Source organism: Chlorocebus sabaeus, chromosome 6 (assembly GCF_047675955.1).
Source record: "Chlorocebus sabaeus isolate Y175 chromosome 6, mChlSab1.0.hap1, whole genome shotgun sequence".
NCBI classification, from domain to species: Eukaryota; Metazoa; Chordata; class Mammalia; order Primates; family Cercopithecidae; genus Chlorocebus; species Chlorocebus sabaeus.
In genome coordinates this window covers 12,058,045-12,180,280 of record NC_132909.1, presented here as the reverse complement: position 1 = coordinate 12,180,280, position 122,236 = coordinate 12,058,045, and the positions used below count along the sequence as shown (strand labels likewise).

Here is a 122,236-nt window from a genome sequence, read left to right as displayed (position 1 = left end):
TGCCCGCCTCAGCCTCCCAAACTACTGGGATTACAGGTGTGAGCCACCATGCCCGGCCCGAAAAGATAGTTTGGTCAAGCGAGGCCAATTCATTTTAAGAGGCAGAGAAGAGAGCAACAGAGTGACAAGGAGAAGCTCAGAAAGATTAAAGCAGGAGAACTAAAATGTTCTCCAGTGCCACAACTGGGTGCTCATTTCCATCCAACCTGTCTGCTTTGCGGAGGGGGAACGTGAGGCCTCGATGGGGCAGAGCCAGGGCCTCTCCACTTGCTCACGGGTCCTGGTCCCAGCATTCAATTTGATATTAGCTACCTCCCCCAATCCCTCCTGAATCCACCCCACTCACAAGGCTCTGGGAACACACACCACTAGAAAAAAACCACAGAGCTTTATTCTTCTCAATACCAATGGCAACGGTCTTCATAGGACAAGAGACTGAGTTCTGTCGATGGATAGGCAGCCCCTACTTGCCGGCGATGAGCGGGTTCCGCAGGACCACGATGACCGAGTCCCCGCGCAGGAACATCTTGGAGATGTAGCGGTCTTTGTTGACTGGCTTGGATTTCTTCTTGCCCTTGCCGCTCTTAGGGACCTCAGTCCACATCTCCTTCACGTTCTCCAGCACCATGTTGCAGTGCCTGGTGGGGAACAGGGAGGGGAGGCACTGGGTGTGAGGGGGGTGCCTCTGACAGCGCTGCCTGCTGCTCGCCCCCTCCAGCAGCATGGCTTGGGGAAGGGTGCAGGTGCTAGGCTGGATGACCAAGCTGCCAAAGCCAATTCTGCCAGTCCTTAGGTTGAGGCTGAGGCAAAGGACTGCACCTCTCTGTGCCAGTTTGTCCATCTTTAAGAGGGAAGACAATCACAGTACCTTCCTCACAAGGTCGTTGAATATTATCTTTTTTTTTTTGGGACAGAGTGTCGCTCTGTTGCCCAGGCTGGAGTGCAGTGGTGCGATTTCAGCTCGCCGCAACCTCTGCCTCCTGGGTTCAGGCAATTCTCGTGCCTCGGCCTCCTGAGTAGCTGTGAATACAGGTGTGCACCACCATGCCCAGTTTTTGTATTTTTAATAGAGATGCCATTTCACCATGTCAGCCAGGCTGGTCTCGAACTCCTGACCTCATGTGATCCACCCGCCTTGGCCTCCCAAAGTGCTGGAATTACAGGCATGAGCCACCACCCTGGGCCATACACTCCAGGCATCTGAGAAACCTGTCTTTGAGCTCTTCAGACTGGAGCTAGGGCAGCCTCTCTAGGCCTGCACAGAACACCTCCCAGGACCCAGCACTCACCTATCGAAGGCCTTCACGCGGCCCAGGAGTTTCTTATTGTTGCGACAGTTGATGAGCACTTGGGTGTTGTTCTTGACTGACTGAGTGAGCACAGAGAGTGGACCCGTGTTAAATTCCTCCTCCTCTCGCTTCTGCAGCTCCTCTGGGGTCATCTCACTCTTGGGCTTGTTGAGGAGGCTCCTGCATGGACAAACATGGAACCCATAAGTGAGAGAGGCTGGAGCTGTGAGGATGGGTGGTCAGGGCCTCAGCCTCAATGTCTCCCCAGCCTTGTCCCATCACATCCGTCCTGTTCAGCCTTCTGAGTATCACCAGCTGGATGCCTAACAGACATTTTCTTTTTCTTTTCTTTTTTTTTTTTTTTGAGACAGAGTCTTGCTCTGTTGCCAGGCTGGAGTGCAGAGGCACGATCTCGGCTCACTGCAACCTCTGCTTCCTGGGTTCAAGCGATTCTCCTGCCTCAACCTCCTGAGTAGCTGGGACTACAGGCACGCGACTATAGGCATGCGCCACCTCCACGCCCAGCTAATTTTTGTATTTTTAGTAGACAGTGGGTTTCACCACATTGGCCAGGATGGTCTTGATTTCCTGACCTCGTGATCCACCCGCCTCGACCTCCCAAAGGGCTGAGATTACAGGCGTGAGCCACCGCGCTCGGCCAGACATTTTCAACTCTGCATGTCTCAGGTCGGGATCCAGATCACCCAACCACCGAAGCCTACCCTATCCACAGTGTTCTCCATCTGCTTTGATGGTAACTCCACCCTTCTAGTTCTCTGGGCAAAAACTTTGTCAACTTGATTCCTCTTTTTCCCTCACATCCTACAATAAATCTGTAGGAAGTGGCCATTTCTTACCATGGCCTAGGCCTCTGTCATCACTGACCTGGAATCTTTCTGGTTTCTCTGCCTCCACCCATGTTCCCTGACAGTCTGTTCTCCACAGAGTGGTCTGAGGGGGCTGTGCTAAAACCTCAATCATAACATGTCACTATTCAAAGCCCTCCCAGGGGCTGGGTACGGTAGCTCATGCCTGTAATCCTAGCACTTTTGTGGTGCAGAGGTTGCAGCGAGCCGAGATCGCGCCACTGCACTCCAGCCTGGCAACAGAGCAAGACTCTGTCTCAAAAAAAAAAAAAAAGGCCGGGCGCAGTGGCTCAAGCCTGTAATCCCAGCACTTTGGGAGGCCGAGGCGGGCGGATCACAAGGTCAGGAGATCGAGACCATCCTAGCTAACACCGTGAAACCCCGTCTCTACTAAAAAATACAAAAAACCAGCCGGGCGAGGTGGCGGCGCCTGTAGTCCCAGCTACTCGGGAGGCTGAGGCAGGAGAATAGCGTGAACCCGGGGGGCGGAGCTTGCAGTGAGCCGAGATGGCGCCACTGCACTCCAGCCTGGGGCACAGAGCAAGACTCCGTCTCAAAAAAAAAAAAAGAAAAGAAAAGAAAATGTCTGTTAGGCATCCAGCTGGTGATTCACAAGGCGGGTGGATCACTTGACATCAGGAGTTCGAGACCAGCCTGGCCAACACGGTAAAAACCCATCTCTACTAAAAATACAAACAAAACAAAAACAACAACAACAAAAAATTAGCCAGGCGTGGTGGTGCACGCCTGTAATCTCAGCTACTTGGTAGGTTCTGGCAGAAGAATCGCTTGAGCTCAGGAGACGGAGATTGCAGTGAAGCGAGATCATGCCACTGCACTCCAGCCTGGGCGACAGAGTGAGGCTCTGTCTCAAAAATTAATAAATACAAATTAGAAAATACAAAAATTAGGCTGCGTGCGATGGCTCACGCCTGTAATCCCAGCACTTTAGGAGGCCAAGAGGGGTGGATCGCCTGAGCTCAGGAGTTCCAGACCACCCAGGGCAACATGGTGAAACCCTGTCTCTACTAAAAATACAAAAAAATTAACCAGGTGTGGTGGCGCATGCCTCTAGTCCCAGCTACTTAGGAGGCTGATGCAGGTGAATCGCTGGAGCCCCAGCAGCGAAGGTTGCAGTGAGCCAAGATTACACCACTGCACTCCAGCTCGGGTTACAGAGTGAGACTCCATCCAAAAAAAAAAAAAAAAAAAAAAAAAAGTAGCTGGGCATGGTGGCGCATGCTTGTAATCCTAGCTACTTGGGAGGCTGAGGCAGGAAAATCACCTGAACCCAGGAGACAGAGATCGTGCTACTACACTCCAATCTGGGTGACAGAGCGAGATTTCATCTCAAACAAACAAAAGAAAATCCTCTCATGCCCCCCGCCATCTCAGTGTAGAAAGTAAAACCCTGGCCAGGCACGGTGGCTCACGCCTGTAATGCCAGCACTTTGGAAGGTCGAGGCGGGTGGATCATTCGAGGTCAGGAGTTTGAGACCAGGTTGGCCAACATGGCGAAACCTGGTCTCTACTAAAAATACAAAAGTCAGCTGGGCGTGGTGGTGGGTGCCTGTAATCCTAGCAACTCAGGAGGCTGAAGCAGGAGAATTGCTTCAACTCGGGAGGCGGAGGTTGAAGTGAGCTGAGATCGTACCATTGCACTCCAGCCTGAGCAACAGAGCAAGGCTATGTCTCAAAAAAAAAAAAAAAAAAAAAGATTTTTTTTTTTTCCTTGGGAACAAAAGGTTTCATTCACTGATGTATCCTATGTGGCTTAAGCAGTGTCTGATACATAAACATTCAATGTAATATTTGGTGCACTAATAAATGAGCAAAATCATGCCAATGACTCGTTATCCCTTTAAGTTGTGAATTAGGTCGAAAACACATCTGTCTCCAGCTCAAATGATCAGAAGTCCCTTATTTCAAACCATTATTTCTAAAAGTCCTAACTTCCCTTCCCCAGTATTCGTTTTGATTTCTTTTGTTTCGTTTTGAGATGGAGTCTTACTCTTCCCTCAGGCTGGAAGAGTGCAGTGGCGCAATCTCGGCTCACTGTAACCTCCGTCTCCCGGGTTCAAGCGATTCTCCGGCCTCAGCCTCCCAAGTAGCTGGAATTACAGGGGCCCGACACTACGTCTGGCTAATTTTTGTATTTTTGGTAGACACGGGGTTTCACCACAATGGCCAGGCTGGTCTCAAACTCCTGACCTCAGGTGATCTGCCCGCCTCGGCCTCCCAAAGTGCAGCGATTTACAAACCTGAGCCACCGCGCCCGGCCTCCCCCAGTATTCGTAAAATCGCTGCCCCTTAACATTCACTTCAATAGGACTAATTATCTAGGACACCTCTCCGTTATCGTTTAAAATATGTTTTTCATAATTAAATTTTTTTTTTTTTTTTTGTAGAGACAGGGGTCTCGCTATGTTGCCTACAGTAGTCTCGAAACTCCTGTGTTCTAGCGATGCTCCCGCCTTGGCCTACTAAAATGCTGGGATCACAGGCATGAGTCCCCGCGCCTAGCCCAGCGCGTTATCTGATAAAGCTGTCCCCTCTCCCGAAGTCACGATGCGTCAAAGGCCCCACGCCCGTTCGCAAACTCATCAGGAGAAAAGCAGGACGCTCCATCCCTAAAACATCTGCCCCTGTCCCCCACCCCCCTCTCTGCTTAACCCTTCCCACCCTCAATCGGTCAAAATTTCCACCCTCAACCTCATTCCCGCCGCCTAAGCCTAGCCCGGCCTCACATGATGGTCACTAAGCTCTCCGTTCACTCCCGTTTCCTCCGCGTTGCTGCAGCCTGAGGCGAGAGAGGCGGGACTTCCTCTTCCTGCGACCCACTTCCGTTGGCGCCTGCGCAAAGCCAAGCAGTAAGTGGAGGCGTGGCCTGTTGCCATAGCATTGCCCACCAACGGTGCGCAATGAAAGAATAAAAGCCTCGGGTAGGGGTTCGAGGCCAGTCAGAACCACACGGAGCAGATGTTTATGACAATGAAGACAAAAAGAAAGGCCGTCTGATTCAAACCGTTTCGTTGAAGAATGGTACAGGCTGAAGGAGGGAAATGACAAACTATTTCCAAATGCCCGCCGGCCGTGACTTCGGGGGCGCGGCCTCCGTTGAAGCCAATCCGTTCCTCGCTTCGGAGACAGGCACCGCCCCTCTTCCCTCTGGGACGGGTTATTGACGTATCTACTGATCTTTCCGACTCTGCGCCACCAATCCCCTGCCTACATCCGGGAGGGGCATGGACCTGCGCCAGAGAGATTGAATATTTTCCACGATCAAACGCTGCTCATTGGCTTTCCCCCTCCGCTAAGGCGGAGCCTATCTCTTTTGCGCTCCCTTTTGGGTCGTGCCATTCTCAGAAGAACCAACCCCAATACCCAAGGGAGGCCGGGAGGCGTGTCCTCAGGACCGTAGCTCTTATTGGTTTCGCTGCTCGCTGTGGGGTGGGCAGGTGCAGCCGCTGCTGTTGCTTATTGGCCCACCGATTCCATGGGGTGGAACTTGGCTGGGCCTGAACTCAATCGTGGTCTGGTACAGGTTTCAGGGCAAAGCTGCCATGCGTTCCGGGGGCCGCGGGCGGCCCCGCCTGCGGCTAGGGGAACGTGGCGTTATGGAGCCACTCTTGCCCCCGAAGCGCCGCCTGCTACCGCGGGTTCGGCTTTTGCCCCTGTTGCTGGCGCTGGCCGTGGGCTCGGCGTTCTACACCATTTGGAGCGGCTGGCACCGCAGGACTGAGGAGCTGCCGCTGGGCCGGGAGCTGCGGGTGAGGCTGGGCGGGGACCCGGGCACCGCGGGGACCCTCATTCCCTCCCCGCTGTTACCCAGGGTTGACTTGGCTTTAGCGCACGGCCCTAACCGCAGATGCCACCGTCTTCGTCATCTGAGCGCATGACCCTTACCAAAGGAATAAGGCTTCGGGCTGGTTTTGCAACAGTAGCTTCCTTTTATGAGGAAAGGTCTGAAATAGTAAGACGAGGGGGTTCAGGGTTCTACGCCTTTAGTCAACTATTTGGAAGAGTCCCTTCCTCCATCTCCCCTCTCTCTCACTGGGCCTCGATTTCCCCATCAAGTTTGAGGTAGGCTGGACCGGATGGCCTTGGAAGGACTTTTCCTGAGCCTTGGATTTATCCTACAAGTCTCCGATGCTGGAGGCCGCAAATTAGCAAGAGGACCCGGGGCTCCTTGTGGGTGACGGCTCCCGGGGTAGGGATGAAATGGGGGGTTGCTCTCATTCTTCCCTTCCCTATCCCACCTCCTTCCCAAGGTCCCGTTGATCGGAAGCCTTCCCGAAGCCCGGCTGCGGAGGGTGGTGGGACAACTGGACCCACAGCGTCTCTGGGGCACTTATCTGCGCCCCCTGCTGGTTGTGCGAACCCCAGGCAGCCCGGGAAATCTCCAAGTCAGAAAGGTAAAGGGACCCACCTCCAGTCCCTGACCCCCTAGCCCTCCAGGGAATGGGAAATAAGCATCCTGTTCAAGATCCCAAAGGAGCTAAGAGGAGGAACTGGGGCGCTGACTGGAGTTAATCGGACTCTAGACTCCCATGCTGAAAACAAACCACCAGGCTGTACTGCCCCGCTTAATGCCCCCACCAAAAGCTTACTGTGTGCTAGGCATAGGCAACAGACAGCCCTTTAAGGTGGGTACCAATATGATCTTCATTATGCAGATGGGGAAACTGAGGCTTAGAGAGGTTATACACATTGCACAAATCCTACAGATAATAAATAGTAGACCTTAGCCTGGTGCACTGGCTCATGCCTGTAATCCCAGCACTTTGGGAAGCCAAGGTGGGGGAATCATCTGAGAACTTCGAGACTAGCCTAGTCAACATAGTGAGACCCAACGTTTAGAAAATCATAGACCTGGAGTTGAACCCAACCAGGTTGGCTCTAAGTTGGTGCTGTAATGTATCTATTGTCTCCCAGAAAGCATCAAGAGTCATTTAAAGGCCAGGCACAGCGGCTCACACCTGTAATCCTAGCACTTTGGGAGGTCAAGACAGGCAGATCACTTGAGGTCAGGAATTTGAGACCAGCCTGGCCAACATGGTGAAACCCCATCTCTACTAAAAATACAAAATTAGCCAGGCGTGGTGGTAGGTAACTGTAGTTGCAGCTACTTGGGAGGCTGAGGCACGAGAATCACTTGAACCCGGGAGGCGGAGGCTTCAGTGAGCTGAGATTGCTCCACTGCACCCCAGCATGGGTGACAGAGCAAGACTCCATCTCAAAAAAAAAAAAAAAGAGTCATTTAAATACTGCCTGAGTCCCATTGCGACCTCATCCACTTAGATTGTGACCTTGGACTTGTTTCTTTTTTCTTTTCTTTTTTTTTTTTTGAGACAGAGTCTCACACTGTCGCTTGGGTTGGAGTGCAGTGGTGCAATCTTGGCTCACGGCAACCTCCGCTTACCAGGTTGAAGTGATTCTCCTGCCACAACCTCCTGAGTAGCTGGGATTACAGGTGCCCACCACCACGTCTGGCTAATTTTTTTGTATTTTTAGTAGAGACGGGGTTTCACTATGTTGGCCAGGCTGGTGTTGAACGCCTGACCTCGTGATCCACCTGCCTCAGACCCCCAAAGTCCTGGGATTACAGGCGTCAGCCACCGCGCCCAGCCCGAACTAGTTTCTTAACCTCTCTGAGCCCATTTCCTCATCTGCAAAATGGGATCATGTATCAGCAGTCCCTCCTCTTTATGGTTCTGAGAAGAGAGCTTAGAACACAATGAGAGCTATTTAAGGGTAAGCTGTGATGAGTCTTGTTGGCTTCAAGAGGTGGGGTCACCCCAACATCTGGCACCCAGTAGGTACTCACCAGGACTGTCAAGGGAATGATTTTAATCAGAGTAGGGGACTGGGCACAGTGGCTCACACCTATAGTCCCAGCACTTTGGGAGGCCGAGGCAGGCAGATCACTTGAGGTCAGGAATTTGATACCAGGCCGGCCAACATTGTGAAACCTCATCTCTTCTAAAAATACAAAAAATAGCCAGGTGTTGTGGGGGGCGCCTGTAACCCCAGCTACTCGGGAGGCTGAGTCAGGAGAATCACTTGAAGCCAGGAGGCGGAGGTTGCAGTGAGCTGAGATCGAGCCACTGCACTCCAGCCTGGGTGACAGAGCAAGACTCCATCTCAAAAAGAAAAAGAAAAAAAGAGGCCAGGCACGGTGGCTCACGCCTGTAATCCCAGCACTTTGGGAGGCCGAAGCAGGCAGATCACGAGGTCAAGAGATCAAGACCATCCTGGCTAACACGGTGAAACCCCGTCTCTACTAAAAATACAAAAAATTAGCCGGGCGTGGTGGCGGGCACCTGTAGTTCCAGCTACTCAGGAGGCTGAGGCAGGAGAATGGCGTGAACCCGGGAGGCGGAGCTTGCAGTGAGCCAAGATCGCGCCACTACACTCACGTCTGGGTGACAGAGCGAGACTCTGTCTCAAAAAAAAGAAAAAGAAAAAGATAAAAAAGAAAGAAATCCATTAAATCAGAGTGGGACCTTAGAGTCAACCCATCTGCTCTACATGGCTCAGGTCACGTGGCCCTTCTCCCCACCTCCTCCCCAGTCCCCGTCCACCCTCCCACCTCTCTCTTGCCGCTAGTTCCTGGAGGCCACGCTGCGGTCCCTGACAGCAGGTTGGCACGTGGAGCTGGATCCCTTCACAGCCTCGACGCCCCTGGGGCCAGTGGACTTTGGCAATGTGGTGGCCACGCTGGACCCGGGGGCTGCCCGTCACCTCACCCTTGCCTGCCATTATGACTCGAAGCTCTTCCCACCCGGAACGACCCCATTTGTAGGGGCCACGGACTCGGCTGTGCCCTGTGCCCTGCTGCTGGAGCTGGCCCAGGCACTTGACCTGGAGCTGAGCAGGGCCAAAGAACAGGTAAGGAGCAGGAGTTGGGGAGGGTAGTGGGCTACCTCCACCTTTTCCCAAGCCCCCACCTTACCTTTCCTGGACATTTGTCATCCCTCTCATCTTCCCACTCTACTCCGCGCACGGTGTCACAGGGATCTTTTTTTCCTTTTTTGAGACAGAGTTTCACTCTTGCTCCCCAGGCTGGAGTGCACATGGCGGGATCTTGGCTTACCGCAACCTCTGCCTCTCGGGTTCAAGCGATTCTCCTGCCTCAGCCTCCCTAGTGGCTGGGATTACAGGCATGTGCCACCACGCACAGCTAATTTTGTAATTTTAGTGGAGACGTGCTATCTCCATGTTGGTAAGGCTGGTCTCGAACTCCCAACCTCAGGTGATCTGCCCTCCTCGGCCTCCCAGAGTGCGGGGATTACAGGCGTGAGCCACCACACCTGGCCATCACAGGGATCTTTTTACCTCCTAGATGTCAGATTCTCTTTCCTCTCCCCCAAACCCTCGCAGGGCTCCCACCTCATTGCAAGCATAATCCAGAGTCCTTATATTGGCCCATGGGCTGTGCCCTGTTACCTCTCCAGACTCATCTCCCACCCCTCACCTTTTGCTCACTCTGCTGTAGCCACCCCTACCTCCTCTGGATTCCTCAAACCTGCAGGGCTCACTCCCGCCTCAGAGCATTTGCACTTGCTGTTTGCTTTGGATAGAATGTGCTTTTCTGGCCAGGCTCGGTGGCTCACGCTTGGAATCCCAGCATTTTGGGAGGCTGAGGTGGGTGGATCACGAGGTCAGGAGTTCAAGACCAGCCTGGCCAACATGGTGAAACCCCGTCTCTACCAAAAATACAAAAATTAGCCACACTTGGTGGTACACACCTGTAACCCCAGCTACTCAGGAGACTGAAGCAGAGAACTGCTTGAGCTCGGGAAGCGGAGGTTGCAGTGAGCCGAAGTTGCACCACTGCACTCCAGCCTAGGTGACACAGCGAGACTCCATCTAAAAAAAAAAATAATTTTCTGGGTGTAGTGGCATGCTACTTGGGAGGCTGAGAGGGGAGGATGGCTTGAGTCTAGGAGTTTGAGACTGCAGTGAGCCATGATCATGCCACTATATTCTAGCCTGGGTGACAGAGACCTTGTCTCTTAAAAAAAAAAAAAAAAAAAAATATGCTTTTCATAGATATCTTCCTGGCTGACTCCCACTCTTCACTCAGGTGTCCACTCCAATGTCACCCCTTTAAAGAGGACTTCCCGGCCGGGCATGGTAGCTCATGCCTGTAATCCCAGCATTTTGGGAGGCCAAGGCAGGCAGATCATTTGAGGTCAGAAGTTCGAGCCCAGCTTGACCAACAGGGAAACCCCCATCTCTACTAAAAATACAAAAATTAGCTGGGCATGGTGGTGCACACCTGTAATCCTAGCTACTTGGGAGGTTGAGACAGGAGGATCACTTGAACCCGGGAGGCGGAGATTGCAGTGAGCCGAGATCGCACCACTGCACTCCAGCCTGGACGACAGAATGAGATTCTGTCTCAAAACAAACAGAAAAGAAAAACACAGATCTCATCATGGTCTTGCCCTGCTCAACCCTCCTCCGTGCCTCCCCAGTGTCCCTATAACAAAGCCCACACTCCCTGGTCCTTGCTAAACCCTCCGGACTCCTCTCAAACCTCTGGGACCCCTTCCCTGGCCACAGCCTTGCCCTGTGTTGCTCCCTTGGCTGGGAATGCTCTTCCTCCTGCTCCATTTTGCCAGGCCAGTTCCTACCCACTCTCATGGCAAACATCCCTTCCCAAAAGACCCAACGCCCTCTCCAGGCCAGGTCATCCCCCAGCCTCCTTCCTATGCCCTCTCAGGACTCTATCGTTCTTAGAAGCATTTGTTTCAACTGCATTTCGCTGTTTGTATAATTACTCATTGGTGGCTCGCTCTCTTCCTCCAAACTGAGCTTGAGGAATAATAATCAGAGATAACCCTTATTTAGTTACATGCCAGGCACTGTTCTAAGACCTGGATTCAAACCTTACCCTTTGAAAAGAACTGTTATTGCTGGGCGTGGTGGCTGACATCTGTAATCCCAGCACTTTGGGAGGCTGAGGCAGGTGGATCATTTGAGGTCAGGAGTTTGAGACCAGCCCGGCCAACATGGTGAAACCTTGTCTCTACTGAAAATACAAAAATTAGCCGGGCGTGACAGCGGGCGCCTGTGGTCACAGCTATATGGGAGGTTGAAGCAGGAGAATCTCTTGAACCTGGGAGGTGGAGGTTGCAGTGAGTCAAGGTTGTGTCATTCCATTCCAGCCTGGGTGACAGAGCAAGACTTAGTCTCAAAAAAAAAAAAAAAAAAAACCTCAGCCGGGCGCGGTGGCTCACGCCTGTAATCCCAGCACTTTGGGAGGCCGAGGTGGGTGGATCACGAGGTCAGATCGAGACCATCCTGGCTAACACAGTGAAACCCCATCTCTACTAAAAAATACAAAAAATCAGCTGGGCGTGGTGGTGGGCGCCTGTAGTCCCAGTCACTTAGGAAGCTGAGGCAGGAGAATGGTGTAAATCCAGGAGGTGGAGCTTGCAGTGAGCTGAGATCTGGCCACTGCACTCCAGCCCGGGTGACAGAGTGAGACTCCATCTCAAAAAAAGAAAAAAGAAAACCTCTTATTAACCCCATTTATAGATGAAGAAACTGATGCTTCTAGAAGTTAGTAACTTCCCCTTGCCTGCTTTGTTATGAAGCAGCCAAGTACAGATTTGATCCCAGACAACTGGACTCAGAATCTGTGCTCTTGGCTACCACGTTCAATGAGTGAGGACATCTCATTTGTTCTGTTAAGCCATGCAAGCGGGCAAGAAGTGTGGGTGTGCTGAGGCTGAGGGCTAGTCCTGAGCTGTCTCTGACCACCCCCCGCTGCTCCCACAGGCAGCCCCGGTGACCCTGCAACTGCTCTTCCTGGATGGTGAAGAGGCGCTGAAGGAGTGGGGACCCAAGGACTCCCTTTACGGTTCCCGGCACCTGGCCCAGCTCATGGAGTCTATACCTCATAGCCCCGGCCCCACCAGGATCCAGGCTATTGTAAGACCAGGGTACCCTGGCTTCTGGCGAGGGAGGGAGAAGGTGAAGCGGGGCTGGCGTCATCCTGCGCGGGCCCCTCCAGTCCTGGCCTTTCTCCTTAGGAGCTCTTTATGCTTCTTGATCTCCTGGGAGCCCCCAACCCCACCTTCTACAGCCACTTCCCTCGCACGGTCCGCTGGTTCCATCGGCTGAGAAGCATTGGTAAGGGTGAATGTGGAGGTGGGCCCCAGCCCACCTGGGTATGGGGTACAGGGCAGCGGGCTGGGGTAGGACAGGCACCTACCCTCTAAAGGCTCATCCACCAGTCTGGGCCACATAGGAAGACCCCATTTTTTTTTTTTTTTTTTTTTTTTTTTGAGATGGAGTCTCATTGTGTCACCCAGGCTGGAGTGCAATGGCGTGATCTTGGCTCACTGCAACCTCCACCTCCCTGGTTCAAGCCATTCTCCTGCCTCATCCTCCCGAGTAGCTGGGACTACAGGCGCATGCCACCATGGCCAGCTAATTTTTTATTTTAGCAGAGACAGGGTTTCACTATGTTGGCCAAGCTGGTCTCGAACTCCTGATCTCGAGATTCGCCCACCTCAGTCTCTCAAAGTGCTGGGATTACAGGCGTGAGCCACCGCGCCCTGTGACCCCATCTCTTAAAAAAAGAAATTAGCACCGGGCATGGTGGCTCACGCCTGTAATCCCAGCACTTTGGGAGGCCGAGGCAGGCAGATCACGAGGTCAGGAGATTGAGACCATCCTAGCTAACACGGTGAAACCCTGACTGTACTAAAAGTACAAAAAATTAGCTGGGCGTGGTGGCGGGTGCCTGTAGTCCCAGCTACTCGGGAGGCTGAGGCAGGAGAATGGTGTGAACCCAGGAGGCAGAGCTTGCAGTGAGCCGAGATTGCGCCACTACACTCCAGCCTGGGCAACAGCTGGGTGCAGTGGCATGCACCTGTCATCCCAGCTACTAGGGAGTATCCTTTGAGCCTGGGAGGTCAAGGCTCCTGGGAGGTCAAGGCTGTAGTGAGCCAAGATTGCACCACTGCACTCCAGCCTGAGATCCTGTCTCAAAAAAAAAAAAAAGAAAAAGCTGGCTTGGTGGCTCACACCTGTAACCCCAGCACTTTCAGAGGCTGAGGCAGGTGGATCACTTGAACTCAGGAGTTCCAGACCAGCCTGGGCAACATGGCGAAACCCCGTCTCTACAAAATACAAACAAAAATTAGGTCAGTCATGGTGGCTCACGCCTGTAATCCCAGCACTTTGGGAGGCCAAAGCGGGTGGATCACCTGAGGTTAAGAGTTTGAGACCAGCCTGGCCAATGGGGCGAAACCCCTTCTCTACTAAAAATATGAAAAGTTAGCCGGGCGTGGTGGTGTGTGCTTGTAATCCTAGCTATTCAGGAGGCTGAGGCAGGAGAATCACTTGAACCTGGGAGGCGGAGGTTGCAGTGAGCCAAGATTGCGCCACTGCACTCTAGCCTGGGCAACAGAGTGAGACTCCATTAAAAAAAAAAAAAAAAATTAGCCAGGCATGGTGGCACCTGCCTGTAGTCCCAGTGACTTGGGAGGCTGAAGTGGCAGGATCACTTGAGTCTGGGAGGTCGAGGCTGCAGTAAGCTGTGATTGCACCACTGCACTCCAGCCTGGGTGACAGAGTTAGACTCTGTCTCAAAAAAGAAATAAATAAAAATAAAAATTTTAAAAAGTTAAAAATTGTTTTTCTTCCTTTTTGTGGAGAACAGGGTCTCGCTATATTGCCCAGGCAGGTCTCGAACTCCTGGGCTCAAGTGATCCTCCCGCCTCTGCCTCCTTGAGAGCTGGGATTACAGGCATGAGCCACTGCACCCAGCCTAAAAATTGTTTTTAAAAATAAAGGCTCGGCCAGGTGCAATGGCTCACGCCTGTAATCCCAACACTTTGGGAGTCTGAGGTGGGTGGATCACAAGGTCAGGAGTTCGAGACCAGCCTGGCCAATATGGTAAAACCCTTTCTCTACTATAAATACAAAAAGTAGCCAGGTGAGGTAGTGTGTGCCTGTAGTCCCAGCTACTCCGGAGGCTGAGGCAGAAGAATCGCTTGTACCCGGGAGGCACAGGTTGCAGTGAGCTGAAATTGTGCCACTGCACTCTAGCCTGGGTGACAGAGCAAGACTCTGTCTCAAAAAATAAAATAAAAGAAAGGCTCATCCAGCCTTTTCTCTACCTCCCTATCTTTCTAAGGAACTAGAGATTAGTGATAGTGATTAACAGACGGGCTGTAAGGTGAGACAGCTGTGGTTTCCAGTCTTACCAGCTGGGTGAACTTGGACAAGTGGCTTCATTTCTCTGAGCCTCAGTTTCCTATCTGTAAAATGGCCAGTGGGGGCTGGGCCTGGTGGCTCACGCATGTAATTCCAGCGCTTTGGAAAGCTGAGGCAGGTGAATCACAAGGTTGGGAGTTTGAGACCAACCTGGCCAATATGGTGACACCCCATCTCTACTAAACATTCAAAAATTAGCTGGGCATGGTGGCGGGTGCCTATACTCCCAGCTACTCAGGAGTCTGAGGCAGGAAAATTGCTTGAACCTGGGAGGTGGAGGTTGCAGTGAGCCGAGATTGTGCCACTGCGCTCCAACCTGGCGACACAGCGAGACTGTCTCAAAAAAAAAAGGCCAGGGGGCCCAGAAGTAGTAGCTCATGCCTGTAGTCCCAGCACTTTGAGAGACCAAGGCAGGAAGATCACATGAACCCAGAAGTTTGAGGCCAGCCTGGGCAACACAGGAAGATCCCATTTCTACACACACACACACAATTACCCAGGCATGGGGGCATGCGCGTGAAGTCCCAGCTATTTGAGAGGCTGAGACTGGAGGATCGCTTAGGTCAGCAAGATTAAGGCTGCACTGAGCTGTCATCGCCCCACTGCATTCCAGTGTGGATGACAGAACAAGATCTTTTTTTTTTTTTTTTTTTTTGAGACAGAGTCTCGCTTTATCTCCCAGGCTGGAGTGTAGTGGCCCAATCTTGGCTCACTACAACCTCTGCCTCCTAGGTTCAAGCGATTCTCCTGCCTCAGCCTCCCCAGTAGCTGAGACTATAGGCATCTGCCACCACGCCTGGCTAATTTTGTATTTTTAGTAGAGACAGGGTTTCACCATATTGCCCAGGCTGGTCTCGAACTCCTGACCTTGTGATCCGTCCGCCTCAACCTTCCAAAGTGCTGGGATTACAGGCGTGAGCCACCTTACCTGGCCTTTTTTCTTTTCTGGTTTTTTTTTTTTTTTTTTGAGACAGAATCTTACTCTGTTACCCAGGCTGGAGTGCAGTGGTGCAATCTCAGCTCACTGCAACCTCCACCTCCCAGGTTCAAGCAATTCTTGTGCCTCCGCTTCCCAAGTAGCTGGGACTACAAGCGCCCACCACCACACCTAGCTAATTTTTGTATTTTTAGTGGAGACAGGGTTTCACTATGTTGGCCAAGCTGGTTTTGAACTCCTAACCTCAGGTGATCCACCTGCCTCGGCCTCCCTAAGTGCTGGGATTACAGGTGTGAGCCACCGCACTGGGCCACAAGATCTTGTCTCCAAAAAAAGCATGTCTATGTCTTAGACTTGGAGGGATTGAATGAGACCAGGAACATAGTGAGCCCACAGGAAGGAGTCACTGGCATTCATCCTTGTTGGGATGACCAGGGCTTTTTCTCTGGGTGCTCTGCCCTCCTCTGATTTGCGGACTGGGGACCTTTGACTACTAAGGACTAACCCTTCCTCTCTAATCACGCCCACCTCCAGAGAAGCGTCTGCACCGTTTGAACCTGCTGCAGTCTCATCCCCAGGAAGTGATGTACTTCCAACCCGGGGAGCCCTTTGGCTCCGTGGAAGACGACCACATCCCCTTCCTCCGCAGAGGTACCTGCTGCACGGAGGGATGGTGGGTGGGTGTCTAAGGAAGCCACAAGTTGGAAGTGGCCATGGCCCCTTCCCAGGGCTGGGGAATGGTGCTAAGTGGCCTAACCTCTTTGTGCTTTGATGTATTCATCTGTAAAATGGGGATAATACTCCCTATCTTAGAGTATTGTTGAGGAGATTGAACGTGCTAACACCGGTAAAGACCTTACTTGGACCAGCACCCAGCACATAGCAAGCATTCCAGAAATGTTTGCAGCTGGGCACGGTGGTTCACACCTGTAATCCCAGCACTTTGGGAGGCTGAGTTAGGAGGGGTGTTGGGGGGCAGGAATCCTCGAGCCCAGGAGTTTGAAACCGGCCTGGGAAACATGGCATAAATCTTGTCTTCACTAAAAATACAAAATTTAGCAGGGCATGGTGGTTCACACCTATAGTCTCAGCTACTCAAGAGGCTGAAGTGGGAGGATCACCTGAGCCTGGGAAGTCAAGGCTGCAGTCAGCCTTGATTGAGTCGCTGCACTCTAGCCTGGACAACAGAGGGAGACAATATTTCAAAAAAAGAAAAAAAGTGCCAGGGCTGGGCGTGGTTGCTTACGCCTGTAATCCTAGCACTTTGGGAGGCTGAGGCGGGCGGATCACCTGAGGTCAGGAGTTTGAGACCAGCCTGGCCAACATGATGAAACCCCATCTCTACTAAAAATACAAAAACTAGACAGGTGTCGTGGTATCTGCCTGTAATCCCAGCTACCCGGGAGGCTGAGACAGTAGAATCGCTAGAATCCGGGAGGCAGAGGCTGCAGTGATCTGAGATCGCGCCACTGCACTCCAGCCTGGGCGACAGAGAGAGACTCCGCCTCAAAAAAAAAAAAAGTGCCCGAACATAGTATCTTTCACCAGTGTGTGGGGGCAAGGCAAGGTTACTTAGAGGTTGGGCTTGGGCTCCTGGGTTGTGGTGGGCTGCAGCGGACCTGACAAAGTCTCCTCTGTCACTTCAGGGGTCCCCGTGCTCCATCTCATCTCCACGCCCTTCCCTGCTGTCTGGCACACCCCTGCGGACACAGAGGCCAATCTCCACCCGCCCACGGTACACAACTTAAGCCGCATTCTGGCCGTGTTCCTGGCTGAATACCTGGGGCTCTAGTGCCCTCGGCCAATGCCTGTGCAGAGGACTGTGAGAGAGAAGGTCCCACGGGGGGCCAGTGAAGCTCAGGCGGGATCTGCCTAGAGTGTGCTGGCTTGTGGTTTTCACACCTTTGTCTCCTCATTGTGCTACAATTGGAAGACCTTCTTTCTTTTGATTGTCTCAAGCTGCCACCCTTCAAGGACAGGGAAGAGACCATTGTGGGGTGACAGCCAGAGGAATAAGAACGTGGTCCCTCCCCAGAGGTAAACACTTGGTCCAAAGGTTTGCAGGGGCCAAATGGTGTTTTTTTTTTTTCTTTGAGACGGAGTCTTGCTTCATCGCCCAGGCTGCAGTGCAGTGGCCTGATCTCAGTTCAGTACAAGCTCCGCCTCCTGGGTTCATGCCATTCTCCTGCCTCAGCCTCCCGAGTAGCTGGGACTACAGGCGCCCACCACCATGCCCGGCTAATTTTTTGTATTTTTAGTAGAGATGGGGTTTCATCGGTTATCCAGGATGGTCTCAATCTCCTGACCTCATGATCTGTCCGCCTCGGCCTCCCAAAGTGCGGGGATTACAGGCGTGAGCCACTGGCCTGGCAAAATGCTGTTCTTTAGGTCAGCGAACTGAAAGAGCAAAAGACTGCTAGGTGTGGTGGCTCATGCCTGTAATACCAACACTTCAAGAGGCTGAGGGGGGAGGATCACCCGAGCTCAAGAGTTTGAGACCAGCCTGGCCAACACGGTGAAACCCTGTCTCTACTAAAAATACAGTAATTAGCTGGGCATGGTGGCAGGTGCCTGTAATCTCAGCTGCTTGGGAGGCTGAGACAGGAGAATCACTTGTACCCAGGAGGCGGAGGTTGCAGTGAGCCAAGATCACACCACTGCTCTCCAGCCTGGGCGACAGAGCAAGACTCTGTCTCAATAAAATAAATAAATAAATAAATAAATAAATAAATAAATAAATAAATAATTTTTAAAAAAGAGTAAAAGACTAAACGACTGTTACTGGTCTGGTCCAGTGATGCCACCCAACCAGATGAATTCTGCGTGGCTTGTTTTGTGTCAGGTAATTCTCCAGAATGGCAGGCTTGCTACTGTACCAGTCCTAACCTAACTCCCACATGGGGCACATAGGATGTGTTCAGAACCAGGCACAGAGGAGACAAGCTGATATTTTAGAAGTCCAGATTCTTCCAAACCCAATGGGTAATAAGCCATTGTTTCTGGCTGGGCATGGTGGTTCACATCTGTAATCCCAGCTCTTTGGGAGGCAGAGGCAGAGGGATAGCTTGAGCTCAGGAGTTTGAGATCAGTCTGGGCACTATAGTGTGACCCCATTCTCCAGAAAAAGGAAAAAGAAAAAAAGTGTAACCAGTGTTTCTGCAAAACACCACCTGCAGAAGCCAGGTGTGGTGGTGCACACTTGTAGTCAGGAGGCTGAGGTGAGAGAATCCCATGAACCCAAGAGTTTAAGACCAGCCCGGGCAACACAGTGACACCCTGTCTCAAAACAAACAACAACAACAACAAAAACGCCAAACATTCTGTAGAACTCATGTAAATAGACATTGCATGACAAAGGGGACCTGAAATCTAAGAAGCAGGGTGAGACAACATAAAATGTGTTTCCTCACTGCATCATGTGAATTTTTAAGACAGAGGCTCCCAAAGTATTTCACTATGGAATGCTTTTTATTAGGAAGCACTTCATAGAACTAAGATACCTCGGCCGGGCATGGTAGCTCACACCTGTAATCCCAGCACTTTGGGAGGCCAAGGCCAGTAGTTCACCTGAACTCAGGAGTTTGAGACCAGCTTGGACAACATGATGAAACCCCATATCTACTAAAAATACAAAAATTAACCAGGTATGGTGGCATGAGCCTGTAATCCCAGCTACTTGAGAGGCTGAAACAGAAGAATCGCTGGAACCCGGTGGCAGAAGCTGCAGTGAGCCAAGATCACACCACTGCACTCCAGCCTGGGCGACAGAGCGACACTCTGTCTCAACAAACAAAATACAACAACAACAAAAGAACTAGGATGCCTCAGAAGGTACTTTGGAAAACAAGGGGTTTTGAAAGTCTGGGAGCATCTACAAAAGCAATGGGTAAGACAGATCTAGATCTATTGCAGAGTAGCTATGGCACACTGGCTCTCCCTTTCCGCTGTTGGTGCAGCAGTGTAAGATGGTGGGTGTAACTGCAAACTCCAGTGAGCAAGTATTTCCCAACCCTACCTAATTTTCAGACTCAGCTGGGGTGCTTATTAAAAAATGCAGACTGGGTGTGGTGGCTCATGCCTGCAATCTCAGCCCTTTGAGAGGTTGAGGTGGTAGGATCACTTGAGCCCAGGAGGTTTTTCTTGTTGAGGCAGAGTCTCGCTCTGTCACCCAGGCTGGAGTGCAGTGGTGAGATCTTGGCTCACTGCAACCTCCGCCTCCTGGGTACAAGCGATTCTCCTGCCTCAGCCTCCGGAGTAGCTGGGACTACAGGGTGTGCCACCACGCCCAGCTAATTTTTGTATTTTTAGTAGAGACGGGGTTTCATCGTGTTAGCCAGGATGGTCTCGATCTCCTGACCTTTTGATCCGCCTGCCTCGGCCTCCCAAAATGCTGAGATTACAAGTGTGAACCACCATGCCCGGCCCATGCTGTCCTTAAGGACACACTTTGGTGCATACACAGCTGCTCAGCAAACCAACTCAAAAGAAAAACCTGAGACGGATGGCATCTGGAAGCAGAGTCCTACACCGAGCTCTGTGCCTGTGGGTTTATGACTTTAATGGAGACTTAGCAGTGAGCACGGATGCCAGGCCAAGGTGGAGGATTAGTACAGGGTGTAGCGAGCATCTGCCCTCCAAATCAACTCCAGGGCTGAAACTCGGGGTATCAAATGAGAGGATAAACATAGGTCCTCAATTTAGGTTCTTCCATATTTGCTGACATTTATTGAGCATCTACTACGTGCCAGGCATCATGAGAACTCTTTTTTTTTTTTTTTTTTAAGATGGAGTTTCGCTCTTGTCACCCAGGCTGGATTGCAGTGGCACAATCTTGGCTCACTGCAACCTCTGCCTCCTGGGTTCAAGCGATTCTCCATCATCAGCCTCTAAGTAGCTGGGATTACAGGCGCCTGCTACCACGCCCAGCTAATTTTTCTATTTTTTTGGTGGGGGGACAGAGCCTTACTCTGTCGCCCAGGCTGGAGTGCAATGGCGAGATCTCGGCTCACTGCAAACTCCACCTCCTGGGTTCAAGCGATTCTCCTGCCTCAACCTCCCGAGTAGCTGGCAATACAGGCACCTGCCACCATGCCCCGCTAATTTTTTCTATTTTTTAGTACAGATGGGACAATGTTGATCAGGCTGGTCTCGAACTCCTGACCTCAGGTGTCCACCCGCCTTGACCTCCCAAAGTGCTGAGATTACAGGCATGAGCCACCAAGCCCAGCCTATGAGAACTTTTTTCTACAAATATCAAACTGTGTAGTCTCCCTGACTACAAATCCTGAAATAGGTACAATTTCAGTTCTCATTTTGCAGGTGAGGCGGCTGAGACTGAGAATTGCAAACCAGTTGCATGCGGTGTGAGGATTTTCACTCACAGCTGTGCTTGCAACTTCCATGTCCTACCTCCCTTCCAAAAAGTACCTGTGGCTGGGTGTGGTCACTCACCCCTGTAATCCCAGTCCTTTGGAAGGTAGAGGCAGGAGGACTGCTTGAGCCCAGGAGTTCCCGACCAGCCTGGGCAACAAAGCCCCTGTCTCTACAAAAAAAAATTTAAGGGCCAGGCTCAGTGGTTCACGCCTGTAATCCCAGTACTTTGCGAGGCCAAGACGGGCGGATCACGAGGTCAGGAGATCGCGACCATCCTGGCCAACGCAGTGAAACCCCATCTCTACTAAAAATACAACAAATTAGCTGGGCATGCTGGCAGGCACCTGTAGTCCCAGCTACTCGGGAGGCTGAGGCAGGAGAATGGCGTGAACCTGGGAGGTGGAGCTTGCAGTGAGCCGAGATTGTGCCACTGTACTCCAGCGTGGGGGACACAGCGAGACTCTGTCTCAAAAAAAAAAAAAAAAAAAAAAAAAAAAATTAAAATTAGCCAGTATGGTGGCAAGTGCCTGCGGTCCCAGCTACTTGGGAGGCTGAGCAGGAGGATCTCCTGAGCCCAGAAGTTTGAGGGTATAGTCAGCTATGATTGTGCCACTACCCTCCATCCAGCCTGGGTGACAGAATGAGACCCTGTCTCAAAAAAATAAAAATAAAAACACCCCAAATCCACCCCCACCATTACCAAAAAAAAATACACTTGTGCCAGGTGAGATTTGTTAAGAAAAAGTATCCAGATAATTTTAACTTTAATCTGCTTTATGCAGATTTTTGGCTTGAATCTGGGGTAATAACTGTTAGCCTTGTTGTACAGATGAGGCTGCTGGTGCTTGGCAAGGTCCCACAGCCAGCAAACCCTTTTTTTTTTTTTTTGTAGACAAAGTCTCGCTCTGTCACCTAGGCTGGAGTGCAGTGGCAGGATCTCAATCTCTGCTCACTGCTACCTCCACCTCCCAGGTTCAAGCAATTCTCGTGCTTCAGCCTCCCAAGTAGCTGAGATTACAGATGCACGCCAACCATGTCCAGCTAATTTTTTGTATTTTTAGTAGAGAGGGTTTCACCATGTTGGCCAGGCTGGTCTCAAACTCCTGACCTCAAGTGATCCGCCCTCCTTGGCCTCCCAAAGTGCTAGAATTATAGGCGTGAGCCACCGTGCCTGGTCTAAATTAGATTTTTGTAGAGATGAGCTCTTGCCATGTTGCCCAGGCTGGTGTTGAACTCCTGGACTCAAGTGATACTCTTGCCTTGACCTCCCGAAGTACAGAGAGCACAGGTGTAAGGCACCATGCTTGGCCTTTTTTAAATTTTTTTTTTTAAATGCTGTTGGTGTCTTTTATCAGTTTTTAATTTTCCAACTATCATGTCTTTAAATAGCATCTTTGGGAAGGGCGTGGTGGCTCATGCCTGTAATCCCAGCACTTTGGGAGGCTGAGGCGGGCAGATCACGAGGTCAGGAGATTGAGGCCATCTTGGCTAACATGGTGAAACCCCATCTCTACTAAAAATGCAAAAAATTAGCCAGGCGTGGTGGCAGGCGCCTGTAGTCCCAGCTACTTGGGAGGCTGAGGCAGGAGAATGACATGAACCTCGGAGCTGGAGCTTCCAGTGAGCAGATGCATGCCAGCCTGGGCGACAGAGTGAGACTCCATTTCAATAAATAAATAAATAAATAAATAAATAAATAAATAAATATTGTCTTTGTACTTATCCTTTCTTTTGTTTCTGGAACCCCAATTAAATGTGTTATCATTTTTTTTCCTTTAAAAAGCCACTTGTATAAATGTGTTAGATCAATTTTTGCTATTTAACCTAGCCATTGGGTTACTATTGATTATTGCATTTTTTTCCCCCTACACAACACTGAGGTATGCGTTTTCTTTTTTTTTTTTTTTTTGAGACGGAGTCTCGCTGTGTCACTCAGGCTGGAGTGCAGTGGCATGACCTCGGTTCACTGCAACCTCCAGCTCCTGGGTTCAAGCGATTCTTCTGCCTCAGCCTCCCGAGTAGCTGGGACTACAGCTGCATGCCACCACACCCAGCTAATTTTTGTATTTTTAGTAGAGACAGGGTTTCAACATATTGGCCAGGCTGGTCTCAAACTCCTGACATTGTGATCCCCCCGCCTCGGCCTCCCAAAGTGCTGGGATTACAGGTGTGAGCCACTGTGCCCGGCCTTGCATTTTTCATTTGTAAAAGTTATGTCAGTGGGTTCCTTTCCTACTTACTAGGACATTTTGATGTTTTTTTTTAATTAATTGATTTTTTTTTACAGTTTTGGCTTCCTTGCTGATAATTCCAAGCTTTTTAATTTTTTTTTTTTTTTTTTTTTTTTTTTTTTTTTTTTGAGAGGGAGTCTGAGTCTGGCTCTGTGGCCCAGGCTGGAGTGCAGTGGCCGGATCTCAGCTCACTGCAAGCTCCGCCTCCCGGGTTTACGCCATTCTCCTGCCTCAGCCTCCCGAGTAGCTGGGACTACAGGCGCCCGCCACCTCGCCCGGCTAGTTTTTTTGTATTTTTTAGTAGAGACGGGGTTTCACCATGTTAGCCAGGCTGGTCTCGATCTCCTGACCTCGTGATCCGCCCGTCTCGACCTCCCAAAGTGCTGGGATTACAGGCTTGAGCCACCGCGCCCGGCCTACTTTTTAAATTTTTAAACATAGTTTAAAATAAATTTTGTATTATAATCAGTGATTGACAGTTTCATTATGTGAAGCCAACTTTGTGGGTGTTTTTGTTGTTTCTGCTGGTTCTTGTTCATATTATTTCCATTTGTGTTTGGTTATTTGTGTACTACTCATTACCTGAAGAATTATTTGTGGTGGGCTGGGTGCGGTGGCTCACGCCTGTAATCGCAAAACTTTGGGAGGCCGAGGCGGGAAGACTGCTTGAGGTCAAGAGTTCAAGACCAGCTTGGCCGACATAGTAAAAGCCCATCTCTACCAAAAAAAAAAAAAAAAAAAAAAATTTGCTGGGCATGGTGGCAGGTACCTGTAATTCCAGCTACTTGGGAAGCTTAGGCAGGAGAATTGCTTGAACCAGGGAGGCGGAGGTTGCAGTGAGCTGAGATTGTGCCACTGCACTATAGCCTAGGTGACAGCGAGACTCCGTATCAAAAAAAAAAAAAAAAAGCCAGACGCGGTGGCTCACACCTGTAATCCCAGCACTTTGGGAGGCCAAGGCGGGTCAGGAGTTCAAGACCAGCCTGGTCAACATGGTGAAACCCTGTCTCTACTAAAAATCCAAAAATTAGCCGGGTGTCACGGCATGCACCTGTAGTTCCAGCTACCTGGCAGGTGAGGCAGGAGAATCACTTGAACCCAGGAAGCGGAGGTTGCAGTGTGCCGAGATCGCGCCATTGTGCTCCAGCCTGGGCAAGAAGAGCGAAACTGCATCTCAAAACAAACAAACAAAAATTATTTGTGGGGCTTCTAGATGACAGTTCCTTCCACAGGTGGACTTGTGTTTGTTTGTGCCGGACATGTCAGCTAGAAGTACCCTGTATCATACGGCGGACATGAACCTGGCTGCGAACCTGTGCCAAGGGCCAGTCTGTGACCACAAATTCTCAGGATCTTTCTCGTTTTTTCATTTGATTGCTGCATCTTGAATACCTCTGCAGTCTTCCGGGTCATCCTTACCTGAGCTTGTAGTTCTCTGGGATCCCAGTTCCTGCAGTTGCTCACGGTGGGCCGGCTTTGGTCTTGACTTTTGCTTGATCCTTCCAGTAAGGCTGCCAAGTAGGAAACCCCAGTGTGTCCACATCAGCAAACACCCCGAGAGCAAATGTGGCTTCAGAGCCCCACATACCATTCTCTTAACTATTTGGCGTGGTGGGTCCTTACTGCATTTTATTGGCCATTTGATCCTTTTAAGGAGGTTTTTTTTTTATTTTCAGTTGTTCTCAACAGGAAGGTCTGAATAATCTAACTCACCCTCCCCACAAGATTCAAACCCGGGTCTTTTTGATTCTAAAATCTAAGCATTGAATCACTACCATAACGTATCCTAGTCCTCTGGAAATTCTGATTTCCTGAGAAGAACGTCAGAGACTTAGCTGCCTCTCAATGTCCATTTTTCCCTTTCTTTAAACTGAAAATTTAAGATACCCAGCTGGACACGGTGGCTCACCCCTGTAATCCCAGCACTTTGGGAAACTGAGGCGAGTGGATTACTGGAGGCCAGGAGTTTGAGAGCAGCCTAGACAACATGGTGAAATCCTGTCTCTACTAAAATACAAAAATTAGCCGGGTGTGGTGGTGAGTACCTGTAATCCCAGCTACTCAGGAGGTTGAGGCAGGAGAATCATTTGAGCCTGGGAGGCGGAGTTTGCAGTGAGCCAAGATCGCGCCACTGCACCCCAGCCTGGGCGACAGATCAAGACTGTCTTAAATAAATTAATTAATAAATAAATAAGTGGCTATTTTAAAACTGTAATTACAGGGATTTTTTTTTTTTTTGAGACGGAGTCTTGCTCTGTCGCCCAGGCTGGAGTGCAGTGGCCGGATCTCAGCTCACTGCAAGCTCCACCTCCCAGGTTTACACCATTCTCCTGCCTCAGCCTCCCAAGTAGCTGGGACTATAGGCGCCTGCCACCTCGCCCGGCTAGTTTTTTGTATTTTTTAGTAGATACGGGGTTTCATCGTGTTAGCCAGGATGGTCTCAATCTCTTGACCTTATGATCCGCCCGTCTCGGCCTCCCAAAGTGCTGGGATTACAGGCTTGAGCCACCGCGCCCGGCCAATTACAGGGATTTTTAAAGAGTGTTTTGTTGGGCTATTGCACCCAGCTAAAAGACCGCATTTCCTAGAGTCTCGTGCAGCCCTTCTGTGGCTAAGTCTGACGGGTGAGATGTATATAGAAGCCTAGTGTAGTGCTTCTGGGAGGAAGGGGGCCTCCCTTCCGGCAAAATGGTGATAGTAAAAGCAAAATAATCTTGGCTGGGCACCGTGGCTCACTCCTGTAATCCCAGCACTTTGGAAGGCTGAGGAAGGAGGATTGCTTGAGCCCAGGAGTTTGAGACCAACCTGGGCAACTTAGTGACCCCATCTGTACCAAAAAAAATTTTTTAATTATCTCGGTATGTGGCGCACACCTGTAGAAAACCAGCTGCTTGGCAGGATGAGGTGGGAGGTTTCCTTGAGCCCAGGAGGTTGCTGCAGTGAGCTGTGATCACACCACTGCACTCCAGCCTGGGTGACAGAATGAGACCCTGTCTCTAAGGGGAAAAAAAAAAAATCTTGTTCAAGCTTCTACTATTTTGAGATTTTTCAAATCCAAACCGACACAGATGAGAAGAGTAAAAAATAATCTCAGACTAAGGGACTTGGCTAGGGATCCCTTTTCTCTCCACTTTTTCCATCCCCCATGCACAGGCCTACAACTCCCCTCTCTTCCCAAACCCTCCCTTCACAACACACAAACCAGTCTGCGCACAGCCTTATAAATATTGATTTTATAGAAAGGACCAATTCAAAATTGGTCAGATGCCACACGCTAGAAGCTTCCAGAACCACAATGATGGAAAGAAAAAAACAAAAAACAGAGAGAACAAACAAAAATACCCCAGACCAAAATGCCTGAAAAATCAAGGTCTTGGTTGACCAAAGGATTCTTAAAGAAACATGTGGCCGGGGTGAGGAGACCCCAATGCCTGAATGAGAGCCCAGAGTGGAAGGAAAAACAACCCAGAAATGCAAATCCGAAGTCCCTGCCCACGGGGCCCCCCCACGCTGTCAAAAGCGAGGCAAAGGGCTTCACAGCTTCATGGGGGTGGGGTTGATGGCAGTAGCTTAAATAATAACGGGAGGAGGAGGATTTTTATACTTCAGCTTTTTTTTTTTTTTTTTTTTTTTTTGCCCCCCTCTTCCTCTATGGGGAAGAGGAGAGACTGGTAGCTTGAGGTTAAGGAGAAAACAGTTATTTTCCCCTCACTTCTTTAATAGGCAAACCATCCAGAAATGGTGAACTGTCATAAAAAAATGCCAGCTCCCACCTGTGACCTGATAGCCCCCAATTCCTAGAGAGGTGAGAGTCGTGGTGTGGCAGGTTAGGAGAGGTGCCAACCTTGGGCGATGCGGCCTCTTGGGAAATAGCTCCAGCGAGAAAGAATTGGGGCGAGGGAGAGGATGGGGGCCAGAATGGGGGAACCCTTACGCGGTACCAAAATTAGCTGCCGTCTGCTCCCTGCTGGTGGGTCCCTGGGGTGGAGAGCGTGGCAGGGAAGGGGGCTGGGGCTGAATGGAGAATAAAGTGAGATGCTGATAAAAAAAACACCCTTCTCAGAGGGTCCACGGCCCTGGTTCTGAAGAGTAGAAAATCAACAGGATCAAGCAGAGTGCCTTCCTGGGTCACCCCTGCTGAACCCCAGCTCAGTTCCAGTGGGGGATCAATGCTGTCTGGAGTGGGGAAATGGGCAGGCGGCCCAGTCCGGACCCTCGGCTCCCGGGGGAGAGGGGAGGGGTGGGCGTGGTGGGCTCTCCCCCCCCCTCCCCCGGCTTCACCTCCCCTCCTCCCGGCCTGCCCGGCCTCCGCCCGGCCCATTGCAGGGCAGCACCCAGTTGTTATCGTGGAGGCCCAGGCGGCAGCCGGGCGTCTCGCGGTCGGCTCGGCGGCAGCACATCCAGTAGGAACGTCCGTAAGGCAGGTCATGGTGGTAGGGCTTGGGGTGCCAGCGGCAGAGCGACACGTCGCCCTTCTCGTATCTCTTGCGGCACTGCTTGCACGGGTCATCGCGGTAGAGCGGGTCTCGGCTCCAGCGCGAGTCTGTGGCCCGCACGCCGAATGCCTCGATGATGCCCTTGAAGTGGTGGCAGGTGCATTTGAGGGCGGCCAGCGCGCGCGTGGGCAGGAAGCTGAAGATCTTGACCAGCACGTGCTCTGGCAGCAGCAGCATGTACTGTCGCGGCTCCAGCAGCCGCTGAATCTTGAAGCGGATCTCTAGGAAGTCGTGCGACACGTGCCGGTACAGGCGACACAGGGAGGTGTCCGCCGTGCCCTCGGCATCGTCTGGGCCGGGCGCGGTGGCCGGGGAGTCTGCCGGGGGTGGCTCCGGGGGCCCATCCGGCCCACGGTTCTGGAGAAAGAAGAGCTGGCCCGGAGGCGGCGGCTCCTCTGGGCTGACCGTCAGGCACACAGTCTCCTCCTTCACGTTCTTGGTGCCATCCTTGCCAAAGAAGATGCACTCATCTACCACGCCCGTCACCACCACGTCCACGTGGAAGCCTGACGCTCCACAGTCCCGGGCAGGGGGCGGAGGGGGCGCCGGGGGAGTGTCCTCAGGCCTGGCGGGCGCCGGGCTCTCACCCTCGCTGGCCTCATCCGCCCTGGCCAGCAGGAACTCCACGTTGCTGGGGAGGGCATCCCGCGAGGGGCTGATGAGCTGGTATAAGTCACACGTGATCTTGTCCTTGGCTCGGGCCCCAGGACCTGGGCTGCCAGGGTAGGCACAACCAGGCCTGCCCCCGCCCCCACTGGGCAGGCCGCTGTCTGGTGCACGGGGCTCCCGGCCATTGGAGATACGGAAGGCGATGCGCACCTCCCCAGGGCCTGGCCCAGGTCGCTCTTCCTTGCGGAGGCCCTTGGTGGGAGGGCTGTCCCTCTGCGCCTCAAAGTGGGCCACGGCCTCGGCTACACGGCTGCAGTCCCCTCCACCGGACCGCCGTTCAGACCCCACCCCCTTGGTCGGTCCACCCTGCTCCGCGGACACAAAAACTACAGGCGCTGGGGTGGCCGGTCGTGGATAGCTCTGCAGGGCCAGGGCCGCCCGCTGTTCCACCAGGGCCACCATCTCGGCCACAGAGAGCAGGTCCACGTCCTCACCGGCTGAGGCAGGGCCCTCCTCAGAGGCAGCTGGGCCCTCCCGGCCCCCTGGGTCAGGAGGAGCCTTGGTGGGATCAAGACAGCGCCTCCTCCGCTTGGCCTTGGAGCTATCACTGCCCCAGTGCCCCTTGACCTTCATGGAGCTGGCCCGGCTGCCCCCACCACACTGATGGGCCACAAAGAAGGCCACCTTCTCCTTTGTATTCCCGGGCTTGATGACATACCAGGTGTCCAGGAGGACTCGACCCTCATCACCAGCAGCTGCTGCTGAGAGGAGCGGAGCTGGCTGGGAGGCAGGGACCTCGGTGGCCAAGGCAGGTGGTGTGTTCTCTGAGTGGGCAGGCCCATGGTCTGGCTCGGCCCCGCTGCCAGGCTCAGGGCAGGCTGATGGCTTGAGGGCCGCAGAAGGCGGGCGCGGCTGGTTCTGTGAGTAGGTGCCAAAGGGCCGGGGGCACCACAGCTGGAAGGGCAGGAGGCTTCCGCGGTCCATGCTGGGGGATGACGGCAGACGGGCTGGGCTTTACCACATCTCAGGACCTAGGTGGTGGTGGGAGGCTCCACATGCCACCTGGAGACAGGAAGAGGAGGTTGGGGAGCTAGGGGGACAGCCTTTCTTGCCAGGACCACCCCAACCTCCACCTCTCCTTAGACCAAACCAGACCATCAAAACTCTATTCCTGGCTAGGAGCGGTGGCTCACACCTGTAATCCTAGCACTCTGGGAGGCTGAGGCAAGCAGATCACCTGAGGTCAGGAGTTTGAGACCAGCCTCGCCAACATGGTGAAACCCCATCTCTACTAAAAATACAAAACTGTGCTGCGCGTGATGGTTCACGCCTGTAATCCCAGCTACTCGGGAGGCCGAGGCACGAGAATCGCTTGAATCTGGGAGGTGGAGGTTGCAGTGGGCCGAGATGGCGCCATTACACTCCAGCCTGGGCGACAAGTGCGAAACTCCGTCTCAAAAAAAAAAAAAAAAAAAAAAGAACTCTATTCCCACTGCCTTGCTCAGGTGAGCAAAGGGTTGCAGAGGGTATGAGAGATGCCCTTTTAACTTGCAGAGTGGGACCCTAACTGGCAGTGTGCTCCAACCCCATAGATCCTACCCCACTGCCCAACTGCCTTCGCCCACAATCCAGAGGCCTTTACACTGCCATAACTTTTATACTTAAGCAAAAGAACCATTGACAGACAAGGTCCTTTTTCTATTTGCACACTCAGTAGCTCGTCCCTGAAAAGACAGAAATTCCCAGCCTCACCCACAGCTATGGCTGCTTAAACCCAGAGAAAGAGCAACGAGATGGGCTGGGAAGCGGAAGAAAATCTGAGGTCAGATTCAGACAAGCACTTAAGAAATCGGCTTTTCTTTTTTTTCAAGTCGGGGCTTAATGAGAATTTATTAAAGCTGTGTGTCCTCAGTCAGAAAAATGCACACCCTTGAAAAGACGGTACAGGTAATTCCCTGAAGCACAACCATAGACCTGTGGAGTAAGAGGGCCTGTTCTAGAGCCTGGAAGTTCCAGGCTGCAGGGAGCAATGATGGCACCACTGCACTCCAACCTGGGTGACAGAGTGAGACCCTCTAAAAAAGAGAGAGCAAAGCCAGGTGTGGTGGCTTGTGCCTGTAATCTCAGCACTTTGGGAGGCCGAGGTGGGCAGATTGCTTGAGCCCAGGAGTTTGAGACCAGCCTGGGTAAAACCCATCTCTACCAAAAAAGAGACAGAAATTAGCCGGGGGCGCGGTGGGGCGCACCTGTAGTCCCAGCTACTTGGAAGGCTGAGGTGGGAGGATCTCTTGAGCCCAGGAGGCCCAGGCTGCAGTGAGCTGTGATGCTGTGATCATACCACTGCACTCCAGCCTGGTTGACTGAGAGAGAACCCATCTCAGAAAAAAAAAAAAAGAAAAAACGGGGCAGGGGGTGCTGTTCTAGCCTAGCTTTCTCCTCAAGCTGCACACAGATAAACAGAGGCTCGGAGTGGGGAAGGGTGACATAGCTAAGATTCCAGTGTGTCCGGAGCAAAAAGAGGCTCTCAACTTGGTTTCTGGACTCTTCAATTTAGGGCTCTGTTAATAATGACTATTTTATTTTGGAATGACTTGATGTGAGTGATCTAGTCTGGAGGCAATCTTGCACATGAGTCCGATATGATCACTTTCATTGCAGTTTGAACCTACTAAGTAACATATGCCTCAATCTTTCTCTGGCTCATCTCCCTCTAGACAGCTTAAAACCAAAATGACCCTTTAAATCTTGAAACTTCCACATGCCTACAGGCCAGAGAGGTCAGCAAACTATGGCCCAGAAGCCAAATCCAGCTGTCTTTGTAAATAAAGTTTTATTGAAACATGCTCATTTGTTTATGGATGCTTTCATCTTCAACAGCAGAGCTGAATAGCAGAACAAAGACCACATGGCCTGCAAAGCTTAAAATACCCATTATCTGGCTCTTTATGGACAAAGGTTGCCAACTCCTGCAGTACAGACTGTCCCTCTAAATTCAAGCAATTCCAGGCCAGGCGCGGTGGTTCACGCTTGTAATCCCAGTAAGGCCTGTAAGGCCCAGGCAGGCAGATCACCTGAGGTCAGAATTCGAGATCAGCCTGACTAACATGGCAAAACCCCATCTCTACTAAAAATACAAAAATTAGCCAGGCGTGGTGGTGCGAGCCTGTAGTCCCAGCTACTCAGGAGGCTGAGGCAGGAGAATAGCTTGAACCGGGAGGCGGAGGTTGTGGTGAGCTGAGATCTTGCCATTGCACTCCAGCCTGAGTGACAAGAGCGAAATTCCGTCTCAAAAAAAAAAAAAGGTAAATAAAACAAAGCAAAATCCAGACAGCCTCCGAGCACTCACAGGTACCAGTAAACACAGAGAAACCCCGTGTCAAGAATCTTTATCTCCCCTCCATAATCCCCAATCCCACCTACCCCTCAAATACTTACAGTCCCTGCTGTAATCTCAGTTCAGTGTTAAAAACATCACTCCATAGCCTCCAAAACATATAGATGGCTGTTTACCAACCACCAATTCACATACATGTTGAGTATCTCAAATCTGAAAATCCAAAATGCTCCCAAATTCAGAACTTTTTGAGTGCCAAGATGACACTGATAGGATATGCTCATTGGAGCATTTCAGATTTTCAGACTTGGCATATCAACTGGTCAGTATAATGCAAATACTCGAAATCCGAAGAAATCCAAAATCCGAAACACTTTTGGTCCCAAGCTTTTCAGGTAAGCGGTACTTGACCTGTATATCCAACTGCCCAGAGAGGCAGGCTAACACAGCAAAACCCAGTCTCTACAGATGCCATCCTGCTACAACTTGGCCACCCACTCAAGTCCCCTAATCAGTTCCAACCTTACCTCCAGCACCTCAATGTCCTCCCCCAAATATCGAAAACCTTCCAAATACTACTTTAAACCACCAAACCTAAAAATATCCTCGCCAGTACTGAAGGGCCGAATCTCAGTCAATCTCTCACAGATCCCAACACAGCAATTCCCCAACCTATGTCATAAACCACCACTCTCCCGGAATCCTATACTCCCCCCAACCCTCCTCCATTATCTTCTAATTCCACTAGAAGCCCTCCAACAGCAGACGAACTCTTTGAAAACACAAAAGCTCCCTAACACTTTAAGATGAATCTTAAACCTTAAAAATGTTTCACAAAGCAAAAAAAAAAAAAAACCCAAAGAAACCTCACAAATGTTACAATAGCAGACATGTGCTTACTGCACACTCGCTGCGAGCTTGTTAGGTACTGCGCTAACAATTCCTGCTAATCCTCCTCGGTCCCTAGGAAGCAGGTAGTGTTATTAATGCCTACTTCCCGATGAGACACAGATGAAATCTCCTGTCCGGGTTCAGACAGGTAGGAAGTCAAGATGCAAGCCCAGACATTCCAGCTCTAGAACTGGTACTCTCGGGCTCTTTGCTTCCGTCTCTCCCGGAGCTCCCCAAATCTTATGCCCAACAAACACACCAAAACACAAAGGGAACCCGATCCCGAAAACACAACCGAACCTTCCGCATTACAAACGAACCCAAACTCCAAGGTGCCCCTTAAGCGCAAGGGAACCCCAAAAGTATCCCTTAAACCCACGGTAAAACTTCCCCAAGCCCCAAAACATTTTGCAAATGCAAAGGGAACCCCCAAATCTTGTAACCGCCCCGCCAAAGAAACCTTTCAAACCCCTCAGGTGACCCTCGAAACCTATACACGCCCCCAAAGAGCCCTCACCCGCAGCCCCCCCAGGCGGCGGGAGAAGGCTGCAGCCCACACGCATGCGCGCGAAAGGTAAGAGGGCCCGCCCCCTCGCTCCTTCCCTCCGGCCACCGCGCGGGCAGGGGAGCAACTAGCTTCCCTCCGCCCCTTTGTTGACAGACGCGCGCGTGACGCCCTCAGCCAATGAGCGGCCGCCATTCGGGGCCGTGCCCATATAAGGCAGGCCTTGGCGAAGGGGCCCAACTTCGAAATAGGGAGGAGTAGGCGAGAGGTGACGGGAGTGGGTGGTGGGGTAGACACAGCCGGATGCAAGGGAGCGTGGAACAACTCCCAACGTCCAGCTAAACGGAACAAGGTCAGGGCAAAGGCCACGGCACTCCAGGGGAGGCTTATTACACCACGTTCCCTCGAACAGAAGCCCTGATTGACGCTTGAGATTTAAAGGGCCAGGCAGCCCGGGGATTAAGAACACCAAGGCGGAAGGAAGCAGGCGGAGAGATCAGAGTATCCAGCTTTAGTTGGGAACTATGAGGGGCGGGGGGTTGGGTGCTGAGGATTTCCGCGGGGGGAATTTGGCATTGGGATAGCCCCACGCTGAAAAACAAATGGACAGAACCCTACGAAGGTTCCCACGGCAACTGAAATCAAGCCTCTGAGCCTGGCATTCAAGGCTCAAGCCGTGTAGCCATTCGGAGCTGCCAGTTCATCCTTCCAAACGGGCGCCCCAAACCTGTCTCTCTTAATACAAAAGAGTAGCCAGAAAAGTCCTGTTAAAGCACAATGCTATAAACCTGAACCCGTCCCTATCCTGGTGAGAACCTGCCATGGCTCCCCAGTGCCCTCTGAAAAACACCCAGGTACCCCACCTGTCCAGTGGCATCCCTCCCCACTCCTCTGCCCCGCAGGCAATACCCCAGTGCACCCTGGTGGGCACCTGATCTGGCATACATAGAATACTCAGGCCCCATCTGATCCCCGGTAGGAGTGATCGTCTCCACGGTATGGATGAAGAAACATGCAGGGCAGGTCTCCTGACCACAAGGTCACACACAGAGCTGGGGTGTGAGCTGGAGCAGGGATATGAAGCCAGGGAATCTGATTTCCCAGTCACTGTGCCCTACTGTTTCACTATGTATTCCCTGGGGTTTCAGCTTGACCACCCCTCCTCCAGGAAGCTGACACCCCCAATCTCCCTAGGCCAGGTCAGGCTTCACCCAGGGCGTCTATGAGGTGGGCGCATTGCTATCTATTCCTCAAAGTCACCCGGCTCTTGCCTTCCCTGGTCTCTGCATTTGCTGTTCCCACCAACTGCAATACATTCACGCTCTGCAAGGCTCAATTCCTTACTTCATGCAGGTCTGTGTTCAAATGCAGTTTTAATGGAGAGGCCTTCCCCAACTCCCTTCCTGGAAATCACCCACCTGCCCAGAGAAGACCTCTGGGTTCCCTCTTCCCTGCCCACTCTGGGTCATCGTCTTGGGTGGGTCTCTCTCCCCAACTATGATCCTCCTGTGGAGGTTGGGGCAGGAAGGGGAGAAGGGCCTGAGGCAGGATCTTCTAACTCCCCCGACACTGAGCCCAGCATAAGGCCCTATACTGGGTCAACCTTCAGTAACTACTCCATGAAAATCTATTCATTGTAAAACACTGTGAACCAAAAATATGGAAAATCAAAAGATGGCAAAAAACTGGCTGGGAAAACATGAACCAAGAGACAAGTAGAGGAGTAACATTACCCCTTTAAAAAAAAAAAAAAAAAACTTGGCCAGGTGCGGTGGCTCATACCTGTAATCCCAGCACTTTTGGGAGGCTGAGGTGGGAAGATCCCTTGAGCTCAGGAGCCTGTGACCAGCCTGGGCAACATGGTGAAACCCCATCGCTACAAAATATACACAAATTAGCAGGGTGTAGTGGCACGTGCCTGTAGTCCCAGGTACTCAGGAGGCTGACGTGGGAGGATTCCTTGAGCCCAGGAGGTAGAGGATGCAGTGAGCTGAGATGGGGCCATTGCACTCCACTCTGGGTGACAGCATGAGACTGTCTTAAATTAAATTAAAAATAAATAAATAAAATAAAAAACTGACAAAAGCAATGGATGATGACAAAACAAAATGACCCATTATTTACTTCTCTACATGAGTACCTAGGACTGGGGGAGGGAGGTAGAAGTGGCCCATTATACACAAAAGTTCTCAACATACATGATCCAAGTACTATGGCCTCCAAATAGATAAAGCAAAAAACGACCATCTCTACACAGGACAGCCATAAACTTACAAAATGACACGGGAAAGTGTGTTAAATCCACAACAGATACGAGAAACCTTAACATATTTCTAAGAAAAGACTGCTTGGGAAAATTAGTAAGGACCTGAACCACGCAATTTACACCCTTGGTCGAATGCCCTCAACAATTAAATAATCCACATATTTACATCCCTAGCATACGTGGAGCATTTGCAAAAACTTGTCCCTGACATTCACTGTGGTCCTGCATGCTGGCCATTGTTGGGTGCTGGAACACACAGGTGACACTGAGCTCCCCAGGAATGGCTCATGGGAAAGGGGTCAGACATCCAAATAAACAGTCAGAACCAACATTAATATATTAGAAAATGATCATCACAACAGCAATACTTGAGCACTCTACAAATACTCGAGCACTCTACAAATATGAACTTGTTTGATTCTTCCATCTCCTTTTTTTTTTTTTGAGACAGAGTCTGGCTCTGTCGCACAGGCTGGCGTGCAGGGGCGCGATCTCAGCTCACTGCAACCTCTGCCTCCCATGTTCAAGCTATTCTCCTGCCTCAGCCTCCAGAGTAGCTGGGACTACAGGCGCGTGCCACCATGCTAGGCTAAAGTTTTCCATTTTTAGTAGAGACAGGGTTTCACCATGTTAGCCAGGATGGTCTCAATCTCCTGACCTTGTGATCCGCCCGCCTCGGCCTCCCAAAGTGCTGAGATTATAGGCATGAGCCACTGCACCCAGCCTCTATCTCCTATTTTTAATTTCGTGTTAAAGATTAGGAAACTGAGGCAGAGAATGGCTAAGTAATTGCCCTCATTTAGAGCTTTGTGGCAGAACTCTTTTTGTGAGTGTGTTTTGTTTTTTGTTGTTTTCTGAGACGGTCTTACTGTCACCCAGGCTGGAGTACAATCTCGCCTCATCGCGGCCTCAATCTCCTGGACTCAAGTGATCCTCCCATCTCAGCTGCCCTCTTTTTTTTTTTTTTTAAGACGGACTCTTGCTCTGTTGCCCAGGCTGGAGTGCAACAATGGTGCGATCTCAGCTCACTGCAATCACTACAACCTCTGCCTCCCGGTTCAAGTGATTTGTTTGCCTCAGCCTCCCAAGTAGCTGGGACTACAGGCATGTGCCATCATGTCCAGCTAACTGTTTTATTTTTTAATTATTTACTTATTTATTTATTTAGAGACGGAGTCTCGCTTTGTCGCCCAGGCTGGAGTACAGTAGCCCTATCTTGGCTCACTGCAAGCTCCGCCTCCCAAGTTCACGCCATTCTCCTGCCTCAGCCTCCCAAGTAGTTGGGACTACAGGCGCCCGCCACCAGACCGGGCTAATTTTTGTATTTTTAGTAGAGACAGGGTTTCACCGTGTTAGCCAGGATGGTCTTGATCTCCTGACCTCGTGATCCGCCTGCCTTGGCCTCCCAAAGTGCTGAGATTACAGGCATGAGCCACCGGGCCTCGCCTAATTTTTTTATTTTTAGTAGAGATGGGGTTTCACCATGTTGGCCAGGCTGGTCTCAAACTCCTGACCTCAGATGATCCACTCACCTTGGCCTCCCAAAGTGTTGAGATTACAGGTGTGAGCCACTGTGCCCGGCCTAATATTTGTATTTTTAGTAGAGACAGGGTTTCACCATGTTGGTCAGGCTGGTCTTGAACTCCTGACCTGTCTCAGCCTCCCAAAGTGCTAGGATGACAGATGTGAGCCACCGTGCCCAGCCTATCCCAGCCTTTTGAGGAGCTGAAACCACAGGTGTGTACCACCACACCCAGCTAATTTTTACATTTTTTTGTACAGATGAGGTCTCACTATGTTGCCTAGGCCAGTCTTGAACTGTTGAGCTCAAGCAGTCCTCTAACCTGATCTCCCCAAGTGCTAGGACTATAGGCAGGAGCAACCAAACCAAGTCAGAACTTAGAATCAAAGATCAGCTGACTCTAGAGCTCAAGGTCTAAACTACAATCATCCTGGCTGGGCGCTGTGGCTCACGCCTGTAATGTGATGGCGGGCTCCTGTAATCCCAGCTACTCACGAGCTTGAGGCAGGAGAATTGCTTGAACCCAGGAGGCAGAGGCTGCAATGAGCTGAGATTGCACCACTGCACTCTAGCCTGGGTGACAGAGTGAGACTACGTCTACAAAAAAAAAATAATAATTAGTTGGGCTTGGCGGCCAAGGAGGTTGAAGCTGTATTGAGCTGTGACAGCACCACTGCACTCCAGCCTGGGTGACAGAGTGAGATCATCTCAAACAAAAAACAAAACAAAACGAAAAATGTATTGAACACAGCTCTGGAGCCAGAGTGCCCAGCTTTGAATCCTGGCTTTATCTCTCATCAGCTGTGTGACCTAGGGTAAGTCACTTGATCCCGTTGGACATCAGTTTCCTCCTGTGGAAAATGAGGGTTCATTCCTTAAGTAATCCACAAGTGTTTTGATTCATTTATTTACTTAGAGACAAGGCCCGCCTCTGTTGCCCAGGCTGGAGTGCAGTGTATGATCATACCTCATTGCAACCTCACACTCCTGGGCCCAACGGATCTTCCTGTCTCAGCCTCCCGAGTAGCTGGAACTACAGGCTCATGTCACCATGCTCAGCCAACTTAAAAAAATTATTTCAGTGATGTGGTCTCACTTTGTTTCCCAGGCTGGTCTTGATCTCCCAGGCTCAAGCGATCCTTCTGCCCTGGCCCCCCAGAGTGCTGGGATTAAGGCATGAGTCACCACCCACAGCCTTCACTTTCAATTTTCATTTTTAATTATTTATTTTTTTGAGATGGAGTCTCCCTCTGTAGCCCAGTCTAGAGTGCAGTGGCACAATCCCGGCTCACTGCAACCTCCACCTCCCAGATTCAAGCGATTCTCCTGCCTCAGCCTCCTGAGTAGCAGGGATTATAGGCACCTGTCACTATGCCCAACTAATTTTTTGTATTTTTAGTAGAGATGAAGTTTCACCATGTTGGCCAGGCTGGTCTCATCCTGACCTCAAGAGATTTGCTGACCTTAGCCTCCCAAGGTGCTGGGATTACAAGCGTGAGTCACCACACCCAGCCCACTTTTTTTTTTTTTTTTTTTTTTTTTTGAGATAGAGTCTGGCTCTGTCGTCCAGGCTGGAGTGCAGTGGTGCAATCTCAGCTCACTGCAAGCTCCACCTCCCGGGTTCACGCCGTTCTCCTGCGTCAGCCTCCCAAGTAGCTGGGACTACAGGCGCCTGTCACGGTGCCCGGCTAATTTTTTGTATTTTAAGTAGAGACTGGGTTTCACTGTGTTAGTCAAAATGGTCTTCATCTCCTGACCTCGTGATCCGCCTGCCTCGGCCTCCCAAAGTGCTGGGATTACAAGCAGAGCCACCGCGCTCAGCCCCAACTAATTCTTCTTAAAAATTTATTTGAAAACAAAAAAAGAGATAAAATTAAAGCAAAAAAGTGGCTCACAACTGTAATCCTAGCACTTTGGGAGGCTGAGGCAGGCGGATCACTTGAGCCTAGGAGCTTGGGACCAGTCCCTGCAACATGGTGAAACCCTATCTACAAAAAATAAACAAAATTAGCCGAGCACAGTGGTGCACGCCTGTAGGCCCAGCTACCTGGGAGGCTGAAATGGGAAGGTCAGTTTAGCCCAGGAGGGCGAGGCAGCAGTGAGCTATGACTGCACCACTGCACTCCAGCCTGGGCCACAGAGTGAGACTCTGTCTCTCTCTCTCTCTCTTTTTTTTTTTAATAAGATGGAGTTTCACTCTTGTTGCCCAGGCTGGAGTGCAATGGCACAATCTCGGCTCACTGCAACTTCTGCCTCCTGGGTTCAAGCGATTCTCCTGCCTCAGCCTCCTGAGTAGCTGGGATTACAGGCTCTTGCCACCACGCCCGGCAAATTTTTTTTTTTTTTTTGTAGTTTCAGTAGAGACGGGGTTTCACCATGTTGGCCAGGCTGGTCTCAAACTCCTGACCTCAGGTGATCTGCCCACCTCAGCCTCCCAAAGTACTGGGAATTACAGGCGTGAGTCACTGTGCCAGCTGACCCTGTCTCTTAAAGACAAAACAAAGATAAAAAGGGAAGCTAATAAAGACTTTGAGGCCAGGCACGGTGGCTAACGCCTGTAATCCCAGCACTTTGGGAGGCCGAGGCGGTCGGATCACAGGTCGGGAGTTCGAGACCAGCCTGACCAACATGGAGAAACCCCGTCTCTACTAAAAATACAAAATTAGCCGGGCATGGTGGCACATGCCTGTAATCCCAGCTACTTAGGAAGGCTGAGGCAGGAGAATCGCTTGAACCTGGGAGGCAGAGGTTGCGGTGAGCCGAGATCGCGCCACTGTACTCCAGCTTGGCCAACAAGAGCGAAACTCCGTCTCAAAAAAAAAAAAGACTTTGAAAATCACTAACTGAGCCAAAGACTACGTCCCCTCTTTATTTTCCATTCTGAAGTTAAAGTGATCCTAAAGAATCACACACAAAAACAAAAATTAGCTAGGCGTGGTGGCTCATGCTGTAGTCCCTGCTACTCAGGGGGCTGAGGTGGAAGGATTGCTTGAGCCTGGAAGGCAGAGGTTGCAATGAGTGCAGAGACTGTGACGCTGTACTCTGGCCTGGGCGAAAGAATGAGACCCAGTCTCAAAAATAAACAAACAAAAAACTTAATTGGAAAAGGAGACAACAAATACATAGTAAGCATCATGGTAGCCAGCGTTATGAGGAAACAAATATAGCAAAAGAGGAGGGTCAGGGCTGGGCACGGTGGTTCACTCCTGTAATCCCAGCACTTTAGGATGCTCAGGCAGGTGGACCACCTGAGGTCAGGAGTTTGAGACTAGCCCAACCAACATGGCAAAACCCCATCTCTACTAAAGATACAAAATTAGCTGGGCGTGGCGGCACATGCCTGTAATCCCAGGTACTTGGGAGGCTGAGACAGGAGAATCATCTCTTGAACCTGGGAGATGGAGGTTGCAGTAAGCCGAGATCACACCACTGCACTCCAGCCTGGGCAACAAGAGCAAAACTCCGTCTCAAAAACAAAACAACAAACAAACAAAAAAATTAGCCGGGCGTGGTGGCGCATGCCTGTAATCCCAGCTACTTGGGAGGCTGAGGCAGAAGAATTGCTTGAACCCAGGAGGCGGAAGTTGCAGTGAGCTAAGGTCACGCCATTGCACTCCACCCAGGGCAACAGAGGAGGAGACTCTGTCTCAAAAAAAAAAAAAGGGTCAGGAGAATTTGGAAGGGTGAGGTTACGATTCTAAATCAAGGGGACTAGGCGTGGTGGCACATGCCTATAATCACAGCACTTTGGTAGGCTGAGGAGGATGGATCACTTGAGCCCAGGAGTTCGAGACCAGCCTAGGCAACGTGGCAAGAACTCATCTCTATCTTAAAAAAAAAAAAAAAAAAAAAAAGCTGGGCACAGTGGCTCAGGCCTACAATCCTAGCACTTTGGGGGGCGAAGGCAGGAGGACTGCTTGAGCTTAGGAGTTGGAGACCAGCCTGGGCAACATAGTGAGAGTCTAACTGTACTAAAATGTCAAAAACAAACAAACAAAAAGTACTAGCTGGTTGAGGTGGCACATGCCTGTAATCCCAGCTACTTAGGGGGCTGAGGCAGGAGGATTGCTTGAGCCCGGGAGGTTGAGGCTGCAGTGAGCCCTGATGGTACCACTGTACTCCAGCCTGGGAGAAAGAGTGAGACTCTGTCTTAATAAATAAATAAATAAATAATAAATCAAGGGGTCAGGGATGGCATCACCAAGCAGGTGCCATGAACCAAACCGTTTAGAAAACTTGTGCTTTTAGGGCCAGGCGTGGTGGCTCACACCTGTAATCCCAGCACTTTGGGAGGCCGAGGCGGGCAGATCACAAGGTCAGGAGATCGAGACCATCTTGGCTAACACGGTGAAACCCCGTCTCTACTAAAAATACAAAAAATTAGCCGGGCGTGGTGGCAGGCGCCTATAGTCTCAGCTACTGGGAAGGCTGAGGCAGGAGAATTGCATGAACCCAGGAGGCGGAGCATGCGGTGAGCCGAGATTGCACCACTGCACTCCAGCCCGGGCGACAGCGCGAGACTCCGTCTCAAAAAAAAAAAAAAAAAAAAAAAAAAAAAAAAAAAAAAGAAGAAGAAGAAAAAAGAAAACTTGTGCTTTTAGGAGTAAGACAGTTTTACCATAGCAGTTAGAAATACACCATTAAACGTGGTAAAAAATACAATTTTCTTCTTCGTTTCCTAGTACATGTCACAGGTTTTGAAATAAAGATGGTAAAAATACCATTTTGTATGAGTAAGCTTCAGACAAGCACAGGCTGAAAACAAATTTAAGATTTTAAGAAAAGGCAAAACAACTTGGAAAGCAGACAAATGCTGTAAGACAAACAAATGAAGACAATGGAAAACAAAAAAGTGTCAGATCACCCCAGGGTGGACAGAGGTGACACACAGGATTGGGGACAAGTGAGGGACTGGAAACTTTTTCCCAAACCAATAGGTCTGCGGATAATTCAATGAGGGCCGGAGACAGAATGTTAAAAAATCCCGGAAAGCAGTGACAAGCAGGCAAAGCTGGCATAAGGGACTGAAAATGAACCAGGAATAGAGAAACTCAAACTTGAAAATGAGCCCAAATGCCCGCATACCTGCAGAACTTCCCTACCATTATGACAACGGTGAGTTCCCCAATGGCAGGGTCGAGTCTGCACCCAATACAGACGGTGGCACATGGTAAGTGCTCTATTAACACTTGTGGGCTGGGCTCTGTGTCTCATGCCTGTAATCCCAGCACTTTGGGAGGCCAAGGTGGAAGGATCACTTGAGTCCAGGAGTTTGAGACCAGCCTGGGCAATATAGCAAGACCCTGTCTCTACAAAAAAATTTTTTTTTTTTTAGTTTTCTTTGAGACGGAAATCTGTTCGTCACCCAGGCTGGACTGCAGTGGTGCAATCTCAGCTCACCGTGACCTCCACCTCCTGGGTTCAAGCTATTCTTGTGCCTCAGCCTCCCGAGTAGCTGGGACTACAAGGGCACACCACCAGGCCTGGCTAATTTTTGTATTTTTAGTAGAGATGGGGTTTCACCATGTTGGCCAGGATGGTCTCAAGCTCCTGACCCCAAGAGATCTGCCCACGTCGGGCTCCCAAAGTGCTGGGATTACAGGAATGAGGCCACTGTGCACCACCAACAAAATCTTGTTTTTGTTTTTGAGACGGAGTCTCGCTCTGTCGCCCAGGATGGAGTGCAGTGGTGCGATCTCGGCTCACTGCAAGCTCCGCCTCCTGGGTTCACACCATTCTCCTGGGATCACACCATTCTCCTGGGTTCACGCCATTCTCCTGTCTCAGCCTCCCGAGTAGCTGGGACTACAGGCGCCTGCCACCATGCCCAGCTAATTTTTGTATCTTTAGTAGAGATGGGGTTTCACCGTGTTAGCCAAGATGGTCTTGATCTCCTGACCTTGTGATCCGCCCACCTCGGCCTCCCAAAGTGCTGGTATTATAGGTGTGAGCTACCGCGCCCGGCCAAAAAAAATTTTTTTTAATTAGCCGGGCATGGTGGCAAGCACCTGCAGTCCCAGCTACTCTGGAGGCTGAGGCAGGAGGATCACTTGAGGCCAGGAGGTTGAGGCTGCGGTAAGCTGTCATTGCACCACTGTACTCCAGCCTAGGCGACAGAGACAGGTTCTGTCTCTAAATAAATAGGTTGGGCTCGGTGGCTCAACCCTATAATTCTAGCACTTTGGAAGGCTGCAGCGGGTGGATCACTTGAGCTCAGGAGATTGAGACCAGCCTTGGCAGGATGTATTTTTTATCTCTACAAAAATTACAAAAATTAGCCAGGTGTGGTGGCATGCCCCTGCAGTGCCAGCTATTTTGGAGGCTGAGGTGAGAGGATGGCTTAAGCCCAGAAGGTGGAAGTCACAGTGAGCCAAGATAGTGCCAATGCATTCCAGCCCAGTCAACAGAGCCAGACCCTGTCTCAAAAAATAAATGAACAAATAAATACATAACGAAAACACTTGTAGGCCAGGTGCGGTGGCTCACACCTGTAATCCCAGCAGTTTGGGCAGGTCGACAGCTTGAGTCTCGTTGTTCAGGACCAGCCTAGGCAACATGGCAAAACCCTGTCTCTACAAAAAATTTTAAAAAAATTAACTGGGCATGGTGGCGCACGCCTGCAGTCCCAGCTACCTGGAAGGCTGAGGTGGGAGGAAGGCTTGAGCCCAGGAGGTAGAGGTTGCAGTGAGTCGAGATTGTACCACTGTACTCCAGACTGGGCAACAGAGCCAGACTTTGTCTCAAAAAATTAAATAAAAATAAATAAACACACGGACTACCCAAGGAATGAACCCCCATTTTCCAGATTCAAAGCTGGGCACTCTGACTCCAAAGTCCATTTTTCTCTTTGTTTTCTTTTTATTTTGTTGCTTTGATTTTTTTTTTTTTTTTTTTTGAAATGGTCTCGCTCTGTCACCCAGGCTATAGTTCAATGGGACAATCAGAGCTCACTGCAGCTTCCACCTCCTGGGCCCAAGTGATCCTCCCACCTCAGCCTCCAGAGGTGCTGGGACTATAGGCTCATGCCATCAAGCCTAATTTAAAAAAAAAAATTATTTGAGGCTGGGTGCAGTGGCTTATGCCTGTAATTTCAACACTTTGGAGGGCCAAGATGGGCGGATCATTTGAGCCTAGGAGTTCAAGACGAGCCTGGGCAACGTAGCGAGACTCGTCTCTACAAAAAAGATACAAAAATTAGCTGTGTATGGTGGCATGCAGTTGTAGTCCCAGCTACTCAGGAGGCTGACGTGAGAGGATCACTTGAGCCCAGGAAGTTGAGGCTGTGGTGAGCTGAGATCGCACCACCGCACTCCAGCCTGGGCGACAGAGCGAGACTCTGTCTAAAAAAAAAAATGGCCAGGCAAGGTGGCTCATGCCTGTCATTCTAGCACTTTGGAAGGTTGAGATGGGTAAATCACTTGAGGCTAGGAGTTTGGCACCAGCCTGGCCAACACGATGAAATCTCGTCTCAACTAAAAAGACAAAAATTAGCAGGGCATGGAGGTGCACACCTGTAATCCCAGCTACTTGGGAGGCTGAAGCAGGAGAACTGCTTGAACCCGAGAGACGGAGGTTGCAGTGAGCTGAGATCGCGCCACTGCACTCCAACCTGGGCAACAAAGCGAGACTGTCTTTAAAAAAAATTTTTTTTTTTGTTTGTAGAGATGCATTTTCCCTGTGTTGCCGAGGCTGGTCTCAAACTCCTGAGTTCTACTAATCCTGCCACCCTGTTAATCCCAGCCTCCCACCTTGGCTTCTCAAAGTGCTGAGATTATAGGCATGAGCCACCTTGCCCAGCCTCAATACCTTTTCTTGAAAGAATAAAAATCATAAAGACCTCACACTTAGGCCGGGCGCAGTGGCTCACGCCTGTAATCCCAGCACTTTGGGAGGCCAAGGCGGGCGGATGACAAGGTCAGGAGATCGAGACCATCCTGGCTAACACAGTGAAACCCGGTCTCTACTAAAAAATACAAAAAACTTAGCCAGGCGTGGTGGCGGGCACCTGTGGTCCCAGCTACTCGGGCGGCTGAGACAGGAGAATGGCATGAACCCGGGTGGCAAAGCTTGCAGTGAGCCGAGATCGCACCACTGCACTCCAGTCTGGGCGACAAAGCAAGATGGAGTCTCAAAAAAAAAAAAACCCTCACACTTAATGAGAGCATAATATACCCCAGGCCACCTCATCAGTTACCACGTCAACTCCTTACAAGAAGCTCAGAGTTTAAATGTGGTCCCATTTTTACATGAGAATACTGAAGCCAGCTGGGCACTGGGGCTCATGCCTGTAACCCCAGCACATTGGGAGGCCAAGGTGGGTGGATCACTTGAGGTCAGGAGTTCAAGATCAGCCTGGGCAACGTGGTGAAATGCTGACTCTACAAAAATTAGGCAGGCGTGGTGGCACACACTTGTAGTACCAGGTACTCAGGAGGCTGAGGTGAGAGGATCCCTTGATCCTGGGAGGTGGAAGTTGCAGTGAGCCAAGATCACGCGCCTGCATGCCAGTCAGGGCAACAAAGTGAGACACTGGCTCAAAACAAAACAAAAAAAGAGGTCGGAGCAGTGGCTCACGCCTATAATCCCAGCACTTAGGGAAGTCGAGGCGGGTGGATCACCTGAGGTCAGGAGTTCGAGACCAGCCTGGCCAAGATGGTGAAACCCCATCTCTACTAAAAATACCAAAATTAGCCAGACGTGGTGACACACGCCTGTAATGTCAGCTACGCGGGAGGGTGAGGCAGAAGAATCATTTGAACCCAGGAGCTGGAGATTGCAGTGAGCCAAGATCATGCCACTGCACTCCAGCCTGGACAAGAGTGAGACTCTGTTTCAAAAAAAAAAAAAAAAAAGTAAACTGAGGCCCAGAGTGGGAATGCAGCTTGGCTAAGGACACACAGCAACAGAAGCAGGAATTTGGGCCTGGGCCTCTCTGAAGTCAATGTTTTCAACCATAAGCTTACTATCACAGTCACTGAATTAAGCCCAGAAAGCTCACAATAAATAAACCAAACTGTTTCAAGGTGAATTTACAAAGTTGTCAAACTGCCCAGTGAGGCGTTAATGACCCAAAAGTTAAACGAACAAAAGCAAACTAACAACAACAACAACAGGAAAAACCTAGTTAGAAATATTTCCTCTTCACTGAAACACCTGGAGTAAGGCCAGACTGGGTAATTGGCGGGGACAGGAATGGGAATGGGGACACACTGAGTTTCTTTTTTCTTTTTTTTTTGAGACAGAGTCACTCTTTCGCCCAGGCTGGAGTGCAGTGGCACAATCTTGGCACAATGCAACCTCCACCTCCTGGGTTCAAGAGATTCTCCTGACTCAGCCTCCTGAGTAGCTGGGACTACAGGCGTCCGTCACCACGCCCGGCTAATAGAGATGGGGTTTTGCTATGTTGGCCAGCCTGGTCTGGATTGAACTCTTGGCCTCTGGCAATCTGCCTGTGTTGGCCTCCCAATGTGTTGGGATTACAGGCATGAGCCACCATGCCTGGTCCACAGATTGAGTTTGTAAGCACCATCTCCAGAAGTCATAATTGGATTTAGGAGCCCAGGGGTGGAGGGCAGGGATATGGTGACAACATGAGAGAGAAAGGAGACAGCCTGACATCTTCTCTCTCGGTTCCTCTCTACCGCCTTCTCTTTCCCGCGAACATTCAAAAACAAGAACTCACGTGTACTGAGCCCTTCAATAAGTATCGGAGTAAGGGCTCACAAAGTAAGTTTCACTATACTGCATTATCTTCCCGAACCTCTCACCTTCCTAGGGTTACTGATCCCATTTTATAGGTGAGAAGAACCCAAAAGACTTGCCCAGGGCCAGGCGTGGTGGCTCATGCCTGCAATCCCAACACTTTTGGAGGTTGAAACAGGAAGACCCCTTAAGCCTAGGAATTTGAGACCAGCCTGGGCAACATAGTAAGACCTGCATCTCTACAAAAATAAAAATAAAAAATTAGCCGTGCATAATAAAAAAATTAGTCCCAGCTACTTGAGAGGCTGAGGTGGGAGGACTGCCTGAGCCCAGGAGGTTGAGGCTGCAGTGAGTCATGATTGCACCATTGCATTCCGGCCTGTCTAGGCAACAGAGCGAGACCTTGTCTTTAAAAAAATAAAAAGGCAGGTCGCGCGTGGTGGCTCACAGGAAACATCTGTAATCCCAGCACTTTGGGAGGCCGAGGCAGGCGGATCACAAGGTCAGGAGATCGAGACCATCCTGGCTAACCCAGTGAAACCCCGTCTCTACTAAAAATACAAAAAAAAATTAGCCGGGTGTGGTGGTGGGCGCCTGTGGTCCCAGCTACTCAGGAGGCTGAGGCAGGAGAATGGCGTGAACCCAGGAGGCAGAGCTTGCAGTGAGCCAAGATTGCGCCACTGCACTCCAGCCTGGGTGAGAGTGTGAGACTCCATCTCAAAATAAATAAATAAATAAAATAAAAAATAAAAAGGCTGGGTGCGGTGGCTCACGCCTGTCATCCCAGCACTTTGGGAGGCTGGGGCAGGCAGATCACCTGAGGTTGGGAGTTCGAGACCAGCCTGACCAACATGGAGAAACCCTGTCTCTACTAAATATACAAAATTAACCAAATGTGGTGGCGCATGCCTGCAATCTCAGCTACTCGGGAAGATGAGGCGAGAAAACCAAAGCACCCAGGAGGCGCAGGTAGGGGTGAGCCGAGATCTCACCATTGCACTCCGCCTGGGCAACAAGAACTAAACTCCGCCTCAAAACAAACGAACAGAAAACCCATAAAAATAAAAATAGGGCCAGGTGCGGTGACTCACGCCTGTTAATCCCAGCACTTTGGGAGGCAGGTGGATCACCTGAGGCCGGGAGTTTGAGACCAGCCTGACCAACATGCTGAAACCGTGTCTCTACTAAAACTACAAAAATTAGCCGGGCATGGTGGCACATGCCTGTAATCCCAGCTACTCAGGAGGCTGAGGCAGGAGAATCGCTTGAACCCGGGAAGCGGAGGTTGCAGTGAGCCGAGATCGCGCCATTGCACTCCAGCCTGGGCAACAAGAGCAAAAATCTGTCTCAAAAAAATAATAATTAAAATTTAATAAAAATAGGCCAGGCACGGTGGCTCATGCCTATAATCCTAGCACTCTGGGGGGCCGGAGCGGGTGGATGGCTTGAGGTCAGGAGTTCAAGACCAGCCTGGCCAACTGGCGAAGCCCCGTTTCTACTAAAAATGCAAAAATTAGCCAGGCATAGTGGCATGAGCCTGTAATCCCAGCTACTCAAGGAGGCTGAGGCAGGAGAATCGCTTGAACCCAGGAGGCAGAGGCTCCTGGTGAGCCAAGATACCACTGGTGAGAGAGGTAGACTCTGTCTCTAAATAAATAAATGAATATAAAAGAGTTCCTAAGGTCATATAGCAAGTAAATGGCAGAACTAATATTCTAGACTGCTTTGTTCTCTGTCTCTACTCATCACATTGTATATTTCAGTATGGAGAGGGAACTAAATTATAGTGCTGAAAGCACAGATTCTGAGCCAGGCTGCCAAGATCGGAATCCTGAGTCTAGCAATTAATGCTGGATAGCCTTGGGAAAGTTGCTTAATTTCTCTGTACTTCTGTTTCCTTTCTGTAAAATGGAGAAAATAACAGCACCTACCCCTCAGGGGTGTTATCAGAATTAAATGAGTTAATGCATACAAACAGCTAAGGACAGGGCCAGGCATTTTGTAAAACAATAAGCGTTAACTGTAATCCACAGTAGGGAGCCCCTACATGCTTCTGAGCTGGGGTGTGTGCCCAGATCAGTGCCAGCTTTTGAGAAAACGCCCTCTGGGACTGGACTGGAAAGGAGGAAATCCATTAGCACCTGTAACCCAGTCACATTCCGGGGGCGGAGAACTTCCCACCAACAGCTCTGAGACTGAAACTTCACAGCCCAGATCTCCCATTAATAGTAACGATTTTAATGACTCCCTTTAACCCTGTTCTCAGAGGCATGCTTGCCGTTCCCATACTACAGATAAGGGCACTAAGGCTCACAGATTTGTCCATGGCACAAAGGGGTGGGAGAATAGGGGATGTGAATGCTGTACTTCTCATAGGGATAAACCACTACACTCTTCTAAATTCCACTGGGGAAGTGAGGGTGCAAAGCCTGTCTGGATGGCCCTTTCTGGCCATATTATCCTACAGTTCTGTGCCTGTCCAGCTCACCGGGAGTCTCTGGCGGGACTAGGGAAATTATCACTACATCCACGCCCCTAATTTCACGCTCCTCACCCCACCCTCAGTCCTGGAGCCTGAACCCACACTCTCCTACCACTGATTTCTCCCTCCCACCTCCTCAACTTGCCTTCCTGCCCCCAATCCGATCCAGAGGCCCCATCCCATCGCGTCCACCGTTCGCCTGTCCCTTGGAGCTTCCAGACCCCCTCACTCATCCTAACCGTGATCCTCATACCCTCGCCACAGGTTAACCCCCTATCGAAATCGACACCCTCAGGGCCTCTACCTGGACGTCCAGCCCCGTCTCCAACTCGGGGCCCACTTCCCCAGCTCTGAGCCCCTTTACAATCAATTCCAAAGCTCCACTCCCACCCCACCTCCAAGACCCCTCCCCAAGCCACCATTCTTCTACTACTACCTCCAGCTCCCATTCCTCCCAATCCCCTCCCCCAGGCAATCTCCCCTCGCCCAGCCCCTTCTTTCGCCCCTGCCTCTTCCCCCTCGTCACCCGGTCCCGAACCCCCGTCCCGACTCTCCAGCGCCCCCGGCCCTCGCCTGGGCTCTCACCATCGCCGCGCGCTGCATCTCCCTCAGCTACGCGGGTTTCCCCTACTCGCTCCTCTCCAGCCTCCCCTTCCGGGTTCTCGTCCCGAAGCCCGCTGGGAATTGAAGTCCGGGCAGCCACGGACTACATACCCCAGAAGGCAGCACGGTCAAGCGTGGAGGTGGGGTGGGAAGCAAATTAGGCGGGCGAAGGAAAAGAACGACTCGAACTCCCGGGAGACAAAGCCGGAGCGGACTTGGCAGCGCAAGCGCAGGGCGCTTCCCCGCGGGGCGCGCTGGGAGATGGAGTCTAGCCAGGAGGGCTCCATTTTTGCCCGGGGCCCTTGGGAAGGGAATTGAGAGTATTGCAATAGGGTGTTGCTGAGGGGTGGAGAGTTGGGGAAGAGCACATTTATTGATTCATTTGTGCGGATCAACACAATAGCTAACAGTTCCTTGTGCTTTTCCAAAGTCATTCCCATCCATCCCCTTCCTTCTTTTTCTTTTCTTTTCTTTCTTTCTTTTTTTTTTGAGACGTAATCTTGTTCTGTCACCCAGGCTGGAGTGCAGTGGCGTAATATCAGCTCACTGTAACCTCCGCCTCCTGGGTTCAAGCGATTCTCCTGCCTCAGCCTCCTGAGTAGCTGGGATTACAGGCGCCCGCCACCACGTCCGGCTAGTTTTTGTATTTTTTGTAAAAACGGAGTTTCACCATGTTGGTCAGGCTGGTCTTGAACTTCTGACCTCGTGATCCACCCTCCTCGGCCTCCCAAAGTGCTGGGATTACAGGCATGAGCCACCGCGCCAGGCCCATCCCCTCCCTTCTTACCTCCTGATTTACAAATGACAAAATTAAGCCTTAGGAGGAAGGAAAGTCCCATGCATTAGGAGTTAGTCCACATCACAGAATAGCAGCTCCACATCGCTCGAGCCCAGGAGTTCGAGGCAGTTAGCTAGGGTTACACCACCGCCCGGCCCGCCATGGAGTTCAGCCTGGGCGACAGAATGAGACCCTGCCGTCTCTTTTTGGGTGACAGAATGAGACCCTGCCGTTTCTTTAAAAAAAAAAAAAAAGAAGAAAGCCGGGCGCGGTGGCTCACGCCTGTAGTCCCAGCGCTTTGGGAGGCGGAGGCGGGCGGATCGCGAAGTAAGGAGATCAAGACCATATTGTCTAACACGGTGAAACCCCGTCTCTACTAAAAATACAAAAAAATTAGCCGGGCGGGGTGGCGGGCGCCTGTAGTCCCAGCTACTAGAGAGGCTGAGGCAAGAGAATGGCGTGAATCCAGGAGGCGGAGCTTGCAGTGAGCCGAGTCCGCGTCAGCCAGGGTGGGACAGAGCGAGAGTCCGTCTCAAAAAAAAAAAAAAAAAAAAAAAGCAGCAGCTCTACGAGGGCAGAGATAATTGTGTACCTTGTTCAAGCACCTAGAACAGCGTAAATATGTGTTCAGTAAGTATTTATTGCATCAGAACTATATGCCAGACACCCTGCAGACAACCCTAGTAAGAATTACCATCCTAAATTTTTAAGGCAGAAAGAGATTAAGCCTCTTGTCGCTGGCAACACAGCCAAGAAAACGATTTGAACTGAAATATATTGGATTTCAGGGCTTCTACTCTTGACTAGATCGTTAGATCACCTCCCCTTAAGATGTATTTTCCAGGCTGGCTGCGGTGGCTCACGCTTATAATCTCAGCCGGGAGACTGGATTTAGTCCAGGAGTTCAAGACCAGCCTGGGCAAAAAAGTGAGACCCTCAGCCAGGCGCGGTGGCTCACGCCTGTAATCCCAGCACTTTGGGAGGCCGAGGCGGGCGGATCACGAGGTCAGGAGATCGAGATCACAGTGAAACCCCGTCTCTACTAAAAATACAAAAAATTAGCCGGGCGCGGTGGTGGGTGCCTGTAGTCCCAGCTACTCGGGAGGCTGAGCCAGGAGAATGGCGTGAACCCGGGAGGTAGAGCTTGCAGTGAGCCGAGATGGCGCCACTGCACTCCAGCCTGGGCGACAGAACTAGACTCCGTCTCAAAAAAAAAAAAAAAAAAAAAGTGAGACCCTCGTCTCTACAAAAAAAAAGGGGGGGGGCAATTATTTTATTCTTTTTCATTTATTTATTTATTTATTTATTGAGACCGTCTTGCTCTGTCGCCCAGGCTGGAGTGCAGTGATACCAGCTTATTCAACCTCCACCTCCTGGGTTCAAGTGATTCTCTTGCCTCAGTCTCCCGAGTAGTTGGGACTACAGGCGCGCCCCACCACGATTACGGTCGTGCACCCCCATGCCTGGCTAATTTTTGTATTTTTAGCAGAGACGGGGTTTCACCATTGTTGGCCAGGCTGGTCTGGAACTCCTGACCTCAAGTGATTCGTCCGCCTCAGCCTCCCAAGAAGGCCCAATTCAAATGGCCCTCCTCTTTGAGTCCTTTCCCAACGTATTGTTCTCTGCATTAACCGAGTTCCCCTCTGACCGGATTCTCATGTGTCGGAGGTTCTCATGGCCTTGATTGTACTGGGAAGACAGTGGCTAAATTCCCACCATCCAGCCTGGTGCTTGGCACATAGGAGGCCCTCATGAAACAAGAACTGAAGGGAAAACGTGGAAATGGGGCACCACAGGGCCAGAAGGGACACAAGCGAGCTCTCTCGCTCTCTTCCTGAGAGTTGGCAGTTGGGGAAACCCAGTCTCCTTGGGATGCAAAGGCCCTGGACCACGGGGGTCGTGCAGGGGCGTGACCGCTTAAAAAGGCGGGTGGCTGAGCGGGCGTTGATTGGCCGCCTAGCGGCTCACGCCGGCAAAGGCCTTGTCGGAAGGCTTGAGGCCCAGCTCACGCTGTGCAAGACGACAGGGCCCTTCCCGAGGCGCGCGTGCGCACGGCCACTTGCACCCTGCCCTTTCAACCCCGTCGTCTCGTGCCCAGCACACCTTGGCTGGAACTGGTGGGGGCGTGGCCTGGCCTCAGGAACGCACTCTTGCTCTGCTCTTCACGCCTCGCGCGGGATCCTCGCGCCGGGAGGATTCGCAACCAACCCCAAGCGGGGTTGGGAACGTGGTGTCCGAGACCGTCTGGGACCCCCGCGCGCGCGGCCGTCTTTCAGGGACCCGCGCGAGACGCTGTCTGATCGGGCTCCCTAGAGTGGGGCCCGGAGAAACCAGAACGGCGGGGGCAGCCTCACGCCATTTTGCACGCCCTGAGGCGGGTGCTGGAGGCCAGGGGGAATGGGGCGCAGGGCAGGGTGACTCCTCCAGCACTAGCTGGGCTTAGGGGAACCCGGGATCCCCACAGGAACCTCTCTCGGGGGGTCTCAGGGGAATAGAACATGCTGTGGGTGCAGGGCCGCGGGCGAAGGAGTATGGGTTTGAAGGCAGGGGTCCAAGTTCGAGTTTGAGGAACGGAAGACTCTGTTTATGTTGGGGATCCGGGCTCTCGAGTTCCGATCTGGGATCTCGGGGTTTGTGTCTAGGGGTGACTAGTTCTGGAATCTGAAGGGCTTGGGTTTTGTGACTGGAAGCTTTCTCCTTGGAATCCAGAGATGCTAATTTGGGGATCTGGAAGTCTTAGTTCTGAGTTATGATGTAATATTTTGAGAGTCTGGAGCCTGATTTGGGGCAATTGAAGCCTCAGTATAGATGTAGGGCCTAAATCCCAATGTAGCCTATGAGGCTTTAGGATCTGGAGTTGCAGTTCGGGTCTTTAAAAGCACGTTTTAGGGCCCAGAGTGCCCACATTGAGTATGGGAGCACCCAGTTTTAGGGTCTGGGGTTTCAGAGTAGGACCCACATTCGAGATCTCAGTTTTAGGGTTGGGACCACAATTTGAGGGACAGTATGGGGGCCTAAGAGGTCAATTTGGAGGAGTGAGGTTTGCTTCATAGGGTCCTGGATTTCTTATTTTAGGATATAGGTTCATAGTGTTACAGCTTGTGGTCTGTAATCTTAGTATTAGGATCATATTTGGAGATCAGAAGTTGACAGTTTGAGGGTCTGGGGTATCTCAGTATTACAATTTAGGGTTTGTAGGTTTGGGAGGGCTCCTTTTTTTTGTTTTTGAGATAAGATCTCACTTTGTCACCCAGATTGGAGTGCAGTGGTGTGATTTTAGCTCACTGTAGCCTTGACCTGGGCTCAAACAATCCTCCCACCTCAGCCTCCCAAGTAGCTGGGACTACAAGCATGTGCTACTATGCCCAGGTAATTTTTTTTTTTTTTTTTTTTGTAGAGGTGGAGTTTTGTCATATTACCAGGCTGGTCTCAAACTCCTGAGATCAAATAATCCTCCCACCTTGGCCTCCCAAAGTGCTAGGATTACAGGCAGAAGCCACCATGCCTGGCTTTGGGAGGGCTCCAAAGTGAGGATTTAGGTCCTCATTTTGGGACTCTAAAGTATTAGTTTTAGTGTCTTGTTTTTTGGGGGTTTTTTTTTTGGTTTTTTTTTTTGGGACGGAGTCTCCCTGTCTCACCCAGGCTGGAGTGCAGTGGTGCGATCTTGGCTAACTGCAGCCTCTGCCTCCCGAGTTCAAGCAATTCTCCTGTCTCAGCCTCCCGAGTAGCTGAGACTACAAGCGTGTGCCACCACACACAGCTAATTTTTGTATTTGCAGTAGAGATGAGTTTCACCATGTTGACCAGGCTGGTCTCGAACTCCTGACCTCAGGTGATCCACCTGCCTTGGCCTCCCAAAGTGCTGGGATTACAGGCATAAGCCACCACCCCCGGCCAGTTTTAGTGTCTTAAAATCACAGTCTGTAGGTCTCAAGCCACACTTTTAAGGCCTGGTAGTCTCTGTTTCAGAGTCTGGCATCTCACTATTAATGTCTAAGTTCTGAAGTCAAGCTTAGGGGTTTGCTGGTTTTAGTTTTAAGTCTGGATCATGATTTAAGGCCCAGATTTATAATTTGGGATTCACAGATTTGAGTTTAGAGGTTTAGGGGTTTGTTTTTGTTTTTTGAGACACAGTCTTACTCTGTTGTCCAGGTTGGAGTGCAGTGGCTTGATCCTGGCTCACTGCAACCTCCGCCTGCTGGGTTTGAGTGATTCTCCTGCCTCAGCCTCCCGAGTAGCTGGGATTACGGTTGTGCACCCCCATGCCTGGCTAATTTTTGTATTTTTAGTAGAGACGGGGTTTCACCATGTTGGCCAGGCTGGTCTCAAGCTCCTGACCTCGAGTGATTTGCCTGCCTCGGCCTCCCAGAATGCTGGGATTACAGGTGTGAGCTACCACTCCCGGCCAAGGTTTAGCTGTTTAATTTGGGTCTCTGGGCCCATAATTTGTTGGGGGCTGGGGACTCTTATTGTGGGATCTCTGGGTGCTCAAAGGAGCATCACAGGGAAAATGAAGGGTGCCCATCAGGCTTCCTGCCCATCATTCCCGCAGTCTCAGAGGTCACTAATCATTCTTTTTCCCTCTTTGCAGATGTTCAGTTCCAGCAGATGCTTGTGTTCCTCTGAACAGCCCAGAGCTAGTTCAGTGGGTCCCAGTGACAGGTAAGGGCTTGCCCCATCTCCCTTATAGCCCCAGCCACTCTCATTGAATAATAACAAAAACATTTGCTGAGCATTTACCATTTGCTAGACTCTTTGCCAAACCTTTTGTTTGTATAACTGTTAATCCATACAACAACCCCCATGAGGAAGTGTGTGCAAAGATGCCTTCCATTTTCCAGATGAGAATACTCTGAGGTGATTGGCAAAGATCATTTATTTCTTACTTATTTATTTATGAGACAGGGTTTCACTCCCATTGCCCAGGCTGGAGTGCAGTGGTGCGATCCCAGCTCACTGCAACCTCCGTCTCCCGAACTCAAATGATTCTCCTGCCTCAGCCTCCCGAGTAGCTGGGACTACAGGCACATGCCTCCACGCCTGGCTGTTTGTATTTTTTGTAAAGATAGGGTTTTGCTATTTTCCCCAGGCTAGTCTTCAACTCCAGGCTTCAAGTGATCTGCCTGTCTCAGCCTCCCAAAGTGCTGGGATTACAGGTGTAAGCCACCATGCCCGGCCCAGGTCTTTTTTTCTTTTTCTTTTTTGATTTTTATGGCAAAGATAACTTCTAAGGTCCTTGCAGCCTGTGACATTCTGAGTTTGTTTGTTTTCAGAGATACAGTCTCACTCTATTGCCCATGCTAGAGTGCAGTGGTGGCATCATATAGCTCACTATAGCCTCGGATTCCTGGTTTTGAGCCTGGGCTTGATCCTCCTGCTTCAGCCTTCTGAACAGCTAAGATTACAGGCACATGCCACCACACCCAGCCAATTTTTCTATTTGTTGTAGAGACAGGGTGTTGCTATGTTGCTCAGACCTGTCTGGAACTTCTGGCCTCAAGTGATCCTCCTGTCTTAGCCTCCCAAAGTGCTGGGATTACTAAGCCACCACGCCCAATTGACATTCTGAGTGTCTTTCTTTCTTTCTTTCTTTTTTTTAGACAGAGTCTAGCTCTGATGCCCAGGCTGTAGAGTGCAGTGGCGTGATCTCGGCTCACTGCAACCTCCATCTCCTGGGCGCAAGTGATTCTCCTGACTCAGCCTCCCAAGTAGCTGGGATTACAAGTGCCCGCCACCACGCCCAGCTAATTTTTTTTTGTATTTTTAATAGAGACAGGGTTTCACTGTGTTGGCCAGGCTAGTCTCAAACTCCTCACCTTGTGATCCACCTGCCTTGGCCTCCCAAAGTGTTGGGATTAAGGCGTGAGTCACTGCACCCGGCCCATTTTTTGTTTGTTTGTTTGTTTTTGAAATGGAGTCTCGCTCTGTCGCCCAGGCTGGAGTGCAGTGGTACGATCTTGGCTCACTGCAAGCTCTGTTCCCAATTCACGCTATTCTCCTGCCTCAGCCTCATGAGTAGCTGGGACTACAGGTGCCCACCACCATGCCTGGCTAATTTTTTGTGTGTGTGTATTTTTAGTAGAGACGGGGTTTCACCATGTTAGCCAGGATGGTCTCGATCTCCTGACCTCATGATCCACCTGCCTCGGCCTCCCAAAGTGCTGGGATTACAGGCGTGAGCCACCGCGCCTGGACTTTTTTTTTTTTTTTTTTTTTTTTGAGATGGAGTTTCACTCTTGCTGCCCAGGCTGGAATGCAATGGCGTGCTCTTGGCTCACTGCAACCTCTGCCTCCCGGGTTCAAGCAATTCTTCTGCCTCAGCCTCCCGAGTAGCTGGGACTACAGGCGTCAGCTACCACGCCCAGCTAATTTTTGTATTTTTAGTAGAGACAGGGTTTCACCATGTTGGTCAGGCTGGTCTGAAACTCCTGACCTCAGGTAATTCAACCACCTCGGCCTCCCAAAATGCTGGGATTACAGGCGAGAGTCACCAAGCCTGGCCTCTTTCTTTTTTTTTTTTTTTTTGAAACAAGGTCTTGCTCTGTCACCTAGGCTGGAATGCAATGGTGCAATTCCAGCTGACTGCAGCCTTGACCTTCTGGGCTCAAACAATCTTCCCACCCCAGCTCCCTGAGTAGCTGGGACCATAGGTGCGCACCACCACGCCTGGCTAATTTTTGTATTTTTCATAGAGATGGATTTTTGCCATGTTGCCGAGGCTGGTCTCAAACTCTTGGGATCCAGTGATCCACCCAGCCTCCCAAAGTGCTGGGGTCACAGGCATGAGCCACCACACCTGGCTCTTTCTTTTTAGACAGGGTCTTGCTCTGTTCCCCAGGCTGGAGTGCAGTGACATGATCACAGTTCACTGCGACTTTGACCTCCCAGGCGGAAGCAATCCTCCCACATCAGCCTCCCACGTATGCAGGACCACAGGTACACTCCACTAAGCCCAACTAATTTTAAAAAAAGGCCAGGTGTGGTGGCTCACACCTATAACCCCAGCACTTTGGGAGGCCAAGGTGAGTGGATCACCTGAGGTCAGGAGTTTGAGACCAGCCTGGCCAACAGGGTGAAACTCTATCTGTACTAAAAATACAAAAATTAGCTGGGCATGGTGGTGGATGCCTGTAATCCCAGCTACTTGGGAGCCTGAGACAGGAGAATCACTTAAACTCAGGAGGCAGAGGTTGCAGTGAGCTGAGATGGTGCCATTGCACTCCAGCCTGGGTGACAAGAGAGAAACTCTGTCTCAAAAAAAAAAAAAAAAAAAAAAATTGTGGACATGGTCTCCCTATGCTGCCTAAACTGCTCTGAAACTCCTAGGCTCAAGTGATCTTTCTGCCTCAGCCTCCAAAAGTGCTGGCATTACAGGCGTGAGCTGTCATGTCTTTACTTCCATTCTTTTATTCACGCATTCTTTCATTCATCAAGCACCTACCAAGTATAATGAATCTTTTTTTTTTTTTTTTTTTTTTGAGACGGAGTCTCGCTCTGTCGCCCAGGCTGGAGTGCAGTGGCCGGATCTCAGCTCACTGCAAGCTCTGCCTCCCGGGTTCACGCCGTTCTCCTGCCTCAGCCTCCCGAGTAGCTGGGATTACAGGCGCCCGCCAACTCACCCGGCTAGTTTTTTGTATTTTTAGTAGAGACAGGGTTTCACCGTATTAGCCAGGATGGTCTCGATCTCCTGACCTCGTGATCCACCCGTCTCGGCCTCCCAAAGTGCTGGGATTACAGGCTTGAGCCACCGCGCCCAGCCTAATGAATCTTATAGATGGAATTGTCACAGCAGATTAGGGGTTGGATAAGATTTCTCCCTCCCTCCAAAGTCTGGAAAAATAAAAAATAAGGTCAGAGTTCATGTTAACCCCTACCATCTCCCCCCAGTGATTTTCCATCCAACTATCTCTTCATTAACTCCAAAATTAAGCATCTACGGGGTTATGTCCTGATAAACCTATCATAAATTGAAAATACTGTATGTCAAAAATGCATGGTTGATGGCTCATGCCTGTAATCTCAGCACTTGGTAAAGCCAAGGTGGGCTGATCACTTGAGATCAGGAGTTCGAAACCAACCTGGCCAACATAGTGAAACCCCATCTGTACTAAAGATACAAAAATTAGCTGGGCATGGTGGTGCACGACTATAATCCCGGCTACTCAGGAAGCTGAAGCAGGAAAATCACTTGAACCCGGGAGGTGGAGGTTGCAGTGAGCCAAGATCACGCCACTGTACTCCAGCCTGGGCAACAGAGCAAGACTCAGTCTAAAAAAAGAGAAAAAAAACATGGCTGATTGGGAGCTGTGGCCCAGTGTTGCTGCCCAGCACAGTAAGATAAGTATGACTTCTACTGAATTTGTATGGCTTTCACACCATCCTAAAGTCAAAAAATGTTAAGTCCAACCATTATAAGATGAGGACTGTGTGCTTTGTTCAGGTTCTCTACCTAAATACTATGCTCAGAAGAAGCACCATGAAGAAAATGAAGAATGCCTATCCCGCTGCCCATTCCTCCTGGAATTTTAGAGTTGCCCACAATTCATACTTTCATCCCCCTTTCTAGATGTGAGGGTCCTTGTATTGATAAAGACTCTTAGTTACAATAAACAGAAACCTAGCAAAAACTGGCTTAAGCATAAAAAGGGATTTATTGGATCTTTTTTTTTTTGAGATAGAGTCTCACTCTGTCGCCCAGGCTAGAGTGCAGTGGCGCGATCTTGGCTCACTGCAAGCTCCGTCTCCTGGGTTCACGCCATTCTCCTGCCTCAGCCTGCCGAGTAGCTGGAACTACAGGCGCCCGCCACCTCGCCCGGCTAATTTTGTATTTTTAGTAGAGACCGGGTTTCATCATGTTAGCCAGGATGGTCTTGATCTCCTGACCTCGTGATCCGCCTGCCTCGGCCTCCCAAAGTGCTGGGATTACAGGCGTAAGCCACCATGCCCGGCCTATTGGATCATTTAAACAAAAAATTCAGGGGTGTCAGCCTTGGCTGGTTCCAGGATGGAGGTTAAATTATGTTGCCAGGAATCTGTTACTCTTGGTTCTGGTATTGTCTGTGATGCCTTCTGTCTCAAGCAGGTTGTCCCTTTGTTTTTTTTATCTTATCTTATTGTTTGTTTGTTTGAGATGGAGTCTCGCTCTGTCGCCCAGGCTGGAGTGCAGTGGCGTGATAGCTCACTGCAACCTCCGCATCCTGAGTTCAAGGGATTCTCCTGCCTCAGCCTCAGCTTCCCAAGTAGCTGAGATTACAGACATGTGCTACCAGGCCAGGCTAACTTTCTTGTAGTTTTAACGAAGACGGGGTTTCACCATGTTGGTCAGGCTGGTCTCAAACTCCTGACCTCAAATGATCTGCCTGCCTTGACCTCCCAAAGTGCTAGGATTACAAGCGTGAGTCTTCGTGCCCAGCTGCAGGTTGTCCCTTTGGAAGGGCAAGATGGTTCCCAGTAGCTCCAGGTCCATATCTTGCCAACTCCATATACCCAGAAGAGAAAGCCTCTAAGGTTGATGAACTCTGATTGGCCAAACCTAGGATTACTACTCCAACCCTGAACCAATCACTGTGACTATTCTTGGCAGGACCTTGGTTTTGTGCTCCCTAGTGGAAGGGGAAGATAAGGTCAGCCCCTCTGAACTACATGGACTGAGAATGGAGGAGAAATTGTTGCTCAAAGGAAAATTGAGGTACTGTTAACAGAAAAGGGGGGATTGGATGTTGGTCAAGCAAAAACAGCCCATTCATCAACACCTCTTACCCCTAAAATCCTTCTGACAAATGACTGTCCGCCCGCTTTCTTTTTTTTTTTTCCGAGACGGAGCTTCACTCTTGTTGCCCAGGCTGGAGTACAGTGGTGCAATCTCGGCTCACTGCAACCTCCACCTCCCGGGTTCAAGTGATTCTCCTGCGTCAACCTCCTGAGTAGCTGGGACTACAGGTGTGTGCCATCACACCCAGCTAATTTTTTGTATTTTTATTTAAAACGGGGTTTCACCATGTTAGTCAGGCTGGTCTTGAACTCCTGACCTCAGGTGATCCTCCCGCCTCGGCCTTCCAAGGTGCTAGGACACAGGCGTGAGCCACCGCACCCGGTGCCACCCGCTTTCTTGAACTAACATTTCATGAACGCTCCTTATGTACCAGGCACTATACAAAACACCTTGCAGACAGGATCAAGGTTTTCCTAACCACCTCCGTTTTGTAAAAGAGGAAGAAACAGGCACAGAGAAATGAAAGCAGTTGCCCAAAGTCACACAGCAAGTGGCGGAACTAGGATTGGAATCCCAGTGTTTCTGCTTCAAAAACTTGAGCTTATATATCAACCTTTATGCCACCTCCTGGGACTGTCCCCTGCTTTGTCCCACTTTAGGGCAGCTTTTACTCTTACATCCCTACACACTATTAAAACAAATGAAGGCCAGGCACGGTGGCTCATGCCTGTAATCCCAACACTTTGGGAGGCCGAGGCGAGTGGATCACGAGATCTGGAGATTGAGACCATCCTGCCCAACATGGTGAAACCCCATCTCTACTAAAAGTACAAAAAAGAAATAGCCAGGTGTGGTGGTACATGCCTGTAATCTCAGCTACTTGGGAGGCTGAGGCAGGAGAATCGTTTGAACCTGGGAGATGGAGGTTGCAATGAGCCGAGATCATGCCACTGCACTCCAGCCTGGGCAACAAGGCGAGACTCCATCTCAATAATAGTAAAGTAACTAGGATATGTTCAGGTTGATTATCTCAGGGAAAAGGAAACTTGGGAATTAGTTTCATAGATCACTTCAGAAGTCTAAGAGGCTATCCCAAGACCTCTCAGTATTCATTAATTCAATAATTTTTTACTGAGTAGGGCGCAGTGGCTCATGCCTGTAATCCCAGCACTTTGGGAGGCCAAGGCGGGCGGATCATGAGGTCAGGAGTTAGAGACCAGTCTGGCAAATGTGGTGAAACCCCATCTCTACTAAAAATACAAAAGTTAGGAGGCGTGGTGGCGGGCACCTGCTATCCCAGCTACTTGGGTTTATTTATTAATTATAAATATGAACTCCATGAGGGCAAGAATTGGTTTGTTTGTTTGTTTGTTTTCGAGGCAGTCTTGCTCTGTTGCCCAGGCTGGAGTGCAGTGGCGGGCTCTTGGCTCACCGCCACCTCCACCTCCTGGGCTAGTGATTCTCCTACCTCAGCCTCCCAAGTAGCTGGGATTACCCACAGGACAAGAATTTTTGTCTTATTTATTGCTAGATCCCAGGCTGATTTATCCATAAAATGCAGAAAGCACAGTGCTTGGAACCCATGATACTTTTAGGGGCTCAGGAAAATATTCCAATTCCTTTTAAATTAGAACAAAAAATAAATATCACCCCATCTGTAGTATACTTGTCTTTATATCAATACTATCATAAATCACAATTGTTAATATTTTTTTTCCCCCGAGACGGAATCTCACTCTTGTTGCCCAGATTGGAGTGCAGTGGCATAATCTCAGCTCACTGAAACCTCCGCCTCCTGGGTTCAAGCGATTCTCCTGCCTCAGCCTCCCAAGTAGCTGAGATTACAGGCACCCGCCACCATGCCTGGCTAATTTTTGTATTTTTAGTAGAGACGGGATTTCACCACGTTGATCAGGCTGGTCTTGAACTCCTGATCTCAGGTGATCCACCCACCTCGGCCTCCCAAACTGCTGGGATTACAGGTGTGAGCCATCACGCCCAGCTTAAAATTTATTTTTAAAAGTTTTTTGTAGAGGCAGGGTCTCACTATGTTGCCCAGGCTGGACTCAAACTCCTGGGCTCAAGGGGTCATCCTGACTCGACCTCCAAAGTGCTGGGATTACAGGTGTGAGCCACCACACCCAGCCTTGTCTCTACAAAAAAATTTAAAATATAGCCTGGCCTGGTGGTGCGTGCCTAAAGTCTCAGCTACTTGGGAGACTGAAGCAGAAGGATTGGTGGAGTTCAGGAGTTTGAGGTTACAGTGAGCTATGATTGTGCTATTACACATCAGCCTGGGTGACACAGCAACTTATTGTCTCTTTAAAAACAAACAAGCAGGGCCAGGCACAGTGGCTCATGCCTGTCCCCGCACTTTGGGAGGCTGAGGCAGGCGAATCACGAGGTCAGGAGATCGACACCATCCTGGCTAACACGGTGAAACCCCGTCTCTACCAAAAATACAAAAAATTAGCCAGGCATGGTGGTGGGTGCATATAATCCCAGCTACTTGGGAGGCTGAGGAAGGAGAACGTGAGGCCAAGGAGGTGTGAACCCGGGAGGCGGAGCTTGCAGTGAACTGAGATCTCGCCACTGCATTCCAGCCTGGGTGACAGAGCAAGACTGTGTCTCAAAACACAAAAACAAACAAACAAAACAAAACAACAACAACAAAAACCAGGGCAAAAGAACATTCCAAACAGAGGGAATAGTAAAGGCCCTAAGGCAGAAATAAACTTGGCAGTCTAGAGAAACAGAAAGAAAACCCATGTGGCTGGAGCTGACCTATTCCCTGAAAACCCAGAGGGCACAGCTGAGATTAGTGGATGCAAATATAGAGACTGTGAGGGAAGAAACTGGCTAAAACCCAAACCATCCAGCAAAGAAAGTGGCAGCCCTAGCAGGTGGTCCCTGGCTCCTGGAGGCCCCTGAGAGCAGAGCCCAGGTTGTACTTACTCAGGACTACTGCCCAGGGGATGCCAAGACTTTGGGATTCCCAGCCACTCAGTTGCTCCCTAACCTCTGTGTTTGCCCAGAAGTTTCGCCCAGTGCTTTGTAAAACCCAGAGTAAATATCCAGGGACTATGGTTTATAGGAGAGACAAGGTCAAATAACAACTTGAACTTTATAAGTAGACCTGGACACTTTTTCTTCCTTGCTCCCTGAGTTGTTTCTTGCCAGGTCTTCCAAGGGCCCCTCTAGAACACACGGGAAATAATGTGCAATATATATATATTTATCAGGGCTAGACAGGAGTTTAAGGTCAGCCTACTCAATTTACCTCTAAGGATAGAACCCCAACACCCCCTTGGCTCAAAGTTATGGTTTCTACCAGGAGGTAATTTGAGGACTCATCAGTGATTTTTTTCTTTTTCTTTTTCTTTTTCTTTTTTTTTTTTTTTTTTTTTGAGACGAAGTCTTGCTCTGTCGCCCAGGCTGGAGTGCAGTGGCCGGATCTCAGCTCACTGCAAGCTCTGCCTCCCGGGTTCACGCCATTCTCCTGCCTCAGCCTCCCGAGTAGCTGGGACTACAGGCGCCCGTCACCTCGCCCGGCTAGTTTTTTGTATTTTTTAGTAGAGATGGGGTTTCACCATGTTAGCCAGGATGGTCTCAATCTCCTGACCTTGTGATCCACCCGTCTCGGCCTCCCAAAGTGCTGGGATTACAGGCTTGAGCCACCGCGCCTGGCCATTTTTTTCTTTTTTTGAGACAGAGTTTTGTTCTGTTGCCCAGGTTGGAGTGCAGTGGTGCGATCTCAGCTCACTGCAACCTGTGCCTCCTAGGCTCAAGCGATTCTCCTGCCTTAGCCTCCCGAGTAACTGGGATTACAGGCACTCGCCACCACACCCAGCTGATGTTTGTATTTTTAGTAGAAACAGGGTTTTGCCGTGTTGGCCAGGCTGGCCTTGAACTCCAGGGCTCAAGTGATCTGCCTACTTCAGCTTCCCAAAGTGCTGGGATTACAGGTGTGACTCACCATGCCTGGCCAACGTTTTATTTTTTTTGTAAAGGCGAGGTCTCACTTTTTTGCTCAGGCTGGTCTTGAACTCCCTTGCTCAGGTGATCCTCCCACCCTGGCCTCCCAAAGTGCTGGGATTACAGATGTGAGCCACCACACTTGGTCAAAAGCAAAACACAGCCTCTTGATGTATTAGTGACACTGCACTTGCTACTTAGCATTCAGATCAATTTCCTTTTACAAGCTTCTTATTTTTACTTCTTTTTTTTTTTGAGAGTCTGGCTCTATCGCCCATAGTCTCAGCTCACTGCAGCCTCTGCCTCCCAGGTTCAAGCAATATTCGTGCCTCAGCCTCCCGAGTAGCTGGGATTATAGGCACATGCCACTGTATCCAGCTAAGTTTTGTATTTTTAGTAGAGATGAGGTTTTGCCGTGTTGGCCAGGCTGGTCTCGAACTCCTGACCTCAAGTGATCAGCCCACCTCAGCCTCCCAAAGTGCTGGGATGGCAGGTATGAGCCACCATGCCTGGCTTCCTTTTACAAACTTCTATAACACCAAGCAACACTTTTTTCTTTATCATGGCCAGCTTCATAGACATGTGCAGTCACATAGGGCCCTGTGCTTAGGATGGTTCGATGCTTGGTTTGATGCTCTGCTCTCAGCAATGTTTTTGTTTTGTTTTGTTTTTAAGACGGAGTTTTGCTCTTGTTGCCCAGGCTGGAGTGCAATGGCATGGTCTTGGCTCACCACAACCTCCGCCTCCCAGGTTCAAGCTATTCTTCTGCCTCAGCCTCCCTAGTAGCTGGGACTGCAGGCATGCGTCACCACACCCAGCTAATTTTGTATTTTTAGTAGAGACAGGGTTTCTCCATGTTGCTCAGGCTGGTCTCAAACTCCCGACCTCAGGTGATCTACCTGCTCAGCCTCCCAAAGTGCTGGGATTGCAGGCATGAGCCACCACGCCCGGCATGCTCTCACCATCTTTACATTCTCAATTTTTGAATAAGAGGCTCCATATTTTCGTTTGCAATGGCCCGTTAACCCAGTAAATTATGTAGCTTTTTCTGGTCTTACTTGCAATTTTGTTTGTGTGACAATTTGATTAATTACTTTAGCCCCAACTATACTGTAATCTCCAGAACAAGGGGCTGTATGTGTTCTTGGTGTTTTTTGTTTTATTTTTCAAGACAGGGTCTCATTCTTTCACCCATACTGGAGTATAATGGGGTGATCAGAGCTCACTGCAACCTCGACCTCCCTGGCTCAAGTGATCCTCAGCCCCCCAAGTAGCTGGGACTATAGCCATGTGCTACCTAGGTGGTGGAGCGCACTTCTTTTTTTTTTTTTTTTTTTTTTTTTTTTTTTTTTTTTTGAGATGGAGTCTCGCTCTGTCACCCAGGCTGGAGTACAGTGGCGTGATCTCGGCTCACTGCAATCTCCGCCTCCCAGGTTCATGCCATTCTCCTGCCTCGGCCTCCTGAGTAGCTGGGACTACAGGCGTCCGCCACCATACCCGGCTAATTTTTGTATTTTTAGTAGAGATGGGGTTTTACCATATTAGCCAGGCTGGTCTCGAACCCCTGACCTTGTGATCTGCCCGCTTTGGCCTCCCAAAGTGCTGGGATTACAGGCATGAGCCACTGCACCCGGCCAGCGGAGCATAATTCTACAAAAAATAAAAAAGTTAGCCAGCCAACGATTCTCCTGTCTCAGCTTCCCAAGTAGCTGGGGTTACGGGTGCCCACTACCATGCCCGGGTAATTTTTTTGTATTTTTAGTAGAGATGGGGTTTCACCATGTTGGCCAGGATGGTCTCGAGCTCCTGAGCTCAAGTAATCCACCTGCCTCAGCCTCCCAAAGTGCTAGATTACAGTCGTGAACCACTGCGCCCAGCCAACACAACTTATTTCATGTCCTTATTTATTAATTCACTTAGCAAATACACAGCGAGTCATCACAATATGCCAGACCATGTTCTAGGTGCTAGGGGTACAGTGGTGCCCCCAACACAGGTGACAGCCTGGTGAAGTGATCAGAGGTGTGTGAGCACCAGGGCGCAGGGACCTTAGCAGAGCCACCTCACCCATCCTGTGGAATGACAATCAGTTGATGGGAGAGAGCCAAAGGAAGCAAGAGAGGACACCAGAATAGTCAGCTGGGGCAGGATGCAAATGATAAGCCACATTAGGAACTTTTCTTTTTTGAGGTAGAGTCTCACTCTGTCGCTCAGGCTGTAGTGCAGTGGCGTGATCTCAGCTCACTGCAACCTCCACCTCCCGGGTTCAAGAGATTCTCCTGCCTCGGCCTGCCCCAATAGCTGGGATTACAGGTGACTGCCACCCTGCCTGGCTAATATTTGTATTTTATTTATTTATTTATTTATTTATTTGAGACAGAGTCTCACTTTGTCTCCCAGACTGCAGTGCAGTGACACAATCTTGGCTCAGTGCAACCTCTACCTCCTGGGTTCAAGGGATTCTCCTGCCTCAGCCTCCCAAAGTGCTAGGATTACAGGCATCAGCCACTGCACCCACCCCACATTAGGCACTTAAACTTGATCCTTAACAATGAGATGACATGGAGAGGTTTGAAGCAAGAGAGTGACGTGGTCAGATTTGTGTTTCAGAAAGGTCACCCTGACTCTAGCAGAAAGTAGGGGTGGAAGAGGCCAAATGGCAGGGTTGAGTGAACTATTGGGATGTTAACACATGGACTAGGGCAGGGCTGTGAGGTTGAAGAGAAGGCGATGGAGGAGGAGTGGGTAAGATTTGGTGACTGATTAAGGGCTAAGGGAACGTAACAAGTACGGGTGATGCCTGGGGTTCTGTCTTGAGTGTCCAGGGTAGGGTGCAGGCAGCCCTAAAATGGGTAACACAGACAGGAGGTTTGCGGGTTAGATGTGGAATTCAGTTTTGGATGTCCTAACCAAAACCGGCTCCTGTCCCCAAACAGGAATCAGAGGAACCAAAACCAGCTCCTGTCCCCAAACAAGAAGCAGAGGAAAAACCACACTACCAAGCTGCAAGAGTTGGCACTGCTGCTGCCCATAGCCCTGAAGACGGGGACCAAGAAGCTCACAAAGGTACAGGGACTAGAGGAGAGGGGCCAGATTTGGGAGGCAGGTCTTTAAATAGCAGCAACTGGGTCACCCTCTCCTGGGAAACCTAGACAGATCCTTTCAGTGGCAGCATTCAAATGGGAATGGGGCTACTCTGAACGGGAATTTCTGGGAGTCTGTGATCCCATAACTAGGTGCCTGGAGGATGCTTTTTTGCAAAGGAGACAGGAGAAACCGGGCTGGGGAAATAGAGATAGCACAAAGATCATTGTTCCAGGAATCAAATAGCCATGGGTTTGAGCGCTCTAGCTTCACAGCTGCAGAACTCTGGGCAGTTCCTCAGACTACCCAGACTTTCTTTTTTTCTTTTTTCTTTTTCGCTTTTTGAGAGGGAGTCTCGCTTTGTTGTTCAGGCTGGCGTGCAATCTCGGCTGATTACAACCTCCACCTTCTGGGTTCAAGCAATTCTCAGCCTCCCGAGTAGCTGGGATTACAGGTGCCCACCACCACGCCCAGCTAATTTTTGTATTTTTAGTAGAGACAGTTTCAAAGTGCTAGGATGACAGGCATGAGCCACTGTGCCTGGCCAACTTTCTAAGCTTCAGTTTTCTCAACTGTCAAACAAGGGAAAAGAACTCTTGGAGCCGGATGCAGTGGCTCACGCCTGGCATCCCAGCACTTTGGGAGGCCGAGGCAGGCGGATAACCTGAGGTCAGGAGTTCGAGACCAGCCGTGCCAACATGGCGAAACACCATCTCTACTAAAAAGGACAAAACTTAGGCCGGATGCTGTGGCTCATGCCTGTGATCCCAGCACTTTGGGAGGCTGAGATGGGCGGATCATGAGGTCAAGAGATCGAGACCATCCTGGCCAACATGGGGAAATCCTATCTCTACTAAAAATACAAAAATTAGCTGGGCATGGTGGCGCGTAACTGTAGTCACAGCTACTTGGGGGGCTGAGACAGAAGAATCGCTTGAACCAGGGAGGCAGAGGTTTCAGTGAGCCCAGATCATGCCACTGCACTCCAGCCTGGCAACAGTACAAGACTCCCTCTCAAAAAGAATTAATTTTTTTTTTTTAAAAAGACAAAACTTAGCCGGGTGTGGTGGTGGGTGCCTGTAGTCCCAGCTACTCAGGAGGCTGAGGCACAAGAATCACATGAACCTGGGAGGTAGAGGTTGCAGTGAGCCGAGATTGTACCACTGCACTCCACCCTGGGTGACTCTTGCTACCCAGAGACACTGTGAGACCAAAATGACAATATAGCTATGACAGGCCCAGTGCATAGCATGCCTCAAGTAAACGTCAGTTTCCCCTCTAGCACCTTGTTTTGTGACCTATGGGTATCATCTCTATTAGGCAGGAATAGGTAAGGTTTCCCTCTGTGTCCCCATAGGCTACTCCAGAAATGCATATAGTGCTAAGCTAACACCTTGTGCCCAGTGGGAGTACCTTAATATGAAATTCAGATCTTGAAGGCTTGGTAGGATATTTTCCTGCTCTGTTTCCTCTCATGCATTCATCTACTCATTCATTCATCAGGCATTATGAAAGATTGTTGGATGCAGGCAGCTGTTCTGTTACAATAGGGAGAAGCAAGGAAATTTGAGACTCAGTGCTCATCCTCTGGGAACTCAGAATCTGGTCAGGAAAATGGAGATTTGAACACAGGGGCCAGGCATGGTGGCTCATGCCTGTAATCCCAGCACTTTGGGAGGCCGAGGTGGGTGGATCACCTGAGGTCAGGAGTTCAGGACCAGCCAGGCCAACATGGTGAAACCCCATCTCTACTAAAAATACAAAAATTAGCTGGGCGCAGTGGCTCACTCCTGTAATCCTAGCACTTTGTGAGGCCGAGGCTGGTGGATCACTTAAGGTCAGGCGTTCAGGACCAGCCTAGCCAACATGGTAAAACCCTATCCCTACTGAAAATACAAAACAATTAGCCAGGCATCGTGGCATGTGCCTGTAATCCCAGCTACTCAGGAGGCTGAGGCAGGAGAATTGTTGAACCCAGGAGGTGGAGGTTTCAGTGAGCCCAGATTGCGCCACTGCACTCCAGCCTGGACAACAGAGCCAGACTCCATCTCAAAAAAAAGAAAAAAAAAATTAGCTGGCTGTGATGGCACGCACCTATAATCCCAGCTACTTGGGAGGCTGAAGCATGAGAATCACATGAGCCTGGGAGGTGGAGGTTGCAGTGAGCTAAGATCACACCACTGCACTCCAGCCTGGGCAGCAAAGCAAGACTACGTCTCAAAGGAAAAAAAAAAAAAAAAAAAAAAAAGATTTGGCTGGGCGCAGTGGTTCTTGCCTGTAATCCCAGCACTTTGGGAGGCCGAGGCAGGTGGATCACTTGAGGTCAGGAGTTCGAGACCAGCCTGACCAACATGGAGAAACTCTGTCTCTACTAAAAATACAAAAAATTAACCAGGCATGGTGGCGCATACCTGTAATCCCAGCTACTCGGGAGGCTGAGGTAGGAGAATCGCTTGAACCCAGGAGGCAGAGGTTGTGGTAAGCTGAGATCATGCCATTGCACTCCAGCCTGGCAACAGAGCAAGACTCTGTCTAAAAAAAAAAAAAAAGATTTAAACACAGGCAAAACTGATCCCAGCTAGAGTGTGTGACTTGCCTTTAGAGAGGTTCAGAGGAGTGGGTATTTGGGACAGATTTGCCTAACCCTGACCCTAACCCTAACCGTTATCCTGCCTACCACATCTGTCAACTACCGGGTCACATGGATTCTCCTAAATCTCTCTCACTAGTAAGTGCTTTATATATAAAAGCTGTATTAAATCCCTGAGTTTCCTATGGTAACAAATCACCCCAGACTTTAGTGGCTTAAAACAACACAAATTTATTCTGTCTTCTTTTTTTTGGAGATGGAGTCTCGCTCTGTTGCCCAGGCTGGAGTGCAGTGATGCGATCTCGGCTCACTGCAACCTCCGCCTCCCAGGTTCAAGTGATTCTCCTGTCTCAGCCTCCCGTGTAGCTGGGACTATAGGCACATGCCACCACGCCTGGTTAATTTTTTTTTTTTTTTTTTTTTTTTTGTATTTTTAGTAGAGACAGGATTTCACCATATTGGTCAGACTGGTCTCAAATTCCTGACCTCAGGCGATCCACCCTCCTTGGCCTCCCAAAGTGCTGGGATTATAGGTGTTAGCCACCGTGGCCAGCCAAATTTATTCTCTTACAGTTCTGGAGTTCGGAAGTCCAATATCTGTCTCAGTGGCTTTTTCACTTGTTTGGTTGTTTTGGGGTTTTTAGGTTTTGTTTTTGTTTTGTTCTGTTTTATTTTTGAGACAGGATCTCACTCTCTCACCCAGGCTGCAGTGCAGTGGCTCGACCTCAGTTCACTGCAGCCTCTGCCTCCCAGGCTCAAGCAATCCTCCCACCTCAGCCTCCCAAGTAGCTGAGACTACAGGCTCATGCCACCCACTGCCACACCCGGCTAATTTTTTGTATTTTTGGTAGAGACAAGGTTTCACCATGTTGCCCAGGCTAGTCTCAAACTCCTGACCTCAAGTGATTCGCCCACCTTGGCCTCCCGAAGTGCAGGGATTACAGGCATAAGCTACTGCGCCTGGCCAGTCTCACTGGTTTAAAGTCAAGTTGTCAGCAGGATTGGTTCCTCTTAGAAGCTTTGGAGAGTTTGTTTCCTTTCTCTTTGCCAACTTCTGGGGGTTGCCTGCATTCCTTGACTCATCATGGTCCCTCAAAGCCAGCATGGAAGCATCTTCAAATCTCTTTCCTGTCCTACCGCTTCTGTTGTCACATTGCCTTGTCTGCCTTTGACATTCCTGCCTCCATAAGATTATATGTGATTACACTGGGCCCACCCAGATAAACAGGAATAATCATGGCATCTCAAGATCCTTAACATGGCCAGACACGGTGGCTCACGCCTCTAATCTCAGCAGTTTGGGAGGCTGAGGCGGGTGGATCACCTGAGGTCAGGAGTCTGAGACCAGCCTGGCCAACATGGTGAAACCCTGTCTCTACTAAAAATACAACAAATTAGCCAGGAGTGGTGGCGCATGCCTGTAATCCCAGCTACTCAGGAGGCTGAGGCAGGAGAATCATTTGAACCCAGGAGGCAGAGGTTGCAGTGATCTAAGATCACGCCATTGCACCCCAGCCTGGGTGAGAGAGCAAGACTCTGTCTCAAAAAAAAAAAAAAAAAAAGATCCTTAACTCAATCATATCTCATATCTGCAAAGTCCTTTCTGCCATACAAGGCAACATATTCATAGGTTCTAGGGACTAGGACATGGACATCTTTGGAACTTTGGGGGGATGCATTATGCAGTCCATCATGGTGCTAAAAATATTTGAGGAATGTGAGTTTTTGGCATACACAGGTGCTGGAATAGCCCTTGGGGAGCCAGAGATGACTACGACACAGTCCTGCCCTCGAGGAATGGCAGTCTCATCAGGAGACTGGCAACATTTCATAAATGACCTGATGGCCACATCTCTCGGAATTCTCCCCAGGCCTCAGCCTACTTATTTACCATGTATCCTCTGCTGTCTTCACCCCTCTTCTCCTCCCTCTTCATCCTCCCCTCAACTGCATCATGGGATCCAGCTCCACAGACAACCCGCATCCCGGGGCCATGGGACATGCTCAGTCCGGTGCTCCATGCCATAGCGGGAGCTGTGATGAATTGCCTCTCCTGTATTAGAGATTTGAGGTGCAGCTTCGATTCAGAGCGTCCTTCCTCACCACTCTGGCTGGTGAATTGCCCCCTGCCCCGTCTGATCCTGTAGGTTCTCCCTCTGACCATGAACACCTGCAGTGTATCACTGCAGTTACTTCCTTGTTTCCGACCTCCTTTAGGTGGAGTTCAGCGAGAGCCGTAAAGGAGACATCTCTGTCCGCCTTGCCCACAGGGCCTAGCATAGAGCAGAGAGCAGTAACAATCGTTCCCAACTTACTGAGAGTTCTAGGTGTCAGGTCTTGAGTGCTGAGTGTCTCAGATACATTTCTCTCACTTAACTCTCCCACAAGGCTTGTGAGAGATGTATGGCTATGCTCATTCTTTGGTTTGAGGAAACTAAAGTGCAGAGAATAGTCACATCGCCCACAGGCACAGAGTTAAAATACAGAGAGAGACAGACAGAGAGAGAGAGAGGGAGGGATTCAGATGTGGCCAGGCACAGTGGCTCATGCCTGTAATACCAGCACTTTGGAAGGCTGAAGCAGGCAGATTGCTAGAGTTTCGGAGTTCAAGACCAGCCTGGGCAACATGGCAAAACTCCATCTCTACAAAAAATACAAAAATTAACCAGCCATGGTACCCACTACCCAGGAGGCTGAAGCAGGAGGATAGCTTGAGCCTGGGAAGTGGAGGTTGCAATGAGCCGAGATCATACCACTGCACTCCAGCCTGAGCAACAGAGTAAGACCCCGTCTTAAAAGAGAGAGAGTCGGCCGGGCGCGGTGGCTCGAGCCTGTAATCCCAGCACTTTGGGAGGCCGAGACGGGCGGATCACAAGGTCAGGAGATGGAGACCATCCTGGCTAACACGGTGAAACCCCGTCTCTACTAAAAAATACAAAAAACTAGCCGGGCAAGGTGGTGGGCACCTGTAGTCCCAGCTACTCGGGAGGCTGAGGCAGAAGAATGGTGTAAACCCGGGAGGCGGAGTTTGCAGTGAACTGAGATCTGGCCACTGCACTTCAGCCCAGGCGACAGAGCGAGACTCCGGTGGCTCAAGCCTGTAATCCCAGCACTTTGGGAGGCCGAGACGGGCGGATCACGAGGTCAGGAGATCGAGACCATCCTGGCTAACACGGTGAAACCCCGTCTCTACTAAAAATACAAAAAACTAGCCAGGCGAGGTGGCGGGCGCCTGTAGTCCCAGCTACTCGGGAGGCTGAGGCAGGAGAATGGCGTAAACCCGGGAGGCGGAGCTTGCAGTGAGCTGAGATCCGGCCACTACAGTCCAGCCCGGGCTACAGAGCAAGACTCCGTCTCAAAAAAAAAAAAAAAAAAAAAGAGAGAGAGAGTCAGATGTATCTCACTCCAAAGGCTCTTCCCTTCAACCATTCTGCCACTCAAGGCTCAATAGATGTTTGTTGAATGACTGAATGAGCCCCCTTGGTTGGGACAGTTACAGGACCTGTTGATCTTACCTTCAGAAGGTCTTTGAGAGTTCAGACTCTGGTGTAGCCTCCAAACTAACCTTCCTGAGGTTGCAATTACTGAGGCTTCTGTCTTGAAATCTGGGATGATGCCCAATTGCTTTCTACATAAAACCTTTATACTAGTAATAATAAGTAACATTTATATATTACTTCATGGTTTATAAGGACTTTTTCTTATCGAGTGCCAACCATGTGCTCAAAACCTGGTATTAGAGATAATAAGCTTAAAAAGACTGAGGCCAGGTGTGGTGACTCATGCCTGTAATCTCAGCTCACTGCAACCTTTGCTTCCTGGGTTCTAGTGATTCTCCTGCCTCAGCCTCCCGAGCAGCTGAGATTACAGGCGCGCCCCACCACGCCCGGCTAATTTTTGTATTTTATTTTAGTTTTATTTTATTTATTTATTTTTTTGGTGAGACAGAGATTTACTCTTGTTGCCCAGGCTGGAGTGCAATGGTGCGATCTCGGCTCACTGCATCCTCTGCCTCCCAGGTTCAAGCGATTCTCCTGCCTCAGCCTCCCGAGTAGCTGGGATTACAGGCATGTGCCACCATGCCCGGCTAATTTTGTATTTTTAGTAGAGACAGGGTTTCACCGTGTTGCCCAGGCTGATCTTGAACTCCTGACCTCAGGTGATCCACCCACCTCGGCCTCCCAAAGTGCTGGGATTACAGGCGTGAGCCACCACGTCCGGCCAGTTTTTGTATTTTAGTAGAGACAGGGTTTTACCATGTTGGCCAGGCTGGTCTCGAACTCCTGACCTCAGGTCAGGTGATCCAGCCGCCTTGGCCTCCCAAAGTGCTGGGATGACAGGCGTGAACCACCACGCCTGGCCAGTTTTTGTATTTTAGTAGAAACAGGGTTTCACCATGTTGGCCAGGCTGGTCTCGAACTCCTGACCTCAGGTCAAGTGATCCGGCTGCCTTGGCCTCCCAAAGTGCTGGGATTACAGGCGTGAGCCACCGTGCCTGGCAATATAGGCCATTTTTGAATCCCTTGTTATACTCTTATTTATAATGCTTATCACGCAGACTCTGCTGGGTGATTTCACATACCCTAATTTATTTAGTTCTAATGACAATCATCTGAGCTGGAATTAATATCCTCATTCCCATCACACAGATGAGAAAAACGAGGCTCAAAGAACTAAAAATGCCGTGTTGCCAATACACAGCCGGAAAGTGGCAGATTGGCCCCAGGTTCTCCAAAACCAGTGTCCTCTGTGCTGAGTCACCTCTGTCTCTTAGATCACAGAGTTAGATTATAGCTTCCTTCTGTGGACCACGCTGAATCATTTCGGTGACTGTCTGTGTTTTATACAACAGCTTCGCATGAGTCCCTTCATCAGACCATGTTTCCTGATTTGGAGTTGGGAAGATTATTGCTGTTGTGTTATTTTTCTAGGGATCCAGTTTGATTCAAAAAGTACTTCCTGGTGTTCTTCCCTCACCATTTCCCCAGGATAACTCCTTCTACTCTTCAGATTTCAGTTTATTTATTTATTTGAGACAGAGTCTCTCTGTCACCCAGGCTAGAGTGAAGTGGCATGATCTCGGCTCACTGCCACCTCCACTGCCTGGGTTCAGGTGATTCTCCTGCCTCCACCTCCCAAGTAGTTGAGACTACAGGCATGCACCACTACACCTGGCTAATTTTTGTATTTTTAGTAGAGACTGGGTTTCGCCATCTTGGCCAGGATGGTCTTGAACTCCTAACCTCAAGTGATGCGCCTGCCTCGGCCTCCCAAAGTGCTGGGATTACAGGCATGAGCCACCACGCTCGGCCTGGGTCTCAGTTTAAATGCTACTTCTTCAGAGAGGCCTTTTCAGACACCCTAATTTTGGAACCCCTTGTTATACTCTTTTATTTATAATGCTTATCACACAGTCGATCATTTTCAATGATTGGTGAGTTTATTAAGATGTGTTGCTCTCACTAGATTGTAAGCTCCATGAAGTCAAAAAAAAGCATGTCCAGTTTACCCTGACACACCTGGCCCCTAGTCAGTCATAGTCTCTTTTAGCTTTGTGACTCCAGTACCAACTCAGGAGGTATTTGGTGGCTGCATGGATGATGCCTGTGGGGCAGGAGACATCCTTCATGGTGCTTTGGGGAGACTCATTCCTTCGACAATGCCTGGTTTAGTGACCTCTCAATTCTGTGTACTTGGGATGAGAAACCAATTTGCTAGTCTCACCCTTCACTAGTTCATGGTCAGTGGCAGAGAATGATGGATGATTATAAAACAGTGTGGCAAGTGCCTTCGTGGAGGTAGGCCCAGGGTGTCACAAGAGTGCGGGGGGGGCCAGGTGAGGTGGTTCAAGCCTGATCCCAGCATTTTGGGAGGCTGAGGCGGGCAGATCATCTAAGGTCAAGAGTTCAAGACCAGCCTGACCAACATGGTGAAACCCCATCTCTACTAAAAATACAAAAATTACTCAGGCGTGGTGGTGCATGCCTATAATCCTAGCATCTTGGGAGGCTAAGGCAGGAGAATCGAATCGCTTGAACCCGGGAAGTGGAGGTTGCAGTGAGCTGAGATCGCGCGTTGCACTCCAACCCGGGTGACAAGGGCAAACCTCTGTCTCCAAAAAACAAACAAAAAAAAGCACAGGAGGGAACAGCTGACTCAGCCTGGGTGAGAGGGGCAGAGAGGTGGCACTTCTGGAAGAGGAGACCACTGTGCAGAGGCTCAGAGCGGGAGAAGCTGGTGAGGGAGTTCATGGGGAGAAGACGAGGGCTTTGCAGATAGAGAATAATACAGCATGAGCCAGGAGCTGGGCGAGACGCCAGGGAGTGTGTGCCAAAAACTGCACCAGGAGATTCTTGCTCTGCTGTTCCATCTCTGCAGCCTTTTCTTGAGACAGTCTTGCTCTGTTACCCAGGCTGGAGTGCCATGGCACGATCTCAGCTCACTACAACCTCCACCTCTCAGGTTCAAGTGATTCTCCTTCTTCAGCCTCCTGAGTAGCTGGGACTACCAGCGTGCACCACCATGCCTGGCTTATTTTTGTATTTTTAGTAGAGATGGGGTTTCTCCATGTTGGTCAGGCTGGTCACGAACTCCCAACCTCAGTTGATCTGCCCTCCTCGGCCTCCCAGAGTGCTGGGATTACAGGCGTGAGCCCGGCCAACTATGTCTTTCTTTTGAGGCAGAAGGAGATTCTGGTGCATGTCCTGCAGTACATTCAGTACCTCCAGAGAAACATCGATGCCGCCAAGGCCTTGTTCAAATGCCACACCACCACTGGGGAAGGTGGACTTGCGGGTAAGTAGTTCAGCCAATGTTTCCTGGTGCCTGCGATGTGCCAAGTGTTGTTCCAGCCATCAGGGATACTGAGTGACCCTTGCATCAAAGCCTGGTATAGGAGACAAAGTCAGAAAGATATGCAAGATGCCATGGGAACTCAGAGAAGAGGGGCCTTGGAGCTGGGCCTTCAGGACAGTAGGAGCTTCAGGGAAGCCCAGCCAGGCAGAAGAAACAGGCCAGGCACAGTGGCTCACGCCTGTAATCCCAGCACTTTGGGAGGCCGAGGCAGGCGGATTGCTTAAGGTCAAGAGTTCGAGACCAGCCTGGCCAACATGGCGAAACCCCGTATCTACTAAAAATATAAAAATTAGTGGGGCGTGGTGGTGGGCACCTGTAACACCAGCTACTCCGGAGGTCGAGGCAGGAGAATCACTTGAACCTGGGAGGTGGAGGTTGCTGTGAGCCGAGATCACACCACTGCACCCTAGCCTGGGCGACAGAGCAAGACTCTGTCTCAAAATAATAATAATAATAATAAATATATATATATATAAATAAAATAAACAGATTTCATCACGACCTTCCCCTGGCATAAAATCCGTCAGTAATTTTCATCTTATTCACTTCCCTCCATAGCCTGATGCTGGAAGCCCTTTGGGATCTCATCCCTGCCTAGTCCCTGCCAAACCTCCCCAGCCTCATCTTCTAGCATTCTGCCAGCATATTTTATTTATTTATTTGTGGGGTTTTTTTGTTGTTTCATTTTTTGTTTTTTGTGTTTTTTTTTTTTTTTTTTTGAGATAGAATATCATTCTGTTACCCAGGTTAGAGTGCAATGGCACGATCTTGGCTCACTGCCTCCTAGGTTCAAGCGATTCTCTCGACTCGGCCTTCCAAGTAGCTGGGACCACAGGCATGCGTCACCACACCCGGCTAATTTTTGTATTTTGAGTAGAGATGGGGTTTCGCCACATTGGCCAGGCTTATTTATTCATTTTTATTTATTTATTTTTTTGAGACGAAGTCTCGCTCTGTCGCCCAGGCTGGAGTGCAGTGGCATAGTCTCGGCTCACTGCAACCTCTGCCTCCCAGGCCTCTACCAGTATATTTTACACTACAGTAACAGCGACAGCACCCAGCACATCTAGCCTTAGGGGACCGGTGTATTCCTGGTGCTGTGGTATGTTTCCTTTTTTTTTTTTTTGAGGCGGAGTTTCAGTTTTGTTGCCCAGGCTGGAGTGCAATGGCGTGATCTCGGCTCACCGCAACCTCTGTCTCGCTGATTCAAGCAATTCTCCTGCCTCAGCCTCCCGAGTAGCTGGGATTACAGGCAACCGCCACCATGCCCAGCTAATTTTTTTTGTATTTTTAGTAGAGATGGCATTTTGCCATATTGGCCAGGCCGGTCTCGAACTGCTGACCTCTGGTGATCCACCCACCTCAGCCTCTCAAAGTGCTGGGATTACAGCCATGAGTCACCGCTCCTGGCCTCTTTTTTTTTTTTTTTTTTTTTTTTGAGACAGGGTCTCACTGTGTCACCCAGGCTAGAATGCAGTGGCATGATCATGGCTCACTGTAACCTCAAACTCCCAGGATTCAAACTCCAGGGATCAAGCAATCCTCCTGCCTCAGACTTCTAAGTAGCTTGAACTATAGGCACATGCCACCAACATCCAGATAATTTTTTTTCTTTTTTTTTGAGATGGAGTCTCTCTCTAGCTGTAGCTGGGACTACAGGCGCATGCCACCACACCCAGCTAATTTTTACATTTTTAGTAGAGATGGGAGTTTGCCATGATTGCCAGGCTTGTCTCACCTCAAGTGATCCACCCATCTCAGCCTCCTGAAGTGCTGGGATGACAGATGTGAGCCATCGTGCCTATCTCTGGCTAATATTTTTGTTTGTTTTTTTGTAGAGACAGAGTCTCACTATGTTGTCCAAGCTGGTCTGAAACTCCTGCGTTCAAGTGATCCTCCCGCCTTGGCCTCCCAAAGTGCTGGGATTATAGGAGTGGGTCACCAAGCCCGACTTATTTCTATGTATCAACTCACATTTAATCCTCAGGACAAATACAGAAGGGAGAAGCTAGTGTGGCCCCGTTTTGCAGGTGATGAAACTGAAGCACAGAGAGGTTAAGGTCACAGAGATGAACCTGGGTCAGGACCTGGCTCAGAGCCCCCACACATCATCTCCATGCCACGCTGCAGACCTCCAATCACACCCAATGACTTGCCGTCCCCAGACACCTCGCACGTGTCTTCTCATGCCTGCAAACTCTTACTCAGATAGTTTATTTTTATTCTTTTTTTTTTTTTTTTTTGAGGCGGAGTCTCGCTCTTTTGCCCAGGCTGGAGTGAAGTGGCGTAATTTCGGCTCACTGCAAGCTCCACCCCCTGAGTTCAAGCGATTCTCCTGCCTCAGCCTCCCAAGTAACTGCGATTACAGGCACCCGCCACCACACCCAGCTAATTTTTGTCCCTGACATGTAGTGTAGAGGACTGGTCATGAAGTGAGAGACTGGAGTTAGGGAGATGAGGAAAGACACTGTTCAGAGTGATCTAGACGGGACAATTAGGCCCAAGCTAGCTCTGTAGCTGAGAATGTGGATAGAAGTGAGTAAACCTAGGAGATGTTAACGAGGAAGAATCAGGAGGCCAGAGGGAAAGGCCCCAGTGGGGGAGTTGGGTAGGGGACCCTCACTGTGTTGAGGAAGGCTGGAGGAGAAGCTGGTGTGGGCGGGGAGAGGGTGAAGGGAAGCATCTTCAAGGTGCCCAGTCTGGGGAAGTGTTGATTCCATTCTCCCCCTGGGCCAAGGCCCAAAACAGCCCGGAAGAAACCTAAGTTCTCACCGTCTACTTTCACAGTCCTGACTGAGCAGCCTTGGATAAGCCCTCAGTTTCCACACTATGAAGTCAGCCTGGGGTCCCACCCTGACCCGGGACTGAGGAGCATTGTCTAGAAGACAGGAACTGCCGCTGGGTGCAGATGGAGTGCGGGATCTGACCTGTTTCCCTCTCCATCCCTGCAGGGCTGAGTCAGAATCCAGCCTGGGGTGCAGCCAGGCGGAGGAGACACTCTACCCCCTCCAGCTCCCCAAGCTCTCAGAAGTCCCGTCTCCAGGGGGCGTGCCAGAGGCCTCGGAAGAAGAAGCTGACCCAGGCATCAGGTACAAGCTGTCACTGGAGGCGGAACCAGAAGCCCAGGTCACCCGGGAGCAGGGCTTCTTCTCCAGGGATGTCCTTACTCTGGGGGCCTTCTCAGCACCCTATGCCTGGGTTCAACTCCCAACTCCTCCTTGTATTAACACTGAGACTTCACACCCAGAAATTTGGGGTTCACTGGTCTATGGCAGAACCTGGGAATCAGTTTTTTTTTTTTTTTTTTGAGACAGAGTCTCGCTCTGTCCACCAGGCCGGAGTGCAGTGGCGCATCTCGGCTCACTGCCCCCTCTGCCTCCCAAGTTGAAGCTATTCTCCTGCCTTAGCCTCCCAAGTAGCTGGGATTACAGGCGCCCGCCGCCATGCTCAGCTAATTTTTGTATTTTTAGTAGAGACAGGGTTTCACCATGTTGGCCAGGCTGGTCCTGAGCTCCTGACCTCAAGTAATCTGCCTGCCTTGGCCTCCCGAAGTGCTGGGATTATAGGCGTGAGCTACTGCTCCTGGTCAGTGTTTTTTTTTTTTTTTTTTTGAGACAGAGTCTCCCTCTGTCTCCCAGGCTGGAGTGCAGTGGCGCGATCTCGGCTCACTGCAAGCTCTGCCTCCCAGGTTCACACCATTCTCCTGCCTCACCCTCCCCAGTAGCTGGGACTACAGGTGCCCACCACCACACCCAGCTAATTTTTTCTGTTTTAGTAGAGGTGGGGTTTTACCACGTTAGCCAGGATGGTCTCAATCTCCTGACCTTGTGATTTGCCTGTCTCGGCCTCCCAAAGTGCTGGGATTACAGGTGTGAGACACCGCACCCACCCTGCCTGGTGTTTTTTAAAGATCACAAGATGATTCTCACACGTGGACAGGGATTGAACAAAGGGGCCTGTGATTGAGGATCTGGGCATACCCATACTGGGCCAGGCATAGCTTTGACACAGACACGGACATTTCCCACCTGAACCCTATTCTGGTGACAGGCAGGTGACCCCCAGGCCCCTCTAACACCTGAACCTCTGTTCCCCCAGAAAGCCAGACTCGGACCCCGAAGCCTCGCCGCTCCCTGGCCCTGAGCAAGCCTGAGAAGCTGGTGACCCCATCCCCAGACCAGAAAGGAAGCAGCACAGCGGGGACCACCACCCCTCCAAAGTGCCCCGACTCCTGTGGTCAGCCGAGGCCTGCATCATCCTCACCTCCAGCTGATAGAAAAGGAGGACAGTCCCAGCTGACGCTGCTGGATCTGGCCGAGGACACCATCCACTGTGGCATCTCGAGTGGGTCTCTTTCCTCACTCTGAACTTACTCTTTCATTGAGATGCCACTTTGGGGCACCTGCTGTGTACCAGACACAGTACCAGTAGTGAGGGTTGCAGCAGTGAATAGGAAACACCACCTCTCACTTCTCAAGCTTGTGGCCTTGCTCTGGTGGTCTTCATCGCAGGCTGTGTCGTGGCTGTAAGGGTGGGACGAGATCAGCATCGTCTTGTGTGGGTTTCCCATCACAGAACCGGGGAGGAGGGCAGGGCTTCCACCTCAGGCCTCACTGGGCTCTCCTGTACCCCAGTCACTGCGCTGGTTTGGAAAAGGTGTGGTGATGTGTTCAAGCAGAGAGCTAGGCAAGAGGGAGGGAGTTCGGAGCTCGAGGCTTTGAGGCCTCAAGTCATCTCGTTCCTCTATTTGTTCATTCAGCCTTTTCTTTTTTCTTTTTTTTTCTTTTTTTTTTTTTTTTTGAGATGGAATCTTGCTCTGTCGCCCAGGCTGGAGTGCAGTGGCATGATCTCGGCTCACTGCAACATCTGCCTCCTGGATTCAAGCGATTCTTCTGCCTCAGTCTCACGAGTAGCTGGGACAGGCGCCTACCCCCATGCCTGGCTAATTTCTGTTTTTTGTTTGTTTGTTTGTTTTTTGTTTTTTTTTGAGACGGAGTCTCACTCTGTCGCCCAGGCTGGAGTACAGTGGCGCAATCTCAGCTCACTGCAACCTCCTTATCCTGGGTTCAAGTGATTCTCCTGCCTTAGACTCTTGAGTAGCTGGGACTGCAGGCGCATGCCACCATGCCCAGCTAAATTTTTTTGTTTTTTTAGTACAGATGGGGTTTCACCATGTTAGCCAGGATGGTCTTGAAATCCTGACTTCGTGATCTGCCCGCCTTGGCCTCCCAAAGTGCTGGGATTACAGGTGTGAGCCACCGCACCCAGCCTTAATTTTTGTATTTTTAGTAGAGACGGGGTTTCACCATCTTGGCCAGGCTGGTCTTGAACGCCTGACTTCGTGATCCACCCGCCTCGGCCTCCCAAAGTGCAGGGGTTACAGGCGTGAGCCACTGTGCCCGGCCCCCATTACAGCTTCTGATAGGGATGTGGGATTCAAAAAACCCAGGGGTGATTTGGGGCACCCCTCAGCCTCACACCGATGCGATGCCCTGCATCCTGAGGTTTGGACTAGGATTGGGGAGTGAGAGGGTGTGTGTCAGAAGCTAGCACCCCTTTGTCCCCTGCGTCTGGGCTTCCTGGAATTTGGCCCAGTCCCCAGGCATGCTCACCCTGATCTGCCCCTTAGGCTGCTGGTGCCAGGGCAGTGTCCAGGATGACGTGCCTTTCCCTGCGCTCCTGGCCCAGGAAGATGTGGCGAGGATCCATTTTCTCAACAAGACCCAGCCCTATCCCAGGTAAGGGAGTCCCCAGGGCACTGACTGCAGCGCTGAGGGGTTTGGTCTGGCGTGGGTGACGGGTAGTGGGAAGAGAGGCCAAGGCGTGTCCTCTGCGGGTGCCCCTTGAGCACCAGTGGGGACCCAACTTTGTGCCTGCCACTGTGAGCTCGCAGGAAAGCCTGACTTCCCATTTCCTGGACATGGTCACAGCTTCCTCACCAGTCTCTCTGCCTCCTCTATCTCCCCTCCATCCCATCCTCATGTGACCACATGGCTTTTCCAACACAGAGACCTGGACCATGGAGGTCATGACTTAAAGCCTTTCCTCAGTGCCTGCAGCATGAAGTCCAATATCTTTTTTTTTTTTTTTTTGAGACGGAGTCTCGCTCTGTCGCCCAGGCTGGAGTGCAGTGGCGCAATCTTGGCTCACTGCAAGGTCCGCCTCCCGGGTTCACGCCATTCTCCTGCCTCAGCCTCCCGAGTAGCTGGGACTACAGGCGCCCGCCACTGCGCCCGCCCGGCTAATTTTTTCTATTTTTAGTAGAGACGGGGTTTCACCATGGTCTCGATCTCCTGACCTTGTGATCCGCCCGCCTCGGCCTCCCAAAGTGCTGGGATTACAGGCGTGAGCCACTGCGCCCGGCTTTTTTTTTTTTTTTTAAGACAGGGTCTCACTCTGTCGCTCAGGCCGGAGAGCAGTAGCGCAATCATAGGTCACTGCAGCCTCAACCTTCAGGGCTCAAGCAATCCTCCTGCCTCAGCTTCCTGAGTAGCTGGGACCACAGGCACACACCACCACGGACCCAGCTAATTTTTTTAATGTTTATTTTTTGTAGAAATGAGGTCCCCTTATGTTGCCTAGGCTGGTCTTGAACTCCTGGGCTCAAGCAATCCTCCCACCTCAGCCTCCCAAAGTGCTGGGATTACAGGTATGGGCCACTGCACCCGGCCCCGATATTTTACCTGGCCTGTGAAACCTTTAGTGGCCCTCAACTCACTTCGTCAGCCCTCTCTCCTGCCCTTCACCCATGACTCTTACACTTCACACCACCACATATTCACCATTCCCTAGGAGCCCTGCGCCAGCCCCTCTGAGCTTCTCACATTCCAGTACTTCTTCCTGGATAGCCTGCTTCCCTGTGCCCCTGGAAAACCACCCATCCCTCAGGCTGAGCCCACTGCCCTCCACTGGCTCATCCTCCAGTGCCCTCGGTCACAGCACTGCCCTGTCGTCTGCAGCGCCTGCTTATGGGCTGGGCTCTCCTCATGAGACTGTAAGCTCTCTGAGGATGGGAGCCTCAACTGACTGAGCTTTACGCCCCCAGCACTCCCCCAGGGGCCAGTGCAGAGTGCCAAAGGGGCCCTATAGCAGTTTCCAGCGCGGGGCCTATGTGTCTGACTCTGAAACTCCATCTCTTGCAGGCAGAAGCTGGTGTTCTATGATTCCAGCGAGGATGTGGACAAAGGGTCTCTAGATGCTGACCCTTGGCTTCCTGCCTGGACCCCAGAGAACAGCCCCCAAGGTGACTGCAACTCTGTCTTTCCTCCTTGTAGGCTGGTGTGGGCCTTCCCATACTTTCAGTCTGAGGATTTCTATGGAAGAGGGTAGGCAGGAAAGGGAATGGAGATCCCCTAAGCACAGGAAAGGGAAGGCAAACATGCAGTGTACCTGCCATCTCTCCACCACTGCTGCCATAGCAGACATTGCTAATCAATCACCACTCTTTCCTTGAGTCCAGACATTACCTCAGAATCGTTCTGGGTCTTTTTGGTTTGTTTGTTTTATTTTTTGAGATAGGGTTTCACTCTGTCATCCAGGCTGGAGTGCAGTGGCACAATCTCAGCTCACTTCAACCTCTGTCTCCTGCCTCAGCCTCCCAAGTAGCTGGGATTACAGGTGCCCACCACCATGCCTGGCTAATTTCTGTATTTTTAGTAGAGATGGGGTTTCACCATGTTGGCCAGGCTGGTCTCATACTCCTGACCCAAGGTGATCCGCCCACCTCAGCCTCCCAAAGTGCTGGGATTACAGGCATGAGCCACCCCTCCGACCTCTTTTTGTGTTTTTGTTTTGTTTTTTCTTTTGAGACAAGTTCTCACCCTGAGGCTGGAGTGCAGTGGCACAATCACAGCTCACTGAGGCCTCCAATTCCTGGACACAAGGGATTGTCCTGCCTCAGCCTCTCAGAGAGCTGGGATTACAGGCACATGCCACTGCTCCCGACCTCAGAATCCTTTTTTTTTTTTTTTTTTTTTGAGACACAGTTTTGCTCTTGTCACCCAGGCTGGAATGCAATGGCGCTGTCTCGGCTCACTGCAACCTCTGCCTCCTAGGTTCAAATGATTCTGCGTCAGCCTCTGAGTAGCTGGCATTACAGGTGTACACCACCATGCCCAGCAAATTTTTATATTTTTAGTAGAGATAGGATTTCACTATGTTGTCCAGGCTGATCTTGAACTCCTGACCTCAAGTGATCCACCCGCCTCAGCCTCCCAAAGCGCTGGGATTACAGGCATGAGCCACCACACCTGACCTCAGAATCTTTCTTATTGTAGAGCTGCAGGTAGTTATAATCAGCCTATGGGATTTTGTACATCATGATACTGATTTTTCTTTTTTTTGGCCATCCGTGACATAATGCCAAACGTCACTTGGCTTCATTTCTTCTTTTTTTTTTTTTTTTTTTTTTTTAAATGTTGAGAAAGGGTCTCACTCTGTCACCCAGGCTGGAGTGCAGTGGCACAATCTCAGTTCACTGCAACCTCTGCTCCCAGGTTCAGGCAATTCTCCCGCCTCAGCCTCCTGAGTAACTGGGACTACAGGCACATGCCACTACCCCAAGCTAAGTTTTGTATTTTTTAGTAGAGACAGGATTTCACCATGTTAGCCAGGCTGGTCTTCAATTCCTGACCTCAAGTGATCCACCTGCCTTGGCCTCCCAAAGTGCTGGGATTACAGGCGTGAGCCATCGTGCCCAGCTGCCTCTTCATTTCTCCAATCAAGAATTCAAAATGAGAAACTGAGATTTGCTTTCCGAAGCATCAGGCACTATCTCCTCAACGCCAGCTGCTGTGCTAGGGCAGAGGGTGATCTCTGGCCACACCCCTGAGTCTGCTGTTTCCTTTCCAGGGAGCCCACTGTCCCTGGGGCCTCCCCAGATTGATGCCTGGAGTGGAACAGGCCACCCAAGTGAGATCCTCGGGCTTAGCCCTAGCCTTTTCAGCTCCCCAGGGAAACTGCTGCCAGATGAGATCTTGGAGGATGGCACAGAATACCTGACCCAAGGTGAGGCCCGGGCCTGGCCCTGATGCTTAGTTCATTCGGGAAACATTCGGCGGCCAGGCCTGCATGGGGCCGTCCTGGGTGCCCAGGGTGAATCCTGCCCTGGCCCTGCCTCAAGGAGCCCACAGCCTAGTAGGGGAGCAGCCACAGGCTGGTGTGGTGCGTGTGTGGTGCGTGTGTGGCTTTAGAAGCCCATAGCAGGACTTGGGCTCACTTTGTGTGTTGGAAGTGACCCAGGGGAGTGGGCTGTGAGTGGGATTTGGACACAGGGTGGGAGATCCTGAAGGAAAACGCCAGAGACGGGGACTCCAACGAGCAGGGACAGCGTGGCCGAAGCTTGGCGGTGTGGGAGAAGCATTTCTGCTCTGGCAGCCCCTCTGGTCTCCCTCCCTGGCAGCTTTCTTTGAAGAAGTGTGCTTAGATCTGGAGTCTTCACCTTCAGCCTACACACAGGAGGCTCCACTGGAGAAGGTAGACATCCTCTGCCCCTCTGTCTACAGACACATCCATCCGTCTTTCCACACACGTCACTCACGGCTTCATTCACTCATCCGCTCCCTCACCCTTTTTTCAGCCGCCATCTACCCATCTGTCCTTCCACTCATGCTTCTCCTCATCCTTAAAAACCCCCCACCCTCTGTGCACCTGCCGGTGGCCACCAGATGCTGGCTCTGTGCTGGGCACGTGGAATGAATTGGACAAAAAGGATAAAAAGGATAAAAGCTGCCAGGTGCCCATAGGAAAAAAAAAAATTATTTAATTAAATTAATTAATTAATTTATTTTTTTGAGACTGGGTTTCCCTGTTGTTGCCCAGGCTGGGGTGCAGTGGCGTGATCTTGGCTCACTGCAACCTCCACCTCCTGGGTTCAAACAGTTCTGCCTCAGCTTCCTAAGTAGCTGGGATTACAGGCGCCTGCCACCACACCCAGCTAATTTTTGTATTTTTAGTAGAGATGGGGTTTCACCATGTTAGCCAGGCTGGTCTCCAACTCCTGACTTCAAGTGATCTGCCCACCTCGGCCTCCCAGAGTGCTGGGATTACAGGTGTGAGCCACCGCACCCAGCTTCCCACATCATTTTACAACTACTCCACGAAGCAGGGTCTCCTGTGGCCCCATTTTACAGATGAGGAAACCGAAATCAAAAGACTAGGCTGGGCACAGTGGCTCACACCTGTAATCCCAGCACTTTGAGAGGCTGAGGCGAGTGGATCACCTGAGGTCAGGAGTTCGAGACCGGCCTGGTCAACATGGGGAAACCCCATCTCTACTAAAAATACAAAACTTGGCTGGGCGCAGTGGCTCAATCCTGTAATCCCAGCACTTTGGGAGGCCAAGACGGGCGGATCACAAGGTCAGGAGATTGAGACCATCCTGGCTAACACAGTGAAACCCTGTCTCTACTAAAAAAATACAAAAAACCAGGCAGGCAAGGTGGCAGGCACCTGTAATCCCAGCTACTTGGGAGGCTGAGGCAGGAGAATGGTGTGAACCCAGGAGGCGGAGCTTGCAGTGAGCCGAGATCCAGCCACTGCACTCCAGCCTGGGCGATAGAGTGAGACTCCGTCTCCAAAAAAAAAAAAAAACCAAAAAACAAAAAACAAAAATTGTCCGGGTACGGTGGCTCACGCCTATAATCCCAGCATTTTGGGAGGCCAACGAGGGCAGATCACCTGAGATCAGGAGTTGGAGACTAGTCTGGCCATCATAGTGAAATACCATCTCTACTAAAAATACAAAATAATTAGCCGGGTGTGGTGGTACATGCCTGTAATCCCAGCTACTCAGGAGGTTGAGGCAGGAGAATAGCTTGAACCTGGGAGGCGGAGGTTGCAGTGAGCCGAGATGGCGCCATTGCACTGCAGCCTGGGCAACAAGAGCGAAACCCAGTCTCAAAAAAAAAGAAAAAAAAAATAGCAGGGCATGGCTAGGCGTGGTGGCTCATGCCTATAATTCCAGCACTTTGGGAGGCTGAGGTGGGCAGATCACCTGAGGTCAGGAGTTTGAGACTAGCCTGACCAATATGATGAAACCCCATCTCTACTAAAAATACAAAAATTAGCTGGGCATGGTGGTGTGCACTTGGAACCCCAGCCACGCAGGAGGCCGAGGCAGGAGAATTGCTTGAACCTGGGAGGCAGAGGTTGCAGTGAACTGAGATCATGCCATTGCACTCCAGCCTGAGGGACAAGAGCAAGACTCTATCTCAAAAAAAAAAAAAAAAAAAGAAAGAGAGAAAGAGAGAAAGACAGGGTCTTGCTTTGTCACCCAGGCTGGCTGGAGTGCAGTGTCACCATCATAGATCAGTGCCTTGAACTCCTGGGCTCAAATGACCCTCCCGCCGCAGGTTCCCAGGTAGCTGGGAATACAGGCATGCACCACCATGCCCAGCTGTTTTTTTTTTTTTTTAAAACTTATTTTTAAATTTAACTTAATTTAATTTCTTTTTTTTTTTTTGAGACAGAGTCTCACTGTGTTGCCCATGCTGGAGGGCAGTGGTGCGATCTCAGTTCACGGCAGCCTCCGCCTCGTGGATTTAAGCGATTCTCGTGCCTCAGCCTCCAGAGTAGCTGGGACTACAGGCGTCCACCACCACACCTGGCGAATTTTTTAGTATTTTTAGACAGGGGTTCGCCCTGTTAGCCAGGCTGGTTTTGCATTCCTGACCTCAGGTGATTCGCCCGCCTCAGCCTCCGAAAGTGTGGGGATTACAGGCATGAGCCACTGTGCCTGGCCTTTTTTTTTCTTATTTTTTGTAGAATGAGGTCTCACTATGTTGCCCAGGCTGGTCTGTAACTCCTGGCCCCGCTGTCCTCCTGCCTCAGCCTCCCAGAGTGTTGGGGTTACAGGCATGAGCCACCACACCCTGCCAATCTGAGCTGCTGCTAATGCTCATGTTATGTCCTAGAAAAGCAGTATTGGGGGGATGAAGGGGCACCACTTGTCTCCCCTCCCATCTTTCTCCCTTGTCATGCCCCAGGACACAGCCTTTAAGGCCCCCAAAGACCCTCCTGAGTCCTACAGCCTGCACCGGTCCTCAGTCTCGCTGGACCACTGCTACCTCTCACTGAGCGGGAATAGCAAGGTGCCATCCAACTCTAGCTCCAGCTCCAGCTCTAGCTCCAGCTCTAGCTCCAGCTCGGAGGACAGCGACTCAGAGCCCCTGTGGAAGCAGCGAGAGGTGAGAGACATGGCCACACGCCAGGGCTGGCTGGGCCTCCTTCCTCTCTCACCACCCTCTCCCTCCCCCAGGATATGCAGGCCAACCCTGCAGGCATGCCGGGCTCCAGCGAAGAGGACGAAGACACCACATGGACCCTCACCCGGCCGACCTCACCCCTGCCAGCAGCCGAGAAAAAGGCCATGAAGGGCCAAGCAGCCAGGGCCCCTGTGAAGCCCAAGGAGAAGAAGAAAGGCCCCTGCCCACCCCAGATGAAGAAGAAGTGTGTCAATGGCTTCATCATGTTCTGCAGGATGAACCGGAAGCAGTACATCCGGTGGGTAGAGGGTTCGTCTTTGGCCCTGGGGAAGGCCCTGGCTTCCTTCTCTGCCCGTAGCCTGGCCATGCTGCTCCTCACAGCTGTCTGACACTTTCTCCCCATCCCAGACCCCACAAACTCTTCCTGGACCACAGTTCTTCCCCAGAATTGAACCCGGCCCCATCGTATTGGACAGGGTCCATCCATTGTCAGCGCTGAAATCCAATTCAGACTTTAGCCTTCAGAAAAAAGGACTTTTTTTGGGGGGGGGGAGGGGATGGAATCTCACTCTGTTGCCTAGGCTATAGTGCAGTGGCACAATCACGGCTCACTGCAATGTCTGCCTCCCGGGCTCAAATCACTGCAACCTCTGCCTCCTAGATACTCCTGCCTCAGCCTCCTGAGTAGCTGGGATTACAGGCGTGCCACCACTCCCTGCTAATGTTTGTATTTTTAGTAGAGACAGGGTTTCACCATGTTGGCCAGGCTGGTCTCGAACGCCTCACCTGCGTTCCTGGTAGCGAGACTTTGTTCAAAAAAAAAAAAAAAAATAGGCCAGGCGCAGTGGCTCATGCCTGTAATCCCAGCACTCTCGGAGGCTGAGGTGGGCGGATCATCTGAGGCCAGGAGTTCAAAACCTGCAAGTGATCTACCTGCTTTGGCCTCTCAAATTGCTGGGATTACACGTGTGATACTCAGGCCCAGCGAGAAAAGGAAAGGAAATGACTTATATAACCTAGAAAACAAAGGCAAGTATAGACTGCCTTGAGATGTAGTTGGTTTCAGGGCTCACACAGGCTGTCTGGAATCTTTGTCCTTTTCACTCGGTTCTGCTGTCTTCTGTGCTGGCTTCATTTTCTGGCAGGCGGGGTCACCCCAGGAGGCGCAGGCTCGGGTCCTGTCCCCCACCCAAGCGACCCCGGGGGGAGCAGAGGTCTCTGAGGTTTTAAGCAAAGTCCTTGGGACTGACTTTGGTAGATCTCGTGCCAATCCTGAACCAGTCACTGTCAGGCCTGGAGCCAGGGGATGGGGAGGCCCCCCCAAGCCACAGAGGAGAAGAGCTAGTTCCTTTACAGGAAGATCCAGATGTAGGGGCCAGGAGCGGTGGCCACAGGTCCCCTGCACACTCCTGGGATGCCGGATGCCCCTTTGTGAACAGCCACTGAGTCCAGCTCCGTCTGCATCCTCAGCTCCAGAGGGTGGTCTTGGAGGCCTTGTAGACCCACAAGTCTAGGAAGGGTCTGAGTTCTCAGTCAGCGTGTCCTGCAGGCCTTTCCTTACCTCCTCCTTCTTCCTGTCCCAGATCCTGTCCTGGAACCGCTTCTACAGCTGCCACCAAGGAGCTGGCCCAGCTGTGGCGGGTGATGACCCAGCAGGAGCGGAGGCCATACTGGTGAGAGGCCCCGGCCCCGAGGTGTGGGTGGGGGCTGGAAGGGCCTCCCTGCCCCGGAACCTGCTCTGTCTCTGGAGCCTTGGGTGTCATGGCATGGGAGACTGGGCTGAGAAATTTGTGTGTTGCCCCTTCTTATGAAACCCTTGGGAGTGACACAGGTGTAGGGGTGCCCACCACAACTAAGCTGGGGAACAGCTGAGCCCGGACAAGGACCCCCAGCCTCAATTCCTTTGTGTCTCTGCCACATGAGTTTCTTGGGGTGTGGTCTGATTTTCCTGTCACTTGGCCACCTCGACTCCCCCAAACCCTGTCCCCTCCACTTTCAAGGAGCTGCCACCTGCCCTGGCTCCTGACTTTGAACACATCTCAGAGCCCTTGGCTGAGTCCCATTTTACAGACCAGGACTTGATGGCCTCAAGGCTCGCCCAGTAGAGGCTAAAACGGTGGCCCAGACCGCTGTGGGGGCGACAGGATTGGGGGTGGGACAGGGATGCCCAGGAGGCGAGTGAGGAAGCTGGGCCGTCCTGCCGCCGTCTCCCCAGCACCAAGGCTCGCAGGTTCAGCCGCCAGCACAACCGCATCGTGAAGCAGGATGGTTCCAGCAGCGAGGCTGAGGACTGGGAGACGCCCAAGCCCTTCTACCAGCTGCTGGCCGAGAAGGCCTTGCCGCTGCCCCCGCACATCCAGTGAGAAAAGGCGGCCCCTCACCTCGCTCCCCTCACCCCTCATGGCAGCCACAGCTCTTGCTGGAAGCCAGGACCCATCAATGAACTTGTCCCTTCTGGGCCTCCAGCCCCTGAGAATGCAGGTACCATGGGACTGTGGAGGGGGGCACTGATTGGCCCCAACTGCTGAGCACGTTTGCCTGGAGCACCAGTCGCCCACAGCTGCCTCGATTCTCCCCCAGGGTTAGGAAGGAAACCCAAAATGAAATGCGGGGTATTGGAAGGTGAAGTTTACCCACCCCTCTCCCCTTCCCGTCCCCACCCGAGCCACACAGTTGCAACCCTGTTCATGCTCACCTCACCCTACTCCTCCCTCTCCTGTTCTATTTTTAGACTATTTATTGTTTTAAATAAAATAAAGCAAGTGGAACCTTTGTTACCAGCAAGAGAGACAAGGGCAGGCCCTCCCGCGCCCCTCTGCTGCCCCACTGGGGTGCTCCTTCCACCTTCATCTGGAGGCCTGTGGCTTGCAAGAGGCCTCATTGCCACCCCCTCCCCAGCCACCCCGTGATCTGAACGCAAACCCCTCTTCCCCCTCGGGAGGCAGCAGTGGGAAGGCCGGGTATGTTCAGTGCTCCTTTGGACCGCCCCTGGAAGGCACCCCACACCCCTGGTGGTGGTGTAGTCCGGTAACTTTATTTTAATTGAAAATGGAGGCATAACACGTCCTAGAAAAATAAAGATTTAGGATACAAAGGAGACACAGTGGCAGGGCTGCCCCCAGGGATGAGGGAATCTTTGGTCTGGGCCGGATATGAGGACAAGGGCTTGAGTCCAGGAGAGCTGGTGGGGGAAGACCCCCGCCTCCCCACAGCTGCCCCCTCCCGCCCCCAGCAGGAAATGCCATGCTGGGGAGGGTCTCCAGTCTTGGGGGCGCGGGGCTGCCTGTCCTCCACTTTTGGATTCCAGACAGTTGTGACAACACCAGCTATCAGCAGAGCTATTAATAGTGTTTCAGGGAGTGACAGGGAGAGGGCTCTGGGGGCTGGAAGTCCGGCCCTGGGGCAGGGTGTTCCACTCACAGCTAGTACCAAGTGGAGGGGGCAGGGCCCCTGAGTCAGGACCCTGCGTCCCCCATGTATATGGCAGGACACAGCATGGGGAGGGCTGTAACAGAGAAGCTTCCCATCCAGAGGGGGAGGGAGACCTGGACAGGAGGCAGCGAGGGATGTGACCCCGGGCACCACCAGGGTTTGGAGAGGCCACCCGGGCAGAAGGATGTGGTGGCTGGGGTCTTCAGCAACCGTGTTTCTGGGGCCCCCTCCTCCCACTCCTGTCCCTGCATCTTCAGCACCATTGTTGGGAGAGGCCACAGGGCCGCACTGGGTCACAGTTCCAAGGGCTCCTCCACAGGCACCGACTGGAGCTGGGTCAGAACCTTGGCCTCAGCCTCTAACCCCTCGTCAACTTCACCCCCTGCAGTGGCCCCCAGGAGCAGCCCCTCGGGGTCGGGGTCTGGCAGCCTCAGCACGGTGTGGGGGGCCTGTGTCCCCAGCCCCTTTTCTGCTTCCAGTAGCCCCTCTGTTCCTGTGCTTAGTTCCAGCCCTGCTGGCCAGACAGGCACAGCTGCGGGTGACAGCATCAGCCCCTCCGGTGGGGGCGCTGGGAAGTTGGGAAGGAGGCCAGGGGAGTCAGGGGAGAAGGGCACGCTGGTGCCGGAGGTGGTGGCAGCGGCGGGGGGTGGCTGCTGCGCAGAGAGGGTGCCTAGGGCATGAGCCTCTGGGAGAGCAGGGCTGGGGGCCACCGGGAGGCCTCCCTCGGGCACGGAGATGGCTGTCTCTGGCTTCAGGGGCAGGGCCAGGCCAGGAGCTGGCGGCAGGACCTGGGAGACGAGCATGCTGGTGGGAAAGGTGGCGGTGAGGATGATCTTGCCCTGCTGCACGGCCACACCCGTCACGATGGGGCTGCCAGACACAGGGTTGGCCAGGAGGAAGTTTCCTGTGGGGAGAAAGGGACCGAGCGCAGGTGAGAGCCAGGAGAGCCTGCCAAGCCAAGCAGAGGTAGAGACTGTGAGGCCGGAGGGCGGGCAGAAGGAGCCTTCCAGTGGGCCTTGTCTTTGGGGCACTGAGACTTGCCAGGGATGAGATGCCCCCCAGGAGCCCACTGACAGCTCCTCCCTCTGAGATGAGTGCACCCCCTCCCCTGGCTCTCACCCAGGCCTGAGAGAGGGAGATGGGGGTACCTGGGGCAGTGGCCGAAGGCAGCTGCAGGGCAGTCACGCCCACCCCGGAGTTGATGAGGTGCACGTTGGCAGGGCCTGCTGCAGCTGCCACCTTCACAGGGCTGCCTGGCCCGGCTGCCAACAGCTGCAGGGGCCCCACAGCCTGGGGCAGGGTCACCACCTGCGAGGTGGGCACTACCTGGGGTAGGTTCAATAGCGGGGAGGTGGGGCTCAGGCCCGCGGGGTACCCTGGGGGTGGGGAGAGTGGTACCACTTGTGGGGCAGCCACAGCAGGCACTGGCCCGGGGGGAAGAGGAAAGGTGGCAGCCGGCGGGGGAGCAGGCACCACTTGGGCCAGGGGCCCTGGGACCTCCTCTCCAGGGGCTAGTCCTGGAGCAGCCACCTGAGCCCCTTTGGTCTCAGGAGCCTCTGGCTGAGCCTCCTCCAGCCGTACCTCCCCTGTCTGAGGGTCCAGGACCAGGGAGGTCTTGGCCTCGCTGGCCCCCTGAGGGCTGGGCTGCGGTGGAGGAGCACCCCCGCCCCCAGTGAGCAGCAGCGGGCCCAGGCTGGAGGCCTCGCCCAGGGCGAGGCCGTTGATGATGACGGGGCCCCCGTTGAGAAGCACTGCTGGGGAGCTGCTAGCCGCCAGGAAGCTCCCGTTCACCAGGATGGAGGAGGAGGCTGGGCACGGCGCCGGCGGGCCGGTCCCTGCCAGGAATATGGAGCCCTGGGCAGCGGCCTCGGCGGACACTGGGGCCACCCCTCTCTCCAGGTTCTCAGGACTTCGGCTGGACTCGTCCTCAGTCGTGGGATTCCCATCAGACTCGCTGGCAGGAGAAATGGCTGTCAGCTGGGGTCCCTTAGCCTGTGGGGCCTCCCACAGACCCAGCCGGCTGCTCCCCCACCTTTCCCGGCCCAAGTTTCGGTGGGTCATTCCAGGGGTTATGAAGTCTCTCTGAGACCACCCCAAACCCCAGGGCCTTTTGCAAGTCCTGCATGGACACTACTGCAGAGAAGCGCTGGGTAGGGAAGAGGCCCTTGCTCTCCCCCTGCCTCAGCCTCAGGTCCCCAGAGACTGAGCTCCCAGGTTGCCCTAAAATTTCCTTGGTTGGGTATAAAGGGCGAGTGCCCTGGAGAAAGAGAGCAGCAGCCGCCAGCACAGTTCCCGGTGCCCTCCCCGCGGGGCGTCAGAGAAGGGAGAGGCCGGCGCTCAGGGTGGGAGGGGAAGGGCTTGGGTTACAGGGAAACCGGAGCTGGGGAAGGTTCACGTTTCACAACAAAGGCAGACGATGGACCACGCCGTCGGGACTCGGAGGGGGTGTGGGGGCGGGTGGGTAAGAGTAATGGTCAGTGAAGAAAGGGGGCTGGGAAGCAGCCCCTACGCGGGCTGGGGGTGGCCACAGGCCCCTGTCCCCTTTCCGCAGCCCCTCTAGTGCCCCCGCAGTGTGGTTCCCCAACACCGATGGGATTGGGGCAGGAGCTCGGAGCGGAGCCGCTGGAAGAGACAGTGATGCCGGGGAGAGGGCCCGGGCGGGTGTCTGTCCCGTCCACGCTTAGTCCCCGCGCCCCGCGGGCGCCCGGGATTGTGAGCGGGAGGTGTCCAAGGACCTCGGCACGCCGGCCCCAGTATTAGGCACGGGGAAGGAGGGCTGGTGGACCAGATGTCCCCAGGAGAGCGGGACTTGCGCCGCCCGTGGCCCCTCACCTCTTGCAGGGTGCGCCGCCTCCGGCCCCGGTCCGGTCGCGCTGTCGCCGGTTCTTGAACCAGTTGCTGACCTGCGTGAGCGAGAGGCCGGTGAGTGTGGCCAGGCGGCGCTTCTCGTCCGGCGTGGGGTAGCGGTTGCCGCGGTAGCAGGCCTTGAGCGCGGCGCGGGAGCGCTCCTTGAAGCAGTAGACTGTCTCCTCGCCGTCCCAGATGGTCTTGGGCAGCGGGAACTTCTTGCGCAGTCGATACTTGTCCACTGCGCCCAGCGCGCGGCCGCGGGCCCGCTCGGCCTCATGGTAGCGCGCGCGCAGGTAGAGGTCCTGCAGGAAGGCGTGGTGGGCGGCGGGGAAGGGGCGGCTCTCGAGTAGCCGGTAGAGCTCGGCGTACTCGCCCCGCTGGAAGGCCACCAGGGCCCGCGCGCGCAGCACCGGGTCGCTGCCACGTAGGCGCTCGGCCGGGGGCAGCGCGCCCAAGAAGCGGCTCAAGCGGCCGGCGTGGCCCGCCTGGAGCAGCGCCTCGCAGACGCACGCCACCTGCTCCGGCGAGAAGCGGAGGCCCGTGGGCGGTTCGGCAGCGGCCTCGGGGGGCGACCCGGGGACGCCCGGGGATCCCGGGCCCTCCGCTCCCGCAGCCGCTTCGCCCGCCCCGGCCCCGGCCGCCGCCGCCGCCTCACCCTCGGCCGCCTGCAAAGTCTGCAAGAGCTGGCGCGCTTCCTCCTCCTCCTCTTCGGTCGCCGCCGCCGCCACCGCCTCCCCCCCGGCCGCCGGCCCCGCGCTCGGCTCCGCAGGCAAGGTAGCCATGTTTTGCAACTTTGGGAAGTTCCTCCCTCCTTCTCTTCCTCCCTTGGGCTTTCCCCAGCCCCCTCCCCCGCCTGTCCCCCCTTTTCGCCCCCACTCCCCGCTGTTCTCGATCTTCTCCCTGGCCGACTGCGCCCCACGCCGGGAAGGCGAGACCCGGGTCTCTGTCCCCGTGTGTGTGTCCGTTCCCCTCCCGTCTGTCTGTGATTCTCCCTTTGTTTTCCCTCCGCCTCTGGCCGCGCTTTCTGCCTCCCCCCAGCGTGTGCTTCTGGCTCAGGGCCTCAGTTTCCCCATCGGGACAACGCAGAAGGTAACGGGCCGTCCAGGAGGGCTAAGGGCGCGAAGCCTCCGCCCCGAGACTGAGCTTCTGCACGCCTCCGTCTCCAGGGTCCTCTGCAGGCCCCCACATTCCCCATCTCGGCCTGCGCTCCGCCCCTCGGAATTCCCGGCTCCGCAGGGGGGGCGGGTCTGGCCGGGAGGAGGGGCGGGGAACGGGCTAGAAAGTTTGCAGCAACTTTTCTCGAGCTTGCGTCCCCGGAGCGGATGCGCGTGGCGTGCGCAAGCGCAGTAGAAGGAGGATGGCCGCGCGCTGCCAGCCCATCCCCCCTCTTCTCGAAGCTCGGTGGCACAGCTGGGCCACAGCTGGGCCGGGGCGGTGCCTCCGGGTGGCCCATTCGCCCTCCTATTGGCCGGACGCCAAGGCCCCGCCCTGTAGCTTTTCCTCCCCCAACCCTGATTCGTCCGCTTCGCAGCCCGCTAGCTCCTCCCAGACCTTCGGCCGCCTCCACTCGCCTTCGGATTGGCCCGCTGCGCAACCTCCTGCCCACTACGCAAACCGCGGACTGCGGAGTCCAGAACTTTGGGCAGATGGAGGACCTTTTATTCGCGAGGGTCGGGGGTGGGGTCCTAGGTGGGGACAGACAATAAATACCGAGGACTATCGGGGTCTCAGTGCATCCAAAACGTGGATTGGGGTGTTCGGGGTCCTGCAGCCTGTCAGCGAGTCGGAGGACGAGGTCAATAAATATCCAAACCGCCGAAGCAGTCAGAGCCGGCTCGGGCTCCGAGAGCAGCGCACGTGAGGAGGGGGGCGCGGGATCCCCGAAAAAGCGGGTTTGGCAAAAGCAAATTTCCCGAGTAAGCGGGCAGAGGTCGCGCCAGACGCTCCCCAGAGAGCAGGGCGTCATGCACAAGGGAGGATTTGCAGTTTGCGAACCGACGGTAGGTGGGGGTTCGTGGAAAGTGGAACACGGACGACTCGGCTTGCTGCCTTCGCAGGTCTGCCGTTTGCCCATCCACGTCAGGGCCTTAGCCTGGCCGAAAGAAGTGGTCTGCGATCCCCCACCAGCAGCAGCAGCAGCAGCAGCATTCCCGGCTACAAGGTCCCCTCGAGCCCCGTTCGCCGGCCGCGAACCCGGCCCCTCCCTCCCCGGCCGCTAGGGGGCGGGCCCGGATCACAGGACTGGAGCTGGGCGGAGACCCAAGCTCGGAGCGGTGTGAACTGGCAGGCGGTGGGCGCGGCTTCTTTGCCGTGCCCCGGGCGCTCAGTCTTTGAACGGGGCCCCGGAGTCGAAGACAGTTCTAGGGTTCAGGGAGCGCGAGCGGCTCCCGGGCGGCGCCAGACTGCGGTGAGTTGGCCGGCGTGGACCACCAACCCAGCGCAGCCCAGGGCGGCGGCACGAGACAGAGCAACGGCGAACAGGAGCAGGGAAAGCGCCTCCGATACGCCAGGCCTAGGGACCTGCGGGGAGAGGGCGAGGTTAACACCCGGCATGGGCCTCTGATTGGCTCCTGGGACTCGCCCCGCCTACGCCCATAGGTGGGTCCGCACGCCTCCCTGCTCCCCACCCCCGCCCCAACAGCCGGCAGCTGTTAGTCCACTCGCACGCCTCTAATCCCGTCTGAACTCGTCATTGGCTGCTTCTTAGCGGCCTGTGTTGATTGGCTGCCCGAGGATCCGCCCTCCCGCCGTGGGCCCAGCCCTGCAAATGCGCAGCTAAGCGGGTGACACAGGGTGGGTGGAGCGAGGGGCGCGGCGGCGAAGGGGGGCGTGGGCAGCCGGACGTACCCTGGCAGGGAGCAGCAGGTGGCGGCGGTGCATGGGGCCTGGCCCCACCAGCGGGCACTGGCCCAGAGCCACGGCCGGGGGGCCATCTAGCTGGAGAGAGAAGGGACAGGTGACCCGATCGGAGCCCAGCCCAGCCCTCAGCGGTGGGGCGAGAGACAGCGAGGGGAATCGAGGCCGGGGAGGTTATCTAGGGAGATCCCGGAGGGAATCTGGTGAGCCTTGAACGGAGGGAGATCTGGGGCTGAACGAAGGGCTTCTGCCCTCCAAAGTCGCAAAGACGTAGGGTGAGCCCTGTATCTGGACGGGGAGACCAGGAGCCAGGGAGGGGATCTGTAGAGTGGGCAGCAGGTCTGAGGCAGGGGAAAGAGAGGGGTCTTACATGGGAAGGTGGATCCGTGGCCCGGGGACTGGGGACCCCCGTGACAGCTGGAAGGAGAAGAAAGAGGCATAGGGCGCGTGGAGGGGCAAAGGAGGGCGATGGCGCGGCGTGCCCCAGCATGGGTCCCTTCCCTCCTCCAGGTGTCTGTACATGCCCCGCAGAGCAGACGGCCCACCTCCTCCCGGCCCTCCAGGGAAGGGGACACATGAGGGACTCGCCTGTGGCTCCCTCTGCCTGCAGCAACTCCATCCGCTCCTGCAACTGCCGTACGTGCGCCTCTAGGTCCCGGTTCCGAGCCTCTGCCTCGCGTAGTTGACTGTGGGGAGGTAAGGACGGTGAGTCAGTCCCAGTCGGACGAGAGAGGCTGCCAAGGGTTGCCATGGGCCCCGCGCCCCGCGCCCCGGCCCCAACGCCGACCTGGCAAAGTTCTGGTTGGCTATGCGGATGGCCTCCATCTCCCGGCTCAGGCTCTGCCGGGTGAGCACCTCCTCCTCCAGGGCCTCCTGGAGCTCCCGCAGCGTCACCTCGGCCTCAGCCTCTGCCACAGGGATAGCCGCAGGAACTGCCACTTCAGCCTGTGTATGGGGACCGAGCTTAAGGCTGCCTGTGGCTCCTGGAGGACTCAGAACTTGGGCACTGGTTCCAGGCTAGGGATCCTTGCTTGTCCCCTACTTCTCTGTCCCCTCAAAATTTCTGGAATCCCCACAGCTCCTGCAGTGATCCAAGCCCCCTCCCTTCCCTACCTCCCTCAGCCCCTTCTCTGATTCTGGTCCTCGAAATCCACACAGGGACCAGAGAGCTGGTCCTCAAACACGAACACAACCTATGTCCCTCTGCTGCTCAGAATCCCTCCGGCTCCCTAATGCCCTCACGACAAAAGGCCTTGCTGGGTTTTGTTTCCTGCTGGCCTCTCCAGCATTCTCAGGAACGGTTCAGCCAAACAGGAACAAATCAGGATATCAGGATTCCCACCTGCTCAAGGCCTTTGCCCTTGAGGCTCTCGCCTGACCACCTGGCACCTTTCTTTCCATGGCTGGCTTCTCCTTCAGGAGCGTTCGGCTCAAAGTTCAACTCCTCAGATCCCCACCAACACACACAGCCTTACTTAATGCCCCACTGTAACTACAGAGACCGTGTCATGTCTGAAGTAACCTCGTCTGTCCGTGGTTTCTATCTGCTTCTGTTCAGGAAGTCCCCAGAGGGCTCTACAGCACACGCCACCCAGGAAGCCCTCACCTTTTCTCTCCTGCTTGCCCCTGACGGACCCCCTCCCCTCCACAACTTACTGTTTCATCCCGTGGGGACACTGAGGACTCCAGGCTAGGCACTTGCACGTGTGGCTCAAACAGCTGCTCGGCCTCCAGTTCCATGGGTGTGGGGCCTGGGACCTCACTGTCCCTGAGAAGAGGGGGGTGGGGAGGGAGACGGAATGCTGATTCTCTGGTGGAGAACCAGAACTCCTGACCTGCAGGTAACGGGCAGCTGCTTCAAAGACCTCCTGATTTGAGGAAGGGGAGCGACAGCGCGAAGAGAACACTCTCAGGTGGGCCAGTGGCCCCTCCTCTGCTTAGGAAAAGCCCTGCCCCTCCCCTGGCCTTGGGCCCCTGGGAGCTGCTCTTTGTAAACCTTCTGCAGTGACTCGGGGTCCAGACCCCCATGTTCCAGGGTCAGCTCGTCTCCTCCCTTGACATGTGATCTCTGCAGACCCCTCTTCTTAGGGCCACAGGACAGGGAGGCCGACCTGATGAAGGAGACTGCTTGGCTCTGGCCACCTCCACAGATGTGGTCCTAAGACTGGACATGAGACCCCACGATGGCGACTTGAGATCAGCACACCCCACTCAGCTGTGGGAAGGGGACAGCTCCTCCCTAGGGTACGAAGCGGCTGTCCCCACCAACCTAGCAGTCCCTCCTGTGGGAACATGACTCAGGACCCAGCTATCCTGGGCATGCATCTGGGCTCCAATAGAGGATGGGTTCAATCCTGACCCACCATTCAGGCCCCACAGCAGTTCAGAATCGAGTTAGAGTTCATTAACGGTAAGGTACAGTATTTGTAATGTTGTCCTGTAATAAAAGCTGATTAGAAAACCAACTGTTCTGCCGGGTGCAGTGGCTCACGCCTGTAATCCCAGCACTTTGGAAGGCCAAGGCGGGTGGATCACAAGGTCAGGAGATCGAGACCATCCTGGCTAACACGGTGAAACCCCGTCTCTACTAAAAATACAAAAAAAAAAATTAGCCAGGCGTGGTGGCGGGCGCCTGTAGTCCCAGCTACTCGGGAGGCTGAGGCAGGAGAATGGCGTGAACCCGGGAGGCGGAGCTTGCAGTGAGCTGAGATCGCGCCACTGCACTCCAGCCTGGGCGGCAGAGCGAGACTCCGTCTCAAAAAAAAAAAGAAAACCAACTGTTCTCTTAGACAAAGTAGCATGAAGAAGGGGGGAAAAAAAACCAACAAAACACCTGTTCTCCAGTATTTAAACGTGTCCGTGCACGTGTGAGCCAGGGACCACTGCCGTCTGGTGAGCTCACGAGATACCGACTTCCTTTTCCTTATCTGTATTTTCTAATTTACTTGTGATAAGCAATGCATTATTTGTGTAATTAATACTTTTTTTTGAGACCAGATCTCACTCTGTTGCCCAGGTTGGAATCTATCATGGCTCACTGAAGCCTCAAACTGTAGGCTCAAGTGATCCTCCTACTTCAGCTCCTGAATAGCTGGGACTACAGGCACAGACCGCCATGCCTGGCTAAATTTTTTCAATTTTTTGTAGAGACAGGGTCTCATTATATTGCCCAGGCTGGTCTTGAACTCCTGGGCTCAAGCAATCCGTCCACCTCAGCCTCCCAAAGTACTGGGATTCCAAGCGTGAGCCACCATGCCCAGCCTGTAAATTAATACTTTTTTTTTTTTTTTTGAGATGAAGTTTTGCTTTTGTTACCCAGGCTGGAGTGCAATGGCACGATCTCAGCTCACCACAATCTCTGCCTCCCGCCCTTAGCCTCCTGAGTAGCTGGGATTACAGGCGTGCATCACCACGCCCAGCTAATTTTTTTAGTAGAGATGGGGTTTCTCCATGTTGGTCAGGCTGGTCTTGAACTCCCGACCTCAGGTGATTCACCCGCCTCGGCCTCCCCAAGTGCTGGGATTACAGGTGTGAGTCACCGCACCTGGCCTAAATTAATATTTTTAAATGGCCTTATTATTATGTGGGTGATTCAAAGAGTTTGCATTCTTTTACAATTAGATTGTAAAAGTTACAACTTCATATTTTCCAAGATTCTGAAGTCCTGTGACTCTGTGTACTACAGACGTAAAAGTTGATGGTTACGAGATTCTGGAAAGCCCGATCTGTAACTCTGAGGTTTTAAAGTTCAATCTAACATTTCGAAGTACATGTATCTGACATTTTAAAGTCCTCCAACTCTGGCCTCTTAGGAGTCTTTGGTCCCAAAACAATAAGGTTCCAAGACTGATCCTGCAACTCTATTGGCTGCCAAGGAGCAGGACCCAGGAAGCTCCAGCAGCCTCGGGGCCTCTGGAGGTCATCCAGGGCAGTGCTTACCTGAGGGCCATGCAGGAGTAGGAGTAGCCCACGAAAGGCAGGTGGACCCCCAGCGGCGCACCTTCCCGAATGTCCGACAGTGTCTCCTGCACAAGACACACAGATGTGACCAGCAGTCGTCAGGGTGGGCCCCTCACTGCTTTTTGATCTTGGCTTACATGTTCCCCACAAACCAACCCCAACTCAGGGCTTATCTAAAGTGGCCTCTCCAGCATTTTTTCTTTTTCTCTTTTTTTTTTTGACAAGGAGTCTTGCTCTGTTGCCCAGGCTGGAGTGCAGTGGCGTGATCTCTGCTCACTGCAACCTCTGCCTCCCGGGTTCAGGCGATTCTCCTGCTTCAGCTTCCCGAGTAGCTGGGATTACAGGTGCCCTCCACCACACCTGGCTAATTTTTTTTTTTTTTTTTTTTTTTGAGACGGAGTCTCGCTCTGTAGCCCAGGCTGGAGTGCAGTGGCCGGATCTCAGCTCACTGCAAGCTCTGCCTCCCGGGTTCACGCCATTCTCCGGCCTCAGCCTCCCGAGTAGCTGGGACTATAGGCGCCCACTACCTCGTCCGGCTAGTTTTTTGTATTTCTTAGTAGAGACCGTTTCACCGTGTTAGCCAGGATGGTCTTGATCTCCTGACCTTGTGATCCACCCGCCTTGGCCTTCCAAAGTGCTGGGATTACAGGCGTGAGCCACCGCGCCCGGCCTAATTTTTTATATTTTTAGTAGAGACGGGGTTTCACCATGTTGGCCAGGCTGGTCTCGAACTCCTGACCTCAAGTGATCCGCCCGCCTCGGCTGGTCTAGTCCCAAACTCTGGGCTCAAGCAGTCCTCTAACCTCAGCCTCCCAAAGTGCTGGGATTACAAATATAAGCCACTGTGCCCGGCCCACTTCTTTTTTTTTTTTTTTTTAGATGGAATCTTGCTGTCTCCCAGTCTAGAGTATAGTGGCACGATCCCAGCCCACTGCAGACTCCGCCTCCCAGGTTCAAGCGATTCTCCTGCCTCAGCCTCCTGAGTAGCTGGGACAACAGGCACACGCCACCAAGCCTGGCTAAATGTTGTATTTTTAGTAGACACAGGGTTTCACCATGTTGGCCAGGCTGGTCTTGAACTCCTGACCTCCAGTGACCTGTCTGCCTCAGCCTTCCAAAGTTCTGGGATTACAGGCGTGAACCATCTTGCCCAGCCTATTTTTTTTTTCTCTTTTTTTTGAGACAGAGTCTCACTCTGTCACCCAGACTGCAGTGCAGTGGCATGATCTTGACTCACTGCAAACTCTGCCTCCCGGGTTCAAGTGATTCTCCTGCCTCAACTTCCCCAGTAGCTGGGATTACAGGCAACCGCGACCACGCCCAGCGACTTTTCTTATATTTTTAGTAGAGACGGGGTTTCACCATGTTGGCCAGGCTGGCCTCAAACTCCTGATCTCGTGATCCGCCCACCTCGGACTCCCAAAGTGCTGGAATTACAGGCATGTGCCACAGTGCCCAGCCGCAGCCCAGCCTATTTTTAAATTTTAATTTAATTTTATCTTATTTTTGAGACAGAGTCTCTCTCTGTTGCTCAGGCGGGAATACAGTGGCACAATCACAGCTCACTGCAGCCTTGACCTCCTGGGCTCAAGCGAGCCTCCCAGGTCGGCCTCCCTAGGAGCTGAGTATACAGGCATGCGCCGCCACACCCAGCCAATTTTTTAAACAGTTTTGCAGAGATAGGGTCTCACCACATTGCCCAGGCTGGTCTCGAACTCCTGGGCTCAAACAATCCACTCGCTTCGGCCTCCCAAAGTACTGGGGTTACAGGCGTGAGCCACGGCGCCTGGCCCCACTATTTTTTCTTGTATCCTGTTGCTTCCCTTCAGGGTACCTGCCACACTCTCCATAATTCTCTAATTCTCTAGACTGCAAGTGGATGAGGCCAGGGACCAGAGATGATCTGGTCAGTGCTGGATCCCCAGTATTGTCCAGCAAAAGGGCACCCAGAGCCAAGCAAGCATTCCACGACAGCTTGTTACACGGTCCCCAGTATTGTCCAGCAAAAGGGCACCCAGAGCCAAGCAAGCATTCCACGACAGCTTGTTACACGGTGAAGAGAGCCAGCCCGAGGGAGGAGGAGTCCTCTCCTGCTTCTCATCTCTCGAAGTCTCAGCTCAGATAACTCCCCACTCCAGGAAGCCCTCCAGGACCTTCCTTGCTGAGTCAGGAGCCCCCCACCCCCTGCACTCCATTGTCTCAGCCCTGATCATTCTGGGGCTTCACTGTCTGAAGACTGGTCTGTGTTTCCCCACTGGACTATAAGTCTAGCTCACTGCTGGGTCCTCAGCACTAGATGGGCACACAGCAGGTCCTCTGGGGAATGAGTGATTCAGGACCCCAGGAAGTAGGCACTGTCCTTACTCCAACTTTATGGAGGGAGCATGGGGAGGTTCCCGCAGCCGAGCAGGGGCCGCAGGTACCTACCCCGCCCCCGCTCACCATGGCAGTGAGCCCGTCCTCCACCAAGTCGAAGTTGCATGTGTCGGTGGCACCTTCGAAATCCGGTGTAAAGGGGGGCATGCTGTCTCGGAGACCATCCCAGTCAAGGCCAAAGAAGAAGGGATGTGTCCGGAAGTCGCCTGCTCCACCCCGGCCCAGCCGTGTCTCCGGGGGACACAGCAGACGCTGGATGAGGTCTTGAGCCTCCTCAGGGACCCCTTCGTCTGCCAGCGGCAGAGAGAGGTGCTCCTGCTCAGAGGGAGAGGGAGAGGGAGAGGAGGCGATAGTTGGGGAGCGCCTACCTGGAGAGGCCAGGGCTCCCTGGGGCCATGCTCACCTTGTAGTGGACGATCTTGCCGTAGGTCTCCGCTGTGGAATCCGCGTAGAAGGGTGTCTGCCCGTAGAACATTTCATAGGCGAACACACCCAGCGCCCACCAGTCACACTCTGGCCCGTAGCTGCCTGTCCCAGGCCCACCGCCCACAGCCTGCAGGATCTCGGGGGACAGGTAGTCTGGGGTGCCCACAGCCACCAGTGACCGCACCTGGACCAAAAAGAGCAGAGCGAGGCTTGGGCCCACCCCTCTGGGCCCACCAGCTCTGGGCCCTCCTTCCAACCACTCCCCAAATGCTTAGCCTCTTCCTCTGCCTGGTCTAATGCTCCGCCACACAGATGCACACTTAGGCCTGGGTCACCTCCTCCTTCCCCCTCCAAATCCAGCCCTGCCCCCACACTCTGCACCTCCCATCCCTCATTAGCAGCCCGAGTTGCTCTGTGGCCAGGGCACTGGCTCACCGTTCCATCTGCCTGCAGCTTGAGACAGGAGCCGAAGTCGGCCAGGCGGATGTGGCCACAGCGGTCCAGCAGGATGTTGTCGGGCTTGATGTCCCTGCACCGAGGAAAGGAGAAGGGTGGGATAAGTGAACCTCCCTTCTGTGGTCCCACCAGGCTCTGCCCCTCTGGGCAGTGCCACCTGGGGCCCCACTTCCTTGGGTTCCGCCCTTGTAGGGATTCTACAGTTCTGGACCCTACTCCCAGGCACACCCCAGTGGGCCCCAACCAAGGAGGTCCCTCTCTAGGCCCTGGCCTCTCTGGGCTCTGACCTTCCAAGAACCCTGCCAGGGAACAAGCTTGCTATCCCCTCACCCTAGCCCTCGGCCATGCCACACCCACCTGTGCACGTAGCCGAGCCGGTGCACCGAATCTATGGCCATGACAATCTCCGCCAGGTAGAAGCGCGCCATCTCGGCCGGAATCCGCTCCCCAAACTTGCTCAGCAGTGTCAGCAGGTCCCCACCCACGTAATACTCCATGACCAGGTACTGAGAAGGGGTTCGTCATGGGTGGCTGGTAGTCCCAAGGCCCTGACCCATCACGGATGGCCGGGACAACCACTGCCAGAGACACCCCATCCCTGGGCAGAGACCTGCAGCCCCAGCCCAGAGAGAACCACAGAGATCTGCCGGGCCAAATCAGAGACCACCTGCGGCCCCCGCCCCCTGCCCCTCGAAAAAAAACACAAACAAAAAACCTTTCCTGGAATGTCACTGGGCAGATTCACTCTCCCTGAGATGTTCTGGGAAAGAGAACTCATAGACCACTCAACACCCAGAGAATAGGTCCCAGACACTCCCTCCCTAGGCAGTGGCCCCGTTAGAATTTCTGAAGACCTATCCCATTCCAGGTAAGAGGCCCCCCCAACAGAGACATCTTTATATGAGTCCCCCAAAACACCCCAGAAAGGGGCAGTGAGGGACACCATCCCCGTCCAAGATAAGGAAGGCCCCTCATCCACCTGACACCCCCTCTTACTGCACACAGACTCTCCCACAGGCGTGGTGGGCAGCACCCCAATGCTAGCGCTTCCTCTCCCCACCTCCTCATCCAGTGACAGCATGGGCTCTGTACCTCTTCCCAGTCACCCCAGCCCGGAGCTCACCAGGTAGTTCTCATCCTGGAAGGCGAAATGCAGCTGCGTGATCCACCGCCGGTCCCCATTCACCAACACGTCCCTCTCCTCACGGAAGCACGACACCTGCAGGGCACCCGGAGGAGCTGCAGCCGGAGAGAGGGCGCGGATCCTCAAAGCCCCCCACGCCCGCCCAGCCCCTCACCTCGCCCCTCTTCAGCATGTCCCACTTGTTCATGATCTTCATGGCGTACACCTGGCCCGTCTGCTTCATCTTCACCATCGCTACCTGAGGCCAAGACAGGCAGACAAGGTGGAGACGGCGGGAAAACAGAAGGGCTCGCCGAGACCCAACTCCACCCGCTTCTGCACCCAGTCGTGGCCCCGCCCCACCTGCCGCACCACGCCCATTGGTCCCAAGCCCCGCCTCCAGCCCAGCCCTAGGTTCTAAGGCTTGGTCATTCATCAATTTCTAAGGCCCCACCCAACCCCTATGCCCCACCCACCACAAGTCAAGTCGGGCTCCCGTCCAGTTGGGCTTACCTCACTGAACGCCCCGCGTCCGATCACCTTCAGAATCTCGAAGTCATCCCTGTGCAGTCGGACCTCCTTAAGCCTCACCACGATGGGCTCCGCTGGGGGCGTGGTGGGGGAAAAGAACCGAGGGTCACCAGAAAAGGCACTGGAGACAAGGGGAAAAGCCCTACCTTCTGTCTCCCCTTCTCTCTGCCTCTCAGCTTCACCCTAGGACTGTCTGCTTCCCAAGAGCTTCCCCACATAAACACTGTGTAAGGTTCTGGGGACCCAAAACTGCCCTCCCATAGAGGCGAGATGCCTGGGAAGCCCTTTGCGGGACAGGGCATTGGACCAGAGGGCTCCAAGAGTGTGCAGCACGGTGAGGGTGGGGGGTAACAAAGTCTGCAGAAGGGCAGACCCTAAAGAACAAGGGGAGAAGGAAATAAGACCCAGTTCTTCCACCTTCCTGGGCTTCCAGTCCTCCACCCCGACTCCAGGTGACAGTTCCAGGCGCAGCCAGGGCCCCACCCCCTCGTTCTCATGTAGAATGTCCTGGGTAATGGCCCAGACGTGGGGTTGTATCCAGTACCTCTAGATTCAGATACAGGTGGTTCTTGAACCACACTTTGGGAAACCCTGGATCTGGGGCTGGGGGAAGGAACAGGACAGGGAGACAAAGCCGGCATGGTCACACATCCTAGACTCAAGTGCTCTGGTCCAGCCCATCTCTCAGTCTTCCAGGAGGAGGGCTTTAGTCCTACCCCTTATTTACAGATGACAATCAGGGCTCTCAGAAGTCAAGGTCCTATGACTAGGAATGTTAAACAGGGCAGCTTGGGTGGGGGACCGGCTGGGGTGGAGGCTTGTGGCTCAGGGACCATAGGGACACGGAGGCCTGGACTCCCAGGGGTGGAAGAAGTGGAGGCAGGATGGAGAGAGGGATGGGTATGGGAGGGGAGGGAAGGAGAAGAGACAGTGGGTTCTGGAGGAGAGAGAGGGGTTTCGGGGGGTTCCGGGAGAGTGGGCCAGCAGGGACGAACCAGCCAGGGCTGAGGACGGGGGAGGGAGGAGAGAGCCAAGACATTGAGCCCTTTTAAGGCAGCAGGAACCCAGGCCCCCTCCCCCGCCCCAGGCCTGGCAGGGGAGGGGCCGCAAGATGCAGCTCGGGCCACAAAAGGAGTGCTCCTCCCTGGAGCGCCAGACCCCTACCCCGCCCGGTCTCAGTTTACCCTGCCAGCCCAACTTCATCCTCTGTTAAAGGGGGGCCAGGAGAGTCATTAGGGGCTGCGGGAGGTTGGGAGAAGGTTTTTCCAGAGGCTGAGTGGCCTGGCCCTTCTTGGCCTCCGCCTTCCCATCTGTGAAATGGGAGGAGGAGGGAGAGGAACCAGACCTGGGTCACAAAGAGATGGACACAAGAGGAAGCAGGGGAAGGTGGAGAAACAGGAAACAAGTGTCACACAGTTTGTCACACACAGACCAAAGACCAAGTGCCAGTCGCTGAGGGCCAGGCACGTGAGGGCCAGAGGAGCAGGGTGCTGGGAGTGAAAGAAACCAGTGACCAGTGAGCCCGAGTCCTGGGCTTGGGGAAGAGGTGGGCGGACAAGGCAGCTGGCAGAAGTGGAAGCATCCTCCTTCCAGCCCTGGCCCCAGGCCCTGGAAAGTCCTTGCAGGAAGGGGCTTTGTGGGGCAGCTGGAAGGTTGGAGGCCGTGGGCCAGGAGAACTAAAGGACGCAAGGAGCTGGGGTGTCGAGAATGGTGGCTGACCCACACGGCTCATAGGGACCGAGACTTTGGGGCTGGGGGTGGGGGTGGGTGCAGAACCTACAAGAGGAGGCGGCACACCCAGAAGAACCCAAAGTTGTCCCTCCTGGATCACAGAGGAGGGGGCGCTGGTGGTGCCTGTCTGCAAAGCTGGTTCTCCCCCAGGGCCCTCGTGAGTCACCGCCCTCCCAGTGCCTGGGCACCTGTTGGGGCAGCTGGAGAGGCTGGCGCCGAACACCTGCCTGTCGGCTGCGCCCCTGGCAGCTGCCCCGTGCTGGCCCTCCTGGCTTGCCCCGGGCTGCAGGAAACCAAGGGAGTGGGCCATAGAGCCCACTTTTGGGGAGAGGGTCCTAGGAGAGGGAGCTCCCAGCATGACACTGGCCCTGTCCCTGAGGCAGGGTGCAGAGAGGCCATGGGAGGCTGTTGGCAGTGTAACCTGCTGTGCCTCCTAAGCCGTGGCTCTGAGTCATAGCCACCCTGGCTTCTGCTGACCTTACTCTGCCCCTCCAGGGTGGTGGCACGGGACAGAGAAATGTTGCCCCAGGACCCAGGTCCACGCTCTGAGCCCCAGGATGGGAGGATCTTCCCATGCCCATCCTGCCCCCTCAACAGCCAGGCCTCTGTGCCCAGACCTGTCTCCTGCCCCACCCCCACCCCATCTGCAGGAGCCCTGAGGGCAGGCACTCACCCCACTGCAAGAAGTCGGCCACGTACTTGTCCTGGGCCAGTTCGGAGGCACCCAGCTCCTGGTGGACGCCCAGGAGAAGGTCGAGCAGGGGCTCCAGCCCCAGGAAGCCAGGGTCCAACACCAGCTGCTGGAGCTGCCTCAGCCGCACCTCGGCTGACATGTTGGACAGGCAACACCATGGCCCCTCCCCGGGCCGGGGGCTCGGGGTCCTCCTGTCACGGGGCCTGGCAGCCCCTGTCCAGACCCTGGAGCCCTGGCTGCATGTCTGCCTGTCCCTGACTGTCCCCTGGGCCTCTCTGGCCACTTCTCTCTGCTGCTGAGGCCTCCTCCCCTTCTCCCCACCCCTTGGTCCAGCCCCCCTCCCGCCTCCCAGCCTTAACCCCTCACAAGCCACCCCCCAAGCTCCCTCCTTCCAGGGCCCTTCAGAACCCTTCAGTGCTAGAGGGGATGGATGGAGAATCTCAGCTCTCACACTGCACCCCAATAAAAAGGCAGAGCACAGAGGAAGCCACAGGTGTGATGGATTCCAAGAGGAACCTGCCCATTACTGAAACGGGGCCAGTCGAGGCTGAGTGACCCAGTAGCAACCACCCCCTTGCTCCTGACAAGCTCCAGAGCTAGGTGCTGGGCGCTGGGCGCTGGGGGCTGGGGGCTGGGCGCTGGGCGCTGGGGGCTGGGGGCTGGGTGAGAGAAAGGGGCTGAGGCCTGGGAAGGGGGCGGGAGGCCAGGGCAGCTTCTTGGGTGACTCAGAGATGGATTCCGACTCGGACAGTTAAATTTAGCCCTCAGGCTCTCTGCTTTACACTTTTTTTTTTTCCAGGAGGTGGGGAAGGGGTGCTGAGGAGAGGACCAGGAGGGGGCACCCTCAGAGCCTGAACAGGGGTGACCTGCTGCCCAAAGCCTGGGGGAGGCAAGTGGTGGAGCCAAGCCCTCCCCAGGCAAAGGAGACCCCAAAATAGCTCCGTGGCCCCTGGCCGGGAAGCCACATTCCTGCCCAGGCTGGGATTAGAAACAGAAACATTTCGGGGGGTGGAGGGTGGCGCGGGAAGACACTCCCTGCGGCTCTGAGAGCCAGGAGGGATCTGAGCTCTTCTTTCCAGTATGGACCGTTCTCCAGAGTGGAAGTCGGGGCCTCCAGCTGGCCTGGGGTGCCTGGGCCTTGAGAGGGCCAGGCCTGAGAAACGAGGCAAGGACCAAGGAGTCCCTGCTGGGCAGGGCTTGGGAAATGTGGTTCTGGGCAGTTTTGAGAATTTTAAAAACACCCAATGAGGACTTTGATGAGGGGCCCTGGCCGCGGGCAGGATGCTCTTCTCCCCAAGAAGGCCCTGCTCCAGTCGCTGGTGTGGGTCACCAGCCGTGTGACTCGCAGGTCCATTCCCTCCCTGGGCTCTGGCTTTTCCTGCTATGAAAAGGGGTGGGAGGCGCTGGGCCAGGAGCAGGCCTGCACTCCTCCTCTGGGGAAAATGGACTGCCTGGAACCGCAGAGCACACACACAGGTCCTCTACACCACCTCCTCCGAAGGGGACAGAGCCGCTGAGAAAACAGGGAACTTTAGTATAAATAAGAGGTCCTGGGGGACAGGGAGGAACCTGAGGGGCTTCCATAATTTAACACTCTTCAAAAGCACAGACAATAGCAAGGGCAGCTGGGGTGGGGGCCGGGTGAGGGCTGGACCACCCCCAGCCCTGCCCACTCAACTAAGGGGCACACTGCAGACCTGGGGCTCTTGTGGCGAGGGCGGGGAGTCTCTCCCCAGGAGTGACCAGTCACATGCTGGGGACAGGGATGAGGGTAACACTGATGTTTCAGAGGAAGAGGTCATTGTACTTGGCAGTGGGTGGGGGACAAGGCTGAGGCCACAAGGGCCATTACATTCCCCCAGTGTCCGGGCCAGTCTGGGGGGCCCCCAAATTTTGTGCAGGTTGGGGGACCGGCGCAGTCCATCTGTCATAGTTAGTCTTGTTAATACGTTGATCCATGAGGTCAGCGGGGAGGGTTATGGCTAGGAGGCTGGGGGCATGGGGTAGGGGCCCCGATATCCATGGCTTCACACCACTGTGCCGCTCGGGGAGTTGCCTGGTTGGGAGGAGATGCCCTGGGGAAGATGAGAGGGAGAGATGGGAGGGGTTAGAGACCACCTGGACTTCAGCCAGTGTCAAGGGGAGGGAGCCAGCCCAGAGTCCCCAAAGCTGCTGCCACCCTGGCCTTGCCCTTGGGTCCACCCCAGAGCCCCCAGAGGCCGCTGCTCTAGGTTGGGAATTTGCATCTTAGCTAGCTTCCTGTCCTGGCAGTCGGCACTTTCACTCAATAATCAAAGTCCTCGGCAGATCCTGAGTGAGATGATGGGGTAAGGGTAGGGGTGTGAGGGGAGGGGGAAACTGGGGCTCCCTTCTAACTTGGGAGGGACCCTGAGGTGCTGGGGAAAGAACTCAGGGACAGTCCTACCTCTACCACTGACTTGCTGGGTGACCTGGGCCAACTTCCTTCCCCTGTCTGGGCCTCGGTCTCCTCGTCTGTGAACTAGGGAGACAGAGGGGTCTCTTTTAGGACTCAACCAGACTCCCCAAATCCCACCGCTCTTGCCTCTGAGGCACTCAGACTGTACTCTCAAGTTCTAGGGACTCAGGACTCTACAATACCAAAACCGAGGATCTGAGGAACCAAGCCACGGCCTCCAGGACCCTGGGCAGCTGAGTCCAAGCCCTAAGGAGCGGAGACACCCAAGACAAGCTCCGAACTTACGAGGTGCCAGGCCTGCTTTGCCTACTGTGACCTTTCCAATGCCATAGCCCACCCAGGAGGCAAACGCATCCACCCTCTGCCCATTCTACAGGCTCTAAGACTTAGGTGATGAGTTGGATGTCAGAGGGAGCAGTGCCTTGTCCGGGATCACACAGGGAGTGGGACTGGAACCCAGGCCTGGGATTCCCAGACTGTGCCTTCAGCAGGAGGCTCAGATCCTGAGTCCAGAACCAGGCTGGCAGCCATGCCCACAGGCTTGAGCTCGCCCCTAGAGTTTTGGCCTGAAGTACTCAAAAAAGTTTCACCATTTAAAAAACAGATGTTCAATAGAAATAGATTTTGGTTCGAGTGACAGGCAGTAAGACTTGGCCATGCGGGGCCCATCTGCTGCCCTTCAGACGGCCAGCCTTGGACGCCCATCTCCCAGCTGGCTCTCACACCCACCCCTCTCTCTGCTGCCTGCCACCTGGGGCTAGCCCCCTCACTCTAAGATCTGACAGGTCTTGTTCTGAGACACTAAGATTTCTGTGGCTTCCCCTCACCCCACAAAGCCACAGGCTGTGACAACAACAAAGCCCTCTCTCTACCAATGACTGCTTCTTCCCACCAAGGGTCCTGCCAGGTCCCCGGCAGGCTGGCATGGGGCCACTCACCGCCTTGCCCGGCCGGGCCCAGGTGCAGATGAGGCCCTCCTGGCAGGCAGTGATGATGCAGTCCTCCAGAAACAGGAGGACTGTGAGCCGCTCCTGGGCGATCTTCTTGCACACGAGGGGCTCCAGCAGGGGCACCTCATGGATGCGCGGGCACAGCGCGGTGCCCAGCACCTTAGCGGGGTCCAGGCGGCTGCGGGGAACAGGGCCGCTGGGCTTCTCCCCACCGCCGCCGCCGCCGCTGCCACCCCGGCTGATGTTGCCCAGGCTGTGGTAGCGCTTGTGCTCCTTCTCGGCCCCCCCGGTCCCGCCGCTCCTGCAATGTGAGCGTGGCGAAGCGGCCGATGCTGAATGGTGTGCCAGGCTCTGCCGCCACGCCCGGGCCGCCTGCCTTGCCCCCGCCCGCCGGGTGCGGGAGGCTGTTGGAGCGGGACAGCGAGCGAGGCAGTGGGCCCGGGCCAGGCTCGCCACCCCTCGAGCTGCTGGCGGCCGGTGGCGTGGTGCCAGGAGTGCCAGGGAGGGTGCGCGTGCGGGCCAGGGGCGGGTGCGGGTAGAGCACATCTTCAGTGAGGTCCCACAGACAGAACTGCGTGTCCTGGCCCGCCGAGCCAAAGCGGTAAGTGATGGAGCCAGCCTTGGGCAGTGGAGAGAGCGGGGCGCCCCCGGCCGAGCCTGTGCCCGCAGCCTCGGGCTCCTCCTCCTCCTCCTCGCCGCTCCGCTCCCCGTCAGCACCCGCTGCTGTCGCTGCCTCCTCTGCCCGTGTGGTGTAGGGGTCGAAGGCCACAGCGTTGACCCAGGACTTGTGGCCGTGGCCTCGAGCCACCACACGGCCCTCAGTGAAGGACCACACGGTGACCAGGTCATCTTCACCACCCGTCACCACGTAACGGCCGTCAGGGCTCCAGCACACACACAGCAGGCCCCCAAAGTAGCTCTTCATGAGCCCGCGCAGGAGCATGGAGTCGAAGTGGAAGACGCGCAGGCAGCCATCCTGGCTCACACAGGCCAGGTGCCGGCCATCAGGCGAGAAGGCGAACTCGTTGAGGGGCCCCTCGCCCACCGCCCACTTGGCCAGCGGGTTGCGGGGCGCCTTGCTCTTGGCAGCATAGACAGAGAAGCCCTCGCCCTGCTTCAGCAGGCTGTACTGGGGTGGGGCCGAGGCGCACGGGTGGCTGACGTTGTATAGGTACAGGTGGCCACTGGCGTGTGATGCCAGGAACAGGCTCTCCGACTCAGGCAGCCACTTCAGATACGTCACCTTGGTCTTGTCGATCAGCCGCTGCCAGGGGAGACAGGGTGGGGTTGGGAGAAGGCAGTAAAACTCAGGCAGACCTTCTCCCCAACCTGAAGTCCCCAAGAAGGCCATTGGACATGGCCCCGCCCACACAGCAGATGCCACACCAGGCCCAGGTCCTCCTCGACGAGAAGCTCCCAAACTGGGGAAGACAGATGGATACTGGGTCATGAAGACATGGGGGAACAGGGGCTGCTGCAAGGTGGCCACAGGGTGCTCGAAGGAGCCTCAATGTCCCATCTTTGGTGAGGGGACAGTCCTGCTTGCCATAGAATTGTCCTGTATCTCAGGGTCCTCAACCTCTGGGCCATGGAACAGTAGTGGTCCGTGGCCTGTTAGGAACCGGGCCATGCAGCAGGTGAGCGGTGAGCGAGCAGGCATTACAGCCTGAGCCCGGCCTCCTGCTGGAGCAGTGCACCATTTGACCCTCATAGGAGCGCGAACCCCACCATGAACTGCGCATGCAAGGGAGCTAGGTGTGCGCTCCTTGTTAGCATCTAACACCTGATGATCAGAGGTGGAACGGTTTCATCCCAAAACCATCCCCCCAGCAGTTCGTGGAAAAACTGTCTTCCCTAAGCCAGTCCCTGCTGCCAAAAAGGTTGGGGACCTCTGCTCTATCTACCTAACCCTCTTCTGATCTTTACTATGTCAGGCTTTAAGCAGGAAATTTCTTCACAGAAAGCCAGCTCCCCAAAGGAAGGGATCTTTGTTTGGTTCGCTGTTCTTTAAAGCAGTGCACGTAGGAGGCGGCCTGAAGGTAATTCCTGGACAAATGAGTGACAACCCCCATCCTGCTAGGTGCTTAGACAAAAAACCTCAGCACCTGCCCTTTTCCTCACATCCAATCCTTCCACAAATCTTGTGGGCTCAACCTTCAAAATACACTCTGAATCGGCCGGGCACAGTGGCTCACACCTGTACTTCCAGCACTTCGGGAGGGCAGGGCGGGAGGATCACAATGTCAGGAGTTCCAGACCTGCCTGGCCAACATGGTGAAACCCTATCTCTACTAAAAATACAAAAATTAGCCAGGCATGGTGGCGGGCGCCTATAGTCCCAGCTACTCAGGAGGCTGAGGCAGGAGAATTGCTTGAACCCGGGAGGCGGAGGTTGCAGTGAGTGGAGACCATGCCACTGTACTCCAGCCTGGGCAACAGAACGAGACTCCATCTCAAAAGAAAAAATATGGCCGGGCGCGGTGGCTCAAGCCTGTAATCCCAGCACTTTGGGAGGCCGAGATGGGCGGATCACAAGGTCAGGAGATCGAGACCATCCTGGCTAACCCGGTGAAACCCCGTCTCTACTAAAAATACAAAAAATTAGCCGGGCGAGGTGGCGGGCGCCTGTAGTCCCAGCTACTCGGGAGGCTGAGGCAAGAGAATGGCGTAAACCCGGGAGGCGGAGCTTGCAGTGAGCTGACATTCGGCCACTGCACTCCAGCCCGGGTGACAGAGCAAGACTCCGTCTCAAAAAAAAAAAAAAAAAAAAAAAAGAAAAAATACACCCAGAATCTGACCTCCTCTCACCATCCCATCCAGCCACCCCAAGCCTGCAATGTTGTGTGACTGGCCTCAGGCACCACTGCCTGGGCCTGTCTGTCCCCTGCAGCAGCCACAGCGATGCTCTGTTAGGTATCAGTCAGCACCTGGCACGGTCCTGCTCTGAACGCTTAGCAGCCTCTCTCAAGCAGAGTTCCAGAGCCCAGGGCCCTAATGCCCTCAGGCAGCCAGCATATGCAACTAAGGAGCTGCTCTCCCAGGATGAGAGGCCTCCCATCCTTGGGAGAACTAAGCAAATAATCACTCCAGTCACTTCTGCCTTCCAGGGCTCAGGTGAGCCCCACCGAGAAAGACTCCTCCACAGGTTTCCAACTAAGAGTAAGGCAAAGTCTCTCCACGGCCTTCCAGACTCCCCATGAGCCGGCCCCTCTGTTATTTCCTGGAACTCATCTACCATCCTCTTTCCCTCAGTAACTGCTCTGGCCACACGACTTCTGTGCTATCCTGCATTTGTCCTAGCTGGTCCCACTACTCAGAATGTCCTTCTTGGCTGGGTGTGGTGGCCCACGCCTATAATCCCAGCACTTTGGGAGGCCAAGGCAGGAGAATCGCTCGAGCCCAGGAGTTTGAGACCAGTCTGGGCAACACAAAGGGACTCCATCTCTGAAAAATACAAAAGTTAGCCAATTGTGGTGGTGCATGCCTGTAGTCCCGGCTACTCAGGAGGCTGACATGGGAGGACTGCTTGAGCCTGGGAGGCAGAGGTTGCAGTGAACCAAGACTGTATCACTGCACTTCAGCATGGACGACAGAGTGAGACCCTATCTCGAAAGAAAAAAAAAAAAAAGATGCCCTTCCCCAGGCAACTCTTCTCACCTGCCTCCTTCAGGTCTTTATTTTAATATCAGCTCTTAGTGAGGGCTTTCCTGACCACCCTATTAGACTCTTCAAGCTTCCCTCAGCCCCTTCCCCACTGTTTCTTCTAAACAGGCCTTAATCACCTGCTGACACATGAAGACTTAACTTGATTAACTGTCCGTCTCCCCAGCTAGACTGAAAGCTCCAAAAGGGCAGGGCCTCCTGTCCAGGGCCCTGAGATGTGATATCCCTACTGCTGGGAACGGTGCCTGGCACAGAACGGATGCTCAAAAACTATTTGTGAATGGATGAGCTAATGAATTTTTAATCCACTCACTATTCCGTTCACTCCCTTCAGCCATTCACTCATTCTGAGAATATTTATGGAACACCTCCTCTGGACCAGAGAGAATGAGACAGAAGCCAAGAGCAGTCCCTGCTCGTGGATAAGGTCGTTTACTGGTATCTCCTTGTAGGCCAAGTTGGCCCAGGACTGAGCAATCTCCATGTATGATTCTACAACAGCAGTTCTGCAAGGTAGGAACTGGAATCCCATTTTGCAGAGAAGGAGAAGTGAGGCTCAGAGAATGGTCACCTTCCCAAAGTCACATGGTGAGTAAGTGGTGCAGCAGCAGGGCTTTGAATCCAAAGCCTCCAGAGCCCAGAACTCAAACAGCAAGGGTATCAACTAAGTCTCAACTTATTTACTAGCCTCAATTCTCTAATCTGCAAAATGGGCAGCACACTTCTGTATCCACTGGTTGATGAAAACTCAAGGAGTGGCCAGGCGCGGTGGCTCACGCCTGTAATCCCAGCATTTTGGGAGGGCGAGGCAGGTGGGTCACGAGGTCAGGTGTTTGAGACCAGTCTGGCTAACGTGGTGAAACCCAGTCTCTACCAAAAATACAAAAATTAGCTAGGTATGATGGTGGGCACCTGTAATCCCAGCTACTCAGGAGGCTGAGGCAGGGGAATTGCTTGAACTGGGGAGGCAGAGGTTGCAGTGAGCAGAGATTGTACCAATGGGCTCTAGCCTGGGTGACAGAGCAAGATGCTGCCTCAAAAAGGAAAAAAAATTAATAAAAATTACAATTACAATTAAAAACAAAAAACCGGGTATGGTGGCTCACGCCTGTAACAACAGCACTTTGGGAGGCCGAGGCGGGCGGATCACGAGGTCAGGAGATTGAGACCATCCTGGCTGACACAATGAAACCCTGTCTCTACTAAAAATACAAAAAATTAGCCGGCCGTGGTGGTGGGCGCCTGTAGTCCCAGCTACTCAGGAGGCTGAGGCAGGAGAATGGCATGAATCCGGGAGGCGGAGCTTGCAGTGAGCGGAGATCACACCACTGCACTCCAGCCTGGGCGACAGACGGAGTCTCGCTCTGTCTCAAAAAAATAAATAAAATAAATAAATAAATAAATAAATAAAACTCAAGGAGTAAAGTATTCAGCACAGGGGTAATGCAGCATAGGGCCTGGGTACAGTGCAGCTGTCATTAGCTGCTGTCACCCCATTCTCCATCTCTCCCTGGTCCTGCCTCTCTCAGGCCTACACTGTTCCCCAGGCAGCTGCAACCTAATGGCATATAGTGGGTAGGTGAGAAGGCAGAGCAGTTGGGGGTTCTGGGGGCTGCAATCACCTCCTCATTGAACAGCTTGCTGGTGTCCTTTTTGATGAGATCGAGGTACTGCACCTGACCCGCTGAGAAGCCCACCAGCAGGGAGATGGTCTCGGTGGCAGCAGTGAACTGGTTGAAATCGTGGCAGGTGGGCTGGGTGCCCTTGTAGATCCGCTTGTCAATTGGCTTGTTGAGGTCAATGGACTTGAGGGGTGGGAGAAAAGGAGTTAATGGTGTATGCCACTGAGGGGAAGGAAGAGGATGTTGAGGTTGGGGGAAACCACTAAGAGGAAGCAGGGTTAGAACCCAGAGGGAAGTGGGGAGGTGAGTAGGTGGATTGGGAAGGAGGGGGCAACCACAGACGGGAAGGGGACCTAAATCACAGACGGAGTAACAAAAAAGATATAGTAAGGATCCCCCTTGACCACAGTGCCTCCCCCAAGTTGGGTCACCCCTAATTCAGAGACACCCTTGTCCACAACTTCAGGGCTCTGGGTCCACACAGCTCCTGAGCTCCGATTCCTTTTAGCCCCACCACTCCACCCTATAGCCTCAGCAACTCCCTTAGGACCTAGTACCACACTATTCCAAGACCCCCAAACCTCAAGGTCACCCAAATTCCCAGGACTCTAAAGCCTAACATCCTAGTATTCGCTTCACTTTGGAATCCCTAAACCGCCACAGTTCAGGGACCCATCAAAACTCATAGTCTCCCACATTTTAGGCCCATTTACTACCTCAGGGCTCTGAGGAGCCCCATCATTTCTGGGGCCACCATAAGTTTCCCAAGGTTCTCACCACATCGCTTTAGAGATGCCCTGAATCACACCTGCAGATTCGCCTGCCAGAGCCTCTCATCCCCTTGAGAGCTCCCATCAGCTTCCAGACGCTTATCTCCTCCAGGACCCTCATGACCTCCAGACCCCAATTTTCTCTAGGATCCCATTCAGCTTCTGGATCCCCTATTACCTTCAAGGCCTCCATCACTTCTAGATTTCTCCACATTCCTGGGCTCAATCTCAAGCCCCTCTCCAACACCTCCAGGATGCAATACTGGGTTCTCCATCACCTCTGAGCTTGCATCACCTCATGATTCCCCATTACCTGCAGAATACTTGCCACCCCAGAACCCGGGGGATCCCACCTCATCTCAGATACCCCATCATGTCCAATACTCGCCATCCCAGAACCCCTACGCATAACGGGGGTAAAGGGGATTTCCCCCATCACCTCAAAGATGCCTGCCCAGCACCCCGCGGGCCTCCCATCGCATTTCAGAATCTTGTACTCCCTCCAATGCTGTCGCCCCAGGACGTCCATCACATTTAGGATGCCTATCTCAGGGCCCTATATCAATTCAGGCACCCTCCTATCAGTTCTCTGGAAAGTCCATCCTTTCAGCACCCAGGGCCCCACGATGCAAGCCGCTCACCCGTTGGCTCCCACGGCGGCAGCAGCCTGGGTAGAAATAGAGCTCACGGCCCAAGTTGAAACAGACGCGGTCTCCCCCGGAGCCCAGCCCCGCGGGCGTGGCGGGCGGCTCCCCGGCCCCGGCGCTGTCGGGCTCCCCGAGGCGCACGAGGCTGAGGCGCACGGCGGGCAGCGCGGGCCCGGGCCCGGGGCCTGCGGGCGGCGGGGACGACGCGGGGCCTGCAGCGCCAGGACCGGAGGCGGAGGCAGGGCCGGGCGGGGGCTGCGGCGGCTGGGGCGGCACCGGGGTCTGGGCGGAAGCCGGACCCGACCTGCGAGCGGCGCCGTCGCCCGGAAGCAGCTTGTAGAAACCTTCGCGCGTGCGGAACTGGGACTTAATCTCCGCGCAGTCCCCCATGGCGGCACCGGGGCCCGAGCCGCCCTCCGCGCCGCCCGCCGCCATCTTGGGCGCCCCCCGGGCCCCGCCGCTGCCGGACTGCCGCCCGCAGCCGGGCCCCCTGCCGGAAGCCGCGGGCCCGCACCGGAAAAGGTGGAGTCGTCGCCCTGGCAACGCCTCTTCGATTGGCACCCAGGTCCGGAGGCGGGACGAACCCCCACGGTCGCTCGGGTAACGGTGCTGGGACTGTGGGCGGGGCGAGAAGGTGGGCGCGGTCTTTGTGCCTGTGACCGACTTGTGGTTGACTGCGGAGGCGGATCCCGCAATGGAAAGAGGCGTGGCCAGTTAGAAAGCTCAAGTCCTTAGCAACCGCGCCCTGGGAACCGTTTGCCTAGCAACGGAGGGACCCCCCCCCCCCCACCAAAGAAGCCCTCATCCATAGTCCAGCCTTCCCATGAAGTCACAGCCGACCCCAAGTGACCCTGGTCTCTCCTTAGACGCCCAACATACACTCCCCTACCTCCAATGTTTCCCACTGACATATTCAAATCCCTGAATGACCACAGCATCTGCTACCATTCTTCCCCACCCTTGGTGACCCGCCAAATCCCTGTGTCCCCACACAACTCAAAGGACTTCCTCTGACCCACTATTGATTAATGCTAACCCAAAACATCCTTCATATTTTCCACCAACCTCCAATGTATATTTCCATGACTTTCTTATTTTCAACAACCTCACTTGTCCTCCAAAACCCACCTCTGATTCTCAAATTCTATTGATCCCCACGGTGCCCCAGTGTCCCAGTGATCCACTCGTAGCCCAAAGTCTCCCACTGATCCCAACAGCTCCTACTCATAGTCAGTGCTCCCCATGTCTGCTCAAGTCACCCAGCCCCATCATAGATCTTCCTAGTCTCACGTAGTCAATGGCCTCTACGATTTCTCCTTAGAGTGTCCCAAGGGCATCTCACACTTAAAAAAAAAAAAAAAAAAATCCTACAATGGCTCACGTCTGGAATCCCAGAATCCCAGCACTTTAGGTGGCTGAGGTGGGAGGATCACTTGAGCCCAGGAGATCAAGACTACAGTGAGCTATGATCACATCACCACACTACAGCCTGGGGGACAGAGCCAGACTCAGTCTCTCTAAAAAAGAAAGAAAGAAAGAAAAAATAATCCTACCATGAACTTGACGTCTTACACCAAATCCTTCTCCTCTCTCGCATCACCATCTTAGGGTTAGATCTGCTGTCCACTCAGTCAACCAGGTCACAGACCTGGGTGTCTTCCTAGATGTGTACCATTTATCTTCACTCTCCCCTGCTTACAGCCTCCAAGTCTTTTGCATTCAACCACCTGCAATTCCTCTTTCTCAGTTCCTTGTTCTCCGCAGCCCTGATCCAAGGTCCTCCTCTACCCGAGCCCTTCCCTCACCCCCACATCAACCGTGTCTCTTGGTCTCCCAGATTTCTGTCTCACCCCCACTTCCACTTTTCACTTGGCATGTAGAGAGGTTTTTGGGTTTGTTTGTTTTGTTTTTCCGTCTTTTTTTTTTTTTTTTGTGAGACACAGTCTTGCTCTGTCGCCCAGGCTGGAGTGCAGTGGCTTGATCTCGGCTCACTGCAAGCTCCGCCTCCCGGGTTCCCGCCATTCTCCTGCCTCAGCCTCCCGAGTAGCTGGGATTACAGGCAACCACCACCACGCCCGGCTAATTTTTTGTATTTTTAGTAGAGACAGGGTTTCACTGTGGTCTTGATCTCCTTACCTCGTGATCCGCCTGTCTCAGCCTCCCCAAGTGCTGGGATTACAGGCGTGAGCCACCGTGCTCGGCCTTGTTTTTTTGTCTTTTTTTTTTTTGGAGACAGAATCTTGCCCTGCCACCCAGGCTGGAGTGCAATGGCACCATCTCAGCTCAGAGATGGGGTTTCACCATGTTGGGCAGTCTGGTCTTGGTCTTGAACTCCTGACCTCAGGCGATCCACCCACCTCAGCCTCCCAAAGTACTGGGAGTACAGGCAAGAGACACAGCACCAGGCCTTTTGTTTTGTTTTGTTTTGTTTTTTGTTTTTGAGACAGAGTCGCGCTCTTGTCATGTGGGTTGGAGGGCAATGGTACGATTTTGGCTCACTGCAACCTCCACCTCCTGGGTTCAAGTGATTCTCCTGCCTTAGCCTCCTGAGTGGCTAGGATTACAGGCACCTGCCACCACACCTGGTTACTTTTTTGTAGTTTTAGTAGAGACAGGGTTTCACCATGTTGGCCAGGCTGGTCTCAAACTCCTGACCTCAGGTGATCCGCCCACCTCGGCCTCCCTAAGTGCTGGGATTATGAGTGTGACCCACTGCACCTGGCCTAGAGAGGTCTTTCTAAAGCATGAATATGATCAGGGCCCTCCCCTGCTCAAAACCCATCTGTAGCTCCCTAGTGCTCTTAGGGCAAAGTTAAGCCCCAAGTGATCTGGCCCCTGTCAACCTCTTTTCAATCTCCTCTCTCACCACTAACTCCTCACACTATCTATCACCTAAAATGAGGCTTGAAAAACTACCCCAATATATCACACTCTCTTGCCCTCGGGTCTTTGCACATTCTGTTCCCTATCCTTGGAATGCCTTTCCCCATTCTTTTCTTGACCCTTTATAAGAGTTGGCTCGGGAGCTCTGTCAGTCCTCTGGGCTTCCCCATTTGGGCTGTCACTGTCTGGAGATGAGTCTCTCTCCCTATAGTGTTGTGAGGCCCAGGAAGGCAGGGCTGCGACTAGCTGGTCACCTCTGTGTCCCCAGCCCAGGGCTGGGCTGACA

At 53.0% G+C, this 122,236-nt stretch overlaps 7 protein-coding genes across 15 annotated transcripts; 2 read left to right on the top strand and 5 right to left on the bottom strand.

Moving 5' to 3' along the window:
* Window positions 1-369: 369 nt before the first annotated feature.
* On the bottom strand, window positions 370-5,097 carry SNRPD2 (small nuclear ribonucleoprotein D2 polypeptide). The gene is made up of 3 exons (XM_007997242.3): window positions 4,903-5,097; window positions 1,290-1,469; window positions 370-638 (listed from the first exon to the last, which is right to left on the bottom strand). Coding segments are annotated over exons 1-3 (357 nt in total). The 5' UTR covers window positions 4,905-5,097; the 3' UTR covers window positions 370-463.
* A 561-nt stretch (window positions 5,098-5,658) lies between these two features.
* On the top strand, window positions 5,659-22,208 carry QPCTL (glutaminyl-peptide cyclotransferase like). Its single transcript, XM_037991848.2, has 7 exons — window positions 5,659-5,925; window positions 6,427-6,570; window positions 8,765-9,046; window positions 11,948-12,100; window positions 12,202-12,301; window positions 15,867-15,983; window positions 16,979-22,208. The coding sequence occupies exons 1-7, from the start codon at window positions 5,719-5,721 to the stop codon at window positions 17,122-17,124; spliced, it is 1,149 nt and encodes a 382-aa protein (XP_037847776.1). The 5' UTR covers window positions 5,659-5,718; the 3' UTR covers window positions 17,125-22,208.
* Window positions 22,209-26,154: 3,946 nt separating this feature from the next.
* Window positions 26,155-49,529, bottom strand: FBXO46 (F-box protein 46). The gene is made up of 2 exons (XM_007997243.3): window positions 49,329-49,529; window positions 26,155-29,103 (listed from the first exon to the last, which is right to left on the bottom strand). The coding sequence occupies exon 2, from the start codon at window positions 29,023-29,025 to the stop codon at window positions 27,214-27,216; it is 1,812 nt and encodes a 603-aa protein (XP_007995434.2). The 5' UTR covers window positions 29,026-29,103; window positions 49,329-49,529; the 3' UTR covers window positions 26,155-27,213.
* Window positions 49,530-54,715: 5,186 nt separating this feature from the next.
* On the top strand, window positions 54,716-91,154 carry MEIOSIN (meiosis initiator). Its single transcript, XM_073017249.1, has 14 exons — window positions 54,716-54,786; window positions 59,708-59,812; window positions 66,748-66,877; window positions 76,169-76,280; window positions 79,292-79,429; window positions 80,439-80,684; window positions 81,970-82,078; window positions 83,483-83,583; window positions 85,191-85,346; window positions 85,741-85,814; window positions 88,325-88,525; window positions 88,597-88,841; window positions 90,127-90,216; window positions 90,759-91,154. The coding sequence occupies exons 1-14, from the start codon at window positions 54,716-54,718 to the stop codon at window positions 90,904-90,906; spliced, it is 1,926 nt and encodes a 641-aa protein (XP_072873350.1). The 3' UTR covers window positions 90,907-91,154.
* A 401-nt stretch (window positions 91,155-91,555) lies between these two features.
* SIX5 (SIX homeobox 5) lies at window positions 91,556-95,716 on the bottom strand. The gene is made up of 3 exons (XM_007997254.3): window positions 94,808-95,716; window positions 93,124-93,929; window positions 91,556-92,879 (listed from the first exon to the last, which is right to left on the bottom strand). Exons 1-3 carry the CDS (start codon window positions 95,605-95,607, stop codon window positions 92,269-92,271), a joined length of 2,217 nt encoding a protein of 738 aa, XP_007995445.1. The 5' UTR covers window positions 95,608-95,716; the 3' UTR covers window positions 91,556-92,268.
* Window positions 95,717-96,462: 746 nt separating this feature from the next.
* Window positions 96,463-109,299, bottom strand: DMPK (DM1 protein kinase). 9 transcript variants are annotated; one of them, XM_073016273.1, is made up of 16 exons: window positions 108,958-109,299; window positions 107,098-107,156; window positions 106,536-106,627; window positions 106,198-106,281; window positions 106,023-106,118; window positions 105,257-105,405; window positions 104,879-104,972; window positions 104,421-104,627; window positions 104,069-104,332; window positions 101,621-101,706; window positions 99,338-99,449; window positions 98,469-98,626; window positions 98,270-98,367; window positions 98,052-98,098; window positions 97,673-97,758; window positions 96,463-97,345 (listed from the first exon to the last, which is right to left on the bottom strand). In XM_073016273.1, exons 1-16 carry the CDS (start codon window positions 109,134-109,136, stop codon window positions 97,186-97,188), a joined length of 1,971 nt encoding a protein of 656 aa, XP_072872374.1. In that variant the 5' UTR covers window positions 109,137-109,299; the 3' UTR covers window positions 96,463-97,185. The 9 variants fall into 9 exon arrangements, with proteins under 9 accessions (XP_072872374.1, XP_007995444.3, XP_007995439.3 ...); XM_007997253.3 differs by having other exon boundaries at window positions 97,673-97,762; window positions 108,958-109,298; XM_007997248.3 differs by lacking the exon at window positions 107,098-107,156 and having other exon boundaries at window positions 97,673-97,762; window positions 108,958-109,298.
* Window positions 109,300-110,492: 1,193 nt separating this feature from the next.
* On the bottom strand, window positions 110,493-119,581 carry DMWD (DM1 locus, WD repeat containing). The gene is given in 6 exon segments (XM_007997256.3): window positions 110,493-111,053; window positions 111,404-111,478; window positions 112,354-112,650; window positions 112,652-113,629; window positions 117,651-117,833; window positions 119,062-119,581. Coding segments are annotated over 6 exon segments (2,022 nt in total). The 5' UTR covers window positions 119,503-119,581; the 3' UTR covers window positions 110,493-111,005.
* Between the last annotated feature and the right edge of the window lie 2,655 nt (window positions 119,582-122,236).

Excerpts from the sequence above, each read along its gene's own strand:
- QPCTL (XM_037991848.2), top strand. The coding sequence starts at position 5,719 with ATGCGTTCCGGGGGCCGCGGGCGGCCCCGCCTGCGGCTAGGGGAACGT. Across the intron at positions 6,571-8,764 it reads GAAATCTCCAAGTCAGAAAG|TTCCTGGAGGCCACGCTGCG; the intron begins GTAAAGGGACCC and ends TCTTGCCGCTAG. Across the intron at positions 15,984-16,978 it reads CATCCCCTTCCTCCGCAGAG|GGGTCCCCGTGCTCCATCTC; the intron begins GTACCTGCTGCA and ends CTGTCACTTCAG.
- DMPK (XM_073016273.1), bottom strand. The coding sequence starts at position 109,136 with ATGGTGTTGCCTGTCCAACATGTCAGCCGAGGTGCGGCTGAGGCAGCT. Across the intron at positions 104,973-105,256 it reads CGGCTCGGCTACGTGCACAG|GGACATCAAGCCCGACAACA; the intron begins GTGGGTGTGGCA and ends TCCTCGGTGCAG. Across the intron at positions 98,368-98,468 it reads GCCAACCAGAACTTTGCCAG|TCAACTACGCGAGGCAGAGG; the intron begins GTCGGCGTTGGG and ends ACCTCCCCACAG.
- SNRPD2 (XM_007997242.3), bottom strand. Across the intron at positions 639-1,289 it reads CGCGTGAAGGCCTTCGATAG|GCACTGCAACATGGTGCTGG; the intron begins GTGAGTGCTGGG and ends GTTCCCCACCAG.
- SIX5 (XM_007997254.3), bottom strand. The coding sequence starts at position 95,607 with ATGGCTACCTTGCCTGCGGAGCCGAGCGCGGGGCCGGCGGCCGGGGGG. Across the intron at positions 93,930-94,807 it reads GGCGGCGCACCCTGCAAGAG|CGAGTCTGATGGGAATCCCA; the intron begins GTGAGGGGCCAC and ends TTCTCCTGCCAG. Across the intron at positions 92,880-93,123 it reads GCCTTCGGCCACTGCCCCAG|GAAACTTCCTCCTGGCCAAC; the intron begins GTACCCCCATCT and ends TTCTCCCCACAG.
- MEIOSIN (XM_073017249.1), top strand. The coding sequence starts at position 54,716 with ATGTTCAGTTCCAGCAGATGCTTGTGTTCCTCTGAACAGCCCAGAGCT. Across the intron at positions 59,813-66,747 it reads TTGCTCAAAGGAAAATTGAG|GAATCAGAGGAACCAAAACC; the intron begins GTACTGTTAACA and ends GTCCCCAAACAG. Across the intron at positions 66,878-76,168 it reads GGACCAAGAAGCTCACAAAG|AAGGAGATTCTGGTGCATGT; the intron begins GTACAGGGACTA and ends CTTTTGAGGCAG.
- FBXO46 (XM_007997243.3), bottom strand. The coding sequence starts at position 29,025 with ATGGACCGCGGAAGCCTCCTGCCCTTCCAGCTGTGGTGCCCCCGGCCC.